At 43.0% G+C, this 144,179-nt stretch overlaps 3 protein-coding genes across 3 annotated transcripts; all 3 read right to left on the reverse strand.

Moving 5' to 3' along the window:
* Positions 1–10,903: 10,903 nt before the first annotated feature.
* LOC135550230 (putative monooxygenase p33MONOX) lies at positions 10,904–18,010 on the reverse strand. Its single transcript, XM_064980845.1, has 9 exons — positions 17,844–18,010; positions 17,040–17,169; positions 16,427–16,533; positions 16,041–16,231; positions 15,625–15,745; positions 15,279–15,406; positions 14,876–15,000; positions 14,510–14,691; positions 10,904–11,964 (listed from the first exon to the last, which is right to left on the reverse strand). Exons 3-9 carry the CDS (start codon positions 16,449–16,451, stop codon positions 11,750–11,752), a joined length of 987 nt encoding a protein of 328 aa, XP_064836917.1. The 5' UTR covers positions 16,452–16,533; positions 17,040–17,169; positions 17,844–18,010; the 3' UTR covers positions 10,904–11,749.
* Positions 18,011–32,486: 14,476 nt separating this feature from the next.
* Positions 32,487–35,969, reverse strand: LOC135550231 (uncharacterized). Its single transcript, XM_064980846.1, has 2 exons — positions 35,586–35,969; positions 32,487–34,302 (listed from the first exon to the last, which is right to left on the reverse strand). The coding sequence occupies exon 2, from the start codon at positions 34,298–34,300 to the stop codon at positions 33,410–33,412; it is 891 nt and encodes a 296-aa protein (XP_064836918.1). The 5' UTR covers positions 34,301–34,302; positions 35,586–35,969; the 3' UTR covers positions 32,487–33,409.
* Positions 35,970–47,718: 11,749 nt separating this feature from the next.
* LOC135550232 (A disintegrin and metalloproteinase with thrombospondin motifs 2-like) lies at positions 47,719–100,963 on the reverse strand. The gene is made up of 22 exons (XM_064980847.1): positions 100,848–100,963; positions 99,133–99,557; positions 82,516–82,687; positions 65,593–65,816; positions 62,921–63,004; positions 62,149–62,305; positions 61,934–62,039; positions 61,554–61,700; positions 60,044–60,176; positions 58,601–58,714; positions 58,303–58,448; positions 58,013–58,188; positions 55,595–55,728; positions 54,959–55,082; positions 54,724–54,804; positions 54,162–54,325; positions 53,270–53,429; positions 52,681–52,813; positions 52,154–52,361; positions 51,897–52,026; positions 51,720–51,794; positions 47,719–49,784 (listed from the first exon to the last, which is right to left on the reverse strand). The coding sequence occupies exons 1-22, from the start codon at positions 100,930–100,932 to the stop codon at positions 48,889–48,891; spliced, it is 4,074 nt and encodes a 1,357-aa protein (XP_064836919.1). The 5' UTR covers positions 100,933–100,963; the 3' UTR covers positions 47,719–48,888.
* Between the last annotated feature and the right edge of the window lie 43,216 nt (positions 100,964–144,179).

Consider the following 144,179-nt stretch of genomic DNA (forward strand, 5'->3'; position numbering starts at 1 on the left):
AAAACATAATATGGCTACTAATACTTGGAAAGCTAAATCAAAGTCCAAGTATACAGATTTGACAATATTTTTGCAGAAAAATTGAATATGAATGCGAATGTCTCCTTCACAATTTGCCCAAATGTACCTGGGGACTTCACACTAAAAGTCTTGTAGGTCAATTATTCTTCAAGTTATCCATCTGAAACTTTGCACATACAGTGCTGTCATCTTGTGGACACTATCGGAATTACAACCAGAGTGATGGCTATAATATGACCTTTCTCTTGCATTTCAAAGATGGTGGTAGAAAAAGATTGGTTGTTTTTTTCTTTGTATTTTCTTCTACCAGATCTATTGCGTTATATTCTCCTATATTCAATTCACATTTCCACAAACCTCAAAGTGTTTCCTTTCAAATGGTACCAAAAATATGCATATTCTTGCTTCAGGACCTGAGCTACAGTAAGCTAGATTTGGGAATGTCATTTAGGCAAAAATTGAAAAAAAGGGGGCTATCCCTAAGATGTTTTTAAGGCAGCTCTGGACACCAGTATTGGAGTGGAAAATAACTAAATGAAAGAAAACCACCTATGTGAGACCTACTTTGGTTTCCCCTATAACATGACGTTGTACAGAGGTTCCAAACAGATATATTGCTTTAAAGTCAATCAACAGACAGTTAAGCATTAGAGAGTAGATTTAACAGGGCACATTGAAGGATTGAGAGGAAAAAGGAGAGAGGCTATCTTGAGTAAAGCAGACAGAGATGCACAGAAATGAATAAAATGCTGACTCAAGACTGATGGGAAGATTACACACTTGCATCTTTCCTGTGTTTTGGGGTAGTTGGGATAGTCATATCGTTACCAGAAACAATTTGAAAAAGAACTGAATGCATGATTGTATCTCTGCTTTTATCACTGTTATGGAATGACTTCAAACTGAAGTTGTCTAAAGGGCAATGTATCCTCCAGTTTATAATAATTCATATATCTTTCTTTCAACGTTAACTATTTTCCCCAATTTCATTTCAACACTAATTTGTTGAAATACATATTTATTTTGTGTAGTTTGTATGTCGTATTTGGATAAGCTGTAAAACCAAGTCTCAGCAGCACAACAATCAATACATAAAAAACCCACAATATACAGTACAGATACGCATGTACATAAACACACATAACATGCCTAAAATACACTGCTCAAAAAAAATAAAGGGAACACTTAAATAACACATCCTAGATCTGAATTAATGAAATATTCCTATTAAATACTTTGTGCTGACAACAAAATCACACAAAAATGATCAATGGAAATCAAATTTATCAACCCATGGAGGTCTGGATTTGGAGTCACACTCAAAATTAAAGTGGAAAACAACACTACAGCCTGATACAACTTTGATGTAATGTCCTTAAACAAGTCAAAATGAGGCTCAGTAGTGTGTGTGGCCTCCATGTGCCTGTACGACATCCCTACAATGCCTGGGCATGCTCCTGATGAGGTGGCGGATGGTCTCCTGAGGGATCTCCTCCCAGACCTGGACTAAAGCATCCGCCAACTCCTGGACAGTCTGTGGTGGATGGAGCGAGACATGATGTCCCAGATGTGCTCAATTGGATTCAGGTCTGGGGAACGGGCGGGCCAGTCCATAGCATCAATGCCTTCCTCTTGCAGGAACTGCTGACACACTCCAGCCACATGAGGTCTAGCATTGTCTTGCATTAGGAGGAACCCAGGGCCAACCACACCAGCATATGGTCTCACAAGGGGTCTGAGGATCTCATCTCGGTACCTAATGGCAGTCAGGCTACCTCTGGCGAGCACATGGCTGTGCGGCCCCCCAAAGAAATGCCACGCCACACCATGACTGACCCACTGCCAAACCGGTCATGCTGGAGGATGTTGCAGGCAGCAGAACGTTCTCCACGGCGTCTCCAGACTCTGTCACGTCTGTCACATGTGCTCAGTGTGAACCTGCTTTCATCTGTGAAGAGCACAGGGCGCCAGTGGCGAATTTGCCAATCTTGGTGTTCTCTGGCAAATGACAAACGTCCTGCACGGTGTTGGGCTGTAAGCACAAGCCCCACCTGTGGACGTCGGGCCCTCATACCACCCTCATGGAGTCTGTTTCTGACCGTTTGAGCAGACACATGCACATTTGTGGCCTGCTGGAGGTCATTTTGCAGGGCTCTGGCAGTGCTCCTCCTGCTCCTCCTTGCACAAAGGCGGAGGTAGCGGTCCTGCTGCTGAGTTGTTGCCCTCCTACGGCCTCCTCCACGTCTACTAATGTACTGGCCTGTCTCCTGGTAGCGCCTCCATGCTCTGGACACTACGCTGACAGACATAGCAAACCTTCTTGCCACAGCTCGCATTGATGTGCCATCCTGGATGAGCTGCACTACCTGAGCCACTTGTGTGGGTTGTAGACTCCGTCTCATGGTACCACTAGAGTGAAAGCACCGCCAGCATTCAAAAGTGACCAAAACATCAGCCAGGAACCATAGGAACTGAGAAGTGGTCTGTGGTCACCACCTGCAGAACCACTCCTTTATTGGGGGTGTCTTGCTATTTGCCTATAATTTCCACCTGTTGTCTATTCCATTTGCACAACAGCATGTGAAATCTATTGTCAATCAGTGTTGCTTCCTAAGTGGACAGTTTGATTTCAAAGAAGTGTGATTGACTTGGAGTTACATTGTGTTGTTTAAGTGTTCCCTTTATTTTTTTGAGCAGTGTATATCACTCTATACTCTCCTGAGGAACTACCCAGACCAGAGTCTGAAGTATTGCTTCTTCACACAGAAGAGGCTAATGTCCTCTGGCTTGAAATACATTAAGATCTTGCATCACAGTTTCTATGTTTAATCAAGTATTATTTTTTAGTAACATGCAGCAATGTCTTTCGTTAATCATTAAATATTCCTGATGACAAAACAGTCATAAGACCTTATAGCCTAGACCTAGTTCAATGCATATGTACTTTAAACTGATATTGTAGCTGGTCAAACTACTTATTTGATCCATGATATAGTATGAATTGAATATTTAAAAGAGATACCTTAATGGGCAAAAGAGTAATTAAGGGAGAGAGAGAAAGCTACATTTAAATGTGAATCATTTTTAGTTTACAAAAGAAAAGTGGATTTCTTTAAATTATTCTCTCAGTGTTTCACTATGGGATTTCATTCGAAACACCCCTAACTCCAAAGTAACCAATCCCCCACGTCAGTTGGACCCTGTATAAAACCACACCCTTGCTCTCCTCTTAGCGACTGGCTTTTCTGTCTTCCTACTTAACTGTTCACAAGCTAACTGCAAGGATAGAGTTGCCGAACATAGGATTTCGGACCCTGTTGTGAGGTTTGAGCACTGACCTTGTTCGACTAGAGATGCACTTTTTTACTTCTCAGCTAGCTTCTACACCAGCTGTTGGGACTTGGGTAGCCCACGCCACAAGCTAGCCACACTTTTCTACCTGCAACACGGTTAGCCCACGTCGCAAGGCTCAAGCTAACTCCACTAGCTTGCTGCAAGGCAAACTATTCATGCAATCCAACCTGCAACACAGTAGCATTGTTAGCTTTCCCCCTCGTCTAGTATAGCCTGCGTTTACTCACTTGTGCTAACTCGCTTGAATGGCCCAGCCACACAGCTCTTTCGGTCGTGGGAGCAAGCTTACCTGAAGCCTATCGCTACCCTAGCACAACCCCTTCAGCTAGTTACACCACACCTAGGGCTGCTGGCTAGCTAATGCTTTCTGGCCTTGTGGCTATAGCGTTTTCTACTGTGCTTACTATTGCTATTCATCAGCCGCGAGTAGAATTTTTAGCTGTTCTTTCGGTTGAGAGACAGGCTTTGTCCATCACAAGACTAACAGAGCGCTAGTTTCCTCAGGCTTCCTCTGTGCTTACTTGCTAGTCTACGAACCCATTAGGTGAACACTACTACTACTGGCTCTCCCACCCATAGTAGAATTGCCAGCCTGCTCTCTTGTTTAGCACGCTTAACGTTCTCTTGTTTTGCTGGCTAAACTGACCACTCACACCTCACCATGCTACGGTCGAAAGAGACTCTCAAAGCTACTCTTGCAGCATTACTCAGGCTAACGCTATGCTAGCTACCGCTTGGTTATTATTCCATTGGGTGAACACTAGCTAGCTAGCACAATAGCCTCATGGCTAAGCGTTGACTAGCACCCACATAACCCGGTTAGCAACACTTTTCTCCCAGAGTTATAGTGGGCCCCTGTACCCCTTGGGAAATAAACATACTCAGACAGCTCTCTAACGAGCCCGGTGAGGTTTATACCAGGTACCGGCTCATGCTAGCTTAAGCTATGCTGCCAGCCGTCACAGCAAATGCTAGCTAAGTATCGTCTAGCTATTGCCAATTTGTTTCTCAGTATTTAGTTTGCCATGCTTTGTGCTTACTAACATCTGTACTCCTAGAACCCTTTCCCTTTGTGCAGCGACCCATTTTTCAGGCACTTTCTCTCAAAGAAGACGGACAATGAATACAATGAAAGGGGCAACTTTAATGCCACCAGAGGGTGCTCCGGCTCTTACTGGTGAGAGAGAGTCAAACAACTTGTGAGCTTCTCGCCACAAGAGCGGGGAACTGGCACGCATGCGCAGTCCAGCCTTGAGTCTTATCTACAAAGGGGTGCAGACGACAGTTCGCACTAAGACCAACCATTTCTCAACAGAATTTTGGAATCAGTAACAACTGGTAACTAGGCATGCATACTAGAGCAGGAAATATACTCTCTATTCAGTGACCATTTTAGCAAGTAAATTAAAAAAACCAAGTGGGATACATGCCAGCAAAGCCACTACACAACACTAAACAATACATTAATTGCACTATAACGGTGACAAACGGCCTATATAAAGCTGTCCCAACAGCAGTCCCAACATCTTACCACTGCTACACCTGGCTATCAGCGGAGCCTTGTCTAACAGTTCATTCAGCCTCATCTAATGCCTTGTAAAAAACATAGCTGATATGGCTGACTTGCTTAAACAAATGTGGCTTCTAATGACAATTGAGATGTACAAACAATGGCATAATGGAAGACAAGCAGATAAGAAGATATACAGTTCTGAAATATACAGTACATCAACAGAATTCCAAGCACGGCCGTTCTTACAGAGTTCTCCCTGTCAGAACTGTAGAATAAATAAAGGGGCATATAGGCATACAATGAAAGCTCTTACAATATTCAATGATTACATTTCTCTAGGTTATGTGCTAACTGTACACCACCAAGTCAGAGGGGTAAATAGACCAAATTATTAGGGTGAGGCACATGGGCTACTAAGAGCTTGCTACACAACATACACTAGTATTACTTTCTTAGCTACAGTACACATCTCCCTGGCATATTACATCATTTATACAGCAGCATACAATACATTTTTGGACTCACCTTGTTGTGCTGTGCTCACTTGAACAGGAAGGTGGCGCGCCTGTCTTTCGTGGGAATATTTTGTTATCAAAGTCTGCCATTCTCTGGATTTACAGTGCTTCGGAACAACTGGAAACTCTGGAGAAAAAAAAGGTCAAATCATGATGACGTCATTGATCTTTTGTCACTAAAGCACCTTATACCACCCACCACTGCGACTTGTATGCTCTAGTCGGCTGGCCCTCGCTACATATTCGTCGCCAGACCCACTGGCTCCAGGTCATCTACAAGTCCATGCTAGGTAAAGCTCCGCCTTATCTCAGTTCACTGGTCACGATGGCAACACCCATCCGTAGCACGCGCTCCAGCAGGTGTATCTCACTGATCATCCCTAAAGCCAACACCTCATTTGGCCACCTTTCGTTCCAGTACTCTGCTGCCTGTGACTGGAACGAATTGCAAAAATCCCTGAAGTTGGAGACTTTTATCTCCCTCACCAACTTCAAACATGTGCTATCTGAGCAGCTAACCGATCGCTGCAGCTGTACATAGTCTATTGGTAAATAGCCCACCCATTTTCACCTACCTCATCCCCACACTGTTTTTATTTATTTACTTTTCTGCTCTTTTGCACACCCGTATCTCTACCTGTACATGACCATCTGATCATTTATCACTCCAGTGCTAATCTGCAAAATTGTAATTATTCGCCTACCTCCTCATGCCTTTTGCACACAATGCATATAGACTCCCCTTTTTTTCTACTGTGTTATTGACTTGTTAATTGTTTACTCCATGTGTAACTCTGTGTTGTCTGTTCACACTGCTATGCTTTATCTTGGCCAGGTCGCAGTTGCAAATGAGAACTTGTTCTCAACTAGCCTACCTGGTTAAATAAAGGTGAAATAAAAAAAATAAAAAATAAAAATCTTCAGGTCGTAGCGCTAGAAAGAGGCTGGATTTACACTTCTGAGTTGAATGACCATTCAAAATGTATTTTCCCGTTGTCTTGAACTCACTGAAGTCAAGTTTTACACAGTTCCGAGTTGTTTTTAGTGCGGCACAAATGCTTAATTGACAGCATGGCCAATGTTGAATGTTTATCATTTTAAACTTGGAAAAAGCCCCTTAATCCCAGATTTGGGACCACACAGCCACTCCACTGAATATTGCTTTGCAATGCTTGCAGTTAACTTTAGCCACTGTCAGTGATTCCTTCCAAAACACGCATTGTTGAATTTGCGATTTCCAACTTGTTGTGTAATGTTCAATGGCCAATGAGCAGCAATACGTTTATCTATAATTTCTCTTCATTATTTCTCTTCATATGACAAGGGTTAAAAAGGATTTGCCAGTAGATTGTCGACTTGATTCATGAAGATGACGGGTAGCTAAGATTTTGAATGTATGATGTTGAATTGATCAGTCTAATCAAAGCTACTGTACATATAACGTGATTTGATGTAATTTTATCTATCGCCAAATACCTTGAGCCTTCTTGGATGGGCACTCCTAATGTAACTCTATGGCAGCACCCAAGGGACTAGAATGTTCTAGCTCTCCCATTAGACTTGGCAGTGACGTAGTGTCCCCATGAGTGACAGAACACTGAGCCAATCACTGCTCATTGCTCTGTATTTTCTGCTGGCTTGCCTCACCACCACAGAAAGCACTGAGCTAGGCTGAAACACCTGCATTTTGGAGCTGCCTTACTTACTGTCATTCACGACTCCATCTACAGTACAGAGAGAGAGGGAGAGAGAGAGAAAGAGAGCCCATGTAGTGATATCCATTTTGACATAATTAAAACATAGTGTCACACACCCAGCCCTATAGTGAAACGCTCATTTGAGATCGCAAACATCTTAAAGGAAAAGTTTACCCATTTTGATGTTATATCGTGTTTGTGCATGTTTTCATGCTTATCTGAGCTATTCGTCGTTTCATCAGGCAGAAATGTTTGCATCATCTGTTCATTAAATGTATAGTTCGGGATTTTAGCTTGCGGTGTTGCGAAAGGGCTGGATAAGAGCATCTGCTAAATGACTAAAATGTTATGTAAATGTTACAAACAAGTGGTGGGTGTGTCGAGGTGTATCCCCTCACTGGCCAAGATTACATTCTGTTAAAACATGTTATTGTTAAATCTCATGGATCCATGGTTCTAATACAAGGTATCAGGTCCCATGACCAAATTATTAGGTACCTATACCGTAATTACTTTCCGGGAAGTGATATAAAAAAAAAAGAAGTCAATTGCCGTGGATGAGGAAATCTAAACACTCTGGACATCGTCGGGAGAGGTGTTGGAATAATAACTATTGAAATGGCGATCGGCGGCCCGATTCTCCCTTTATAGGGGGACTAGAGGAAGAAAAGTTTAACAAAGCCATAGAGGCGCTGAAAGAGGTTCACGAGCATTCTACCAATTCGGCTTGAATATGGGAAAAATGTAGCTGGCCTCTGTGCGGTTGATTGTGGTTCGGCGAGAGGACGGTTTCTATGTGGAAGGAGACGTAGGAGGCCACGTCTCACACAACTTCTTTGTCGATACCGGCGCTGAAATATCATTGATTCCTTATGATGAGAAATTGGCAAAATTTGCAACAGGAAAAAGTATTACACTTAGCGGGGTAACAGGGGCAGAATCGAAAGTCATACAACTACTAACCGGCTGAAATAATAGCAACAATGGCGCTCACTGTGGCCCTGTCCTTCAACACTTATACCTGAGACCTGAGTCCAAGCCAGCAACCCGTGTACAGCAACCAGTCGAAGCTATCAACCGTCCATGTGGAGTGAGCATGGAGAGATCACATCCAAACTTCTCTCATGCCGCTGGTGCATGGGTCGGAAAATGGACAAGACAGAATGGTGGTGGTGGCTCAGGTGAGCGATTAATTCGATTGGGAAATCTGATTATTCCCAAGATATTGAAATCGGGACATTATGAAGGGCAATCCACTTTCACAGGCTTGAGTTACATGTGTGCCATTGTGAGGATGAACTGTAAAAGCTGTCTGAAGAAGAAAATTAAGAAACACCAGAAGAATGAGTGCCGGGAAGGGGGGGGGGTCAACCGTGCCCGTAATTGATTTAGGGTTGCCCTAAACTGTTTATTTGAGCTATCAGGTTGATTGTGGGGGTCTGCACACTGGCAAATGTATAGTAATTTAGACAAAAATACATTAAGATACCTATCTGTCATTAACATGCCACTCGCGACAGTGTAAGTCAGGGACAAACGGTGGGCGTGATGAGAAAAGTTCATGCTGGTAATATACAGTGCCTTCGGAAAGTATTCAGACCCCTTGACTTTTTCCACATTTTGTTACGTTACAGCATTATTACTAAACGGACAGAATAAAAAAAACACAATACCCCATAATGACAGAGCAAAATCAGGTTTTTAGAAAATTTTGCTAATGTATTAGAACTAAAAAACAGAAATTATTTACATAAGTATTCAGACCCTTTGCTATGATATTTTAAATTGAACTCAGGTGCATCCTGTTTCCATTTATCATCCTTTAGATATTTCTACAACTTGATTGGCGTCCACTTGTGGTAAATTTAATTGATTGGACATGATTTGGACAGGCACCCATCTGTTTATATAAGGTCCCACAGTTGACAGCGAGTGTCAGAGCAAAAACCAAGGTATGAGGTCGAAGGAATTGTCCATAGAGCTCAGAGATTTTTTCGAGGCACAGATCTGGCGAGGGTACAAAAAATGTCTGCAGCATTGAAAGTTCCCAAGAACACAGTGGCCTCCATCATTCAAAAATGGAAGGAGTTTGGAACCACCAAGACTCGTCCGTCCGGCAAAACTGAGCAGTCAGGGGAGAAGGGCCTTGGTCAGGGAGGTGACCAACAACCCGATGGTCACTCTGACAGAGCTCCAGAGTTCCTCTGTGATGGGATACCCTTCCAGAAGGACAACCATCTCCGCAGCACTCCACCAATCAGGCCTTCATGGTAGAGTGACCAGACGGAAGCCACTCCTCAGTAAAAGGCACATGACAGCCCACTTAGAGTTTGCCAAAAGGCACCTAAAGTAGTCTCAGACCATGAGAAACAAGATTCTCTGGTCTGATGAAACCAAGATTGAACTCTTTGGCCTGAATGCCAAGCGTCACGTCTGGAGGAAACCTGGCACCATTCCTACGGTGAAGAATGGTGGTGGCAGCAGCATCATGCTCTGGGGATGTTTTTCAGTGGCAGGGGCTGGGAGACCACTCATGATCGAGGGAAAGTTGAACGGAGCAAAGTACAGAGATCCTTGATGAAAACCTGCTCAAGAGCACTCAGGACCTCAAACTGGGGTGAAGCTTCACCTTCCAGCAGGACAACAACCCTAAGCACACATTCAAGACAACGCAGGAGTAGCAACGGGAAAAGTCTCTGAATGTCCTTGAGTGGCCCAGCCAGAGTCTGGACTTGAACCTGATCGAACATCTGTGGAAAGACCTGAACATATCTGTGCAGCTACGCTCCCCATCCAACCTGACTGAGCTTGAGAGGATCAGCAGAGAAGAATGGGAGAAACTCCCCAAATACAGGTGTGCCAAGCTTGTAGCGTCATACCCAAGACTCAAGGCTGTAATCGCTGCCAAAGGCGCTTCAACAAAGTACTAAGTAAAGGGTCTGAATACTTTTGTAAATGTGATATTTCAGTTTTTTATTTGTAACAAATGTGCCACAAATGTTTTACCTGTTTTTGCTTTGTCATTGTGGGTATCTACTGAATCCACTGTAGGCGTCCACCATAATTAATTTATGTATTAATTAGAAAAGGTATGACGCCCAAAATGAAGTGCTGGCCTTCAGTTTGCAGAATAGGCTATGGTAAGACTGGGAATTAATGGAAATGTGGGTGAGGGAGAGTCCCTAATGTATTTTTGTCTTTACTACACTTGGCTTCTCCCCCATATCTCTTGTTGTGGCCCACAGAGATGTTGTGCCTCATACCTTTTCTAATTAATACATTTTAATATATTATGGTGGACGCCTAAGCCTACACAGTGGATTTGGAAGATATTCAGACCACACAACTTTTTCCACATTTAGATACTCTAAAATAGATTTGTAATCGCTCATCAATCTACCCACAATGACAAAGTAAAAACAGGTAAAACATTTTTGGCACATTTGTTACAAATAAAAAACTGAAATATCACATATCGGTGAGACAGGTTAAATGAAATCCCAGCGTTGCATTCCATGAGTTATCCAGCCAATTCAGAGACTGTGTTACAAAGGAGCTGATGCCATCTACTGGTAATCATTAGTATTCCTGCTAAAGAATTGACGATCACTTCACAGTGTGAAATAGCAGCAGGTTTCTATTGCTATCAATCAGTGGTAGCTGATCTTGCCTTATGAAATGTACAAATACTTCAATTTCTAAATCACAATGGAAAACCCATCCTTCTCCACCGGGTTCTTTAACCTGTGCAGCGCTGACCATATTTCCACTGTTTCTGGATGGTTGATGGAACCAGATTTTGTTCATTGTTAGAATTATTTTTTATTCAGATATTTACAACAAAGTCCACAGAAGACATACATACATATGGACAGCCATGTATATGGATGATTTTTCTATTTAAAAAAATAAATAGAAAAACACCTGAACAGGGTTAGTCAAATCATTACATACTTCACTGGTAAATATGTAACATGTCATATTAATATTCTACTGCAGTGTTTTACTAACAGCGTTTTAACTTCAAAAAGGGTCATCTTGACAGGAAGAATGCGGATGCACAATAACCACACTTCATCGAGGGTGAACAATAATCACCACAAAGTTCTTGGGAGACATGACAATGACAATCATTACATCTTATCGGCATGTAAATCTGCAGACAATGAAAAGCTAGTGGTACTTCAGGAGAATGAGATTCACAAGCAAACAGAATGATCAAACCACTACACAGTGTGGCCGTAACATTTTGTTTTTATCAAACAGTGAGAGTAAATATTTGCACACTGTCATGTATCAGAACGTTTTCACAGTTGGACCATAAATACAGAGTAAAAATACACAGTTCCCTTACAAGACAAAGGATGATGCAAAACAAAATCAACATGGCACAATAACCTTATCACACAAATAGAAACAAAAATAAACGACTTTTAGTGCAAGAGAGGAAAACTTCAAAACCAAATGCTATAGTATCAAACACAACAGGATGCTTTTCTTTTTGGAAATTGTGAAGATTCTCAGATTCAGTCACATACATTAAAGGGACCTCATTTCAGATCAGGAAAGTCAGGAAAGGAAAAAGGGTAGACCAGCTACGACAACTTGACCGAGTAGAACATTAGGGAGTAGTGAGGACATGGTACCTCTCAGAAGCCTGAGGGAGTGAGGATGTTCATGTCTCGAGGTTTGAGTTTGTGCGGACGGGCTGACCGTCTACTGCCCTCCATGGTGGGGATCTCCATCTTGGGTGGGGCCTGTTTGTCGACAGCAGGGTCATCAGCCAACCGAGTGGCTTGGGCCTTCATCACCTCCATGGGGGTGGGCTTCTGGGCCCCGCGGTAAGACTGGAGAGCAAAACCCCCTGGAGAGAAAAACACAGGACTTATCTTAGGTAGGAGCAATAAGTGCAGGTCGCCTCCAAAAGTGATTGACACCCTTGATAAAGGTAAGCGAATAATAAATAATAAAATACTGAGCTGTTGTAAGCTCATAAAATTTTGGGAAATTATATTATTTCATACTAATACAATTACCAAGAGAAAGAGATTTTGTTTAAAAAGTAATACTTTATCTAAAAATCAACAGATCTCAAAATTATTGCCACCCCTAAAGAATCGTGTCGATTAAATCAAACAAAATGAAATCTGCATTAATGTTCAATTTAAAAAAAAATTAATCTCAGAGAAAATGTATTGTGACATTCTATGGCGTCCTGTTTCACTGAGGTATAAAACTAAGGTAAAACGCATGTAAAAATCCATTTGTCATCCATTGCCATTGGAAAAGGCAAAGAACTCACAAACAAAAAGAGACAAATGGTTGTTGACCTTCATAAAATCAGGCAATGGGTAAAAAATAAATAATAATAATAATGGTGACACTGTGATTTATTTTGAATTCGAAGCACACTTAACCAGCTTGGCTACCACAGCATTCTGCAGCAATACGCCATCCCATCTGGTTTGCACTTAGTGGGACTATCATTTGTTTTTCAACAGGACAATGACCCAAAACACCTCCAGTCTGTGTAAGGGATATTTGACCAAGAAGGTGCGTGATGGAGTGCTGCATCTGATGACCTGGCCTCCACAATCACCCGACCTCAACCAAATTGAGATGGTTTGGGATGAGCTGGACCGCAGAGTGAAGGAAAAGCAGCCAACAGGTGCTCAGCATATGTGGGAACTCCTTCAAGACTGTTGGAAAAGCATTCCAGTTGAAGCTGGTTGAGAGAATGCCAAGCGTGTGCAAAGCTGTCATCAAGGCAAAGAGTGGCTACTTTGAAGAATATAAAATAAATTATATTTGTTTAACACTTTTTGGGTTACAACATGATACCATATGTGTTATTTCATAGTTTTGATGTGTTCACTATTTATTCTACAATGTAGAAAATCGTACAAATAAAGCAAAACCTTTGAATGAGTAGCTGTGCCCAAACTTTTGACTGGTACTGTACATATTTCCTCAATTACCTTGACTAACCTGTGCCCCTGCACATTGACTCGGTACCGGTACCCCCTGTATATAGCCTCGCTACTGTTATTTTATTATTATTATTTTTTAAATGTATTTTGAGCTTTTTTTTAATTATTTATTTTTTACTTCAGTTTATTTTAGTAAATACTTTCTAAACACTTATTTTTCTTAAAACGGCATTGTTGATTAAAATGATGGGCTTGTAAGAATTTCACTGTAAGGTATATACACCTGTTGTATTCAGCGCATGTGACAAATTCAATTTGATTTTATTGGAACCAGGAGCTACGGTCAGATGAGACGAAAATAGAGATCTATGGCCAAACACACCAGCGGTGGTTTTGGCATTGAAAGAACAATGCATGTGCAGAAAAGGACCGCAGATAAAATATGTAGGTGGATCATTTATGTTACAGGCCTTTTTTGCATCCACTGTTCCTGGGGCACTTGCTAAGGTCAACAGCATCATGAACCAGTAAACAGGACTAGCCAAAAACCTGGTTGCCTCTACCAGGAGGCTGAAACTTGTCAGCAAGTATATCTTCCAGCAAGTCAATGATTCCAAGCACACATCAAAATCCACATAGAAATGGTTAATTGACCACAACATCAACAATTTGCAATGGCCATCTTAGTTTCCAGACTTAAACCCCATTGAGAACCTGTGGTTTGAATTGAAGAGGGCAGTCCATAAGCGCAGGCGAAGGATAGCAAGGAAGTGAGCTCTAATCTCATAAAACATTTTAGAAAAAGGCCCAGTGTCATTGTCCTTGCCAGGGGAGGTTGCAAAACAGGGGTGCCAATAATTTTGAAACCTATAATTTTGAGATTTTTTTATTTTTTTTTACTATTTAAACTAAATCTATCTAAACAATTGCATTAGTATAAAATAATACAGTTTGTCCATGTTTTTGGAGCATGCAATATAGCTCAGTATTTGTATTATTTATTTTATAGTTGTTTTTTCTCCTCTTGATCAAGGATGCCTATAACTTTGGAAGTGACTGTATATGATCAAAACTTTTCGTTGACTCTATAAACACCTGATAAATTGATAATTTGTTAAAAGCGTCAAGGCAACACAGATAAGGATATCTGGTACACAAAGAAAATAAAGTGTACTGATGTAGTACACAACCATGTAAAAACAATCGTATTCATGTGTAATTCACATCAAAGAACATTGAGCCAACCTATAAACTGGATTATGGGGTTTCTAAAACTATGAGTCGGGATCCAAAGTGGGCCCTGGGCATGTGAGAGATGGATCGCAAATTCGGAGAATACATCTATAATCACACACTATTTCTTCTTAATTTTGAGTTGTTGGAGGACGATTTGGGTCACAGGAAAGGACCCCTGGTTTAGATGAACACCATTACCAAACGAAAACGTGTTAAGTATCACCCTCCCCAAATCCCATTTACCTGTGTTTGTGTGGTCCGCACCGGTGTCGGTAGTGGATTTCTGAACCACCAGACGTGGTCCAAAGACACCCCAGCGTTCGACTGCTCCTCCCCCTTCATCAGCACCCATGTCCACACTCATATTAGAGCTGGTACTGAGGTCTGAGCTAGTGACAGTTGTGCTCTGGCTGGTGAACCAGCCCCTGCCAGGAACACAGAGAAATGCCAGATGGTCAACCACTTTACAGTGGCCACTGAACAGGCATTATACTCATGCTCATATACGTAGGTAGATAAGGTGGGCAAGGGCACATGTATTTGGTGTTCAGGGTCAAAGTACAGCATGTTTCCATAAACAGCTGGTAATGAGGACATGGTTGCACTTACCTGCGTTTTTGTTTGGGTGAGCTCTGAGGAGTGCTATTTGGGGTGGACTGAGCAGATGATGTTTGCTTGTCCTCGTGTCCTCCCTTATGCCCTGCTCCCATGTCCATACTTTGAATATTCATTTTCTACAGGCAATATAGCAAAAGGGAAAAAGTATATAGTATGATGAATATTATTAACAGTTAAATCTCAATAATCACTCCTCTTTGACATACTGTAGATTGCTAATTGAGATTTGGAGCATTCATTGATTACACTATTGATGCTTTACCAAACCAATCATCAAAAATAATACAATTTATAAAATATTATTCATAAAATATTAGTAATATTTTCCTGTTAATAATTATCAGACTCCAGATAATAAAGTAGGGCCACAGTAAGCGATAAAATAAAGACTCACATGGAATGACTCTGGCATGCGATGGTGGTGGCGGGTCTCCTCAGAAGTGAGGCCCTTGTGGGGCGTGTAGACAGTGTCTCTCAGCCCAGCCTGCTGCTCAAACCTGTACATGCTGTCCTGGGTTTGCTCTGGAAAAACACAGAGGACATAATATATATTAATAATGTAGGAAATAGTAAAAAATAAGAAAAACCCTGGAACGGGTAGGTGTCTCCAAACTTTTGACTAGTACTCTATATACCACCCCCACCCCACCCTAATCAGTGTTCCATTAATGAGCAACAGGATTGGATGAGCTCACAGTTATACAGTTATCCTCATTCATTATCACAGTGAAGAGTCTTACTGGTCATCAGAGAGTTCATAATGATGGAGGAGGCTTTGGCTTTCACCACTACTGGCATATGTGGCCTGAGACCAGCGTCAAACGTGGCAGCATGGGTCAGGGCATTTCCAGACTCATCCTCCTTTAAAACAAGAGATAAAAAAAAAAAACATGGATCACACAGGCAGCTAGATGAACATTTGTATGAATAGAAACACCTGGGATCATATCCATAAAGTATGTTGGAGTATGAGGGCTGATCTAGAATCAGTTTAGTCTTTTAGATCATTATGAATAACATCACATGGACAGGGGGGGGGACGTGAATCTAAATCAACACTTCTACTCTGAGACGCTTTATGAATATGGACGAACACAGATCACTATCTTAACTACGTGAGGCTATAGATCAGTGGAGCATTGTGTGAGAGATCTACCTCAGCCAGAAGACTGAACCTCCTGTCTGGTACCACGGGCCTCCTCCCCCATAGGTTGTTGATGTTGATGTCAGAGGGAGGGGGCGACATGGGCGCCTCCATGTTGTCATCATAGCTCATGGCACGGCGGGTCATGCCAACGGGCAGGGACATGCCTCCCAGGAGCCCTTCTGGGGTCCCAGACTCCAGGGCTGAGGAGGGAATGTTCAAGCATTAAAACACTGTCTAAAATAACTTCAAATGTGCTCAAAATACATAACATGATGATCAGTGTATCTTGCCACTCTATATGCGTTGGAAGCATATGTTTCCATACAGTATACCATCACCATTTTAAACAAGTACACAACACTGCAATGCCCACTCTTACTGCCCCCCATCCTTACCTGGTATATCTCCTGACCTGGACATTGTTGCAGAAGGCTGTCTCTGTTATGGCTCACAATGGGTTATTGTTCAGATTAATCCAACCTGACAAAAGATTGGACTGGACCTTTAAGGGACAAGGAGACTATTTTGAATACCAGTATCTAATTTCACCAACACAGAACAACCTATTTTGTGATCATTTTAGGCTATTCATAATGAAATGTACAGTGTACATGCTCACCTCAGAGAAATAATGTCATAATCAAAATGATGTATGTAATATGAACATGCACTACTTAGAAGTGAGTGATCCAGATAACCATGGGGGAAAAGGACGAAACACCCAGTTGCATGCTTGAGTAGGTGGCCAAAGATGGTAAGCAACCATAATTAAAACAAGAGTAACAGCTTGTTCATTGACAACATTGCGCTGTTCAGGTGAGTCAATGTTTCACTGCTTGGCAGCTGATATGGTGTTATGCTCTGTTCTGGTGTTCTATTCTCTCAGGTGCTATTTGAGAAAGCAATCTGGAGTCATCTGTGTCAGGGAGGCCAAAGTCTTTACTGACAAATACAACCTGAAATGTAGGTTAGGTTAGATAACAGAGGCAAAGGCTTGCCCATGCTTACCGTGTGTGTAGTGCTGAATAGAGGTAATGACCCTTACAATAGGCTGGGTTTATTATCTGGCTCACTCTCGGACAGTAAGGCCTGCTGACAAAGCATTGTGGGAGATGCAAAGGAGCACAGCCCTGTGAAGCTGAAAAGGAACCAAAATACAGCAATCAGCAGAAGACATGACAGACAGGCGGTCTTTGGCTGGGGCACTCTCTGGCTATGCTCAGAAAAACAAGAGCTCTAGAGCAGATAATAGCTGACACTACCCATTATCATCGTCATCATCCAAAGGCATACACCACAGTATACCGCAAACTGTGTGTGGGAACTCGTACTTAATACAATGGCTACCTATATAAACACTAATGTCCCTGCATATGGCACACGTTCATTGGGATCATCTGTAACCATTTCTAATTCTCAATGCAAGTTAACAACAACTGTCATCGATTTACGTAATTAAAATGGAACAAATAAAATGCAATGCATGGGAGTGTTGCTGCCTGGGATTATCTCACTCTATGCGCAATCCGTTATGCAATGCAATGGCTGTGAATGTTGCGCTGGATCAACCGGTGTAGACCGGTGATGATGGACACAGCGAGTAAAATAGAATAGCGCGCGGCTGTTCTTCCATCACCAAAAGCAGTTTTGTTGGACAAATACATGATAATGCCTGACATACTATTTCAAATGCATTATGAAGCAGATAGGCAGCCATATCAAGCTACAGCGAGCGATTATGGCGCTGTAACGAGAACAATGGTCATTGAATGTAAAACGCAATCTAACATGTACAATTTCGTTTCCATTTACCAGATATAACGCCTCCCACGTCGCTTACAACAGACACGTTGACGATGAAGACGGTCGTAACCTTACAATGTCAACGGGAAAGGTTTCAGAACAACTGAGAAACATCTCGCCCATGATATTACCCAGCTCCCAAAGGAAAGTCCGAGCGTTGTGAACCTCGGCCACGTGATCATACTGCAAATAAAAGCCCCCCTGACAAAATGTTACATGACTGTTACGTTTTTCTGATTTAACATTGTAAAAAAGTATATAGTTTAAAGTAGCTTAGACATACATTTATTGAAAATACAAACAATACATTATTTAAATAATTTAACAAAAATCGATTTACTGTATATATATGTATATATTGTTTTTCATTATAGTCCCCAGTAAAACAACAACAAATATAACAATACAATACCAACACTGTTGCTGGACGTATTAACGTTTTTTTTTTCTTACTACTGTCAACTCTTAAAAGAACAAGCTTTAAAAATGTTTTGAGGATAACATTTTCATATTGATTGGCCCAATCCAGGGCTACCTGTTAACTGGGACACAGTGTCGCAACCAGTGTTCGAGCGCCTCGTTCTCACTCTTTCTCTCCTGAATTTGCTGTGTCGACCTCTGAATGTCTGGCTATGATTTATTTGTATTATTTTCAGATTTTTCTGGGCGTGCTGCAGGACCAGGGGTGTGCCTACATGGCCATAATCGTATGCGTAAACATATCCATAAATTGACTGTTGGTAGTCGGATCGAATGATACTCCTGATCAAAAAGGGGAAGTGTTTTAATATGCCTAAATAGATGTTGGGGAAAAAACACCTGTCTGCACATTCTCAATGCAAAAAAAACCTGCCGATTAAGAGCAGCGCGCCGGGTGATGTGTGTGTGTGTGGCAGAGGGCAGCCACATTTGCTTTCACTCAGTCAGAATGCGCAGTCATCCAACTAGCATTTTCGAAACTGTGAGTAAATAAAGCAGACTATATTGATAAAAGTCACCTGGTCTGAGAGAGATTTACATGGTTATCCAAACGTCACGCCAGGGTAAGCCTGCACAAAACACGGCCCTTATTTGAAGTGTTTCTAAAATCCCCTATGGGAAAAGTGAATGGTGGACGGCTAGGCTTTATGGGTATCTTGACACCTCCGCTGTGGGGTTTTATTCTGAAAATTACTCCACTTTCCGCAGCAATCCTCACTGGCTAGTGGTTACTATGGCAAACCATGCTCGATCAACTGAGCAAACTTGCACCTGCTAGCAGCCTAGTGTGAGCTTGTTTGAATGGCCATTACGGTAGCTAATTTGCCAGCTTGTTGATGAAGTTGTACAGCAGCACAAAAGTTATGGGACTGTTCACAGAAATCAGCATGTATCTGATTCTGACAGCTGGCACTGCGCCTCACTATTTTGTAACATTTGGCCAACACCATAGTGTCGCAGCTAGCGCAGGTATCTGGATAGCTATGTGACGCAGAACTCAATCACAGCAGAAAAGAAAATAACTGCCTTATCATGAAAACCAATTTGTTCTGTTATCTACAATTTCACTACACTAGCTAGCTAGAGGGAGTATTAATCATTGAACGTGTGAACTGGCATTTTGCATAATTCTGGATTGATGTGAAACTGGTTCAGCCAGCGATTGCAGATGTTAACCTTAGCTAGCGAGCAAATTTTCGGGCACATTTCGAATTTCATAAAAACGGATTCTAAAAACACACAACACTGTAGCTAGATTTAGAATTTGGTAGTGAAGACTTTCTCATGAAAAAATATCAACATTATCTCAAGGTTTATAGTTTTTGGAAAGATTAACTCTCTTTTGATGATGATGTCTTGGTAAGATTTTAGAATGTTAGCCTCATTAAATATATATTTTTTTGTCTGTGTCTGTGACTTGTTTTGTCTCCAGTAACTTACTTATTTTATATGGACAACTGGTTGCAGTCCCTGTACAGCGATCAACATCAGGGGAAATTTCAGAGTGACAAGTAATAGTACTCGATAAAACTCAAACTTTCATTAAAACACACATGCAGGGTACTCAATTAAAACTACACTCATTGTGAATCTAGCCAACATGTCAGATTTCTAAAATGCTTTTCGGCGAAAGCATGAGAAGCTATTATCTGATAGCATGCAACCCCCCGAAATACACGAAGGGGACTTAAACAAAATAATTTGCGTAGCCGGCGCTACACAAACGCAGAAATAAAATATAAAACATTCATTAAATTTGACGAGCTTCTTTGTTGGCACTCCTATATGTCCCATAAACATCACAATTGGGTCTTTTCTTCGATTAAATCGGTCCATGTATACCCAAAATGTCCATTTATGAAGACCGTCAGATCCAGGAAAAAACTAAACATTATTTAAAATTAAAAAAGTTGCCTATAAACATTGACAAAACACTTCAAACTACTTTTGTAATCCAACTTTAGGTATTAGTAAACGTTAATAATCGATCAAATTGATCACGGAGCGATCTGTATTCAATAGCAGCAAGTCAACAAATCATGGACGACTTTCTCTCTTCCATAACTTCCATCGGTGTGCTCGATGACAGGAAGTGCCTATTTCTCATTACACCAAGGATTAACTTCAACCCAATTCCCAACACTGGCGACATCGTGCGGAAGCTGTAGGAACTGTAAACTGGACAGTATCTATTTTTTCTTGCCATAGACAATACAGAGACTGGCGGAGTGATATTTTTTGTGTGTTTTTTTGTGAACAGATTTCCTTGGGGTTTTGCCTGCAACAGACGTTCTGTTATAGTCACAGACATGATTTAACCAGTTTTAGAAACTTCAGAGTGTTTTCTATCCACACATACTAATCATATGCATATACTATATTCCTGGCATGAGTAGCAGGACATTGAAATTTTGTGCGATTTTTAACAAAAATAATTTGTTCTTTAAAACTTCTTAGGGCTGAGATCACGCTAATGGGATCGATATGATAACAGCCAGTGAAAGTGCATGGTGCCAAATTCAAAACAACAGAAATCCCATAATTAAAATTCCTCAAACATAGAAGTATTTCACACCATTTTAAAGATCCACTTCTTGTTAATCCCACCACAGTGTCCGATTTCAAATAGGCTTTACGGCGAAAGCACCACAAGCGATTATGTTAGGTCAAAGCCAAGTCACAGAAAAACACAGCCATTTTTCCAGCCAAAGAGAGGAGTCACAAAAATCAGAAATAGAGAGAAAATGAATCACTAACCTTTGATGATCTTCATCAGATGACACCCATAGGACTTCATATTACACAATACATGTATGTTTTGTTCAATAAAGTTCATATTTCTATCAAAACATCTCAGTATACATTGGCGCGTTATGTTCAGTAGTTCCAAAAACATCCAGTGATTTTGCAGAGAGCCACATCAATTTACAGAAATACTCATTATAAATGTTGATGAAAATACAACAGATACACTTCTCCTTAATGCAACCGCTGTGTCAGATTTCAAAAAATCTTTACGGAAATGCTATAATCTGAGTACGGCGCTCAGAGACCAAACAAGCCAAAAAGATATCCGCCATTTTGTGCAGTCAACATTAGTCAGAAATAGCATTGTAAATATTCACTTACTTTTGATGATCTTCATCAGAATGCACTCCCAGGAATCCCAGTTCCACAATAAATGTTTTTTTTGTTCGATAATGTCCATCATTTATGTCCAAATAGCTACTTTTGTTAGCGCGTTTTGTAAACAAATCCAAAGTCCCGAAGCGCGTTCACTAGGAGCAGACAAAATGTCAAAAAGTTCCATTACAGTCCGTAGAAACATGTCAAACGATGTATAGCATCAATCTTTCGGATGTTTTTAACATAAATCTTCAATAATGTTCCAACCGGAGAATTCCTTTTTCTCTAGAATTGCGATGGAATGCAAGCTACCTCTTACATGAACAAGCGTCACGAGCTCAAAGCATTCTGCCATACCTCTGACTCATTCCTCTCTCATTCGCCCCCACTTTACAGTAGAAGCATCAAACTAGGTTCTAAAGACGGTTGACATCTAGTGGAAGCATTAGGAAGTGCAACATGACCAATATCCCCCTGTATCTTCAATAGGGAATGAGGTGAAAAAAGACCAACCTCAGATTTACCACTTCATGGTTGGATTTTTTCTCAGGTTTTTGCCTGCCATATGAGTTATGTTATACTCACAGACATCATTTAAACAGTTTTAGAAACTTCAGAGTGTTTTCTATCTGAAAATACCAATAATATGCATATATTAGCAACTGGGACTGAGTAGCAGGCATTTTACTCTGGGCACTTCTGGGCACCGTATTCAGCCAAGCTACTCAATACTGCCCCCAGCCATAAGAAGTTTTAACTGACTGGCTTAGTTAAATAAAGGCTCAATTAAAAAATGTAAAGGTAATACGTGTTTAGAACAGTCAATAATACTGTAGTGACAGTCTATAGCAGTGTAATAACCGTTTAGTACAATGTACAGCACATCTACCAATACACAGATGCATTTCAAGAGCCTAAATGATTTTGTTTATTTTGTTCACCACAGACAGAGTAGGGTACGTTTTTTGCACCGGTGTGGATGTGAAATCTGAAACCACTTGAAGCTGCGATGTCCCTCCTACCTTTCCAATCGCTCCTCCAACAGTGTGAGGGGGAAATCCTGTATAACCTCTTTAAGCTTGTATAGCGAACACAATGTAATGAAGAATTGCTTAAATAGTTCTTAATGCTAAACTTTGTTATGCACATGCGCTGTAGGAGCCTTAAACCTGTACATTTCCACTGTCTGTTTGAAGCTGGTATTTTTACATTCTGCTTCTGTTCAACTTAGTCACACAGTCAAGAGTCTCTGAGAGTGACCACAGTTTTTCAGTCCATTCTGTCTTCTACTATCTTCCAAGGGCACAGCTGTGTGGACAGAGGTGGAAAAAGTACTTCATTGTCATACTGTTACGTTCCCCAGTTTCTGTGTTGTTTTGGGTTTGTATGTGTTTGAATGTGTATTTCAGGAAATGGGTTCCTTGAAGTCCGAAGCAGCTGATTGGTCAGCCCCATTGCAGATTGGAGCTCTGACCCCGCCCTCTCATCAGGGGATACAGCTGTCTGCAATTACAAACTCCTTCTGTAGCTTGAAAAGCCAGTGTTCCTTTGAGGACGGGAGAGCTTCTTTGATGTCCTGTGTTGGTTGTTTCTCAAAGACAGTTTTTGTAGCCGGTCCTGTTGAGGTATGTTTATGTCAAAATGACGGTGTTTTTGACTATTGAAATTGTTCACTTTATGTTATTAATTATTCTGTTTTTGTTCCCAGTGGGAACAGGAATGCTCCTTGGGAGTGCTTAGGCAAGAGGCCTGTGGGCATACATATACCCATAGTATGTACTCTGTCTATGCACACCAGGTAAGACCTGGGCAGACCACCCCCTGTATTGTGGTTAGCGCGCCAGGTGGTGTTAAGAGAGGGGACTCTTTCACTTTAACTTTCTTTGCTTTGGTTCCGTCCAACCCCTTTTCCCCCAAATTACCGTGTGAAGAAAGAATAAATTCCCTATGAACGGTAATATTCTCTGCCTCTGTCATCCTTACTCGCACATACAATCACATACCTCATTCACTCCATGGGGAGTTGCGTGTAACATGGTGTTGTGTTCCCCCCCCCCTCCAAGAGGTGTGCGTTACTCAAGTATGATGTTAAAGTAAAGATCCCTTAATATAAAATGACTCCAGTGGAAGTAACCCAGTAAAAAGCCCCATATACAACCCACCACTGTGACATGTATGCTCTCATTAGCTGGTACTCGCTACATATTCGTTGCCAAACACACTGGCTCCAGGTCATATGTAAGTCTTTGCTCGGTAAAGCGCAGCCTTATCTGACCTCACTAGTCACCATAGCAAAACCCATCCTTAGCACGTGCTCCAGCAGGTATATTTCACTGGTCATCCCCAAAGCCAACACCTCGTTTGGTGTTGGCCTATCGCTGTACACAGCCAATCTGTAAATAGCCCATCCAACTACCTACCTCATCCCCATATTTGTTTTTTTTCTGCTCTTTTGCACACTAGTATTTATAATTGCATATCCTCACCTGCACATCTATCACTCCAGTGTTAATTGCTAAATTGTAATTACTTTGCCACCATGGCCTATTTATTGCCTTACCTCACTTCATTTGCACACACTGTATACAGAGGTTCTATTGTTATTGACTGTACATTTGTTTAGCCCATGTGTGTAATTGTGTTTTTGTCACACTGCTTTGCTTTATCTTGGCCAGGGCGCAGTTGTAAATAAGAACTTGTTGTCAACTGGCCTACCTGTTTAAATAAAGGTGAAATAAAAACTTGTGTAAAAGTATCAGATTTGAAATGTACTTAAGTACAGTGGTGGTAAAAGTACTCAATTGTCATACTTGAGTAAAAGTAAATGCTATACATCAAATTCCTTATATTTAGCAAACCAGATGGCACAATGTCCTTTTTTATTCTTTTTTTTTTGACAGCCAAGGGCACACTCCAACACTCAGACAATTTACAAAGGAAGCATTAATGTTTAGTGAGTCCACCAGAGGCAGTAGGAATGATTTGGGACATTCTCTTGATAAATGTGTAAATTTGATCTTTTTCCTGTACAGATAGCAAAGCATTAAAATTGTAACTAGCACTTTTGGGTGCCAGAGTAAAAAAAGTCAATTTTCTTTTGGTGTAAAGTAAAAGTAGTCAAAAATATAAATGAAGTACAGATACTACTTAAGTAGTACTTGAAAGTATTTTTACTCTAGTACTTTAAACCACTGTGTGTGGAGATATGAAGAGAACAGAGGCTGGCTTGAACAGAGAGGAGTTATGGAACTAATGTTATCACTTGTTTGTACGCTATGACCCGATACATATAGCCACAAGAAGAAAACAAGGTAGCTTATGATGCCCTGATGCCCTGGTGAGGGGTGGAACCAGCCATGACTAAGTATTCTTAGGTCTACTATATAAGACTCCAGCATTTCCTGTACTTTCGGGCTCACCTACAGGTGGTTCGTTGACCAGTTCCATTATTGTGATAATGAATTGATATTAAAGTATGATTGCTTGAAGAATTATCTAAGTCTCTCCTGATTCTTTAGCACTTCCATGTCATTCTTGGCAACAAGGATGGGATGCTGACCTTCATCTGCTGACTGCTCCTGAGGACCTGGGTAAACTGTGCACAGGAGTAACCCCCATTGGGTACTCAGGGCAAACCACACTCCAAGAGTGAGCAGATGGAACCCGCCTAAGATCCAAGTAGGATGCATCAGCAGGTGTATACAGCATCCTGAACATAGACTATAGAGGTGAGAATGTTTTTTTTTTTAAAGCAATTATTTCTGTAAAAAGACAGCAGCAACTGGTGGGCCTTAGGCAACAAGACTAGTGTGGGAGATTCTGAGGAGCACTCTCAATTAGGTGAGCCTGTTGGTGCTAGGCAACAAGACTAGTGTGGGAGGCTCTGAAATGCACTCTCGATTTGGGGAGCCTGTTGGGTCTAGGCAACAAGACTAGTGTGGGAGACTGTGAGGAGCACCCTCAATTAGGTGAGCCTGGTGACCGGGGCAACAAGACTAGTGTGTGGAGTTCTGAGGAACGTTCTCAACTAGGTGAACCTGTGGAACCGATCAGTAAGAAATGCATTGAAATGATATGGTATAAAATAGTAAGGTGCACCTGTGATAGCTATAAACCTAACCTCATTTTAGAAATAAGAAAATACTTCTGTAGAATTGAAGCCCACAGCCCACAATAACTGTTTCTCATACAGTTGAAACTAAGTATCATAGCAAAACTGTTTACTTTTTATGTGGGTAAGATACAAATTTGGATTAGATCTCCAGTGTTTCAACGACAAATTTTAGCAGCCATGCAATTACATGATTTAGGTTGTAGGAACTGGTCACTCTATTTTGTGGGTGTGAGAGAGGAACTAGGATAGGATTGGTGTCAGAAGTTGGATGCTCTACTGCATAGTGCGATGCGGGTGAACCGAGTTTAATGGCATCACAAAAAAGGATGTGCAAGTCTGTCTGGGGGGAGCATCAGTGAAGGTCTGCGTAGGAAACACCGGTGGCACTCTCCATGGGAGAGTGAAGGAAATTCCTGTCCAGCCAAAGACAACGTGGACACTCCCTGACCAGACTTCCACTGATGATTGCCTGTGGGAACACATCACATTCACGAATGTGAATAGGACAACCCACTGATTTTCAGTAATTTAAAAATGAATTTGTAGTGAAAATAAAAGTGACAAGGATCCTAAATCCCAGAGTGGGGATTTGGCATTGGCAGTGCTGTTTGTAGGCATAGGAAAAGTGTCTATGCAGCCTGAGAGCTATGAGTAGTGAAAATAGAGAAGTGAGATTTGGATAGCTTTCCATATAGAATGTTCTCTAGGGGTTCCAATATATGGATTCTGTGAAGATATGAAAAAATGAATGAGAAATTGTTTGTGTTTTATAATTGATTACTGGAGATTTGAAGATGTAATAATGGAAATAATAATAATAATATTCAAAGTTGCACACCCAAACGTAGATGTACGTAAGGGGTAAGAAAAATAATTCTGAGTTGGTCCCTTCATGAACCATTTGATAGAGATAAGGTTAATGCATTATATGACTGTCTACAGGGTCTGGGTGGGTGAAAACGTATGGTACACGCTGGGTTAGAGTTTTTCTTGACCAGTTCCAATTATTATTACTTCATTGTATAGTTTGGGTAAACACTAATGATTAGGAAAAAGTTAATAACTTAGTAATAGTCCTATGTGTGATTCAGACCATGACAACGACAGCTAACCTTTACTGCTGACAGTGATTTATTGACCTTTCACATACTTAGAAATGCACCTGTTGTTGACAGAGGTTTTGCTCTCACAAGGTCGGCTCAGTGGGAGTGGAATATTGGCTGAACGCCTAGACTCTGTGATTGCCAGGTGTTCTTTGCTAAACTAGGAGCAAGCGCTTTCCTAAAAAAGGATCCACTTGGCTTTCTTTGACAGTGGCAGGTTAGAACTTTATATGGTATGTGTAGAATGTTAAACATTTTAAATTCAGTGGCACACCAGAAGCCATTTACAAAGATAATGTACTTGTGTAAGAAAGCATTCTCTTACGATGTTTCATATTTTGCTTGGTTGAATTTCTGCTTAGATTATGACATTGTCTTACATTATGAACTATTGCTTACATGCACTGCGTTATGCGTTCAATATTTGCTTGTCTATCAAGAGACGGCATTGAATTGTAGGAACTGTATCATCCTTGGTTCATGCAGGTAACTGGGTGTTATGACCTCCTCCTTCTCAGATCAATTGGTAGAAGGTCCGGAATATGTTTTGGAGGCAGTGCTCAGTTTATTGGGAGGCTGAGGGTGTGCGATTGATGACCAGTCACATGCAGGAAACGATCCAATGAATTATTCTGATTTTATGAAGAATGTAGGCACTATGTGAATTTGTATTTATTGTGTGGGGTCTTTTCATTTGGTTTTAGTGGGGTTTTCGCAGGTTAGAGAGGATGTACCTTAAGGGGCACACAAATTACAGTTTTAATTAAATGTGAATTATTTTGATAAGAAATGTACTGAAAAACCCAATGTAAACCTGGTATGTGAAATGTTTTTAAATAATTACTCTGAGGTGAAAGGGAAAAAAAACACTCAAAGGGGTTGAATGACCTCTGTCCTGACTTTTTAGTGTGGTTTGATCACCCTCACTGGAAAGGTGAGCAACATTGGGTGATGATTGAAAGGTCATATGTAATACTGATTTGAAGGTCAAATGTAAGGGTATTAATTCTAATTCAATTTTATTTTTGTTTAACCAGCAGTGATTTTTTTTTACACATTAATCACGATGTGAATCATGTGTCAAAACGGGGGGGATTACCAGTCCCCTGAGGCTTTTTGGTTAAATATGCAGATTGTTTTGTTCACATGCCTGCAAAAGGATTTAGTGTATCAAAGGATATATGCAGAAGTATATGGCTGTTTGTTTTGTTTGTTCTGTTTCTGTCTTGCTTTAATATAAATCTCACCAGATTGGGTCTGCTGGATGGTTGAGATTTCTCCCTAAGAATTAGCCATCTACCTCCCTGACCCTGTAACTCTGCGGTGAGGTCATATGATGGGAGAGTATAAGCCAATTAGATAACATTATTTCAACTATGTGTTATTCTCTATGACATGTGTCTTAGAAGTTGTATTAATACTATTGGTAGAAGTAATAATTTGTCATACAGTAAATAGTTTGTCTGGATTTCCTGAGACAGAAAAGCCTTAAACTGTTCTGATCTGTCTTGTCTTGGGGTTATGCCGAAGGTGACCACAGATGGTATCTAGATGCATGGACAATTTGACCAGACAGTGTGGACCTCATACCCCCTCTGACTGGCTGAAGTAATGGATAAAATCGCATTCAGTATGGTCCTTCTGCTTTTAAAATGAGACCCGAGTCCGAGCCAGCACCTGTACACAGCATCCAGTCGACGCTATCAACTGCCTTTTCTCTCGTGCCTTCTCAGGAGAGCGACAGGAGTCCACGTGGAGTGAGCATGGAGAGAGATCCCTTCCAAACTTCTCATGTTGCTGGTATACTGCTTGGCAAATGAACAAGGGGTGGATCCGGCCCAGGTGAGACATCAGTCTGTTTGGGGAAAATCTGATTATTCCTCAGACATTGGGAGATTATCATAGGCCATCCACTTTGAACATGTGTGCCATTGGGAAGTCGAACTTTAAAGCTGAAAATGAAGAAAGATTGAGTGCCAGGGAAGGGGGGTGGTCAACTGTGCCCGTAATGGATTAGGCTTGTCCAAAATTGTTACTTGGGGTATCAGGTTGATTGTGGAGGTCTACACACTGTGAAATGTATGGTAAATGACACTAAGCATGCATTGAGATACTGATCTGTAATTATAACCGTGATGAGACTGTTAATGCTAGAATTATGGATAATTACATTGTATTTTAATGTAAATGTACATTCTGCTAGTGCCGATGTGTGCTAGGTTGAGGGTTTCAACTTTGAGTGATAGAACCAACGTGAATCACTGAGCAATGTCATTCTAAATTTGGGTTGAATAATTAATTAGGTTTTAATTAAGATTTGGAAAATGAATATTTTTTTTGTAATTGACTAGAGCAATTTTTCTTTGTATGTTTATTACTGTATAAGTAGAGAGAAATTAATGTGTTATGGGTTAGATAAAATAATTTACGTGTAAATGTATTTGTGGAGGTGGTCATTGTGCAAGGAGAGCCCTGCTGGGCCCGGGTTGGGTCTGTTGTGTACTGATGAAGCATGTACTCCTGTTTGATCTACCTATGTTTTTAACTATTTGTGTTAACATTTCTTTACTATGATTTTTGACGAGTCTCAAAACCAGGGAGTGTGAGGGGAAAATCCTGTATAACCTCTCTTAAGTTTGTATAGCAGAGGCAATGAAGAATTACTTTAATAGTTCTTAATGCTAAACTTTGTTATGCATGTGCTGTAGGAGCATTAAACCTGTACATTTCCACTGTCTGTTTGAAGATCTTGTAAGAAGGAGCTGGTATTTTTCCACTCTGTTCATCTTAGTCACATGGTGTCACACCAGCCTTCGCTTTGTTTCCCTCCTGTCCAGCTCAGGCGTTTGGTGTCACTGGCCTTCTAGCTGCTGCCGAACCTACTGCTGGCAAACGCCCTTCACTCATCAACCCCGGACTTGTCTCGTCATCATTACATACACCTGGTTCTAATCCCCACTCTATCGCTGAATATATACTCCCTCTGCCATTTGTCATTCTTGGTCATTGTAAATGTTGCTTGTTTTCCTGAGAGGAATCTCTCCTATTTCCTGAGTAGTTTATATTTTGCACTTTGGGTTCGCCCTGTGCATTTTTGTTTATGAAGATGTAGTTTGAGCACAACAGTATTTGAGTTTTGTCCCGCTTTGATCTATGGTGCTTACATAAATTCAGTAGTTCTAAACTTGCGACTGCCTCCTGCCTACTCATCTCTACACCAGTGACACACGGTCAAGACAAAGAGCCTCTGAGTGACCAGTTTTTCATTCCATCCTATCTTCCAAGGGTACAGCTGTGTGGAGATATGAAGAGAACAGAGGCTGGCTTGAACAGAGAGGAGTAACGGCACTAACGTTATCACTTGTTTGTGCACGATAACCTGATACACATAGCCACAAGAAGAAAACAAGGTAGTTTATGATGCCTGAACCTGCCCGGGAAGGGGTGGAACCAGCAACGACTAAGCATTTTTAGGTCCACTATATAACACCTCAGTATTGTCGGGCTCTATTAATGCAATAATTAATCGATATTCAAGTATGATTGCTTGAAGAATTATCCAAGTCTCTTCTGATTCTTTAGAACTTCCACAAGAACTGTCCATCAACTCCTGGCTGAACCCTACATTACAGCCACTGACAAAGCACATGCCTGATATCTTTACATCATAGCGCAGCAGGTGATAGAGATTTCATCACTATAGCATATTCCGCGATCAATTTATTGCCATTAATCTAAAATAATTCATAGATTTTAAACAAAAAATTAATTCTGTTTGTCATAGATGGACAAGTTTAATATGAGATGAAAGGCGAGTTGATAAGATAATGGAGCAATATATATACAGTGCCTTGCGAAAGTATTCGGTCCCCTTGAACTTTGCGACCTTTTGCCACATTTCAGGCTTCAAACATAAAGATATAAAACTGTATTTTTTGTGAAGAATCAACAACAAGTGGGACACAATCATGAAGTGGAACGACATTTATTGGATATTTCAAACTTTTTTAACAAATCAAAAACGGAAAAATTGAACTGGTGTGCAAGGCACTGTATATATACAAAAAAAATAAGATAATCTTTAAGAAACTAGCAATCATCCAAATACAAATGATACAGTCAGGGTGAATCTGAAATTCCTATTGATTTTCTTGTTTGAGTCATTCAGATAGCATGAAAACAAAGCACAATACCAGCACTAGTAGGAGACATCAAAGGATACACTGAGACACTATTTAGTGTTTCAACTGTGAAATATATTTTTTGGTGGTCTAAATGGTCTAAAATCAGTTGCAGTTGTCCTATATATGGCTATACACAGACATGTATATTTACATGATATAGCATAATTAATTCATCATTACTGGTGGCTTGCACATGTGACTGACCAATACCTCACAAGGCTTTCTCTCCAAGTTGAGACCTTGAAACTGAGATACCTCGGTTGTTTCCATATCAACATTCTGGGTGTACTGTCAAGTTGCTTATCAGTGAGAGTGAGGATTTCTCCATACACGATCAGTCAATCACCTGCATGAACCCATCTAATTGGTTATTAAAAAAGTAGCATTGATTTGATACACAAACATAAAATTTCCCTCACAGGGTCTCCGGGGCTAAATTGAATTTCTGTTGCGCCTTATTCACCACACTGTTTGTGTGAAGGCCATTTCAGGCTGTCAATGTGCTGTCTCCCGTAGTTTGAGATCAGCTCCTCGTAGTTTGAGATCAGCTCCTCCATTTTGTTGACGTTGAGGGATAGGTTATTTTCCTGGCACCAATCTGCCAGGGCTCTTACCTCATCCCTATAGGCTGTCTTGTCATGTTGAAGACATGGATGTCTCATGGTATGGTACGTTATGCAAAATAGGTCAACTTTGAGCACCTTAATCTTTTGAATTGTTTTGGCAAAAAAAATAATCAAAAAAGTCACTTTCTGAGCACTTCTACCATGGGCAAACATGTATGGGAAGTTTTGTTCAAATCAAAAGGGGTGCCGTCAAAAAGTGATTGAATTCAAATGGATTTACCCTACGTCAACAAAAGGCCAATTTACTCTTGTGTCCTGACTGCTATCACCGGAGGACACTCTGTTACTTGTTTGCATGCATTTACCATTGGACTGACAAAAGTTATTATTCAAGTTGCCATGTCCATGACAAGGTCTTGAAACCTAGTTGTATATTCATTATTGTAATCTAATTTTTGTTAATCTTTTGTACAAATAACATTCCTGGTTAATTCTAGGAATTTAGAATCCGTCATAATGCTTCAAGATATAGAGCAGGGGGCCTCCCGAGTGGCACAGCTGTCTTAGGCACTGCATCGCAGTGCTATAGGGATCACTACAGATCCGGGCTTGATCCTGGGCTGTGTAGCAGCTGGGGAGACCCATGAGGTGGCGCACAATTGTTAGGTGTTAGGCTGGCTGGGATGTCCTTGTCCCATCGGGCTCTAGCGACTCCTTGTGGTGGCTGGGCGCCTGCATGCTGGCTTTGGTCGCCAGCTGTATGGCACATTGGTGCAGCTGGCTTCCAGGTTAAGCGAGCAGTGTGTCAAGAACCTGTGCTGCTTGGCAAGGTCGTGTTTTGGAGGACGCATGGCTCTCGACCTTCACCTCTCCCGAGTCCGTACGGAAGTTGCAGCAATGGGACAAGACTGTAACTACCAATTGGGGAGAAAAAGGGGTAAAAAAAATAGATACTGAGCAGGACTTCAATCTTATTATCTCCCCATCACAGAAGGGTTTAAGATAACTTGTTTATCTTGCACTATACGGATATATTTCCTAGTGCAACAGGTCTAGGTTTTGGACACTCAGAGGCAGGGTAAAACACATCATTTTATTAGATCACGAGCCAACAATGGACAGAGGTACAAAAGCCACACCATACAAGATCAAATGATTGTATTGTCAACCTTTTACAAGTCAATTATACTGTTGTCTTTCCATTTGTATATTTTGACACAGAGTTCATTGTACTGTCATGGAGGGCCATTAAACACAATCAAAAAATAATATACTACAATGTCACATGCTGTTTCACTCAGTGTGAATATGATGTACAGTTTCATCATGGCTTTACTTAGTGGAAGTTTTAAATAGACTCATCAGTTTTCCACCGATCTGCATTGTCATTGCATAACTCTTATCATACATGAGAGAGGAAATCGCAAGAGACATTTTCAGAACCACTGAGAATAATCTGAGTTTGAATGCTCTCCTACAGGGAGCCTGAACTAGCTATAGGATCACTCCGTTCTGATTCTAAAGCTGTACCATTCCCATTGTTATGACGAGTAGAATGTTTTCTTTGACCAGAGTTATCATTTGTCAATAATGGAGTGAGATATCACTCACTCCATAGTAAAGATTATGATCTGTCATTTTTCTTAGTCATATGTCTTTGTGCATAATCCTTTTCCACACATCTTTATTCCCCCCGAACACTTGTCTCACGTCATCATCCTTCCAAAATCCTGTCTTGTTCAACTTTACGAGGCTACCCTAATACTGATGTCTTCTAAGCACTGTCAACATTCCACTCACTGTGATATGTGTGAGGCATACGCTAGCCTACAATATGTCTTACACTACATGCTGTACAAAAAGGTCAGGCATGAAAACGCAATTTCTACATGTTACCGTATGGACCTGCATTGTCCAAATGTACCAGTTAAGCAGTACATAGTACATCAAGGATCCATAATGTACAATACTTAAGAGTGGGGATTAACAAAGCTACACAAGTTTACATCTCTGCGATTGCCGGAAGCATGCACGCCCTGATTCTGGCTTCTCTCCAGGCCGAGCGACAGTCAGCGATCCAGTGTGACACCATTGTGTGATGGTCCATGTAGCGAGTGCACTTCCCCCTCTCACCTGCAGGCGCCCTGTCTGGGTTGTTCTGGAACCTCCATGAGAATGAGCTGGAGGCATCAGGTTTCTGCTGGTCTGATGAGGATGTCTCTGGTGGAGCAGGGTCAGGGTCAGGCTTCTTTTGGTCAGTGGGGTCCACCAGCCATAGCTCACGGCAGCTGTTTTTGCGCTGGGTCAGCGGCGAGGAACACATGCGGGGGAAACTATCGGCATGTACAGGGGGTTGTGGTTGACTCTGCGCCACACTCTGACTCCCTTCGCCCATGCGGCCCTGTGAGTCATGGGCGCGACAGGCGGCTGAGAGGAGTCCTTCCCTGTGACCGTAGAGGAACTCCAGGGGGTCAGAGACACTGGGGACAACCCTACTGGAGGTCTGACGTGAACTGACATCCACCACTCTCTCTGGGCCACTACACTCATTCTGACTCTCCTCCTGCTCTAACTGTGTGTGGCGGCTGACCTTAGAGATCAGAGGCAGACAGGGTGGCACAGGGTCCCTCAGTCTATGCAGCCTCAGACAAGGCCTCAGGGAGGTCAGAGCGCCCACCGTGAGGATGTCACAGTCAGGTTCGCCCTGGGGGAAGGTTGGTCGGGCGAGCTGGCAGATGGACAGGAAGTAGTCATGGGTAGACAGTGAGTGGGCCTGACCATGGGGAGGGAGGTGGCGGCTGTTGGCCTGGTTCATGTCCTGGACCAGCTCCTCATAGCCCTCCCTGATGGTGGGCAGCCACCTCTTAGCCAGGAGTCTGGAGCGGGGTCGCATGCCTGGGAAACAGGAGGGAGAGAGAGGCTGGTCAGGTCAGTCTCTGAGAATAACTTTTTGTTTTTGCAAAGTTTAGATTGTGGATAATGTAAACAATGCCATGAGAATGACATATTTTTTGATGAATTATCAATTTGCATCTAGTTAAATACAGGCAAAGTGTAATTGACCATGCTCTTTGTATGTTTTTTAAATGCATAATTGCATATGAAATGCATTTGTGTATTTGATTCGTATGTGCAATCGTTTACAGGAAAGATGTGCTGAGCCCGTCTCCATGGTAACCCCGCTTTCCCTCATCACATCTCAGGGTGTGCTCATATTAGACACACACACTCACATAAATCTAATAACCCACACATACACCCCACAATCTACCCACCTAATAACTGCACACACACTCACACAATCCACTCACCTAATGACCCACACATACACCACACAATCCACCCACCTAATGACCCACACATACACCACACAATCCACCCACCTAATAACCCACACATACACCACACAATCTACCCACCTAATAACCCACACACGCACTCACACAATCCACCCACCTAATGACCCACACATACACCACACAATCCACCCACCTAATAACCCACACATACACCACACAATCCACCCACCTAATGACCCACACATAACCCACACAATCCACCCACCTGATAACCCACACATACACCACGCAAAAATATGTTCACATACACTAATAAATATTTAAAAGCACAGATTAACATCGAGTGGGATTAAACTACTAGCTTTCCTTTTCATTGAAGGTAACACAGCACAGCTCTCCATTTTAGGACACCATGTAAACAACTCATTATGCCCCTCCCTATTCTCATGTTGTCTCAGGAACAGTGAGCTTAGAAGACAGACAAACCGACAGTCAGACTAGTGTTACTAATTTACGTTAGGCATGGTGACTTCATTCACATAGCAAAACTAATCCCTATTACATAATCTCATCTAGTGTCCTAAAAATAGCTTAATTTTTTGCAGAATCTCAAATATAGGTTATGACGTATATCTGTTCTACACATCCCATAGGGTACCAAAATACTTATTTATTAATGACATTTTAAGCATATCAACTTTTTTGCCATTGAGCATCATCATCACATACATTGTTTTTTGTGTACTTATTGCCTAGCCATGTACGCAGCTATGATAAAACCATTCAATTTCCTCAGGACACCCACCATCTATTAGTATTGCTATCAGTCCAGGTGTCTGGCTTTGCCTGTTTTATGTAGAATGCAGCAGAGCTTCCTACCTGTGTCTTATTTGTGTTTCAGGTGGTGTCGTTTGCTCGTCTTCGTTGCCTCTCACCCCTCTCGCTGTCTCTAGCCAAGCTGCCACAGAGCTCTGTGTCTCCGACCGACATACAGCTACAGAACAAAAAGAACGCTTTTATCCCACCCCCTTTCTCTCTCTCTCGCTCCCATTGCCTCCCTCTCCTCCCTTAGCTGGCTAAAAATAGCACCTCCATCCCATTTTGTGGCTGAGCATAATCATGTGCCAAATGGATTTTATTGATGTACAGAGTAAGGGTGTCGAAGGTACGCGGAGTGAGTGGAGCGGCAAGAAAGAGAGAAGAGAGTAGGAGGTTCGGCAGGGGGAGGAAAGAGGCGACATTTAGAGGAGGATGAGAGGAGAACAGGATGAGGAGGAGAGGATAATGGTCCCCATGATTCAACACAGGGTCGTGACGCAAGAACACAGGAGTGCCCCCAGGGGTGGGTCCTTTCACTGTTGTTGTTCTCTATCTACACTAACGAGATGAAGATCCGAGGAAACAATGTGAGCCTTTTTAAGTATGCAGACGACATGGCTCTGGTAGGACTCTTTAAAAAAAAAGATGCTATGTCAGATGGGGACAGCCATTTTAAACAGACAAACAACCTTCAAGAATGGCGTCGGTCAAGTGCCCTCCACATCAGTGTGGAAAAGGCAAAGGAGCTGATCATCAACGGCAACAACTTACCAATGTCCCAAACACTCTCCCTGAACGACCAACCAGTGGGTGTGGTTAAGTGTTTTAAATATCTAGGGACACAAATTGGTAACAAGTTTTACAGAGAATGCAGACTGTATTCTGTTTTATAAAGACAGCCAACGCCTGTTCTTAATCAGGAAATTAAAGGGGATTTGGGGTCAGCTGGGATGTTCTGGAGAGGGTGTACTGCAGGTTGGTGGAGAGCATCCTCACGTTCAATATGACAGTCTGGTATGGTAATCTGAGAGTGAGGAGCAAAAGCAAACTGACCAGAATAGTAAACACAGCCAGCAAATGAATTGGTCGACCACAGGCACATTTGAGCATTCTGTTCCACAAAGCAACCAAAAAGAAGACACTGGCTGTCATTAGCAACCCCTCCCACCCTCTACACCCTCAGTTGGAGAGGCTTCCCTCTGGCCGGCTCTTCAGAATGCCCATGGCCAAGAAGAACGTGTTCTTGGACTACTAAATGCAAAGTAAATTGTATCGGTATATGTACTTATCTATCTAGTGCAGCTGGGCCAGTGGTCGTTTGTGAGTGAATGTATTAATGTCTTAATACTTGTTTCGATATCTCACAATTGGATTTCTCAGGCGATCACAAATGCTGAAGTAACCGATCACACAATGTCTGTCGGAGACAAACAGGTGGCGAATAAGGTGAGCCCATCCCTCCTTCTGAGGGGCCACTCGCCCGCCCTATGGTCATTCTCGCATCTCTTCCTTGTGGAAATGATCACGACGGCTCCTGAAGCTTTCCTCAACATGACTTAAATTCCTGAATTCCCACATAACAGTTCAGAGGCGAATGTTGAGGTCTTCCCTGCCAAACGTAGGACCTCAGCTCTTATCGACAGAAAACGATGAAATTACACATTTGGAATCATGTGGTAAACAAAAAAGTGTTAAACTAATCAAAATCAATTTTATATTTGAGATCTATTTGAGTAGCCACCCTTTGCCTTGACAGCTTTGCACACTCTTGCAAAGCTGTCTAGTAAACCCATGTGCACTTGTTGGGTTAGGCAGACCAACTGGGTTCAGCCCCCAGGCTTCTCAGTCAAGGGTATTTACCTGCAAGAAGGCTAACCTGGCCCCCACGCACTGTGCTAGCTGCAGCGCACCTTTACCACAAGGTACAGTATCTTGATTTGATTACGTAAGTATTCAACCCCCTGCTAGAATCACCTTTGGCAGTGATTACAGCTGTGAGTCTTTTTGGGTAAGTCTCCAAGTGCTTTGCTCACCCAGATTGTACAATATTTGCATATTAGTCTTTTAAAAATCCTTCAAGCTCTGTAAGGCTGTTGATCATTGGTACACAGCCATTTGGTCTTGCCATAGATTTTCAAGCCAATTTAAGTCAAAACTGTATCTAGGCCACAAACATTCAATGTCCTATTTGTAAGCAACTCCATTGTATATTGATGTGACGCAATCTCAATCACACTCCACACTGCCCTTTCACACCTGGACAAAAGGAACACCTATGTGAGAATGCTGTTCATTGACTACAGCTCAGTGTTCAACACCATAGTGACCACAAAGCTCATCACTAAGCTAAGGACCTTAAACATTTCCCTCTGCAACTGGATCCTGGACTTCCTGACAGGCCGCCCCCAGGTAGTAAGGGTAGGCAACAACACATCTGCCACGCTGATCCTCAACATGGGGCCCCCTCAGGGGTACATGCTTAGTCCCCTCCTATACTCCCTGTTCACCCACGACTGTGTGGCCAAGCACGACTCCAACACCATCATTAAGTTTGCTGACGACACAACGGTGGTAGGCATGATCACCGACAACGTTGACTCAGCCTATAGGCAGGAGGTCAGAGACCTGGCAGTGTGGTGCCAGGACAACAACTTCTCCCTCAATGTGAACAAGACAAAGGAGATGATCGTGGACTGCAGGAAAAGGATGGCCGAACACGCCCCCATTCACATCGACGGGGCTGTAGTGGAACGGGTCGATAGTTTCAAGTTCCTTGGTGTCCACATCAACAAACACAGCTAGAAAGTTGTGAAGAGGGAACGACAACACCTATTCCCCCTCAGGAGACTGAAAAGATTTGGCCTGGGTCCCCAGATCCTCAAAATGTTATACAGCTCACCATCGAGAGCATCCTGACAGGTTGCGTCACCGTAAGGCGCTACAGAGGATACTGCGTACAGCCCAGTACATCACTGGGGCCAAGCTTCCTGCCATCCAGGACCTATATACTAGGCGATGTCAGAGGAAGGCCCCAAAAAATGTCAAATAGACTGTTCTCTCTGCTACCACACTGCAAGTGGTACCGGAGTGCCAAATATAGGTCCAAAAGGCTCCTTAACTGCGTCTACCCCCAAGTCATAAGACTGCTGAACAATTAATCAAATGGCCACCCGGACTATTTTTATTGACACCCCCATAGTTACTTTAACCCAACCTACATGTACAAATTACCTCGATTAACCTGTACCCCCGCACATTGACTCGGTACCGGTACCCCCTGTATATAGCCTCATTATAGTTATTTTATTGTGTTACTTTTGTATTTAATTTTTTTGTACTTCAATTTATTTAGTCAATATTTTCTTAACTCTTTTCTTAAACAACTGCATTGTTGTTTACGGGTTGTAAGTAAGCATTTCATATTAAGGTCTACACCTGTTGTATTCGGTGCATGTGACAAATAAAATGGCACAGATATCAAGACGAATCCTCTATCTCTATGGGGGATGATTTTTCATGAGCACAGTTCCTGCCCACATTTTAAGCCCTGCCTTCCCACACATGTGATGTGTTAGGAGGGATGTTTGTCTGAAGAGGACCCCACCCCGGAATTGTTTTTCCCCTCCGTCATTGAAACCAGACCCTAGGCACTCTCTGTTACCCAGGGTTTGGTATTCAAGACTAATACCTACCTTTACTCACCAATCAATGTGTCGCTTACCACATGGTCATATCACATAATCACTTATATCAGATGGTGTACAGTATGATGGATTGAAAAAGATATTACACAGGAATGTGAGGACCCTATATTCAATCACATCCATTGTTTGGGTTTCTGATGAAAGTTGAACACATCCAATCCTTTTACTCTGTATGAATGTATGTAGCCTATTCAATGAAACAATGTTAAATTAAATTATAATTCATATCAAATTGACTTTCTAGCTGTGTGGAATTGCTGTTTTTGACTGATCCCAGAAACCCATATAGATAAATGAGACACGAAAAAGCAATCAGGTGGAGGTTAAAGACAAAAAACAACATCAACAAACAAGATGGCTGGAACAAGCCATACAAAAACAATCTACATAATGAGACATAATACCCTATATAAAAATGTATTCTTCAAATTCTCTTCAGAAAAGGAATAAAAAAATATTTGTAACGGCAGTGGTACATATTCATCTTTTGAAAGTAAGGCTACAAACGAAAGTGAAACTTTCCATGGTATAGCCTATATTATTGTACACGCCATTAATTGTATCTCCTGTAAATGTTGAAATATCTGGCTAGAAGACAAGACTGTCATTAGTGCCACCTTGTGGACACTGCAAGGTGTTCAGCATCGTAGAGAGCTTAGTTCTCCACTGCCCATTATTATTACCTCATTACTCCTGGGGGAGCAAGAGATATTTTGGCATTGCAGGCCTACATATTCCTGAAAATGTATTTTATTTGGTATGCAATCTTCATTATGTGGATATTAGCATTCTTTACCATTCATGACACCGTTCAAAAGTCAAAGGAGGGCAACAGTAGTATATTTCAAATGCAGTTTTATTACATTATCAGATTATCAGGTATGAAAACATACAGTTTATATTGTTGTTTCCACTGACAAATGTGTTAGAATACTACAAGGTGATTGTGCTGCTGCTAGTCCTATGAGCACATGGCTCATGCACCTGCGTGTGAAAAGCACTACACATTTGGCATTATATATGCTGCGTAGTAATTATATGCCCAGTATAATACAGCTAGCAAACTTTATTAGTAGATAATGACAACATGACAATAACAGTAGCTTTAGATGATGTAATGAGATGGAGGAGGGGATGGGATTAGTGGGCGGATTGCTGAGCAATCAGACGTCACTAGATGCAGAATTTCATCTGGAGGGAGAGGATAGAAAGTTGTCCTCGACAGGCAGCCAGTCTCAGTCGGGGGTTCAATAACATGAGCCTGGTTTAGCTGAAAGCCCTCTCACCACATCAAGGTACAGGTCGAGAGGAGGATTTTGTTTTTAATTAAGGCCTTTAACCCCCTACTCTATCTTTGTAGTGCTTGACCTGATGGGACTTGTATAGGTGCAGCACTATGGCAATATGACTCAACCCTGCTGTGTAATGGACTCCGGGACACTTCTGCCATATTACATACACAAATCTAGAACCTCTAGATATGCAAACACAAACTAGAAACCAATGTCTAATTCCATACCAACCCTGGCCTAAAATTTGATTTGGAATTGGACACAAAAGATTCATGGCTACGGAGAAGTGGTTAAGGACCAGTAAGTCTAACTGGTCAACTTAACAGTCAATTGAAAATGTTACCTGCAATGAATACATTTAATATGCAAATGTATAAATTTACAGCCAATTCAAGCAAGTTTCAAATATTTACCAGCAAACAAATGGAAAATATACAAATATTTACATGCTTGTAAATGTTACTTGGAATACAAGACAGATACCTATGCTATATACTTACCAAACAACTTACTAACTTCACAGCCAATGTCTGCAAAAAAACACATTTATACAAATTTAAAACAAGTTATTGCGGTTATTTACAATAACATACAATATACAACAAGACGCAACGTAGTAAAATACCTACCGTCTTGAGGTGGGAAGCTGGCCAAGCAGTGAAAACAAGGATGGGGAAAACATCAGACAAAACCGATGACGGACAGACAAATTCACGCACATTGGCAACATGAGACAAACAAGACACATGAAAATGCTTGCCGCATCTCCTGCACCAGGCCACCTCCTTACCTTTTCTCACGTATTTCCAACAGAAGCAGTGGACGATGACCTCTGTTGTGTGGAGCTTGGCAGGCCTGGACCCAGGACGGGGACTGGAATCGGGACTGGGAAATGGTGCCTGAAAACAAGAGAAATATGTTTTCTCATGGATTTCTGATGGTATCGTGCCAAGAGGGTTCCTCATCTCTGCAGAAAGTAAGACAATAGCAAGAAAATCGAACATCAGTAAATAAACTTTTATATCGTTGGTGACGGAATATAGCCTGTAATGTTATTACCCTGTTCCAGAGTTCACGACCTCGGTCACACAAGATGACCTCAGGGAACAACACCGTCTTTGAAGAAGTAGGAGGTAATGATCTCCCGCAGACGGATTGCCTCTCTTGCTGCGTTGTTGGACCCCATCCTTGAAACATCCTGCAGAGCAGCTGACTTCTCCTCTGGCGCACGGCAGCGATCTACAGATCCCCTCCTGGTCCTCATGTCCATCCTCATGAAGTTATGCAGGACACAGATGGCCCTGGTCACCCAACCTTGCAGGGCCCTACACGGTAACTGTAGGCAGGAATCTCCAGTTACAAGGTATCTGTAGGAATATGGAAGATAATGTAATTAGTAGACTTTTATATCACCAGGTCATTGTGGATTACTAAAGTATTCTATCCATTATATCAAATCATGATAACATTGGATTGATAGATCCATAAGAAACAGACTTCCTTCCTTATACACAAATTAGACCACACTGAATATTATGTTATTATTATCTCCGTCCTCACTGCTAGGGACTGGAAGTACCCAAAAGTACCTGCCCTATCCAGAATAGCCTAACGTTACTCTTGTTGGATTCTGTATTTTACATTATAGCCATTAGCATATATATGATTAAATATTATCTGATGTTGGTTGTGTGAGGTGTCTGCATTTGTGCACTGGAGCATCATTATGAGATTAAACAACTGCTTGCTACTTGCCTGTTTGTGTGTGACAAGAACTGAGTAACATGGTGTGACCTGCATTTTGCAAAACTGTAGATAACAGCCCAGAAGATGCTTTGTCCCTGTGTTTGTATGTAACAATATTGAGCACATGGTGTGACTTGCTGTATCTTACAAAGTTGTGATAGGGAGGGGTGGTCATCAAGGGGTTTAACTGAAATGGAAAAATACTGAACAACACAATAGCAGGAACTGAGCAACTGTTATAACTAGGCTGCGATACCAGAACAGTAAGGATCTATACATCGACGGAGGGAGGACTCCAAGAAGCGCCAAGAGGCGGGGACCCGCCTGAGCGCCTGCAATAGGCTGGGCAAGTTTAAAACACGCCCAGCCTCTACTGTGATAGGCCAACAGAAGGTCAGTTCTCTGTTCTGCCCTGCGTGGTATTACAGTGGGCCCGTATATACGAAAGTTGCATTTGCCATTTATTACTTAGCTAATAAAAAATACATAGTATACAATCGGTGACTCATTGTTATATTTATCCCGATACCAGATTCGAATTTACGCAATTCTAACACTCTCACTTTGACAGTTGGGGCTGCTATCCTTTCACACTCCTCCATGGCTGTTAGCTAGCTACCTACAAATGCAGGTAGCTAGTGGTGATAAAAACATCAAGATAGCTAACGCTAGCTAATATGAAGTTGGGTTGCTGGTGATATTTAATTCACTTAGCTAGCTATCTATCTATACAGTATGCAAAGTTGGCTAGATAGCTAACTACTGTTAACAGCTCATTTGAGTTAGTCTGCACTGTGACGTTAGCTAATAAAACAAAGTTGGTTTTTTTACATTTTAGAAATGTATTTACTTAAAAAACCTATTGTAGCTACCCATCCCGGATCCGGGAGAATTGTCATTAACTGACACTAAGTAGCATAATGCAACAGAAAAAAATCTTACTAGAAAATATTCATATTCATGAAATCACAAGTGAAATATATTCAAACACAGCTTAGCCTTTTGTTAATCACCCTGTCATCTCAGATTTTGAAAATATGCTTTACAGACAAAGCAAGACAAGCATTTGTGTAAATTTATCGATAGCCTAGCATAACATTATGCCTTGCTAGCAGCAGGCATTCTGGTCGCAAAAATCAGAAAAGCAATCAAATTAAATCGTTTACCTTTGATGATCTTTGGATGTTTTCACTCACGAGACTCCCAGTTAGATAGCAAATGTTCCTTTTTTCCAGAAATAATATTTTTGTAGCCAAAAATAGCTCCGTTAGTTCTTCACGTTTGGCTGAGAAAACTACCGGTAATTGCGGTCACGACAACTCTGAAAAATATTCCAAATTAGCTCCATAATATTGACAGAAACATGGCAAACGTTGTTTATAATCAATCCTCAAGGTGTTTTTCAAATATCTATTCGATAATATATCAACCGGGACATAGCTTTTTTCAGTAAGACCGGGTTGAAAAATGGCTACCTCTGTCTTTTGCGCAAGAAATACACAAAGAGCCATCAGGTGGACACTGACTCAATGTTGTCGCTCAGGCTCATTCTTCAAAATAAAAGCCTGAAACTATGTTTTGTAATACTAGACACATTAAGGAAGCCATAGAAAAAGGAATATCGTTGATACCCCATTCACTGCTCAATAGGGAAGCATAGAAATGGACTCTTATTTAGAAACCGCTGCGTTCCTGATTGGATTTTTCTCATTATTTTGCCTGCAAATCAGTTCTGTTATACTCACAGACAATATCTTTACAGTTTTGGAAACTTTAGAGTGTTGTCTATCCTAAGCTGTCAATTATATGCATATTCTATTTTCTGGTCCTGAAAATAGCCAGTTTACTTTGGGAACGTTATTTTTCCAAAAATTAAAAAAATGATCCCTAGATTCAGCAGTTACTTGAATAGGTTCTCCCAGCCATGTGGACGATTGGAAACAGGGCAGCAAAGAAATGTGTTAGTCACCAGAGCATTTTAGAGCATATTACTGTGTAACTATTTACCCATTTAATAACCAGACCTTCATACAAACTTACTATGCTGAATTCTTGACGCACAAGGTGCTGCCATATGATGCCAGAAAGCCCAGAAGCGAGTCACTCTCTGCGGTCTAAACGGCACTCGGCTTACTTGTGAGCGAGCGCCTCTGAGGTGAAATCGAACTAGAACTGCCTGTGTCCTTCTTTCTTCCCGATCGCTTCGAGGTAACCAAGCTACCAGCATAGCAACGGACACGTTGGTTCGTGGTCTTGAAAATCCGGTCAGAATGTTGCAAATTCGAGCAACAGCCCTAGCAACAAAAATTAGAACTCATAGAATCCCATTGTGTCTTAGGGGATCCATTTGCAGTGCTTTTCGTCTGTTGGCAAGGTTAGCGATACCCAAACATAATGCTTTTAATATAGTGTTTCCAACATACATGATTACATATTCATTCATACAGTAATTATTATTCAATGTCCCCACCTGGGATTTGAACTCATAACGTCTTGGTTCACAGCATTCGGAGCTTCCTGCTATGTCATTATGCCAGTATCAGTTACTTTGACTTTTCTCTCATCATTGATTTACTTTACTTATTTCAATCATTTTAGGGCTTTCTGTATAGTCTAATGTTAACCTGTGTTACTGATACTCCTGAATCACTATCATCAACAAAAGCTTTTCTTGAGTGTACTTTAAACAGAGCTGAGTGCCTAGGGAGGAGGTGTTAGGGTATCTTCTGGACAGGGCCTAACTTTTCTAGCCTAATAAACACATGCTCCAGAGATATCCCTTATTGGGCCGGTGGTTAGGCTGTTCATCATTGATGCTGGTGTCTCTGAGTTCAAGACTTTCTAGGGCAGTTACCCTACACTCACATGTTTGGTAATGTATTTATTCGGTAGAATTCTAAATAGCTGTGCATCATTAATTAAAGAGTTCTCTATTATCTTTTTGAAATCTGCACCACATACTGTATACCTTGTGGAACAAACATGTCTCTGATTAGGAATCACATCAGCTCTCTATCTGGAACATTCCTAATGTGTTACAAAACATGGCTAAGATGGTAGTGTTGCTTCTGCTAAAAAGATATCCAGAACATGGTTGCCATATTCTGAGAATACCAGAAATGTGTATATTTACAGTAGCATGTCTGCACTTTCTCACATTTGCCATTTAAGCAATGATGATGCCAGTTATACCAAAACAGTACACAAAACGTTGGTCCATCTCCAAGTTTTAATGTGGAAAAACAGACAAATTGCAACAGAATCACTTGGGACAAATCAGACATCACAATATGTTAAAGGTGCAATCTGCAGCTGCTAAATCCAATTTTTGAACGGTGTGAATTTCAAGAAAACAATGGATTTTATTGAACGTTTATTTAAACTAGGTAGCTGTATAACTAATACATACTGATAACATATGAGAGGTAGTGGAAATATGGTCATCATTTAGTGCTCAAAGGTAATCCTACAGATTCCCAACTTTCAAACTCATTTGAATTAGAACAGATAAGTGTGTTGTAACTGTCATTAACATATAGTGCTGAGAACGTGATGACTCCCTTAGCAGGTCTCAAGCCCAGGCCAGCAGCATCAATGACAAACACCTTAACCACTGTCCCAATAAGGGTTATCTCTAAGGCATGTACAGTTAGTCTATAGTCTAGTCTATAGTCTAGTATAGTTAGGTCCTGTCCAGAAGAAACCCTAACCTTTCTTCCCTACGCACTTGTGTAGATCTGAAACAACTTGATAGGTGTAAGTAGTAGGGTGAATGCACTTTCAAACTAAATTCCAGCTCTGTTAAAAGTATTTAATTGATAATCGTGATTCAGGAGTATCAGTAAAACAGGTTTATATGCCCCACCAACATTAGACACCTAATACACAAAGCCCTTAAATTGCTGTGAAATAAGTCAATCAAATACATGATAACACAATCTTCAGATTAATGGATATCTGACACGGACATGGCCACCATGTTAGTGCTTAGTGCTTATAACTTGCTCTCCTTACCCTGTCCCTATGCTCTCCTTACCCTGTCTCTATGCTCAACCTACCCTGTCACTATGCTCAACTTACCCTGTCCCTATGCTCTACTTACCCTGTCCCTATGCTCTCCTTACCCTGTCCCTATGCCCAACCTACCCTGTCACTATGCTCAATTTACCCTGTCCCTATGCTCTACTTACCCTGTCTCTATGCTCTACTTACCCTGTCCCTATGCTCAATTTACCTTGTCTCTATGCTCAACTTACCCTGTCCCTATGCTCTACTTACCCTGTCCCTATGCTCTACTTACCCTGACTCTATTCTCTACTTACCCTGTCCCTATGCTCTACTTACCCTGTCCCTATGCTCTCTTTACCCTTTCCCTATGCTCTCTTTACCCTTTCCCTATGCTCTCCTTACCCTGTCTCTATGCTCAACCTACCCTGTCACTATGCTCAACTTACCCTGTCCCTATGCTCTACTTACCCTGTCCCTATGCTCTACTTACCCTGTCCCTATGCTCTACTTACCCTGTCCCTATGCTCTACTTACCCTGTCTCTATGCTCTACTTACCCTGTCTCTATGCTCAACTTACCCTGTCCCTATCCTCAACTTACCCTGTCTCTATGCTCTACTTACCCTGTCTCTATGCTCTCCTTACCCTGTCCCTATGCTCTCCTTACCCTGTCCCTATGCTCTACTTACTCTGTCCCTATGCTCAAATTACCCTGTCCCTATGCTCAATTTACCCTGTCCCTATGCTCTACTTACCCTGTCCCTATGCTCTCCCAACCCTGTCACTATGCTCAACCTACCCTGTCCCTATGCTCTACTTACCCTGTCACTATGCTCTACTTACCCTGTCCATATGCTCTACTTACCCTGTCCCTATGCTCTCTTTACCCTGTCCCTATGCTCTCTTTACCCTTTCCCTATGCTCTCCTTACCCTGTCTCTATGCTCAACCTACCCTGTCACTATGCTCAACCTACCCTGTCCCTATGCTCTACTTACCCTGTCCCTATGCTCTACTTACCCTGTCCATATGCTCTACTTACCCTGTCTCTATGCTCTACTTACCCTGTCTCTATGCTCAACTTACCCTGTCCCTATGCTCAACTTACCCTGTCCCTATGCTCAACTTACCCTGTCCCTATGCTCTACTTACCCTGTCCCTATGCTCTCCTTACCCTGTCCCTATGCTCTCCTTACCCTGTCCCTATGCTCTCCTTACCCTGTCCCTATGCTCTACTTACCCTGTCCCTATGCTCTACTTACCCTGTCCCTATGCTCAACTTACCCTGTCCCTATGCTCAACTTACCCTGTCCCTATGCTCTACTTACCCTGTCCCTATGCTCTACTTACCCTGTCCCTATGCTCTACTTACCCTGTCCCTATGCTCTACTTACCCTGTCCCTATGCTCTACTTACCCTGTCCCTATGCTCTACTTACCCTGTCCCTATGCTCAACTTACCCTGTCCCTATGCTCTACTTACCCTGTCCCTATGCTCAACTTACCCTGTCCCTATGCTCAATTTACCCTGTCCCTATGCTCTACTTACCCTGTCCCTATGCTCTACTTACCCTGTCCCTATGCTCTACTTACCCTGTCCCTATGCTCAACTTACCCTGTCCCTATGCTCTACTTACCCTGTCCCTATGCTCTACTTACCCTGTCCCTATGCTCAACTTACCCTGTCCCTATGCTCTACTTACCCTGTCCCTATGCTCAATTTACCCTGTCTCTATGCTCAACTTATCCCATTCCTGGCGTAAGTTGTGCCAAGATACAGTACCACTAATGTTATGTTTTCAAAACCATTATGTTTACATTAATTCTGATTATGTCCAGGGATAAACAACAACAAATAAATTCTACCTTTATTTAACTGGGCAAGTCAGTTAAGAACAAATTCTTATTTTCAATGACAGCCTAGGAACAGTGGGTTAACTGCCTGTTCAGGGGCAGAAGGACAGATTTGTACCTTGTCAGCTCAGGGGTTTGAACTTGCAACCTTCTGGTTACTAGTCCAACTCTCTAACCACTAGGCTACCCTGCCACCCCAACTCTGTAGATATCATTGTAGAAAGAATACTACAGTATATTTCCCTTGATACTGCATGTAAAAAATGCTTCAACATACTCTACTCTCCCCTATATATACTGTATACGGGTGGTCCTGGGAATCAAACCGACTATCCTGATGTTGCAAGCACCATGCTCTACTAACTGAGCTACAAAGGTCCAAATTGTAAACTGTTCACAATATTTAAAAAAGTACGATATGTAATAACATCAAAGCATAAAAGACAATTAAATCTCTTCATTGCCAAGCAGCAAGTACAAATGTGCAATTATCGCTCAAGAGAATGTATTTACAGAATAGTAATTGTAGAGTTCATTTCTCCGTATTTTGTCTGTTTTGTCCATTGCTGTTCCCGTTCCTCATTGGATACAAAAAGCAAAGCAGGCCAAATTCCAATCTTCAAGCAAGTTTTAATTTCTACATGACTGAAAGTCTCTGAACTGGTTTCACTCTGGTTTCAATAAAGCAAAATGGTTATGCAGGTGTTCAATAGAAATATTTCCATATAGAGCACTAACAAAGATGTCTTGAATGACTCACTATCAAGGTCCTGGTTTTCTTTTTGCTCGTCTGAGAAGTAAGTCTTGCATCTGTTTCTCGGCTAGGAGTTCTTGTATCCTCTTGTTTCGTGTCGTTTCTCGGAATGGAGGCCGTATTCTAGGAACAAAGTGGTTTTGAAAGACCTCATTGTCTACACCAACGATCCTATATGGCACGTCCACCGAGTTGTTTTCTCGCTTTTCCTCTGTCTGGTGGGGGGCTATGGTGGAGGGCATGAGTGTCACAATGACCCTACGCTGTGTTGGAATGGTTTTCCGTCTGTTGTCTCCTTTAGGTCTGGAAGTGGATGGAAACAGGGTTGTCCAGGACTCCCTCTCAATAACATCAACCCAAGCTGTGGTGGACTTGGGGACATTTGTAGTTCTGAGAGTTGATGGGTCCTGACTGGTGGGGATGGCGGTGGGTTCAGCGGTAGTGACGGTGATGACGGAGGTTCTGGGAACCGTAGTCTCCTCAGTGGTGGTGGTTGGAGGTTTAGTACTTCTGGCAGTAACCAGGGAGGTGGTTATTCTTCTGGGCTGTCTCGTGGTTAATCCAGGGGTGGTGGTAGGCCTATATGTTTTAGTTGTGCTGCGTTCGTCGGTTTTGGTTGTATACTCCCCATAATCATCATGCTCGACATAAGCAAAGTCAGTGCTATATATCCCAGCGGTGGGTTTGGGTCTTTGGGTTGTTGTCGGGGTTGTTGAATAGGTGCCATTGGTGGGGGTGGGTAGTGTGGTGTACCTCCAGGGCCCAGTGGTGAGGTTCTGGCCCATAGTGGTGAAGTTCCCCTCGGTGCAGGACTTGCAGCACATCTGTCTGTACCCCGTGTTGGTGCAGTACCTGCTCAGCACCTCCATACGACAGAACGCTGACCTATCCCCCTTACACTGCCCTGAAACACAAAGCAACACACATCTCAGAAACAAAACACAACCTCTATAGGCCCAGATGTTATGGTAAACATAATAAACCATAAAACTACTGTGATTAAGCAATCATAAAAGAAAGGGGATGCTTTGCTTGTCAGACTGAATGGATGTAAACGGTAAGATACAATTGCTCTTCATCATATTATTCATCACTCGCGGTGTATAATCTGTGAGACAAAAAGTTTAATCATTTTATGAGTTTATTTGTTGGGTTTGGGCTGTACTGCTAAAACAAACTAGAAACCAAAGTCATATAATACACTCTCCCTGTCAAATATATGAAGCTGTCTATGCAGTTCAGTATGGAGCTGTTTGTCTTGATTGAGGACTGTACATTAAATCAGAAGGTACTGTACACAGTTAACAATTTGGTGAACACGGGTTAAGAACTGCATAACACCAGCAAGCCAAAACAGATGAACAATAACTGATATAAACACTGGTCGTCAAGGGAAACAATAAATGTGTCCGCCTTTGTGTAAAGGGAACCCATTTAATGTCTTGTGATAAGCATAAAAACTCTTAATCCAATATCCTGATAAAAATAATTTTGGACCAATATATAGTAGGGAACACATGCTTTCAGGCCTTACAAGTTGGCTGGTGAAAGCACACAATTCATTGTTGTCACCATGTTCAGAAACATGGTCCTTAATACAGGCAACACAATTTGATATATTGTAGATACCCCCAAGTCACAGTTCAAGTCTTGTTGACACAGGGTTTTCACCACGGCGGCCAGAATATAGCTTTCCACAATAATGATACAATGATAATAAATGACGATATCTGTGTTGTCCATGACGGTGCTGTGAATAGAATCCATTTGGTTGTAAACATCAAGTTCAAGTCATTTTTTCACCCTCAGGAAGCTTCTGCTGTGTCACACAAGAAAAAGCCAGGTTTTCATTTCTCTCAACAGCCTAATAAGGCAAAGGTATTCTCGAAGATGTTTATGACAAAATCATTGCACAAGGTCTCTGAGTATCTTTTTTGTTGTTGACTAATGCCTTACAATTATACACTAACAAACAAGCATTTAGCGTTATAAGGACACATTTTTAGTGTCCTTGGTCTGACGCACAAAATGTGTTTTGAGTCAAATTCACAGTACTTTCTGAAAGTGAGAATGAAACTCTCACCTCCCCATAAACATTCTGGCCTCCTTACTAAATTCCCATACTGTTTAATGTTCATTAAATGTTTTGTTTAAATATTTAGCTAGAATTGATACAAAAATACATATACGGTATGGTAACAGTCAGTGATGGAGAGGCAAAGTAATCCACACCTTAATTCTGTGGTACTATTTCTGTTGATAATCGTGTATGCATCATGTATAACTATAATGAGCATGAGTCTCCTGCACCTTTTGTGTTAACAATCATGGAATAAAATGTCTCTTCTTGTTATCAAATCAAATCCACTGCAAAACTCCATATTCACTTCCATGGAGTGTCCCAGGTTGAAACCCAACGACACGCAACCAGTGAGCGACTCCATATACAGAGGCCACGACCATAGACCTGCACCCAGGCGTTGATAGAGCCTTATCAGCATGGGATGGGAACTTCCATTTCTCTCGTCAGTGAGTGTTCCAAGGCCAGCTCTGCAGCCTACAGTACAGTAAGACCCCTGAAGGATAGAGTGTGTGAGAGAAAGAGCCAAAGAGACCACAGTACAGGAAGCCTCCACCCCCCTCAGCCAGACAGAGAAGCCAAAGTCGGGCAGGAGCTTTTCGGGGCCAACCTCCAGTGTAGAGGAGAAGAGGAGAAGAACAGAGAGCCACTATCAATGCAGCCTGCCTTGCAGAGAGAGGCAGAGAGAGAAGGGTAGAGCCCAGGTGAGCAGAGGCATGCAGCGGACCCCACACTCCGCGCTATAGAGGGGACGTTTACTTGAGGAGATCTTGGGTACAGGAAACTCTGGGTTGGACCGTGACAGCCACTGGATCAAAACTTTGTTTCCGTCACCTGAGAACAAAACAAACAGAAAAGGATTGTGCACGGTGTGAAAATCAAACAATATTGTATCAGTAATACATTTTTATGTACTTTTTATGCGTGGACAGTCACCTGTGCAGGGGACGAGCTGGCAGGTCCTGAGTGTAATGGGTTTGGTCTCCATGCAGAGTCCAACTGAGTTATCAGGAGTGCTACACAGAACCTGGCGCTCCTGGCTCCCATTGCTGCACGTCACCGAACACTAAAACACACGCACACACTCCTCCGAGTTAAAGATTTCATGGAAGCAAGTGTTTTCCTGTCTATCTTATATTTCCTGTCGGTAATGGTGGAGAATTATTCACATTTGCCTTTCAACGCCTACGTACCTGGGACCAGGGTCCAACTCTCCACTGGGCAGGGCAGAGCTGGCGGTTGCAGGGTCGTCGTCCCTCTGGCCTGTCATCATTACAGTACTTGCTGTGGATGGAACGTTGGCCACCTCCAGAGAGGGGCTGCTGACAGCGTACAGAGCGGCTCTGGTAGCCAGTCTTCCCACAGGATGAACTGCACTCCTCCCAGTCCCCAGTGATCCAACTGGAGAATAGAGTACACACACACACACACACACACACACACACACACACACACACACACACACACACACACACACACACACACACACACACACACACACACACACACACACACACACACACACACACACACACACACACACACACACACACACACACACACACACACACACACACAACCATACAGGTAGAGTGAGAACAGAAATGACTTACTGAGACAACAGGAATAAGCTTATGTACAGACATAGTAATACAATTGTTGCATAGAACATTCACAGCACACGTATCAAACAAACACATACATAAATGCATTCACATACACTGGCTGGGAGCACTCTTTCTGGTTACAATCCCTGCTGATAGCTCTGAGATTGTCGATGTTCACACAGTAAGTGCGGTGGACCATCTTCCCATCGGACTTTCTCCTGCAGCCAAACCGTGTGTACTGCTTACCTATCGAGGGTACAGTGTACACAATACCACTCACATCAACAATGTGGGTCAACATCCAAGGTTATTTGACAGGTAAGCCCTTTCCTGCAGTCAATGACCAAAAGCGCCCTCTTTGGTTTCATGGGTATGTCATTAATATTTTTTATAATTTATTTTTTTAATAATGATTCGAAATACGAAAATACGGTGTTTCTATGTCAGTTTTTTGGGGGTATATTTCAGTCTTCCGTGATGTACAGTATATAAAGTGTAATATTGGGATGCAAACTCAAAATGTACATGGTGCAGGTGTCTTTTTTAATAAGCCCATAACCATGTGTGTGAGGTCTACACTTTTGTTTCAAAGTAGATTTGTTTCAGACTACCCAGAATGTGTGACCCTGATTCAGCCCACCACTGTAAAAGGTTTGAATAGCATATTTAATGACCCTTCTAAAGACACGCTTGTTTACCTACCTCCTCCACAGGGTTTAGAGCACTGAGACCACTTTTTCAGAGCCCATTCAAAGTAGGCTGTGTCCTCCTGCACCAGGTTGCTCTCTATGGATGACTGCAGCTTCTCGTGCAGAATGTATTTGTAGGAGAGGGTCACTTTGGAGTCACCGTGGGAACGGATCTGTGGGAGGAAAAGATACAGTACATGCCATAAATGACAAATGGTAAGTTATGGAGCAGCTTGAGACGTGGCAAACACGACAGCGACAATGATACGGTACATTTTCTTTAACTACTGTGCATTTGTTTTAAAGGCCCACACTGTTAGGTTGGAACAATATTGTGAAGATGATCCATTTCAGCCTGTTTTGGTGGGGTGTAGTTTTGGCCTTCCAGAGACATCACCATGCAGTAAATTAGTTAATTAACCAGTAAGAAACATCTTTGCCAAAACCAGAATGTTTTTTGTTTTCCACTCCCCACTCAGACCACTCCCAGACAGTCCAAACAAAAGTATTGCCTGAGAAATTGCCCTTTACTAAGAAGCTGCTTTGATTTATTTTTGACAATTTTAATTGAAAACAATCACAGTATATAATTGTTACCCCAAAATGATTTGATATTGAGATAAAAACAGCTGCATTGGACCTTTAAATAACTCCACATGAGGCAAACAGATGCAGAAGCTTTTGCCAATGATATGGCTGGATAGTGGATACTCACTGCACAGAGAACATTTCAGGTTAAATTATTTCCTGAAGCTTCTGCTACTATATCCGTTGGTTAAACAATGATATATCCGTTGGCTAAACAATGATATTAAAAACATTGCTCTGTGACATGAAGGCTACACATTAACACAGGTCATCGCAGTCATTTTGATTTTGTCAGAGACCTGAGTATATTGACTCACCATGACCAGAACAGCATATCCCAGAGGTCCTGTGGTCTGGACGGTCTCCGTGTCGTCATCGTTGTGGTACTCCCACTCCACCCCCTTCTCTATCACCATACGGGACTCCGGGAACTCATCCTCGTTATTCAGAAACAGATGACCTGTGGCCTGGTTCTTCACCGCTGACACCGGGAGAACAATGAGAAAAGGAAATCCTAATGGTTGGTTTCTTTTCCGTCTCAGAATGACACTTTTGGTTAAACTTGAATTTTCCTAAACTTGGATATTCATATGAGGAACAATCCAGAGACATTTGGCAGGATTGTGATGATGAGCATTAGAGCAGTATAAATCAGTATCCTCAGGTGATCTCTTCCCAGTAGTTCAGATCCATTATTGGCAGCCGACTAGAGTTGTCTGTACTCTCAAACCCAACGCAGCCAAGACCTGACTGAAGCAGCAATTAATAACAACCTTCCTTACCCAAGCTAGTCACAGATTACTGATTTATTGAGGCCAATGTCCAGGGATATTAACGACCCACTCTGTTATTCACAGAACCATCCATAAATAACCCTACCTAGGATGTGAGGGGTCCCCTTGAACTCCTGGATCAACAGATGCCTGGCCCCTCGGGGGATTTCAAGTATCTTGAGGAAACCTGAAACAAACCGCAAGCAAAATAGATGTGTGATGACGAAGAGTCTCGTCTTGGTATAAAATCAGCTTGAGATACCGAGAAGAGCATCCCTAGACTCCCATTAAAAAATAACAAATTGTGAAGTGAGGGTAGAGGAAGTTGAGGAGGGGCTCACCTTGTTTTTTAACGCTTCTAGTGAAGTTGCCCTTGATGATCTTACAGCTGGAGTTGTCTCCACCGCATATCCCACATTTGTCCTCCTGCGTGTCGGAGGCTATCTGGTTATCACAGCCAACGTGCTGTAGAGAGATTAGCTGAGTCAGTGTTTGAGAGTATGGGATCCAGCTGAGGAGTGGGCCCGGGATGGGTCAATCAGGACAAAGACATTCTTTCTGACAAAATTATTTCTGACAAACCTCATCCCTCCTCCCATTGCACAGTCAACATTTGAGAGTTGTACAGTGCCGTCCACCTCATGACTCATACTACTGTAATAAGGTGGACAGACAGTATAATACATTATATACGGAAAGGGAAAATAAGGGGTAAAGGATTCCATACACATGAGAAGATGTATGAGAGAGAGAGGGGGGGGGGGGGCTGTTTATATCAGTATGGATAAACTGTTTATATCAGTCTGGAAAACCCATATGGAAAACGGTCATAACTTCAGTTGCACCAGACCAGCGAAAAATACCCAGTAGCAGGAGGAGATTTATGGGATTGTATAAGGCGTAATGTTTATGGTCATATTTAATAATGTCCCTTCATGCATGACTTCTGTAGGCCATATGACCTGGGCGATGCCTACCTCACAGTCCCCCCGCACACATATACTGTAAGGGTCTTTGTAGGAGCAGCGTGTGCCATCGTGCACCATCCTGTTCATGGCCACCACGTCTCCTGTCTCCTTAGACTTGCAGTAGAGTTGGCATCTCTCATCAGCTACAGTACAGATGAGAGGGGGGGGGGACATGATATAGGGTTTAATAAAGAAATTATAGTCATTCAGTCTTCAGCATTCTTTGACTGTGCCCATATTCCTGTCCATATTCCACTGGCACAAATGAAACAATCTGAACAAACAATATTTTGAATTCTATATCATACTATGTCTGCATTATTTTGTTTTAGTCATGAGTATACACATGTATGGCAATAACAACAGGATAATGCAAAAGGACACTGTAAGGGTGTGAAATGAGACCCTTCATTTATAAAGCTAATCAAATAACACAATAACAATCTTTCCACCCCAGTGGAAAGCAGGAGGGAGATTCCTGAGTAATGACATTTCCATGTGTCCTTATTTAAACACTGGCCTGACTGACGTTCCCCTGACATGTGGAGAGGCATGGCCTGTCTGTCTGAGGGCTTCTCAGATTCCCCGGGTAAACCAATCATTCCTCATTGACCCCACTCAGAACAATCATTATAGTCGCCAAGAGACTTGAGCTGCTGGGTCATTAACTGAGCTGATGCAGCCTCGGGAAGTAGTGTGAATATCAGTGCAGCCAGATGCTTCTTCTCCTCCTCCTACTTCTCCTGCTCTTCCTCCTCCCTTTCCTCCTCCCCCTGCTCTCCACCTAGAGCTCAGCTGTCTGTTTTAGCAATGGGCCACCTTATGTAACTTCAGATTTGTATGATGGTTTGCCATGGAAATTGTCCCTGGCCTCACAACGAAAGAATGAGAGCAGTGGTGTAGACATTTTTCCTTTCTCCGTCTCAACAAAGCCTCCAGGTCAACTTCTGATTTAAAAAAAAAAAAAAAAGCCATCTGGCCTCTCGACAGTCCATGGTTGGAGAAGGCATGCACAACACAGGAGGTTGGTGGCACCTTAATTGGGGTGGACAGGCTTGTGGTAATGGCTGGAGCGGAATAAGTGGTATGGCATCAAACACACGGCTCCATTCCAGCCATTATTATGAGCCATCCTCCCTTCAGCAGCCTCCACTGATGCACAAAATGGAGAAAGTCCAACTCTTATTATACTCTGCTTCTATTCTAGGTGTAACAATATAGCAAATAATTGCGTCTTATTTTTAGTGTCCAAAAAGTGGTAGTTATGCTATAACACAGTCCACCTGTTTAACCTCTTACACTTATGGTGGCGCTATTTCATTTTTGGAAGAAAAACGTTCCCGTTTTAAACAAGATATTTTGTCACAAAAAGATGCTCGACTATGCATATAATTGCTACTGTTCGAAAGAAAACACTCTGACGTGTCCAGAAATACAAATATCTTCTCTGTGCGTGCCCTTTAACGTGAGCTTCAGGCAAAACCAAGATGACTTGGTATCCAGGAAATGACAAGGATTTTTGAGGCTCTGTCTTTCATGATCTCCTTATATGGCTGTGAATGCAAGAGGAATGAGTCTGCCCTTTCTGTCGTTTCCCCAAGGTGTCTGCAGCATTGTGACGTATTTGTAGGCAGATCGTTGGAAGATTGACCATAAGAGACCACATTTACCACGTGTCCGCCCGGTGTCCTGCGCCGAAATTGGTGCGCAAAAGTCACCTGCCAGTATTTTTCCATGGGGCACAGAGAGAGAAGCAAGCTTCCATGAACTGCATGTCAATGAAGAGATATGTGAAAAAACACCTTGAGGATTGATTCCAAACAACGTTTGCCATGTTTCGGTCGATATTATGTAGTTAATCCGGAAAAAGTTTCACGTTGTAGGTGACTGCATTTTCGGTTCGTTTCGGTAGCCAGGCGCAATGTAGAAAACGGAACGATTTCTCCTACACACAGACGCTTTCAGGAAACACTGCGCATTTGGTATGTGGCTGGGAGTCTCCTCATTGAAAACATCAGAAGCTCTTCAAAGGTAAATGATTTTATTTATTTGGTTATCTGGCTTTTGTGAAAATGTTGCGTGCTACATGCTACACAAAATGCTATGCTAGCTTTGCATACTCTTATACAAATTAGTCAATTTCTATGGTTCAAATGCATATTTTGAAAATCTGAGATGACAGTGTTGTTAAGAAAAGGCTAAGCTTGAGAGCAAACGCATTATTTTAATTTTATTTGCGATTTTCAGAAATCGTTAACGTTGCGTTATGCTAATGAGCCTGAGGCTTAGTCACAATCCCGGATCCGGGATGGGGAGTTTCAAGAGGTTAAGAATACTGCTAAAGCATATTAACGTCAGCCCTTCTCTGGCCCCTCTGTCTTTTTCAAAGCCAGGACTTTTGACTCCCAGGCAGCACTATGGACTTACGGTCAGGATGCTCATAGGGCAGCCAGTGGTGCTTGGTGTTGTCATACTCAAAGTAGGGGTCCCACATCTTGCACTGCTCCTCCCTGAAGTCAGCGAAAGGCTCGGAGCACTCCTCTAGGTTGCACAGCTGGAATTCATAGCTGTTGCCATAGCAGGTGCGTCCTCCATTGGCAGGGCTGAGTTATGGCAAGGGAGAAAGGCAGAGGGAGTCCCTTACATTTAGACATCTTCCTATTATGAAGAGGGAGTAAATGCGCATCTATCTGCGTGTCGTCTTGTGTTGTACTCACGTTGGGTTGTCACACTGACGGGTCCGGAAGCGCACACCACCCCCACAGGTGCGAGAGCAGGAGCCAAAGCTACTCCACGTGCCCCAACCACCATCCTGCCTTAGAATGTCTGGAGTCAACTTGATGCAGTAACCTTTGAAGCAGTGCTGAAAGAGAGGGAGAGGTAGAGGGAGAGGGATGGGACGAGAGAGTGATAGAGAGAGAGAGAAGCAGGGTGAGAGGAAGAGAGTTGCCACTGCTTATGTTTACACAAACATTGTAGCAAAGCATTTAACGTGCAAAGAGGAATCGTTCTCACCATCCCCGGTGAACACTTAGTGCCGTCGATGGGCGGACCCTTCTTGGTTTTGCAGAAGAATGGGTTGTCTGGGTGACTGCACCAGAGCTGCTTGCAGGGGTCATAGGTGCTGTACTAAAAGAAACAGATTCATGCTCTCTCTCACACATGCAGCTGAAGAAAGCTTCCCACAGCCTAACACTGTCATTAAGGACATCTATGTTAATACCTACATTTTGTGAAGTACATATATTACCAAGGCCCTTAAACAAGACATTGAACTTGGTCAAATCTGATTCACCAAGACAAAAACAATGCTTGAATTACATACAGTACATAGAACCACAGATACTATGAATCTATTGCGGTCCCTCACAGCACAGCACCCTCAGATACACTTGCAGGATGATGTTTCACGCATAACGCCTTAACTCAAGTAGTTTAGACTGTAGGTTAAAAATCACCCCATCTTTGCTTACACCATCACCATCAAATAAACGAACAGGCTGCGTGCGAACGTACAGTACATGTAACCTGGCCTGAAGGACATGGAACAAATCATGGAGTCAGGTGTGTTTGTGTCTGTGTGTTTGTGTACACACGAGCTCTGTAAAACCACAGTCCACCAAGCTCATAAAATACCAACCCCGATCGACACAAATGTACATGAATGTCACGAAGGGTAGACAGTGATATGGTTGACCACCCTAACAGGCACCGTAACAGCTACACGGTTTGTGGACAACATTAAACAAAGAAGTTATGGACTCCCTACTTCTCGGACCTAGGCTTATCTCTTACCTGCTTTGCTGAACGGGCCACCCTTCACAGCTAAGGAATTAGTTTGACAAGAAAGCGAAGCAAAGTGTCCAATTGGCACTCCCCCCAATTTACTCCAGAATGTGATCCAAAAACCTGCTGTCCCAGCTGTCCTTATTCTCTCCTTTCCACATCAAACAAAAACCATTTCTCCAAATAGTTCAGCCTTCTTGAAAGGAAACAATTAAAAACATTTCAATATAACTGACTCCGAAGTGTCGACTTCCTCTTTAGAGGGGCAATTAAATGTACCCGTTATTGTTTTGTAGGTCTTTTCATCCAAAGACTAATGAGGTCATACTGCAGCGACAGATCAAGTCGGCCTGCTTTGAACTCATGAGTTCATAAAAATCTGATTTGTTCCCCTGGATGCTTTAAAAGCTAAGATGGCTCCGGTTTTATGGTCACACCCTGACCTAGACCCAGACAAGGAGGTCAAGGAGGAAGTCAAGGATGATGGTCATTAGAGAGACCCTGGAGTGAAGCTCAAGCTCTATTGGATTTTTACCAGCCCCAGATGGCAGCCTTTCTAAGGGATGGATATTCAATTCAATTGGTAACGCCACTAGATGCTGCTGGTGTGGCGACTAGTCAGCTAGTTGGGCATACAGGTGCGTACGGGAGAGGAGTTGATGAAGGACTCACTGCTGTGCACATGATGTAGCCGGCGCCAAAGTCAAATCGACACTGCTCGTCCATGGAGTAGTGGATCCCTGGTAACTGTGGCAACGCCGGCCAGTCATGGTCAAAGGGGTCGTCACGGAGACAGTCATAGGAGCTGTGGGAGAAAAACGTTAATTGGAATTGAAGACTTTGGTCTCGATCTAACAGCTGAATAAACATTTCAAAATCTCACCCTAACCCTTCACTGTAATCACACAATACCCCATAATGACAAAGCAAAAACAGGTTTTTAGAAATTTTAACAAATGTATAAAAAAATAACAATAATTAAATATCACATTTACATAAGTATTCAGACCCTTTACTCAGTACTTTGTTGAAGCACCTTCGGCAGTGAATACAGCCTCGAGTCTTCTTGGGTTTGACACTACAAGCATGGCACACCTGTATTTGGGGAGTTTCTCCCATTCTTTTCTACAGATCCTCTCAAGCTCTGTCAGGGTGGATGGGGAGCGTTGCTGCACAGCTATTTTCAGGTTTTTCCAGAGATGTTCGATCGGATTCAAGTCCGGGCTCTGGCTGGGCCACTCAGAGACTTGTTCCGAGGTCACTCATGCATTGTCTTGGCTGTTGGCTTAGGGTTGTTATCCTGTTGGAAGTTGAACATTCGCTCCAGTCTGAGGTCCTGAGCGCACTGAATCAGGTTATCATCAAAGATCTCTCTGTACTTCGCTCTGTTTATCTTTCCCTCGATCGCCGTTCAAAAACATCTCTACAGCATGATGCTGCCACCACCATGCTTCAACGTAGGGATGGTGCCGGGTTTCCTCCAGACGTGATGCTTGGCTTTCACGCCAGAGAGTTCAATCTTGGTTTTATCAGACCAGAACAAGACCGAGAGTATTTAGGTGCCTTCTGGCAAACTCCAAGCGGGCTGTCATGTGCCTTTTACTGAGTAGTGGCTTCCGTCTGGCCACTTTACCATAAAGGCCTGATTGGTGGAGTGCTGCAGAGATGGATGTCCTTCTGGAAGGTTCTCACATCTCCACAGAGGAACACAAGCTAGTGACCATCGGGTTCTTGGTTACCTCCCTGACCAAGGCCCTTCTCCCCTGATTGCTCAGTTTGGCTAGGTGGCCAGCTCTATTTAAGAATGATGGAGGCCACTGTGTTCTTGGGAACCTTCAATGCTGCAGACATTTTTTGGTAACCTTCCCAAGATATGTGCCTTGACACAATCTTGTCTCTGAGCTCTATGGAAAATTCCTTCAACCTCATGGCTTGGTTTTGCTCTGACATGCACTGTCAACTGTGGGATCTTATAGACAGGTGTATGCCTTTCCAAATCATGTCCAATCAAATGAATTTACCACAGGTAGACGCCAATGAAGTTGTAGAAACATCTCAAGGATGATCAGAAAGTCATGCTGTCTGAATGCACTGAAAGTCATGTTCTATGGGGGATTGAGATGTGTCGGTCCTGACTGTGGGAACAGAGAGAGGTCAGAGGTCAGCGTTGACCTGGACTCACTTCAGGTACTTGCTGAGCTCCGCCTGGCTGCATCGGGACCAGTGGAAGCGATGGAAGGCAGCCTGCACCAGAGGGGCCATGATGCTGCCCATGGGCACCTCGTCGCCACATTCATTACCAGGGGGGCCATCATGCTCCATACCCAGCCTGCCAGGGGAAGACAGGATGGCGTCAAATATACAGCAGGCACTAATACATCTGTGAGTACGCATGCATGTGTCCTGTGTATTCATTCTTTTTATAGAGTTTATTGTTATCCCTGAAATGTAAATGCATAGTAGTAACTGTTGTCATGCATACAATATTACTGTTGTAATACATACAATAGTACAATATTTGTGCATACTGTGTGTTGAACGGTGTGTATAAGTGTGTCTCACACATGTCCAGTCTCATGTGCCACGACGAATGCAGAGGAGAAGCCATCCTCGTGGTTGAGAGTGCAGCTCCGCACTGGGTGGCACATACCCGTTACAGGAGCGTAACCTAAGCAATGAGAAAGAGAACAAAAGAGAGAGAAAACAAGGAATATGTATACTGTGTGAACACACATGATGTGTATATTGTATGAGAGCACATTAAGTATCTCCAGTACCTTGCATGCCGGAGGGACCAAACTCCTGTCGGGTGAGGAAGATGGCATGGTCATGATACTCTGGATCACTCCTGTCTTCCTTCTGCTGCAGGAAGGCCCAGCGACATATGTTCTCTAAACTCTGAGACGGGTTGCCCAGCTCTATCAGACTCATAGACTGGAGACAATACAGGAAAGGACAAACTGTGACCACATGACCTCAGTCCATTCTTACAACATAGTTATGCTAAAAAACTTGATTGGTTTTTGATGAGGGCGACTCATCAAGAGAATGTCGACAGCTTATTTTTGTATATTTCCCTGTTTGTCTGCAATGCATTGAAAATACTTTTTACCAAAGTATTTCTGGCATATCCTTCTAGCCAGTAGGTGGTACTCTTGAAGTGACAAATGCATACCGGTGCCATGACAGCAAATGAGGAATTCTCTCATACAAACTGACAGTCACATCCAATCCATAATACAATCCAACAAAATGCTTTTGCAGACTAGAGATAATAGGGTTTTACTATTACATTTACTTATCCAAAGTAAATGCAGTAAAGGACTATTCTTTTTTGATCAAGGTTTTTTTATTTGGTATTTTAAAGATTATACAGACTAACGGGTAGAGGGCAAAACAAACAGATCCCTTACTGCATCAACCCCGCATGCTCCAACAGAGCCCCACCGCAGTACCAGAGTACAGGAGTATTCTGACATGGGGATCAATCTCCTACAGGTTACATCTGCTGACCATGTGGGTGAATGACTGAGGCCTATTGTGTCTTACCTTGGCAGGACACAGCATGATGATACGGACCAGAACCACGTTGATGTGAGCACCCAGGGTACGATCCTGGTAAATCTCATTCACCTGCAGAGACAGACAGACAGACAAACTGACAGAAGCACGTGGCCTGCGACTACAGTACAGGATCATAATGCATATCACTTGGCTGAAGTATCTGAGAGAGGTTGGATATTGTGCAGGAGGGAGAGAGCAGTTAACAGGACCTGGTGTGTTTCCATCTGACATTGATATATTGGAATTTTATTAATGCATCATGTGCACCTCTTCCCCAGAAATGCACCTCTTGCTAGGAACGCTCTTCTCTCTCTAAGGGGAGCTCTAATTAAAAAAGTATCCACATGTATTTAATGTCCTCTGACACTATTCCAGTCCCAACTGTCAAAGATTAGTAGGAGAGGCAGGGGTGCCCTCAGCCTGAGTGTGCATCTCCCAGAGAGGGATGGTCTCCTCTGACCTCATCTGTCTGTCACACCTTACTCATTTACACACCTCACTTTTCCTGGCATCGGGGAGGAGGCCCACGACAGTGCAGTGAGTGAGAGTGTGATCTCTCTCCTTCTCCCTGTGTGTGTGTGTGTGTGTGTGTGTGTGTGTGTGTGTGTGTGTGTGTGTGTGTGTGTGTGTGTGTGTGTGTGTGTGTGTGTGTGTGTGTGTGTGTGTGTGTGTGTGTGTGTGTGTGTGTGTGTGTGTGTGTGTGCGAGTGTGTGTGTGCGAGTGTGCGTGCGAGTGTGTGTGCGAGTGTGTGTGCGAGTAAGTAGAGGAATAGAAGGAGGACAGTCCCCTGTAAGATAAACTGAGCTAATGATGCCAGGGGAGGAGAATAGAGACCTGACAAGAGAGCAGAACAGACACACACACTGACAGACTGACTGACATGTGATAATGTAAAAGGTAACTCTGATTGAAAATCATTAGCTGTATTATCATATCAGATTTCATCTAATACGCATGGTAGCCATTTCACTACAATGGACCATTACAGGGTTTCTTGAAAAAGGCTAAAAGTAAAAAATTATTGAATGTGCGTTGGAGTCTAGATACCTGATACACTGAATCCTTTATGTATTATGCAATTGAATGCAGTTTAATTGGCACCAATGCACAATAATCCAAATGAGCCTATTAGAGCTAAACAGGCCCTTTAAGGACAAGTCCCCAATACCTAGTCCCCAGTCAGGAGAACACTGCCTGTCTCCCTCATGCTCGCTCTCTCTCTCTCTCTCTCTCTCTCTCTCTCTCTCTCTCTCTCTCTCTCTCTCTCTCTCTCTCTCTCTCTCTCTCTCTCTCTCTCTCTCTCTCTCTCTTCTGCATAAGAGTTGCTAAGCAACCTTCAGAAGATGTCCTTGGTAGAAACCCCCTGGGGCCTGTGTCTGTCTGGGCCCCTCCCTCTTGATAGGCTGGGCCAGCTGCACCTGAGCCCTGAGAACGCCTGGCCATGTCTGTCTGTCTGTCTGTCTGCCTTACTTCCTTCCTTCCTTCCTGCCTGTCTGACTTTCTGCCCGCCTGTCTCATCATCTTTCTGCAGACCTGTCTGTCTGTCCGCCTGGCCTATGTTTGTCTGTTTTTCTTTCTGTATGGTGTCTGGCCACCTGTCTCTTCTTTCTGTTAACCTGTCTGTCTTTCTGTCTACCCACCTGGCCTCTGTCTGTCTGGCATTCGGCCGGTCTGTCTGCCCGCCTGGCCTCTGTCTATCTGCTTGCCTGCCTGACTACCTGCCAGTCTCATCTTTCTGTTGACCTGTCTGTCTGTCTGTCTGTCTGTCTGCCTGTGAGAATTGATTTACTTGAATTCATCCTCTTGCTCTGCTTCAGTGGATCAAATGTAAAATGGCTAAATGACTCCCCATACTGAGAAATAACAGGACTGTGCCACAGTGTGTTTCTGGGTAGTGCATTTGTTTATCTTATATTTCTAGAAAATGAGCCGTCATGAAGCTTTCAAATTCATGCAAAGTGAACAGTACTTTACTGGATCATTCTAACAAATTAAATAGTGAAGGAAGGCCCGCTGGTACAGTGAACAGTACTCTACTGAATCATGCTAACAAGTGAAATAGCGACTCCCAACGCAACGCACCCTTCTCTCGCCATTTCACACACACACACACACACTCTTTTGCCCTCATCCTTATACGTATCTACCGTCCCCTGTTTAATCTTCTCCCTCTCTCTCTCTCTCTCATATATATATATATATATATATATATCTTCCTGGTCCTACCCCCACCCCCACCCTATCCCACCCCTAACCCTGTATTAATAACCCTGGCAGCAGGACCCTCATTAGCACTGGCCCTGTGCTGACCCACCGGAGGGCATGAGCTGGATTCTATTTCACTGGCCAGGTAGCTGACTAATTGTAGCCAGAATGCCAGAAAATCATTAGAATCAAATTAATAATTCTGCAAGGTCTCAAACAGGGGAGATGGGTGGGCGGAAGAGGCAGAAATGAAAACACATTGAAAGCACATAGAACACATAGAACAGGTTACAGAGTTTTGTGGTAGAAAATCATCTCAGAGGTGGAAATGGCTGCATATGTGAAAAAGGTTTAGTCTAGTGTCGTGTAGCGCTGCGTAAAAAAAAAAATATATATATATATCTAAAAAGAAGAAAAAAAGAGTGTAGCGTAGCGTAGTATATGGCACTAACTATGTTCATGAGGGTGAGGAGGTACTTCTGGATGTGCTCTCTGCCATGGAAGTGGACCACAGAGGAGTCCACCCCGAGTAGGACCTCGATGTTGAACAGCTGGTGTTCCTCGTTGGCCTGGCGACGGGCTCGAGCCTGCCTGGTCCTGTTCCAGATCCGGTTGTGCTGCTGCTGCACTCCTCTGGACAGGGCCTGCAGGTCCATCAGATCGCCTATGACTGACCCTGAACAACACAGACAGACGGATACAGTATGTGTGGAAGAAGGCCTTAGAGAGGAGTCACAGTAGCTAACGGCATTGTCCAGAAATATTATTTAAGATGGATGATATTAGCCAATGAAAAAAAAACTTTAAAAAAAGTGTTGACTCAAATAGTATTCTTCTCCAAAAATGTTTTTGTGTGTCACGTATACTCCCTCTCTGGCATCTGCCACCATCGTCTTGCGCACCAGCGCCTCATGACACTCACCTGGACTCCATCACCTCCTTCATTATCTTCCCTATATCTGTCACTCCCCTTGGTTCTCACCTCAGGTGTTATTGACTCTGTTTTCATGTCGGTGCGTTGTTTGTGTTTCGTGGTCATTGTATTTATTAAAACACTCACTCCCTGAACTTGATTCCCGACTCTCAGTGCACTCGTTACATGGTGCTGTATCCTTGGAAGTAATCCAGCATGGTCATGGTGGTAAAAATGTGTTTTTACCATTTAATGTTATATTAGTCAATAATGTTAACGTTATATTAGTCAATAGCCATTTTTGGAACATACAGACAAATCAGGGTTGGACTAAATTCAGAATTGGTTCCGGTTGGAAATGCGCATCTACACTTCGGTCCGCAGGTAGTATAACTTTTCATTACATTTCGTTATAGTACAACGGTTTGATTTGTCTAATCTTAGCAATTTCTTCTTAGCCAGCTACATAGCCGTCTTTGTATCAGAACGACAATTGCATAATTATCGTATTTCGTCGTCCTAACGTATCTGCCCAGCAGCTAGCTAAGCAGCTAGCTAACATCCACTGTCCACTAGCACTGTAGAAACTATTACACTCAACTGAACGACTCGATTAGCGTAGTGTCAGCTAGCTACATAGTTGTCTTCGTATCCAAGATAATTGTGCAGTTTAGAGTGTGTAGACTTAGAGTGATTATCTTAATTTACCGAGGTTAGCTAGCCAGCTATTTGTCGTCCTTAACGTCCATGGAGGAAATGCTGCTAGCTAGCTAGCCAACAGCTAGCCAACCTCTGAATTGAACTCCAACTACCCGGTCATCATTCCGCGTCGCTCCACAGGTAGTATCACATTTTCATTTCACTTCATTACAGTACAACGGTTTGATTTGTTTGATCGTAGCTAGCCAGCTACATAGCCGTCTTTGTATCTAAGACAATTGTGTAGTCAGAGCGATTTTCTAGGTTAGCTGGCCAGCTATTGTCGTTCTTCTAACGAGCTGGCCAGCTAGCCCCGAATAGCAGCACTGTAGTAACTATTACAGTACAACGGTTTGTTTTGTTTGATCGTAGCTAGCTAGCTACATAGCCGTCTTTGTATCTAAGACAATTGTGTAGCCTAGAGCGATTTTCTAGGTTAGCTGGCCAGCTATTGTCGTTCTTCTAACGTAGCTAGCCAGCTAGCCCCCGAATAGCAGCACTGTAGTAACTATTACAGTACAACTGTTTGTTTTGTTTGATCGTAGCTAGCTAGCTACATAGCCGTCTCTGTTCTAAGACAATTGTGTAGCCTAGAGCGATTTTCTAGGTTAGCCAGCCAGCTATTGTTGTTCTTTTAAAGTAACGGAACGCAATCAACCTTGCTAGCTAGCCATTAAGCCCCGAATAGCAGCACTGTAGAAACTATTACACTCGACGGAACGACTTGATTAGTGTAGTGTCAACATCGCAGCCACTACCAGCTAGCCTACTCCAGCAGTACTGTATCATTTCAATCATTTTAGTCAATAAGATTCTTGCTACGTAAGCTTAACTTTCTGAACATTCGAGACGTGTAGTCCACTTGTCATTCCAATCTCCTTTGCATTAGCGTAGCCTCTTCTGTACCCTGTTAACTATGTGTCTATCTATCCCTGTTCTCTCCTCTCTGCACAGACCATACAAACGCTCCACACCACGTGGCCGCGGCCACCCTAATCTGGTGGTCCCAGCGCGCACGACCCACGTGGAGTTCCTGGTCTCCGGTAGCCTCTGGAACTGCCGATCTGCGGCCAACAAGGCAGAGTTCATCTCAGCCTATGCCTCCCTCCAGTCCCTCGACTTCCTGGCACTGACGGAAACATGGATCACCACAGATAACACTGCTACTCCTACTGCTCTCTCTTCGTCCGCCCACGTGTTCTCGCACACCCGAGAGCTTCTGGTCAGCGGGGTGGTGGCACGGGATCCTCATCTCTCCCAAGTGGTCATTCTCTCTCTCTCCCCTTACCCATCTATCTATCGCCTCCTTTGAATTCCATGCTGTCACAGTTACCAGCCCTTTCAAGCTTAACATTCTTATCATTTATCGCCCTCCAGGTTCCTCGGAGAGTTCATCAATGAGCTTGATGCCTTGATGAGCTCCTTTCCTGAGGACGGCTCACCTCTCACAGTCCTGGGCGACTTTAACCTCCCCATCTACCTTTGACTCATTCCTCTCTGCCTCCTTCTTTCCACTCCTCTCCTCTTTTGACCTCACCCTCTCACCTTCCCCCTACTCACAAGGCAGGCAATACGCTCGACCTCATCTTTACTAGATGCTGTTCTTCCACTAACCTCACTGCAACTCCCCTCCAAGTCTCCGACCACTACCTTGTATCCTTTTCCCTCTCGCTCTCATCCAACACTTCCCACACTGCCCCTACTCGGATGGTATCGCCGTCCCAACCTTCGCTCTCTCTCCCCCGCTACTCTTTCCTCTTCCATCCTATCATCTCTTCCCTCTGCTCATACCTTCTCCAACCTTTCTCCTGACTCTGCCTCCTCAACCCTCCTCTCTTCCCTTTCTGCATCCTTTGACTCTCTATGTCCCCTATCCTCCAGACCGGCTCGGTCCTCCCTCCCGCTCCGTGGCTCGATGACTCATTGCGAGCTCACAGAACAGAGCTCCGGGCAGCCGGCGGAAATGAGGTCTCCTCGCCTCCCTGCGGACCTGGCATCCTTTCACTCCCTCCTCTCTACATTTTCCTCCTCTGTCTCTGCTGCTAAAGCCACTTTCTACCACTCTAAATTCCAAGCATCTGCCTCTAACCCTAGGAAGCTCTTTGCCACCTTCTCCTCCCTCCTGAATCCTCCTCCCCCTCCCCCCCTCCTCCCTCTCTGCAGATGACTTCGTCAACCATTTTGAAAAGAAGGTCGACGACATCCGATCCTCGTTTGCTAAGTCAAACGACACCGCTGGTTCTGCTCACACTGCCCTACCCTGTGCTCTGACCTCTTTCTCCCTCTCTCTCCAGATGAAATCTCGCTTCTTGTGACGGCCGGCCGCCCAACAACCTGCCCGCTCGACCCTATCCCCTCCTCTCTCCTCCAGACCATTTCCGGGGACCTTCTCCCTTACCTCACCTCGCTCATCAACTCATCCCTGACCGCTGGCTACGTCCCTTCCGTCTTCAAGAGAGCGAGAGTTGCACCCCTTCTGAAAAAACCTACACTCGATCCCTCCGATGTCAACAACTACAGACCAGTATCCCTTCTTTCTTTTCTCTCCAAAACTCTTGAACGTGCCGTCCTTGGCCAGCTCTCCCGCTATCTCTCTCAGAATGACCTTCTTGATCCAAATCAGTCAGGTTTCAAGACTAGTCATTCAACTGAGACTGCTCTTCTCTGCATCACGGAGGCGCTCCGCACTGCTAAAGCTAACTCTCTCTCCTCTGCTCTCATCCTTCTAGACCTATCGGCTGCCTTCGATACTGTGAACCATCAGATCCTCCTCTCCACCCTCTCCGAGTTGGGCATCTCCGGCGCGGCCCACGCTTGGATTGCGTCCTACCTGACAGGTCGCTCCTACCAGGTGGCGTGGCGAGAATCTGTCTCCCGCCACGCGCTCTCACCACTGGTGTCCCCCAGGGCTCTGTTCTAGGCCCTCTCCTATTCTCGCTATACACCAAGTCACTTGGCTCTGTCATAACCTCACATGGTCTCTCCTATCATTGCTATGCAGACGACACACAATTAATCTTCTCCTTTCCCCCTTCTGATGACCAGGTGGCGAATCGCATCTCTGCATGTCTGGCAGACATATCAGTGTGGATGACGGATCACCACCTCAAGCTGAACCTCGGCAAGACGGAGCTGCTCTTCCTCCCGGGGAAGGACTGCCCGTTCCATGATCTCGCCATCACGGTTGACAACTCCATTGTGTCCTCCTCCCAGTGCGCTAAGAACCTTGGCGTGATCCTGGACAACACCCTGTCGTTCTCAACCAACATCATGGCGGTGGCCCGTTCCTGTAGGTTCATGCTCTACAACATCCGCAGAGTACGACCCTGCCTCACACAGGAAGCGGCGCAGGTCCTAATCCAGGCACTTGTCATCTCCCGTCTGGATTACTGCAACTCGCTGTTGGCTGGGCTCCCTGCCTGTGCCATTAAACCCCTACAACTCATCCAGAACGCCGCAGCCCGTCTGGTGTTCAACCTTCCCAAGTTCTCTCACGTCACCCCGCTCCTCCGCTCTCTCCACTGGCTTCCAGTTGAAGCTCGCATCCGCTACAAGACCATGGTGCTTGCCTACGGAGCTGTGAGGGGAACGGCACCGCAGTACCTCCAGGCTCTGATCAGGCCCTACACCCAAACAAGGACACTGCGTTCATCCACCTCTGGCCTGCTCGCCTCCCTACCATTGAGGAAGTACAGTTCCCGCTCAGCCCAGTCAAAACTGTTCGCTGCTCTGGCCCCCCAATGGTGGAACAAACTCCTCACGACGCCAGGACAGCGGAGTCAATCACCACCTTCCGGAGACACCTGAAACCCCACCTCTTCAAGGAATACCTAGGATAGGATAAGTAATCCTTCTCACCACCCCCCTTAATGATTTAGATGCACTATTGTAAAGTGGCTGTTCCACTGGATGTCAGAAGGTGAATTCACCAATTTGTAAGTCGCTCTGGATAAGAGCGTCTGATGACTTAAATGTAATGTAAATGTATGAATTGACGATTCAATGAAATTGAAATGCCTCTTCTATATTACATGAAGGTGTGTTTTTTACAAATATACATGTTGTACGTAAAACATTAAACATGTCGTTATATAAAATCAGCAACAACGACAAAAAACGTCCCCTTTTCCAGGACCCTGCCTTTCAAAGATAATTCCTAAAAATCCAAATTACTTCACAGAGCTTCATTGTAAAGGGTGTAAACATGGTTTCCCATGCTTGTTCACTGAACCATAAACAATTCATGAACATGCACCTGTGGAATGGTTGTTAAGACAATAACAGCTTACAGATTGTAGTCAATTGGGGTCACAGTTATGAAAACTTAGGACACTACAGAGGCTTTTCTACTGACTCTGAAAAACTCCAAAAGAAAGATGCCCAGGGTCCATGCTCATCTGCGTGAACGTGCCTTAGGCATGCTGCAAGGAGGCATGAGGACTGCAGATGTGGCCAGGGCAATAAATTGCAATGTCCGTACTGTGAGACGCCTAAGACAGCGTCTGGGGTGGTGTGTCACAGCATCAACGGACTGAGCTTGTTGTCATTGTAGGAAATCTCAACGCTGTGCGTTACAGGGAAGACATCCTCCTCCCTCATGTGGTACACTTGCTGCAGGCTCATCCTGACATGACCCTCCAGCATGACAATACCACCAGCCATACTGCTCGTTCTGTGCGTGATTTCCTGTAATACAGGAATGTCAGTGTTCTACCATGGTCAGCGAAGAGCTCGGATCTCAATCCCATTGAGCACGTCTGGGACCTGTTGGATCGGAGGGTGAGGGCTAGAACCATTCCCCCCAGAAATGTCCGGGAAATTGCAGGTGCCTTTTTGTAAGAGTGGGGTAACATCTCACAGCAAGAACTGGCAAATCTGGTGCAGTCCATGAGGAGGAGATGCACTGCAGTACTTAATGCAGCTTGTGACCACACCAGATACTGACTGTTACTTTGATTTGGACCCCCTTTTTGTTCAGGAACACATTATTCAATTTCTAGTAGTCACGTGTCTGTGGAACTTGTTCAGTTTATGTCTCAGTTGTTGAATCTTGTTATGTTCATACAAATATTCACACATTAAGTTTGCTGAAAATAAACGCAGTCGACGGTGAGAGGACGTTTCTTTTTTTTTTACTGAGTTTACATATACCTGTATAGGAAATATTGTTGAAACAATTGATGTCGTTATATAAAATCAGCAACAACAACAAAAAAACGTCCCCTTTTCCAGGACCCTGCCTTTCAAAGATAATTCCTAAAAATCCAAATTACTTCACAGAGCTTCATTGTAAAGGGTGTAAACACGGTTTCCCATGCTTGTTCACTGAACCATAAACAATTCATGAACATGCACCTGTGGAATGGTCGTTAAGACAATAACAGCTTACAGATCGTAGTCAATTGGGGTCACAGTTATGAAAACTTAGGACACTACAGAGGCCTTTCTACTGACTCTGAAAAACTCCAAAAGAAAGATGCCCAGGGTCCATGCTCATCTGCGTGAACGTGCCTTAGGCATGCTGCAAGGAGGCATGAGGACTGCAGATGTGGCCAGGGCAAATATTCACACATTAAGTTTGCTGAAAATAAACGCAGTCGACGGTGAGAGGACGTTTCTTTTTTTTTACTGAGTTTACATATACCTGTATAGGAAATATTGTTGAAACAATTGATTTGAAAATAAATGATCATGGAAAACAAAACCTATATGCAAAAATGCTAAGTTATTATATTTCATTAATCACAAAAAATTTCTTCAGTGTGGGAAAATGCTAAATTTCCCAGAATGCATTAGTTTAACCCTCACTTTGACCCTGAGGCCTTCAAAAAGAAGCCAAACAAATTCAACGGTTGGTGGAAATATAATAGGCTATTCTAAGCACTATGGTTAAAAGAGTACAGTATATGAACATTGTTTCCTGAGAAAAGTGATGTATTCTTTCATATCTGAAAGTGTGACCTGTCAGATTCAATGAAACTCTCATGCTCTATTGCTGGCTTCATATGCTTGTGGGAAATGGAAAACTGGAAAGTAGGAAGTCATAAATCCAACATGATTGTGTTCAAGTGCTTTTGAAGTCAGAAACTATTCTTCATCCAATAAGATTTTAGATAGCTTAATAAAGTTAGCTAATTTGCCTATATGGTCAAACGAGCTACATTCTCCATATTGATAAGGTTGTAGTTGTCCAAAACGGATTTGTTGTCATCTTTTGTTTGAAAAGGTACAAGGTCAAAGGTGAAACGTCACAACTTGACTTGAACCCGATACAACATCTCTCTAGAGACTTGAAAATAGCTGTGCAGCATCCAACCATCCAAGAGCTTGAGAGGATCTGCAGAGAGGAATACAATCTTGGTTAAATCAGACCAGAGACTTTTGTTTCTCATGGTCTGAGAGCCTTTAGATGCCTTTTGGCAAACTCCAAGCCGGCTGTCATGTGCCTTTTACTGAGGAGTTTTCGCTTTGTCATTATGGGCTATTGTGTGTAGAATGATGAGGAAACATTTTTATTTTATCAATTTTATAATAAGGCTGTAACGTAACAAAAATGTGGAAAAGGTAAAAGAGTCTGAATACTTTCCGAATGCACTGTATATCTTCATAATAGTGTTAGCACAATGACATGCTAGCTGTTCTCATAGACTTTCAGTCATTCCATCAACTGCTATCCATTTAAAAGCACATCCCAGCGCTGTACGAGATCTTCAGCTTCTTGGCAATTGCTAGCATGGAATAGCCTTCATTTCTCAGAACAAGAATAGACTGACGAGTTTTTAAAAAAAAGCTATTTGTTTCTGGCCATTTGGAGACTGTAATCGAACCCACAAATGCTGATGCTCCAGATACTCAACTAGTCTAAAGAAGGCCAGTTTTATTGCTTATTTAATCACCACAACAGTTTTCAGCTGTGCTAACATAATTGCAAAATGGTTTTCTAATGATCAATTAGCCTTTTAAATTATAAACTTGGATTAACTAACACAACGTATAAATTGGAACACAGGAGGTGATGGTTGCTGATAACGGGCCTCTGTACGCCTATGTAGATATTCCATAAAAAATCTGCTATTTCCAGCTACAATAGTAATTTACAACATTAACAATGTCTACACTGTATTTCTTATCAATTGCATGTTATTTTAATGGACAAAAAATGTGATTTTCTTTCAAAACAGGGACATTTCTAAGTGACCCCAAACCTTTGAAAAGTAGTGCATAGGAAACTAGTCATATGTCATGTGTCACTACCTCACAGGAGAGAAATTTGAACGTAAACATTCTGGAACATATGAATTTTCATGTGCCTTAATAACAAACTTGTATGCCATCTGTAAAAAATTAATACAGTTGTGAACAATTATGAACCTAGTTGGTTTAGCCACAGAAAAAGCCAGGAACCTTCCCGCTACCGCTAGCCATGATTGGCTGAGATAATGGATGGGACATGCCGATAATGGACATGCCGAGAGATGAGCTCGGATTGGTCTGTCATGTATTACGCTTCTGTCCATAACAAAAAGTATGTTTCGGTAATTCTTTGTATCGCAGTTTTTTTTTAAAGATATCACGAAGAGGACCGAGTTTTGAAATCAGTGGAATGCCCGGTGGAAGCAGAGAATGATGGCTAAGGAGATGGAGAAAATTGAGGCGTTTGATTGCAAATGTGGAGGGAGTCGAAAAGAGAACACAGAAGGCTGTTGTATAAAACACCCATCTTCGGAATACGTCTTCAAACTAAGGGCAACCATGGCATCCGTGGCAGAGAGGGAGAAGTGTTCATCCATGTATACGAGCAAGAGAGTCTAGCTAGCTACATTTTCACTTACTATACGTTTCTAATTCTGTCAGAAAGTTGTTTTCATTAAAAGCTGGTTCGCTAGCTAATGTTACGAATATGATCTTTGTATTAATACTATTGTTTTCATTGATAGTTATAGCCTAATGTTAGCTAGTTGGCTAACATTAAACCTAGTTGGTGGTTAGCTTTAGCTACCTGTAGATTTATGCATGGTAGTACCGTTAGGATTTGGATTTATAGTTCATTGTGTAGCTAGTTAGCTTCATGTCTTAACAAAAGACTACACTATGCAAGTAACCATTTCACTGTACTGTTTCACCTTCTGTATCCTGTTCATTTGACAAACTTAGATTTGATTTGATATAGCGTGTGTTTACTAGAGACGGTAATGTGAAGAACAACATGACCTGCACCAAAGTCAAATTAGGATGTAACATTAGGCCAACAAGACAGTTTCCCCTGTTCTAAAATTCTCTGGTAGAATACCCTGCTTTTATTTTGTCACACTCACAACCGTAAGATATTTTCTGTAATTAACTCGATCTTGTGAGTTTATTTTCCTGTAATAATGAATACAAATTAGCTCAAGTTAAGACATTGTCAGCTATATGATTTGGTCATTATTTGAACTGGCTAGCCAGCTAACTTAACTTTAACTAGTTAGCTAAAAAGCTAGAAACAAACCAAAACATTATTTAGAAAGTTGCTTTTAGTTGCCTGGTTCGCTAGATTGACATATACTAAATATATTTTTTAACAGATAAGTTTATTATATTTTTAAATACACCAGTTATGCTATTGTGGACCACCAGGCTGCTGATGTCATGGAGCCTGTCGTTTTTGTGTTTATAGCTACTTTTTCATTACGACAAGTTTGATGGTGATCGACTATAGAATGTTCATGATGTCACTGCGACAACTGTAAACAGTCGTGTCAATAGACGTAGTATAAACCAGCCTTTAGTCTTGAAATCTTTGGTTGTTTAGTACAACATTGTTTGTTTAGTACACTCACTACCATACTCACTGTTTAGCACGTGGCCTCACATTTGTATCCTGGGTCTAAGCTTAATAGGGTGTGAACGATGCTAAATGGGTGTAGACAAATAAGAGCTCTCCAGTCTGTAGTGGATGTTGATTAAGGCAGCCCCCCGCACCTCTCTGATTCAGAGGGGTTGGGTTAAATGCGGAAGACACATTTCAGTTGAAGGCATTCAGTTGTACAACGGACTAGGTATCCCCCTTTCCCATTCCCTTTCCAGTAAGGGCCATTTTCTAAAAAGTGGAGCTACAAGTGTATCAACTTCCAAAGCAGAATTACTTTCATATTGTTCCTCAACTGTAGTGTATGATATACCATTTTCTAGCTTAGTCTCTACTTTTATCGACTGTAAAAAAAACACGATTTCTAATTTTACTACATAAGACCAAATCGAGACGGTGAGTCACATATATATAAAAAGAAATGACATCATCGTTTTTACAGCGGTGGCAACAATAGGGGAAACAATGATGCTCTACTGTACTGCAGTTGCCAATACAATTTCAATTGCGCAAAAAGCATGTCTAAATCCAGAAGATTTTAAATAGAGCCTGGATGATGACAGGGGTGCTCTTGAATTATGACAAATTGGCTCAGAAAAGACATATACAGCCTAATAACAAGCTAAAATGGTTCACATAAGGCCAGTCATATTTTTTTAGAAAGCTCCCCTTTCAAGTTTTAAACCTATTTATTTGATCATTAATGATGTCTTCTTCTCAATAAACAATCTCCTCGGGTTCATTACAGGACCAGATGTATGGCTGATTCATAGAAAGACAGGGTGGTTAGAGGACAGAGAGCTGGAACAGCCGTACTGCTGCCTGGCCATCAACAAGACCTCATATGCTATAGGCAGTGAATCTCATGAATAAACCGGAGAACTTCTAATAGGGAAACTGGAGGAGACACATTAGATCACTGTAATCATTTTTAAACCATTTTTAAATCTCTGGCCAAACATATGTAGAAAATGTATCTAGATTTATAAAATATGATAGATAATATTAAGGGTGAAGAAAAAGGTAACACATTCCACGCTAGAAATTAATTTCATATTTCTCTTTAAAATGATATCATTGCTCCTCGATATTACAATGGTGCATTGTGTCTTTGTGTACGCACTTCCAGGCTTTCCTACCGTAAAACAATGGTATGGGTTCTGTCTTCATGGACTCTTTTGCAGGTGAACTCTTGGTCGAAGCATTGGAATAGATGGAGCAAACCTGGCAATCCAAGCAGCTTGGGAAGTGAAGCATAGGAACAGGGGACGAAACCACCCGTTGCTCAGGTTACCTTCAGCTCACACCCGAGCCCCGTTTCCATTCCAGCCCATCAAAACATAACTCAGCACGTTCCAACACAGGCACCCTGAGCTAAAAAACAAAGTCATCATATTTCAAGGGTAAAGCCTTCGAAGAACAACAATGTTCTCTGCCAATGACTATAAATAGATTGATACAGGGGCGGGTGGGTCACGTGCTTTGGGTTTCTATACTGACTGTGGACATTGATTCCTCATTAGTGTTGATAGATACTGTGTGTCGATGCTGGTGAGCTTTAATACTGGGCTTCCCAGTAGCAATCCTCAAGGACCCCTCATATTACACACTGATGAGAAAGTGTGAATTGAGACATGATAGAGCTTTCAAATTATACAATGGTTGAATAGAAAGGAATCAACCACAGGTGTTTTTTATTGGAGTGTCTAGGCTACTTCATTTAAGTAATTTAGCAGACGCTCTTATCCCTCGCGATTATTAAGTGCAGTGCATACATTTGTAGATTTGTTCATACTGGTCCCTTGTGGCAATTGTACCCACGACCCTAGCATTGCAAGTGCCATGCTCTACCAACTGAGTCATACGGGACAAGAGTCTATACTTCAAGTATAAATAGCATGGTGGCTGGTGCAGTTCTAATGCTGTTAGCTGTAACCGCAGGTGGGACTGTGAGGTTGTGCACTTGAGGCAGGTACTTAGCCTTAGGGGCCTCTGGGAACATTTCAGTGACAATGCAAAATCTAAATAGTACACCCACCACAAAAGTCACCCTGGATGAGGGTGGTCTCATGAGATATGCTGACTCAGCTGCTTTCAATCTGAATGTGAAGAGAAAGGATTCGGGTGCAAGGGAAAAGCGTATCGAGATCACATGTCTTCGCAAGATGAAGTGATTCTTGATGTTGTTCTACCTGAGCGGATCTTAAAACACAGCATCCGTCTGAGGTCACACTTTCCTTCCCCTTTCCATTGCTGCCTGCAGCCAAATCCCATCCAGATGTGTTTAGAATCCTCCTGGGTTACCCAAGGTCCCCCCCTCTGTCACTCAACTGATCCGCCGCATCACACCCAGTCTAGCTCCACATTCAGGGGATAACGCCTCCACTCAAATGAGATTGGAACACTGACATCACAGCCAAATAAAAAAATGGATGCTGCAGTGAAATAAAGGAAATCTGTTATGTGACGCAGTATACAAAACCCAAACGAATAAACAAGATGTAGTCAGAACATTTAAGACAGCACAGCACTTTGTACAGACAGAGAGAACCAGGGACGTCTGTAGCGTCTACGAAATCACCTGTAAAAAAAAACATGCTCACCGTCCAACATTTGTCAAAAAACAAACGGAATGTTTTTATTTTAGGGGATGACTTTCAATGAAAAACATGTGCGGTGGTGAAACACAGACACACAGACACACAGACACACACTTGCAGGCCAAACCAGGCAAGCATGCACATACACATTGACACACGTACAAACACAAGTACACATGTGCACTCTTAGACACACACACAGTACGTAGAAGTAATGCAAGGTTTTAGCCACCTCTAGTATTAGGCATGACTATGTGTTTATGGGGTAACAGGGTATTAAGGGTGACCAGGATATACAGCAGCACTTCTTTGACCCATTCAAAATCACTCACTGCTGCATGGCTATTACAGGATAACATGACCAAATCCTCAGAAATAGTTCACCTACTCTTGCCATGAATGTAAACTTCCGACTTCAACTGTATTTGATACAAGACAATGTCATTGTCATTGTCTTGTATCAAATACAGTTGAAGTCGGAAGTTTACATATACCTTAGCCAAATATATTCAAACTCAGTTTTTCACAATTCTTGACATTTAATCCGAGTAACAATTCCCTGTTTTAGGTCAGTTAGGATCATCACATTATTTTAAAGAATGTGAAATGTCAGAATAATAGTAGTGAGAATTATTTATTTACTTTATTTACTTTCATCACATTCCCAGTGGGTCAGAAGTTTACATACACTCAATTAGTATTCGGTAGCATTGCCTTTAATTTGGATAACTTGGGTCACACGTTTCAGGTAGCCTTCCACAAGCTTCCCACAATAAGTCGGGTGAATTTTGGCTTTTTCCTCCTTACAGAGCTGGTGTAACTGAGTCAGTTTTGGAGGCCTCCTTGCTCACACATGCTTTTTCAGTTCTGGCCACACATTTTATATGGGATTGAGGTCAGAGCTTTGTGATGGCCACTCCTATTCTTTGACTTTGTTAGCATGCTTGGGGTCATTGTCCATTTGGAAGATCCATTTTCGACCAAGCTTTAACTTACTGACGGATGTCTTGAGATGTTGCTTCAATATATCCACATAATTTTCCCGCCTCATGATGCCATCTATTTTGTGAAGTGCACCAGTCCCTCTTGTGAAGTGCACCAGTCCCTCTGCTTCACAGTTGGGATGGTATTCTTTGGCTTGCAAGCCTCCCCCTTTTTCCTCCAAACATAACATTATGTCTATAACATTATGTCTGGCTTCTTTATGGCGGGTGTGGAGCAGTGGCTTCTTCCTTGCTGAGCAGCCTTTCAGGCCATGTTACTCTGGCTATAGATACTTTTGTATCTATTTTCTCCAGCATTTTCACAAAGTCCTTTGCTGTTGTTCTGGGATTGATTTGCACTTTTCGCACCAAAGTACTTTCATCTCTAGGAAACAGAACTCGTCTCCTTCCTGAGCGGTATGACGGCTGTGTGGTACCATGGTGTTTTTTTATTTTTTATTATTTATTTATTTTACCCCTTTTTCTCCCCAATTTCGTGGTATCCAATTGTTTAGTAGCTACTATCTTGTCTCATCGCTACAACTCCCATACGGGCTCGGGAGAGACGAAGGTTGAAAGTCATGCGTCCTCCGATACACAACCCAACCAAGCCGCACTGCTTCTTAACACAGCGTACATCCAACCCAGAAGCCAGCCGCACCAATGTGTCGGAGGAAACACTGTGCACCTGTACAGATAATTGTGGTACATTCAGGCATTTGGAAATTGCTCCCAAGGATGAAGCAGACTTGTGGAGGTCTTGGCTGATTTCTTTAGAATTTCCCATTATGTCAAGCAAAGAGGCACTGAGTTTGAAGGTAGGCCTTGAAATGCACCTCCAATTGACTCAAATGATGTCAATTAGCCTATCAGAAGCTTCTAAAAACATAGAATTTTCCAGCTGTTTAAAGGCAGTCAACTTAGTGTATGTAAACTTCTGACCCACTGGAATTGTGATACAGTGAATTATAAGTTAAATAATCTGTCTGTAAACAATTGTTAAAAATTACTTGTGTCATGCGCAAAGTAGATGTCCTAACCGACTTGCCAAAACTATAGTTTGTTAACAAGAAATTTGTGGGGTGGTTGAAAAATGAGTTTTAATGACTCCAACCTAAGTGTATGTAAACTTCCGACTTCAACTGTAGGAGTGACGCCACCTGATGTCAGACAATGCACTCAAGTTAGACGGCTTGGATCACCTCAGCAGTCTACAGAGTAATGGTATGCAGAGATACGCAATGATAACCAATTCAGAGATAGTCTATGGAAGGACCACTGCTATATGGAAAGTCAAAGGTGAATCTCTCTGCCTTAAACAGGACCTCTTCCTCAGATCTGATTGAATACTGAGAAATGTTGTCATTGTTTTTGTAAGTGATTTTGAAATTATGTTTACAAATGTTTCAGTCTGCCTGAAAATAGATCACATTCATTTGAGGTGATGGAAAAGAATAATTGATTAGTTAGTGAAATCCATGCGCATGATGTAAAAGGGAAGGCTTCCCACAAAATGAGAAACACAATCTAATTGTAAAAATCCATGGACAATGGCTCCTCAAGATAGTTATGTCGCAAAATGTAACACTTCAAATAAAATTTGCCTGTTTCCTTTCATTTATTTTTTATTAGGAACAAACTTTTAGGCCTAAATTCAATAAGCATTAACCTGCAATAGCAGACACCCTTATAGCGGATGCTTGGTGGTGTCGGAGGTGGAACTGCTTTGAAGCTGTCAAATTGGTGAGCATCTGTTCTTGCGATCATTGTCACGAAGCCCGCCCCTCTTATGTTGGAAGTTCTGAACGAGGAAGTGAGGCTATATAGAAATAATTATGCTCAAATTGAAAAATCCTTCAACTAAATAATGAGGGTTTCTATCATCCTAATGGAGGCGTAGATTCCATCTCATATTCCACTGTTCCAAGTTGTAAACAAGGCTGCATGGGATTTCTGTTAATGTGACCCCGTGCAGCCAATGGCAATGTCCGCTTTAGGTATAATCATTTGACAGTTCAAACGCAGTTCCACTTCTGACACTGCCAAAATAACCGATATGCAGATGTCGGCTAAAGCTGATCTGATTGAATAGTGCCCTTAATGTTTATTTTTACTCAATGTCCTTATCATTCTCTTGAGCTACAAGGTCCATCTAGGGTCTGCTCTAGGTCAACCAGGCTCTCCTCCACTGGAGGACTTAAGTTTACTTTAGGCTAATATCCCATCAGCACTCAGCCCTGCCACATAGGAGTTAGCTGCGACCGAAACGCCTCTGATGGATTTGTGAGACTACATCTGAGCTTTAAATCCGATCCACACATTCCAGCTGACGTCACCAAAATCCATCGTGAGGGTGTTCTCCTGTATCTCCACCAGTTCCCCCTTTAGAAGTTCATACAATTTCGTTTGTACTGTACGTGTGTGTATTGGTGTTCTTTACATTTATATATATTGTGAGAGAATGTGTGCATTTGTGTTATAAGAATTTGTGTATAACAATTCAACCGGAATACATCTGCCTTTTGTATCGTCTTATAGAGTAGACAATAGAACTACTCAGACAAAGAAACTACAAATTTGAAGTGACTGAGAAGCAAGTCTAGCCTCCCAATATCTCCAGGCTGAGCTCCATTGTTGGAACTGAAGTGACATGTGAATCCCTTTTAGAACTTTATTACTGTACATTTCCCATCCAGTGAGAATGCTTTGTCACAATTTTGGTAAGTCGAATGGCTGTACACGATAGGGAGAACATAAAAAAAGTTGCACATTTGGTTCAATCGAGTTTAGTCGCCTTTGCTTTGTCAAACAAGTGCGTTGAACTATCCTCCAGTGAGATTTGCTTAGTAGAGGCATCCCAGAGACTGCACGTGTTTGCGTATTTACATGTGGAGTCATGACAGGTTATGTACACAGTGAACTAAATATTAGATTCATAGAAATCAGGAAACACCAACAAAACATCGGAATAAACAAATGTGGAATAAGATGCTTTCTCTGGATAGCATCCATAATGTTCATCAGGCTGGACCAGGAGAACTTGGAGGACATGGAGAGGGATACATTTGTTTTCTCTCTGCATAATAAAAGCAAAGTTTATTGCCATTTCAACATCTCCTAAAAGGGATACAAATGGAATGTCTAGGAGACAAGTCTTTCATAACTGTTTCACATTTCAAAATGAAGGACAATAATCCGACAGAGTAGCTTATCTGCATTCAGCACTCTAAAGTCACAAATGACGATGACCTCAGGAAGGAATTTTATCATGTCTCCTGACAGTCAGGAAAATCATATGGAGTCTGTAAAGGTGTATCTGAAGTTCCTTTTACCTCGGGGGTGAGAGTCTGCTGTTTGATTGACAGTGGGCCTCTTAATGGCAGAGGAGCGATAAACAATGTGATGTCGTCCGTCTCCTCTCTCCTCCTCCTCTACCATCAGGCCCCCTCCACGCACCAGGGGCTCGATGAAGAACTGCTCCTTCCCCGTACGGATCATTCCTGCCTGAGGGAGAGAGAGATGAGAAGGGGGGGTTTGAATTCTACAATCACAATCTTCTAACATGAAAAACTAACTATTAAAGGTGACCTATGGAGATAAATCACCATTTCCTGGTTGCAAAAATTCTAACAGTTTGCTTAATTTCAGTTGATGTGATAAAACAAGCAAACATAGTGTAGAGAATCACTGTACCATCTAAACCGCTGTGAAATATATTTTCCATAATCTAAAATATTGTATTATCAGCTGTTTGAATCTGGTGTACCAATCCAAAAGTAAAATACGCAAAAAAACTAAGCTTAAGAATGGGAAGCATAGAAATAGCACACATAGAACATATCTACCACTTTATAGACTTGCTTTCAATGAGAATGACATATCTATAACTCACATTTCTATGTGAATTTGGTTGGGTCGCCCAAAATGTGACCTATTGCAGCTTTAAATAACACTTTGAGAATAACTTTGAGAATGGGAAATACACAATAATCAATATCTCAACCACTTTGAAGATCAGCCAGAAGAGAGGACAGCATTGACAAGTAGAACTGACATGAGACTGAAAGGGAAATTAGTTGATCAATATGGGGCCATAAACAGCTAAAAAAAACACAAAAAAAGAACTAATGTTTCCATAAATGCAGACAGCCTAAATGTGGCGTGACAACCCAAGCCAAGTGCCCCCCCCCCCCCCCCAAGCCAAGTCTTCGTGAATGTGAAGACAAGGGGTGTGAACGTGAACTGCTCCTCTCTTTTCCCCCTTGAGTTAGATCGTGGCCGCTGATGCGGCCGTTTAGCCACAGCCTCCTGGGAAATTTTACATAAGGAGCTGTCACATCCTCCCGAGGTTTAATTACCAAAGAAAGGTCTGGACGCAGCATAAATCGACACCAGCGGATACACCTCGATTGCCAACTATCTGAGCCACTGTGAAGTCAAACGTAATCTGCCTTAGGATGCTGCAGGGCTAAACACACAACATCCTCACCTCAGAAAGGCAGTTGCTCACCTCATCTCAGGAAATCTAGAACTCTAACAGCTAATTAAAGTCATGCTAGGGATTAAAGGAGCTAACAGCAAAGATTCTACCCTGGGCCGGAGGAAAGAAGCACACACCTCAGTGTTCAGAAGACAGAAGTCTTAAAAGCAATAATTCCGATTCTTCCACGTGTCTCAGGGATGGCTATCTGTTATTGCAGCCACTTGTAAAACGAATAAACTCAGTCTAGTTATTTTTTATTAAACAATGATGCAAGACTGGGGTTTGTCAAAGACATCCAAACTCCCAAATCTGAAATCAAACTCTGTCTTCAACAACAAAGCACATGGCCATTTGGGCTAGAAAATCTCAAACTAACATTTTAAGGATCAACTTCACCTAACAATCACAATGATATCACTCTGTCACCAGCTTTACAGTCTGAAAAATATTATACGGTGTCAAGACATTTGGATCAGTGGTCCACAACCCTGGTATTTTCACCACCTGAGTCCAGGGCACAATAGATATGTAGCTATAAATTGGCATACAAATTGTAAACCTCGACAGGAGCAATGATTGATAAGTCAGCATAAACTATGCTGAAGTGCAGCAGCTTATTGAAAATGTGATGGGATCCAGCTCCAATGTAATTGTGAGACTCTGGCTTTTCTGAGCCTGGGAGACTCCAGAGCATGCCTGGCCTGCCAAGACTGAAATGGGAGAGCAGAGCCTGAGAGAGCCTGAGAAGCCCTGTCACGTCTGGGTTTCCTGCTCAGAGTCAGGCCTGCTGCCTCGTTAAAGTAAAAATCCACCCAAAACCACTAATTCCTATAATTTACCGTGTTATAGCTGCAATATACATTATAACTTTTTGGGCGACCTGAAAAAATTCACAAAGAAATATGAGTTATAAATCTGTCATTCTCATTGAAATCAAGTCTAAGAAGTGGTCGATTTGTTCTGTGTGCACTATTTCAATGCATCTCATTTTAAAGTTTAGTTTTTGCATCTTTTACTTTTGGTTTTGTACACCAGCTTCAAAAACAACTGAAAATACAATATTTTTGGTTATGGAACATATATTTCACAGAGGTTTAGATGGTACAATGATTCTCTACACTATACTTGCTTGTTTTGTCACATAAACTGAAATTAGACGACCTATCAGCATTTTTGCAATCTAGAAATATTAATACCAAAGTCAATATCAGCATGTGAAGTAGCTCGTTAGCTGTAAAATCGACTAAACAAACTACACTATTTAAAAGTCTACAATCTCACCATGTTGAACCTGTAAATCGATGTGCCTCGCAGAGTGGAGTCTGACATTCGCAACGGCCATGCAACAGCACCATACAATGCACTCTGGACTGAAGACGCAGACAAATAGGAGAAATTTGGTGGGCCCTTTGCTAAATTACACATTTCAGGATGAAACAGTCAGAGGTCACCAAGAGCAACATAGCTTCAGTGTGTAAATCACCTAGAAAGATGTGTCAGCATCGAGTAATTGTCTCTGGTCCCCTCCTAGTTAGGGGGAGGGATGAGCTCTACAGCAGTCTCACAACTCAATCGCTGGTTGAAAACTGTTTTCTGCCCCTCCCAAAAGATAGAATTTGTCGATAATTGGCCCTCTTTCTGGGACCAAGCCTGGCCTGCTGTGGAGTGACGGACTCCATCCTAGCTGGAGGGTTGCTTTCATCTTATCTACAAACATAGACAGGGCTCTAACTCCCCTAGCTCCACAATGAGATAGGGTGCAGGCCAGGGAGCATGCTGTTAGCCATCCAGCTTAGTGGTCTGCCACTAGCACAGTCAGTGTAGTCAGCTCAGCTATCCCCATTGAGACCATGTCTGTGCATCGATCTAGGTTGGGCAAAACTAAACATGGCCGTGTTCACCTTAGCAATCTCACTGGAATAAAGACCTCCTCCATTCCTGTCAATATTGAAATAGATTGTGATAACTCACATCTCAAAATAGGGCTATTTAATGTTAGATCCCTCACTTCCAAGACAGTTACAGTCAATTAACTAATCACTGATCATAATCTTAGGCTTAAGCCTAATGAATTTACTGTGTTAAATGAGGCCTCTCCTCCTGGTTACACTAGTGACCATGTCCCCCACGCATCCTGCGGAAGTGTTGCAAACATTTACGATAGCAAATTTCAATTTCCCCCCAAAAGATGACTGCATTTTCATCTTTTGAGCTTCGATAGTAATGACATTTCTGCAGCCTACTCAATCACTTTTTATAGCTACTGTTTACAGGCCTCCTGGGCCATATACAGTGTTCCTCACTGAGTTCCCTGAATTCCTATCGGACCTTGTAGTCGTGGCAGATAATATTACAATTTTTGGTGATTTTAATATTCACAAGGAAGGGTCCACAGACCCACTCCAAAAGGCTTCTGGAGCCATCATCGATTCAGTGGGATTTGTCCAACATGTCTCCGGACCTACTGACTGCCACAGTCATACTCTGGACCTAGTTTTGTCCCGTGGAATAAATATTATGGATCTTAATGTTTTTTCACATAATCCTGGACTATCGGACCACCAATTTATTGTGTTTGCAATCACAACAAATAATCTGCTTAGACCCAACCAAGGATCATAAAAATCCATGCTATAAATTCCCGGACAACCCAAAGATTCCTAGATTCCCTTCCAGACTCCCTCCACTTACCCAAGGACGTCGGAGTACAAAAATTGGTTCACCATCTAACTGAGGAACTAGATTTAACCTTGCGTAATACCCTAGATGCAGTCTGACCCCTAAAAACAAAAAAACATTTGTCATAAGAAATTAGCTTCCTGGTATACAGAAAATACCTGAGCCCTGTTGCAAGCTTACAAAAAATTGGACCGGAAATGGCGCTCCACCAAACTGTAAGTCTTCCAACTAGCTTGCAAAGACAGTACCATACAACATCAATGAGCCCTCACTGCTGCTCAATCATCCTATTTTTCCAGAACAATCCAAAATGTATTTTTGATACTGTCGCAAAGCTAACTAAAAAACATTCCCAAGAGAGGATGGCTTTCACTTCAGCAGTGATAAATTCATGAACTTCTTTGACGAAAAGATCATGATCATTAGAAAGCAAATTACAGACTCCTCTTTTAAATCTGCATATTTTTCCAAAGCTCAGCTGTCCTGAGTCTGCACAACACTGCCAGGACCTAGTATCAAGGGAGACATTCAAGTTTTTTAATCCTATATCTCTTGACACATTCATGAAAAGAGTAATGGCCTCTAAACCTTCAAGCTGCATACTGGACCCTATTCCAACTAAACTACTGAAAGAGCTGCTTCCTGTGTTTGGCCCTCCTATGTTGAACATAATAAACGGCTCTCTATCCAGCGGATGTGTACCAAACTCACTAAAAGTGGCAGTAATAAAGCCTCTCTTGAGAAAGCCAAACCTTGACCCAGAAAATATAAAAACTATCGGCCTATATCGAATCGAGATTGGTCGCTCGGGAGACCCGTTGTTCAAAAGGCTGTAATAAAGAAGCCACGGCAACAGCAGCAGTCAGAGGTTAACTCCTGTCTCTGAGGCAGTCCTTCTGCGCATACCATAACTGCAGTGTTCACGGATCACTGTTCAGTGTGTATGTGTGTGTGTTTGACTCTGAGTGCCTGCATGCGTATTTTCAGGGACGGCAATATACCAGGCCATAGAACAGGCCTAAAACAACAAAACATTTCCAATAAGACAACAAACTTATCTTGGGTACAGGGGACTTCACTTTTTGATTCAGTTAAAAATAAATAAACAATTCCAACTAAAGATGAGAGCTAATTCCATTTAACTGAGAAGGGAAGGTTTGAACTATTTTCAAACCAGAGACAAAAGCTGAGAAGTCAGGAGAGAAGAGGTAGGGAGAGAGGGGGCAGGAAAATGAATTAATACCGAGGTAGTCATGTCTGTAGGGAGAAGGGAGAGGAGAACATAGCCTGCCTGACATGTTCCAAATAAGAGGCAGGCAAAGCAGAGCTCTCACTCAGGCTGACTTTGCCGTGCTGCCTTGCCATTAAGAACCAGACAGATGTCTGTCTGTCTGTCTGTCTGTCTGTCTGTCTGTCTGTCTGTCTGTCTGTCTGTCTGTCTGTCTGTCTGTCTGTCTGTCTGTCTGTCTGTCAGCCTGAACAGGGGTGGAAGCACCTGAGCACTACCTTAGCTCTCAAAATGGACAGCTTTGTGTGCAATTACAGATACTGTATACTGCAGCTAAGCACATCTCTAAGAGGTAATGGAAGGTTGTATTAGGTTGACAATAGTACTATTATCCAGTTGATATGAATGGACGAGCCATTGTAATAACTTCAACCCGGTAGCACTTTGCACTCACATCCCTGTCATCCCGTATATGTCTTGAAAATGGCATATTTGGTCACTGATAAGTGCCTCAATTGGAATGCAGTGGCTGTATAGTAACATACTGTATATGACTCCAGAGGTCATATAAAGTGCTTTCGAAAAGTATTCAAACCCCTTGACTTTTTCCACATTTTGTTACATTACAGCCTTATTCCAAAATGTATTAAATTGTTATTTTTTCCTCATCAATCTACATACAATACCCTATAAAGACAAACCAAAAACAGTTTTTTAGAAATGTTTGCACTATTATAAAACAAATTAAAAACTGAAATATTACATTTTAAAAAGTATTCAGTAGTTTTACTCAGTACTTTGTGGAAGCACCGTTGGCAGCGATTACAGCCTCAAGTCTTCTTAGGTATGATGCTACAAGCTTGGCACACCTATATTCGGGGAGTTTCTCACATTCTTTTCTGCAGATCCATTCAAGCTCTGTCAGGTTAAAGGGGAGAGTCGCAGCACAGCTATTTTCAGGTCTCTCCAGAAATGTTTGATCGGGTTCAAGTCTGGGCTCTGGCTGGGCCACTCAAGGACATTGAGAGAATGTGTTGGCTGAGTGCTTATGGTCGTTGTCCTGTTGGAAGGTAAACCTTCACCACAGTCTGAGGTCCTGAGCGCTCCGGAGCAATTTTTCATTAAGGATCTCTCTGTACTTTGCTCCGTTCATATTTCCGTTGAACCTGACTAGTCTCCCAGTCTCTGCCACTGAAAAACAGCCCGACAGCATTCTGCCACCACCACTCTTCACCGTTGGAATGGTGCCTGGTTTCCTCAAGACGTGACGCATGGCATTCAGGCTAAAGAGTTCAATCTTGGTTTCATCGGACCAAATAATCTTGTTTCTCATTGTCTGAGAGTCCTTGAGGTGGCTTTAGGCAAACTCCAAGCGGGCTGTCATGTGCCTTTTACTGAGGAGTGGCTTCCATCAGCCTGATTAGTGGAATGCTGCAGAGATGGTTGTCCTTCTGGGAGGTTCTGCCATCTTCACAGAGGAACTCTGGAGCTCTGTCAGAGTGACCATCAGGTTTTTGGTCACCTCCCTGACCAAGGCCCCTCTCCCCCACAATTGCTCACTTTGGCCGGGCGGCCAGCTCTAGGAAAAGTCTTGGTGGTTCAAAACATCTGCCATTTAAAAATGGTGGACGCCTCTGCGTTCTTGGGGACCTTAAATGCTGCAGTAATGTTTTGGTACACGTCCCCAGATCGGTGCCTCGACACAATCCTGTCTCAGAGCTCTGCGGTCAATTCCTTCGACCTCATGGCTTGGTTTTTGCTCTGACATGCACTGTCAACTGTGGGATCTTATATAGACAGGTGTGTGCCTTTCCAAATCATGTCCAATCAATTGAATTTAATCAATTGAATTTACCACAGTCTCATAGCAAAGGGTCTGAATACGTATGTAAATAAGGTGTTTCTGTTTTAATTTTGAATACATTTGCAAAAATAATAAAACACCTGTTTTCACTTTGTCATTATGGGGTATTGTGTGTATATTGATAGGGGGGATTTTATTTTATTTTATGCATTTTAGAATAAGGCTGTAACGTAACAAAATATGAAAAAAGTACACAATTTTTGAACGACTGCCTCATCTCTGTACCCCACACATACAATTATCCGTAAGGTCCCTCAGTCGAGAAGTGAATTTCAAACACAGATTCAACCACGAAGACCTGGGAGGTTTTCCATTGCCTCACAAAGAAGGGCACCTATTGGAAGATGGGTAAAAAAAAGAAGCTAACACTGAATATCCCTTAGACCATGGTAAAGTTATTAATTACACTTTGGATGATGTATCAGAGACAGAAAAACAGCTTCATTCTCAAGGCCATCAGACTGTTAAATAGTCATCACTAGCTGGCCTCCGCCAAGTACCCTGCCCTGAACTGTCACTAGCCGGCTACCACCTGGTTACTCAACCCTGCACCTTAGATGCTGCTGCCTATGTACATAGACATGGAACACTGGTCACTGGAACACTGGTCATTTTAATAACGTTTACATACTGTTTTACGCACTTCATATGCATATACTGTATTCTAGTCAAGTCATAGCCCATTCAACTACTGCTATACATATACTATTCTATCCTACGTATTCTTCAGATATACTACATATTCTATCCATATACTGTCCATAATGTCTATCCATAATGTCTATACATCCCATCATATATAACAGTGGAGAACGGCGTCAAACACATGGACACCATGTCTGTGGTGTATTTGATATCATTCCACTTATTACGCTCCAGCCATTACCACAAACCTGTCCTCCGTATTTAAGGTGCCACCAACCTCCTGTGATATACAGTTGAAGTCGGAAGTTTACATACACTTAGGTTGGAGTCATTAAAACTCGTTTTTCAACCACTCCACAAATGTTTTGTTAACAAACTATAGTTTTGGCAAGTCGGTTAGGACATCTACTTTGTGCATGACACAAGTAATTTTTCTAACAATTGTTTACAGACAGATTATTTCATTTAGAATTCACTGTATCACAATTCCAGTGGGTCAGAAGTTTACTTACATTAAGTTGACTGTGCCTTTAAACAGCTTGGAAAACTCCAGAAAATGATGCCATGGCTTTAGAGGCTTCTGATAGGCTAATTGACATCATTTGAGTCAATTGGAAGTCGCTCTGGATAAGAGCGTCTGCCAAATGACTTAAATGTAAATTGGAGGTGTAGCTGTGGATGTATTTCAAGGCCAACCTTCAAACTCAGTGCCTCTTTGCTTGACATCATGGGAAAATCAAAATAAATCAGCCAAGAGCTCAGAAAACTAACTGTAGACCTCCACAAGTATGGTTCATCTTTGGGAGCAATTTCCAAATGCCTGAAGGTACCACGTTCATCTGCACAAACAATAGTATGCAAGAATAAACATGGGACCACGCAGCCGTTATACCGCTCAGGAAGGAGATGTGTTCTGTCTCCTAGAGATGAATGTACTTGGGTGTGAAAAGTGTAAATCAATCCCAGAACAACAGCAAAGGACCTTGTGAAGATGCTGGAGGAAACAGGTACAAAAGTATCTATATCCACTGTAAAACGAGTCCTGCATCAACATAACCTGAAAGGCCACTCAGCAAGGAAGAAGTCACTGCTCCAAAACAGCCATTAAAAAAGGCAGACTACGGTTTGCAACTGCACATGGGGACAAAGGTCGTACCTTTTGGAGAAATGTACTCTGGTCTGATGAAACAAAAATATAACTGTTTGGCCATAATAACCATCGTTATGTTTGGAGGAAAAAGGAGGAGGCTTGCAAGCCGAAGAACACCATCTCAACCGTGAAACACGGAGGTGGCAGCATCATGTTGTGGGGGTTCTTTGCTGCAGGAGGGACTGGTGCACTTCACAAAATAGATGGCTTCATGAGGAGTGAAAATTATGTGGATATATTGAACAACATCTCAAGACATCAGGAAGTTAACGCTTGATTGCAAATGGGTCCTCCAAATGGAGAATGACCCCAAGCATACCTTTGAAGTTGTGGCAAAATGGTATTGGTATTGGAGTGGCCATCACAACGCCCTGACTTCAATCCTATAGATAATTTGTGGGCAGAACTGAAGAAGTGTGCTCGAGCAAGGATGCCTACAAACCTGACTAAGTTACACCAGCTCTGTGGGGAGGAATGGGCCAAAATTCACCAAACTTATTGTGGGAAGCTTGTCGGAGACTACCCGAAACGTTTGACCCAAGGTAAACATTTTAAAGGCAATGCTATCAAATACAAATTGAGTGTATGTAAACTTCTGACCCACTGGGAATGTGATGAAATAAATAAATACTGAAATATATTATTCTCTCTACTATTATTCTGACATTTCACATTCTTAAAATAAAGTGGTGATCCTAACTGACCTAAGACGGGGACTTCTGGGGGCCCCAGAAGCTTCTGGCATCTGGGTGCCCCAAACAGGGCTAAGTTATCTCTGCCTCATTGCAAAACATGTAGAATAATAGTTATAAAACTGGACATTTTCCTCAACCATTATAATGTGTTGAATTGCAGGAAATTAACTTTAAAACATTTTCTCTTTGCCCCATGGAAAAATGTGTTGAATAATAAGAAAAGCTCAGCTGCTGGGGGAACCGCAAAACTGCTGTACGCCACTGACGCATGCACACACATTAAACTGTCCTGAATCATCGGGTCAAATCTCACATGTATTGCCTCCACTCTGAACTCTCTTGACTAACATCCACTCCACACTGCGGTTTTCCATTTGGAGACCGCAACTCCTGCGGGGACTGGCCAAGCCAGGTGGCTGAGATCACAACGCATACTGTAACTACAGACGGGACCGGAGGGAACTATCAAGACCCAACTCCTCTTTTTCATTCCCGCCCGTCACTTTAACATTGCATTTGGATAGAGTCACACTCAACACTTTGTCTGTGTGTGCCCTGACACGCTTTCCCTTTGAAATGTTTTCCCTCAGAAACATCTACTGTACGTATCCAGGTCATGCTCCTTTACACCATGACATACATAGACAACTCTAAATGCTAAGGTGTCAGTCATGGATTTCTTCAAGACGTTCCATGTTTTTCATCTGCATAATTGGACCAAGTATCATGGCCCTGAAAGAAAGCTGACACAGAGTCAAACAAAAACAAAACATGGCAAGACATCTCTACGGAGGTCAGCTGTATTCACGTGTATAGACATGTTCTCCACAGCAGAGGCATTGTGTCTTCCGGTTCAAAGATCCTCTTTACGCTCAAGCTGGGCTTGTTATCTCAACTGTAAATCCTGACGAGAGCGCCAATATGTCACTTTGAAACGGTAATGTAGCACACAGCCTGCTGGACTGGGCACTCAGCCAGATGGATGAGAGATGGAGAGAGGGAAGGCGGACACACCAGACAGACAGACAGTGCTAGACAACGTGATAGACAGACAGTGTGGTAGACAGACAGGCAGGCCACATGAGGGCTTAGTGGTGGAGGAAGAAGAATGCTTTCTTTCATCCTACAATTAAGACAGGTTTTCATCCACACTTATATAGAACGAGATCTAAACTCTGGTGAGAGGAAAAGAAATGTGCCTGTGCAGTGGGCTCCTCACTTCTATAATTCAATGCTGCTTCCTCCAGCTTGTAGCAATGGTAAGTGTAGCTTGTGGAATGTTAATGGAATCAACAAAGGCCACAGATACTCCATAGAGACCAGATCCAGGGGATTCTGGAATGGCCCTAGCTGACAAGTGTGTTCCTTCTTAACCCCTCTCCACTGCCCACTCAGCTCCACAAAGGAGAGTGTCTCCTATTGGCCCAACCCAGAGAGGGGGGCAACAGATGGCTACATCCTCTGCCAAGTCCCCAACAACTGGATGTTGGAGGTTATACACAACTGGCATACGCTGAGTATACCAAACATTATGAACACCTTGAGTTGCACCCCTACCTTTGTCCTCAGAACAGCCTCAATTTGAAAGTGTTCCACATGGTTGCTGGTCCATGTTGACTCCAATGCTTCCCACAGTTGTGTAAAGTTGGCTGGATGTCCTTTGGGTGGTGGACCATTCTTGATACACCCATGAAAAACCCAGCAGCGTTGCAGTTCTTGACACAAACCGGTGCATCTGGCACCTACTACCATACCCCGTTCAAAGGCACTTAAATGCATTACCTTGGGTAAGGATGATAAGGATGATTCCTTACCCATTCACCATTTGAATGGCACACATACACAATCCATGTCTCACTTGTCTCAAGTATTAAAAATGATTCTTTAACCTGTCTCCTCCCCTTCATCTACACAGATTGAAGTGGATTTAACAAGTGACATCATTAAGAGATCATAGTTTCACATGTATTTATCTGGTCAGTCTATGTAATGGAGCGGGTGTTCTAAATGTTTTGTATACTCAGTTTATAAAATGCAAATGATGGAGGATTTTCAACCAAGAAACCATCAACACGCAAAATTGCAAAACAGATAGATATCACGTACGCACGCGCACACACGCACACACACACACACACACACACACACACACACACACACACACACACACACACACACACACACACACACACACACACTACACTGACCCCTTGGGACAAATTGCATAAGATGACGGTTTCCATGACAACTGTCCGTAGCATAGGCCACAACAGATTTTCTCAGGCAACCCCCCCCCCCCCAATAATAATTTGGTGGATGTCACTTTCTCCAATTTCAGTTTCCTATAGATACTGCGGCAATGGCAACAGCTTGTGCCCCTGCTGGATGTCTGAAGCGGACACTTGTAGTGCACCTCCTACTCAGTTCTCACTTAGCAGGGGTAGCCGCCTGCTCTGCTCTGGCATGGTGCAGTCTGCTAATGATGATACTCATGCCTGGCCTGCAATACCATGCCATGCAGAGTGATGTGTGGAGACCATAGAGCTAATGATGAGAAGACCTGGGGCCTTAAAACCCGACTCAGTAAGTCCCAAATTAAATGTCACTTTTTTTCTGGGTTATTATATCTTGAAGTGTATAGACGAAAGATGAATTTGCCATTTGGATCACTTCAAAGGGATAGACAAAGGTTTTATGAATTATTGTTTACAAGCTGCAGGTAAGAATTCTCCAGGAAAATATGATGCATACGCATATTGATCATTTCTCGTATGCACCTTCTATCTGTCCATCCATCCAGGACTACTGATCCATCCAGGATTTGCCCCCCATCCAGGATTGCCCCCCATCCGTGATTGCCCCCCATCTATCATCAGAGTTCGTATTGTTAGGTAACCTAAACTGGGACATGATTAACACCCCGGCCGTCCTACAATCTAAGCTAGATGCCCTCAATCTCACACAAATTATCAAGGAACCTACCAGGTACAACCCTAAATCCGTAACCATGGTGACCCTCTTAGATATCATCCTGACCATCTTGCCCTCTAAATACACCTCTGCTGTGCATAATGGGTCCCTAAAACACTTCAGCGAGCAGGCCTTTCTAATCAACCTGGCCCGGGTATCCTGGAAGGATATTGGCCTCATCCCGTCAATAGAGGATGCCTGGTTGCTCTTTAAAAGTGCTTTCCTCACCATCTTAAATAAGCATGCCCCATTCAAAAAAATGTAGAACTAAGAACAGATATAGCCCTTGGTTCACCCCATACTTGCCTGCCCTTGACCAGCACAAAAACATCCTGTGGCGTTCTGCAATAGCATCGAATAGTCCCCGCGATATGCAACTTTTCAGGGAAGTCAAGAACCAATATACTCAGTCAGTCAGGAAAGCTAAGGCTAGCTTTCTCAAACATAAATTTGCATCCTGTAGCACTAATTCCAAAATGTTTTGGGACACTGTAAAGTCCATGGAAAATAAGAGCACATCCTCCCATCTTCCCACTGCACTGAGGCTAGGAAACACTGTCACCACCGATAAATCTACGATAATCAATCATTTCAATAAACATGTTTCTACGGCTGGCCATGCTTTCCACCTGGTTACCCCTATCCCGGCCAACAGCTCAGCACCCCTCACAGCAACTTGCCCAAGCCTCCCCATTTCTCCTTCATCTAAATCCAGATAGCCGATGTTCTGAAAGAGCTGGAAAATCTGGATCCCTGCAAATCAGCTGAGCTAGACAATCTGGACCCTCTCTTTCTAAAATTATCTGCCAAAATTGTTGCAACCTCTGTTACTAACCTGTTCAACCTCTCTTTCGTATCGTCTGAGATCCACAAAGATTGTAAAGCTGCCGCAGTCATCCCCCTCTTCAAAGGGGAAGACACTCTTGACCCAAACTGTTATAGACCTATATCCATCCTGCCCCGCCTTTCTAAAATCTTTGAAAGCCAAGATAACAAACAGATCACCAACCATTTTGAATCCTACTGTACCTTCTCCACTATGCAATCTGGCATCCGAGCTGGTCATGGGTTCCCCTCAACCACACTCAAGGTCCTAAACGATATCATAACCGCTATTGTTAAAAGACAGTATTGTGCAGCCGTCTTCATTGACCTGGCCAAGGCTATCGACTCTGTCAATCACCGCATTCTTATCGGCAGACTCAACAGCCTTGGTTTCTCAAATGACTACCTCGCCTGGTTCACCAACTTCTTCTTAGACCGAGTTCAGTGTGTCAAATCGGACGGCCTGTTGTCCAGACCTCTGGCAGTCTCTATGAGGGTGCCACAGGGTTCAATTCTCGGGCCTACTCTTTTCTCTGTATATATCAATGATGTCGCTCTTGCTGCTGGTGATTCTCTGATCCACCTCTTTGCAGATGACACCATTCTGTATACATCTGGCCCTTCTTTGGACACTGTGTTAACAAACCTCCAGATGAGCTTCAATGCCATACAACACTCCTTCCTTGGCCTCCAACTGCTTTTAAATGCTAGTAAAACCAAATGCATGCTCTTAAATCGATTGCTGCCTGCAATTGCCCACCTGACTAGCTTTACTACTCTGGACGGTTCTGACTTAGAATATGTGGACAACTACAAATACCTAGATGTCTGGTTAGACTGTAAACTCTCCTTCCAGACTCACATTAAGCATCTCCAATCCAAAGTTAAATCTAGAATTGGCTTCCTATTTTGCAACAAAGCATCCTTTAGTCATACTGCCAAATATACCCTTGTAAAACTGACTATCCTACCGATCCTTGACTTTGGTGATGTCATTTACAAAATAGCCTCCAACACTCTACTCAGCAAATTGGATGCAGTCTATCACAATGCCATGCGTTTTGTCACCAAAGCCCCATATACTACCCACCACTGCGACCTGTATACTCTCGTTGGCTGGCCCTCACTACATATTTGTTGCCAAACCCACCGGCTCCAGGTCATCTATAAGTCTTGGCTAGGTAAAGCCCCGCCTTATCTCAGCTCACTGGTCACCATAGCAACTCCCACCCGTAGCACGCGCTTCAGCAGGTAAATTTCACTGGTCATTCCCAAAGCCAACACTTCCTTTAGCCGCCTTTCCTTCCAGTTCTCTGCTGCCAATGACTTGAACGAATTGCAAAAATCACTGAAGTTGGAGTCCTTTATCTCCCTCTCTAACTTCAGCTGTGAGAACAGCTGTACATGTACACAGCCAATCTGTAAATAGCACTAATTATTTCGCCTGTATGGGCCTATTTATTGCCTTACCTACCTACTCTTCTACATTTGCACACACTGTACATAGATTTTTCTGTTGTGTTACTGACTGTACTTTTGTTTATGTGTAACTCTGTGTTGTTGTTTTTGTCGCACTGCTTTGCTTCATCTTGGCCAGGTCGCAGTTATAAATGAGAACTTGTTCTCAACTGGCCTACCTGGTTAAATCAAGGTGAAAAAAAAAAACATAAATAAAACAGCAACACATCAACAATATATACCTAGCTATATCCTCTCAATACAAACAAGACACATAAATGAGAGTTGAGTGATACAGAAATAAACATGTCATTTAGCTGACAAATAAATGTGGTAACAGTTAATAATATTGGCTCCTGGCTGTCAGTCCGTCTGTACGTCTGCCTGACTGTGCGACAGCTGGCGATAGGCCGGGGCACAGATTTGAAAACACTGGTGGGTTTGTCGTTACAAAATTGCTTTGATGCTGCTCGCTTGAGCTTCTGAATGAAAACTGGAATTGTGGGCGATTTTCATTCAGCAAGGGATTGAGAATATTTTCCTAGTGCAACACTTGCTAGTTGGACCATATTTCAGACTTCTCAGCATGACCAGTGCCAGCTACATGCTGGGCACTATGGATAATAATCACGAAAGCCCGCTCGGTCTACTGGTACGCTAATTTAGCTGGCTCACAAACAGATAGATCCACACACGCATTGCTTGCAAATCTGCATAGCCTACCAGTGGGTGATTAACCTATAGCCAAACAAACCTTCATGCACTTGCACACTTTGCTGGAGTTGCTAGCTGGCTGAGTGTTTTCATTTAGGACGTGGAGTTTACTATTCCAACTTTTGATGGCAAATTTATTCAACCCAATAGACTTTTCCAGGCAAGTGTTTGCACTGCAAGAGATCAAGCAGATAACGAAAAAACGCAGATAACGTAAAAGTCAAGGGGTCTGAATACTTTTCGAGAGACTGTATGTGTACCGAGGGATTAAATAGAGAACCTACACTAGTCTGTCACAACACAGACAGTACTCGGTATGGACATGCTCTGGTGCAATGTGCTCCAAGCAGAGAAATGTAACACTCCTCACAGTGAGGAAAGAGTAATACAAGTCACTCACAGTCACAGACAGAAACTCACCAATGAGACTGTCCCATGTTTGAATCCTGGTCTTTCTCTTGACAGTTGTTTTCTGACACTATAATCTGGACTTGTTTATTGGACAGTTCTGATCATAACACTGCAAGTGTGATTTGTCCACATGACATGGGGGGTAAAAGAGAGAAAAACACAGTGGTGTGTTTTTAACAAATGGTTTACTTTATTGCTAATTCTAAATTCAGACTTGTCTGAAACCCACCTTGAGAGAGTAATATTCTGCAATGAGTGCTCTGTGTATCTTTAAGATGGGGTGGGGGAATTGACTAAGCTATTTCATGTCATCATTAAGAGATGTGGTTTTATTCCAGCTGGGTGGGAGGGAAAGAGGAGTGGATAAAGTAACTGTCTGGGATATGAAGCGTAAGCCTCCAGGGACTTACAGCTCCACCGGGCCTCGCTCCCTCCCTCAGCACAGAGACCTGCATACTGAATACTGCCACCCTGCCTGCTGGAGGCCAACCAGCAATGCTAAGCAGGGAAAGAGAAGTTTAAAATGAGATTACGTGTGCTGCTTTTATTTTTTACAGTCCTATATTTCATGCAGACAATTATGAATAACATCTGCCTACATAAAAAAAACTTCAGTCCTTCCGTGCAGAGATACACAACCACAACAATGTGCCAGAGGTTCAACTCTCCAACCTCTCCTGTCTTTTTGGATGACATAAGTGCAGCCAACTTTAATACTATGGGATTGCCCCTTTGTCTATCACCTGTACCTAATAAAGTTCTACAGGTGCAATATCAGTGTAACAAATATACATGAGGGATACATTTATCAACAGTGCAGCACTTACCAGGCCATCACAGTTGCTGATAGCGACGGATGTGTCCCTGACGTTGGTGACCTCTCCTACATAAAAGCAGTCGCTGTCCCGTAGAGGCTCATAGGTGGTCTCGCTGCCCTCCTCGTGCCACTCCACCTTAGCTCCGGGGACTACCAGCCTGGAGTTGAGGTGCAGGCGCAGGTGGAGCTCCTGGCCGAACACAGTGACATTGTAGAAGAGTGTCTCCCTGTGCCTGGCTGTACCCTCTCCTTCCTCCAGGTCTCCATGGCTGGGGTCTGAGGCGGCTACAGCCTCTCTTTTCCAGCGTCTGTGGGCCTGCTGGTGCTGGCTGTCCAGTTGAGGTGCAGAGACAGCGCCTGAGAGGAACCGGCCCACTGAATCAGTGTTCACAGGCTTAACAACGCCATACTCCCTCAGGACATGCTGCAGAGACTCTGTATACACAGGGAGAGACAGAATCACACATTGATCAATACACACATAATCATGCACAGGAGCACAGATGCACACAAACAGAGTCCCCCCATACACACACATGCACAGGCACATGCATGTGTGTGTGTGTGTGTGTGTGTCTATAGTATCAACAGTGGAGGCTGGTGAGAGAAGCTATAGGAGGACAGGCTCGTTGTAATGGCTGGAGTGGAATAGATTCAAACATGTGGTTTCAATATGTTTGATATGTTTGATACCGTTCCATAAGTTCCATTCCAGCCATTACAATGAGCCTATCCTTCTATAGCTCCTCCCACCAGCATCCACTGCTATAGCATAGGTCAAAACTTATGCTGGGTCTAACTTTATAAACACATTATATCATAAAATGTGAATCTATCTCTGACACATTTTACAACCACAACTGACTTTGGTATATTTCCTACCTTATCAATAAATCACAGGCAATAATGAGCATTGACTAATAGGCCTATCAACAACAACAACAACAAAAACGTCGGTGTGCCCCTGTGTTCACGCCCGTTCGCGCGCAGATGAGAACGCTCGACTCGTCCAATTTCAGAGCAAACACATCAATTTATATGCATGACTGCATCTATTGTCTACTTGCGAGTTGCGACAGTTTTGGTTGGAAGCTGTGACCCAGCACGCATACAAGCACATGTCAAGACCGGGTGATGTTTAAAGCTGTCAATTAGGAAGAATAACTGAGGTCGATATTCATGAAATCAGGTAATTACAAATATCAAATCAAATTGAAGCGTAAAGTTGAATTTCATTCCAACCATTTATTTTACTAGTCAAATGCAATGGCTTATTTGTAGACGGTCTTTGTTATGTTAACTAAACCTATAACTGCTATAAAAACTTCAACAATAAATGTGATAATTCATACGACTATATATATAACGAATTTGAATCAATAGTGCATGATCTATGTACCATTGGAATGTTCTTCCGATGCTGAAATTGAGCGTACGTAAACTGTGTTTGAACGAAAAAGAAATGTGGAAAAAGTTGGTCTTATGCAAAAGAATGGGAAACGTACTGAGACACTGCAAAAAAACTACCATAGGTACTCAACGATATTTCTGTTTATGTAAAAGGTTATTGAACTTGTTTAGGCTACGACATAACCTGTGTGAATTTGACATGCTCCAATATCGAATCGTGATCAGATCATTTTCGCAAGGGTGGTAGCCTACCTAGGTTATAGCCTAAGCTTTACACAATTGTATAAAACGTATAAAACAATCAGTCACACATACCTATGCCATTGGAGATATAAAGCCCATTCACAGGAATTAAATGCAGTAAAATAATAAAGAATGCAAATCCAGGCGTAACATCCATTGCAGGTATGAAGAAAAAGACCGCACATCAGAGAGGCGGACTTTGAGATTCTAGATAATGCGATCTACTAGTCCCTCTCCCCCTCTCTCTCCCTCTCTCTCTCTCTCTCTCTCCCTCTCTCCCTCTCTTTCTCACACACGTAATAAAGTAATGTTTGGAAATTAAGCCAACTTGGTCTTTGACAGTGTTCACACAGTGACAGCTAAATATCATCTACTCTCTCAATTGCTATTATATCATGTAACAGTATCACTTACAGGGAACAGTGATAACGACATAGAGTACATATTTGGCCAGTTTAAATCGATAACGAACTTTACAAGTGATTATAAGACATATCGGTGTGGGAATCAAGACAGTCCATCACCCTCTGACCTTGAATTTCCCATGGTCTAATAATAATGAATGGCATTTAGCAGACATTTTTTCTAAAGCTACTTAGTCATGCTGTGCCTACATGACCACCAATCAAAACAAGATCTTGGTTTTGCAAGTGCCATGCTCTACCCCACCCCCCCATATACAGTGGGGCAAAAAAAAAATCATCATAGGTACACTTCAACTATGACAGACAAAATGAGAATTTTTATCCAGAAAATCACATTGTAGGATTTTTAATGAATTTATTTGCAAATTATGGTGGAAAATAAGTATTTGGTCACCTACAAACAAGCAAGATTTCTGGCTCTCACAGACCTGTAACTTCTTCTTTAAGAGGCTCAACTGTCCTCCACTCGTTACCTGTATTATACACAGTGACAGCAAACAACAAACTGTAGAATTGCTAAAATCCCACAAAAATATGTGCCATCCTATAGTAGAAAAAAAGCTACTATAATCTTGTGCCTCTTCTGCTGCCCTCACCCCCTGCAGGTATTTTAGCTATGGCTTCTATAATTTACTGAGCATTTGAGTCCGGCAGCTGTCGAAACATGTATTCAAGACATTACCCAGATCCCTCAACCACTCTTCAAATATGCAACGTCTCACCAAAGCACATAACCCATCTCTTTTTATTACATGCCAGGTCTGCATGTGAAGATGTGGCCACTTCAGCCTTTAAAATATGTATTCCATGCCTTTACAATCTCCATCGTGTTATGTGCATGATAAAATAGGACTGTGTGGTTCGTTCACCCATGTTAATAAGCAAATTACTTAATTGCAAATTACGCAGTGTATTACAGACAAGTTGATTGATGGTATTTGTAGCCATGTTAGCAGGGACATACAGGAACTGCCAAAATAAAGGAAATAATTGAGTAAATGAGGGATACAAAGTATATTGAAAGCAGGTGCTTGAGTTAATAGGGTTTTGAGCCACCAGAATGGCCTTGGATACTACTTTCTGTTGTGTTTTGAGGTCGTGACTAATTGTAGACCTCGGCTGCAGTGCGTGGTCATCATAGTCTGGTATGTTAATTCTTAACTCAAATGCTTTATACCTTCGGGTAGAAAGGGGCGTTTCCGTCTTGCTGGCACGCTCTCTGGGATCCCTGGGGCGTAGCTAGTTACGAGGCAAGGTATCACAATTTACTATGATCTTTGTTAGACATCGTCACAAAAACATCATCTTTAATCTGGATGTTTTCGAAACAACGTAAAGTATGTAAACATCATATACACATTATGAGAACTCTTCAAGTTACAATGTTTTCATCATAACGTCTTCATTTAACTTTTCATGACATCACAAAATAGACATTCATCTTCCACATTCCATCTCTTGTCATTACCAGCATTCGGAGGATGAAATATAGTGTCCCCGTGTCCATTGTTTGATGTTCTAGTTTTGGGCTGTTAGCTTTTCATAGGGCACAAAGATATTCCAGTCATCCATGCTAGAGCAGAAATCGTCTGCTGCCTTACAATTTACGATGGGCGTAAGGTGTCATAAAACCCCCACTGGACAAGCAAGAAGCTTCAAAGATTTTAAGGCAGTGTGACAAACCTCTAAAGTTGATTTCCAAACTGTATCAAGGGATGTAGTGGCTTTTCCCGATGACACAAACATGTAAAACAAAAATGTGAGGAAGACCTGGGCGAAGCTATTGATGCTGATGAATTAATAGAGATACAGTTGAAGTCGGAAGTTTACATATACCTTAACCAAATACATGTAAACTCAGTTTTTCGCAATTCCTGACATTTAATCCTAGTAAAAATTCCCTGTCTTTGGTCAGTTGGGTCACCACTTTATTTTAAGAATGTGAAATGTCAGAATAATAGTAGAGAGAATGATTTATTTCAGCTTTTATTTATTTTATCACATTCCCAGTGGGTCAGAAGTTTACATACACTCAATTAGTATTTGGTAGCATTGGCTTTAAATTGTTTAACTTGGGTAAAACGTTTCGGGTAGCCTTCCACAATAAGTTGGGTGAATGTTGGCCCATTCCTCCTGACAGAGCTGTTGTAACTGAATCAGGTTTGTAGGCCTCCTTGCTCGCACATGCTTTTTCAGTTCTGCCCACAAATGTTCTATAGTATTGAGGTCAGGCCTTTGTGATGGCCACTCCAATACCTTGACTTTGTTGTCCTTAAGCCATTTTGCCACAACTTTGTAAGTATACTTGGGGTCATTGTCCAAATGGAAGACCCATTTGTGAGTAAGTTTGAACTTCCTGACTGATGTCTTGAGATTTTGCTTCAATATATCCACATAATTTTCATTCCTCATGATGCCATCTATTTTGTGAAGTGCACTAGTCCCTCCTGCAGGAAAGCACCCCCACAACATGATGCTGCCACCCCCGCGCTTCACGGTTGGTATGGTATTCTTCGGCTTGCAAGCCTCCCCCTTTTTCCTCCAAACATAACGATGGTCATTATGGCCAAACAGTTCTATTTTTGTTTCATCAGACCAGAGGACATTTCTACAAAAAGTATGATCTTTGTCTCCATGTGCAGTTGCAAACCGTAGTCTGGCTTTTTTATGGCAGTTTTGAAGCAGTGGCTTCTTCCTTGCTGAGCGGCCTTTCAGGTTATGTCGATATAGGACTCGTTTTACTGTGGATATAGATACTTTTGTACCTGTTTCCTCCAGCATCTTCACAAGGTCCTTTGCTGTTGTTCTGGAATTGGTTTGCACTTTTCGCACCAAAGTACATTCATCTCTAGAAGACGTCTCCTTCCTGAGCGGTATGATGACTGCGTGGTCCCATGGTGTTTATACTTGTGTACTATCATTTGTACAGATGAACGTGGTACCTTCAGGCATTTGGAAATTGCTCCCAAGGATGAGCCAGAAGTGTGGAGATCTACAATTTTTTTCTGAGCTCTTGGCTGATTTCTTTTGATTTTCCCATGATGTCAAGCAAAGAGGCGCTGAGTTTGAAGGTAGGCCTTGAAATACATCCACAGCTGTACCTCCAATTGACTCAAATGATGTCAATTAGCCTACTGGAATTGTGATACAGTGAATTATAAGTGAAATAATCTGTCTGTATAAGTGAAATAATCTGTCTGTAAACAATTGCTGGAAAAATTACTTGTGTCATGCAAAAACTATAGTTTGGTAACAAGAAATGTGTCAAGTGGTTGTGAAACGAGTCTTAATGTCTCCAACCTTAGTGTATGTAAACCTCCGACTTCAACTGTATATTAGAATGCCCAGTCATGTTCATATAATCTCAGACATGAATTACTGCAGTTTAAAACCATCCATAGAACTAACTATATACCAGTTAAACTGAATATCATGCACTCAGAAAAGTAAATCTTCTTCTGGAGTTGTAAAACACAAAAGGGGACATGTTTGCAAATGTTATGGTTTTGTGAAGGCTGGCTTAACTCTGGCAAATAGTATTTTCTTTAATTTCAGCATGTCTACAGATTCTCCCTGTTTTTGTTTGCTTGGAAATGTTAATAATGGAGACTGTTATCAGAAGATACTGTTTAATCTAGCATTCATAGCGGGTAAGAAATGCATTGCCATTAATTGGAAGGTTGGTTTTCCGCCCACAATGTCATAACGGGTGGCAGAAATGTCAAGTTATGTATCACAATATTTGATTTATTACCACACTAAGGGTATGCTGTGCAACTTTCATAAGGTCTGGATTCCTTATAAGGAATACTGTATGACAAAAGGAGTCTATATTGAAAACATGCCCACATCAGGAGAGATACCTATTTACTGTAGGCAATCCCTAGTTGTTGGGCTGCTCAGTCCTGGCCCTGGGGTTCTGACATACTGTTGGTTGTAACTCTGGCCTAACACACCTGAAACCAATCATGAATATTTCACTAAGATCTTAAAGCTGAATGGGGTGTGTTGGGTTGGGGTGCTGCAGGGCCGTGGACCCCTAGGAGCAGGACGGGGTGACACAGCTATATTAGTACAGTAGTATAAGTAGTATACTACAGTAGTATAAGGCCTTTGATATGAATTATATGGAGGATTAACTGTTTCTGTGTGTTATTGTGTAGGAGGTGCATGTGTGTTTTTATAAAACGTTTGATTTCCAAACCTTTCCATTAAGACATAAAAAAAAAGATTGGAAGGAAGTTGTGTTGGGAAGAGAATATCAAAGACAATCAAAATCAAAGACAATCAAAAGTTACGTTGTTGTACTTTATTTGTAAGTGTTGTTTATTTGGCTATTGGTTGATATTGATTATTGAATTATCATTACAGTTTTTCTCAGTCGCTTTGGTGCATTTCATATATCAAAAGTGCAATTCTTGATGCTACTTGTACAAATTCCAAATCATCCAGTCACTTGTGCACATGATTAAAGCAATTTCTTATTCCATTGAACAAATTGCAATTGATAATGTAAAAGTGCCAGCTTTTTTCCACATTATCAATTGCTCATGTCATGTTGATCAAAATATAGTAGATGGTTCTCTGTTGAATAGTCTTACCCCTCAAAACATCTAGGCATTAGTTGCTTGCATAAGCCATTACATGCTAAATTGTTGAACTATTTGTCATAAACTGTCAAGCATAGTTTTACACATTTCTATTAGACCTTTTGTACAAAAACGTGAATTGATGAATCGTGCAGGTGAAATTGACCCTCACTCATGAAGGAATGTGAAGTGTTAGTTCAACCAACAATCAACCAGTTGTCTAAATTGCTCAAAGGTGCATCTCATGAAGAATCAATTGGCAAGCATATATAGACAGACCACAACACAGAGTTGCAATTTTCCAATAATGGATGGACCAGGAAACGAACAGGGTCAACAGCCAAGAGGAGGAAGAAGAGGAGCAAGGATGCGTGGTGGAAGGCAAAACAGAGGAAGAGGCAGGAGAGGACATAGGCGCATATCTGATGACATAAGGGCCACTATTGTAGACCATGTTGACAATCATGGCCTTACAATGGCTGAGGCGGGTCAAAGGGGGCAGCCGAATATTGGGAGATCAACCGTGTCCTCAATAGTTCAAACGTTTCGAAGAGAGAACAGGTATGTCCACCAATGTACAGTGCACTGTTACTGTATATAAGCAGTATACTGTATACTTCCTACAATGCTTCATATTACAGTAGTCCACTTGTATTTCACAGCATACAGAAATATACTCTATACAGATACATACTGCACCTTACATGCACCCACCTGTATGTTTTACAGTAAAATGTGTTCGCATAGACAAAAACTATGTGAAAGCGTGCGATGCATCACTGCATTTTTCCCCACATAGTACTGCAAGATCACCTCAAACCGGTGGCAGAGGACGCCTTTTCACACCTCAACATGAGGAGGCTATTTGCACCATGGTCCTAGCAAACAATGCCATGAGACTCAGGGAAATATAAAGGACCATTATAGAAGACAACGATGTCTTTGAAAACATCCATACGGTTAGCATCTCAACCATCGACAGGGTGCTGCATAGAAACCAGATGAGTATGAAACAGCTGTACCGTGTACCATTCCAAAGGAATGAGGACAGAGTTAAGGAGCTACGGTACCAGTATGTACAGGTAAAACATATATCTATGTAACTACTTTACAGCAACATTTTATAGTGATACATAGTATAGTAAGCATAAACTGCACACATTTCCATTGCTGTGGAAGGAACATGCAATATATGTACATTTTATGTCACTTTTCCTTACCAAAACAAATTCAACTGTGTGTTCTGGGATATAGCGTATAATGGAGTTGGAATCAAGTGAACCCTCTCACAACTTTGTATATGTGGATGAGGATGGCTTCAACCTGACCAAATGCAGAAGGCGGGGTCGGAATATCATCGGTCACAGAGCTACTGTGAATTTGCCAGGCCAACGGGAAGGAAGTATCAACATGTGTGCAGCTATTTCGGAGCATGGTGTCCTAACCCATATCCCCCTTATAGGGCCATACAACACCCAGCATCTACTTTTTAGAGACTCTCTACAGGGCTCTCATCCCTGATGATGAGAGGGGTCTGTTTAGAGAGAATTTGCCAAAGTATGTGGTCATTTGTGATAATGTGAGTTTCCATCGATCAAACATCATAAGGCAATGGTTTGTGACCCACCCGAGGATGCTCATAGAATTCCTCCCACCTTATTCACCATTCCATAACCCAATTGAGGAGTTATTTTCAGCATGAAGGTGGAAGGTGTACGAACATCAGCCACACACACAGATGACCCTGCTGGCTGCAATGGATGCAGCATGTGAGGACATCACAGTAGACTCCTGCAGAGGATGGATAAGGCATTCCAAAAGATTCTTTCCACGTTGCATTGGAAGGGAAAATATCCGGTGAGATGTGGATGAGAATATGTGGGCCGACAGACAGGAACGTCTGGATGTGTAGAGACAGCACAACAGTTGTGCCTTAGGGGTGGTTTAGTTTTTTTTCCTTTGTGCCCCTTGGGTTGTCCAGTCTCTTTCAATCAATAACCCACATACAGTAATATGTAAATAGTACTGTTGAAATTGATATATGACATAGAAGTGCAGCCTTGTGCATTTTCAATACAGGCTACAGTTTGGATGACAGTTACTAAGTTTACATCAGGTAATACTGTCAAAGTACACAGTTACATTGACAACATGCCTAAACATTTTGACGACCTTGTTCGTGAACAATGACTCAATGACTTATTATTCTGATGACACTGACATGATCATTGGCATGAATATTTACTTTTGAGAGATGTACCAAGGATTTTTAGTGACTGAGTAGCTTTAGAAACATATCTATTGTATATTGCAGTTTGTACAAATTGTTCTGAGAAAAATTATTTTGCACATGTTAGGGATGATGTGAAAAATGCACCAAAGCGACTGAGAAGTCTTATCAATCATTTAAATATATATTTAATAATGGTCTCATTCCTAGCTTGATGACCGAGGGCATTTTTGCTCACTTTTTGTTGTTCTGAATAGAGACGGCTAAAAGGGCCATAAGTCATATTATATTGTGTAGACATTCGGGAAATTAGCTTTAGATGCCCCCAAAAAAGGGAGGACCCTCTGACCCCCCACTTCTAAAACCAAAGTTGCGCCCCTGTTAATTAGATACATGAAGCTTCTCTTTTCTCATTATACATAGAGCACCAGTCAAAAGTTTGGAAACACCTACTCATTCAAGGGTATTTCTTTATTTTGACTTTTTCCTACGTTGTAGAATAATAGTGAAGACATCAACACTATGAAATGACACATGAAATCATGTAGTAATGAAAAAGGTGTTAAACAAATCTAAATAGATTTTAGACTTTAGATTCTTCAAAGTAGCCACCCTTTGCCTTGATGACAGCGTTGCACACTCTTGGCATTCTCTTAACCAGCTTCATGAGGTAGCCACCTGGAATGAATTTCTATTAACAGGTGTGCCTTGATAAAAGTTAATTTGTGGAATTTATTTTCTTCTTAATGTGTTTGAGCAAATCAGTTGTGTTGTGACAAGGTAGGGACGGTATACAGAAGATAGCCCTATTTGGTGAAAGACCAAGTCCATAATATGGCAAGAACAGCTCAAAGCAAAGAGAAACAACAGTCCATCATTACTTTAAGACATGAAGGTCAGTCAATCTGGAGAATGTCAAGAACTTTGAAAGTTTCTTCAAGTGCAGTCGCAAAAACCATCAAGCGCTATGATGAAACTGGCTCTCATGAGGACCACCACAGGAAAGGAAGAAATTGCAGCCCAAATAAACGCATCACAGAGTTCAAGTAACAGACACATCTCAACATCAACTGTTTAGAGGAGACTGCGTGAATCAGGACTTCATGGTCAAAATTGTTGCGAAGAAACCACTACTAAAGGACACCAATAAGAAGAAGGATGTGTAAGGCTGTGTAAGGGTTATTTGACCAAGAAGGAGAGTGATGGGGTGCTGCATCAGATGACCTGGCCTCCACAATCACCCGACCTCAGCCCAATTGAGATGGTTTGGGATGAATTGGACCGCAGAGTGAAGGTAAAGCAGCCAACAAGTCTTAGGCAAATGTGGGAACTCCTTCAAGACTGTTGGAAAAGCATTTCTCACAAAGCTGGTTGAGAGAATGCCAAGAGTGTGCAAAGCTGTCCTCAAGGGAAAGGGTGGCTACTTTGAAGAATCTAAAATATAAATATATTTTGATTTGTTTAACACTTCTCACTGCAACCAGTGCTTGTAATCTGGTTCAGGTTATTATTCAAACTACCAGGGTGTTTGCAAACACTGCAGGAATAAGATCATCCACATGTATCGATCACATTTGTACTAATACTGTAGAACTGTGTTCTAAAGCTGTATCTGTACCCATTGGATGCAGTGATCACAATATATATATATATATATATATATATATATATACAGTGCCTTGCGAAAGTATTCGACACCCTTGAACTTTGCGGCCTTTTGCCACATTTCAGGCTTCAAACATAAAGATATAAAACTGTATTTTTTTGTGAAGAATCAACAACAAGTGGGACACAATCATGAAGTGGAACGACATTTATTGGATATTTCAAACTTTTTTAACAAATCAAAAACTGAAAAATTGGGCGTGCAAAATTATTCAGCCCCCTTAAGTTAATACTTTGTAGCGCCACCTTTTGCTGCGATTACAGCTGTAAGTCGCTTGGGGTATGTCTCTATCAGTTTTGCATATCGAGAGACTGAAATTTTTCCCCATTCCTCCTTGCAAAACAAGCTCAGTGAGGTTGGATGGAGAGCATTTGTGAACAGCAGTTTTCAGTTCTTTCCACAGATTCTCGATTGGATTCAGGTCTGGACTTTGACTTGGCCATTCTAACACCTGGATATTTTTATTTTTGAACCATTCCATTGTAGATTTTGCTTTATGTTTTGGATCATTGTCTTGTTGGAAGACAAATCTCCGTCCCAGTCTCAGGTCTTTTGCAGACTCCATCAGGTTTTCTTCCAGAATGGTCCTGTATTTGGCTCCATCCATCTTCCCATCAATTTTAACCATCTTCCCTGTCCCTGCTGAAGAAAAGCAGGCCCAAACCATGATGCTGCCACCACCATGTTTGACAGTGGGGATGTTGTGTTCAGTGTGATGAGCTGTGTTGCTTTTACGCCAAACATAACGTTTTGCATTGTTGCCAAAAAGTTCAATTTTGGTTTCATCTGACCAGAGCACCTTCTTCCACATGTTTGGTGTGTCTCCCAGGTGGCTTGTGGCACACTTTAAATGACACTTTTTATGGATATCTTTAAGAAATGGCTTTCTTCTTGCCACTCTTCCATAAAGGCCAGATTTGTGCAATATACGACTGATTGTTGTCCTATGGACAGAGTCTCCCACCTCAGCTGTAGATCTCTGCAGTCATCCAGAGTGATCATGGGCCTCTTGGCTACATCTCTGATCAGTCTTCTCCTTGTATGAGCGGAAAGTTTAGAGGGACGGCCAGGTCTTGGTAGATTTGCAGTGGTCTGATACTCCTTCCATTTCAATATTAACGCTTGCACAGTGCTCCTTGGGATGTTTTTAAAGCTTGGGAAATCTTTTTGTATCCAAATCCGCCTTTAAACTTCTTCACAACAGTATCTCGGACCTGCCTGATGTGTTCCTTGTTCTTCATGATTCTCTCTGCGCTTTTAACGGACCTCTGAGACTATCACAGTGCAGGTGCATTTATACGGAGACTTGATTACACACAGGTGGATTGTATTTATCATCATTAGTCATTTAGGTCAACATTGGATCATTCAGAGATCCTCACTGAACTTCTGGATAGAGTTTGCTGCACTGAAAGTAAAGGGGCAGAATAATTTTGCACGGCAAATATTTCAGTTTTTGATTTGTTAAAAAAGTTTGAAATATCCAATAAATGTCGTTCCACTTCATGATTGTGTCCCACTTGTTGTTGATTCTTCACAAAGCAAATACAGTTTTATATCTTTATGTTTGAAGCCTGAAATGTGGCAAAAGGTTGCAAAGTTCAAGGGGGCCGAATACTTTCGCAAGGCACTGTGTATGTATATATATAATATATATATATATATCTCCAGAAAAACCACATTTCCAAAAGCTGGGCCTAAAATAGTGTTTAAGAGATCATACAAAAGATTTTGCTGTGACTCTTATGTGGCTGATGTTAAAAATATTTGTTGGTCTGATGTGATTAATTTTATTTTTTTATTTTTTATTTCACCTTTATTTAACCAGGTAGGCTAGTTGAGAACAAGTTCTCATTTGCAACTGTGACCTGGCCAAGATAAAGCATAGCAGTGTGAACAGACAACACAGAGTTACACATGGAGTAAACAATTAACAAGTCAATAACACAGTAGAAAAAAAGGGGAGTCTATATACATTGTGTGCAAAAGGCATGAGGAGGTAGGCGAATAATTACAATTTTGCAGATTAACACTGGAGTGATAAATGATCAGATGGTCAGGTACAGGTAGAGATATTGATGTGCAAAAGAGCAGAAAAATAAATGAACAAAAACAGTATGGGGATGAGGTAGGTGAAAATGGGTGGGCTATTTACCAATAGACTATGTACAGCTGCAGCGATCGGTTAGCTGCTCAGATAGCAGATGTTTGAAGTTGGTGAGGGAGATAAAAGTCTCCAACTTCAGCAATTTTATTTTTTATTTTTTTGCAATTCGTTCCAGTCACAGGCAGCAGAGTACTGGAATGAAAGGCGGCCAAATGAGGTGTTGGCTTTAGGGATGATCAGTGAGATACACCTGCTGGAGCGCATGCTACGGATGGGTGTTGCCATCGTGACCAGTGAACTGAGATAAGGCGGAGCTTTACCTAGCATGGACTTGTAGATGACCTGGAGCCAGTGGGTCTGGCGACGACTATGTAGCGAGGGCCAGCCGACTAGAGCATACAAGTCACAGTGGTGGGTGGTATAAGGTGCTTTAGTGACAAAACGGATGGCACTGTGATAAACTGCATCCAGTTTGCTGAGTAGAGTGTTGGAAGCAATTTTGTAGATGACATCGCCGAAGTCGAGGATCGGTAGGATAGTCAGTTTTACTAGGGTAAGTTTGGCGGCGTGAGTGAAGGAGGCTTTGTTGCGGAATAGAAAGCCGACTCTTGATTTGATTTTCGATTGGAGATGTTTGATATGAGTCTGGAAGGAGAGTTCACAGTCTAGCCAGACACCTAGGTACTTATAGATGTCCACATATTCAAGGTCGGAACCATCCAGGGTGGTGATGCTAGTCGGGCATGCGGGTGCAGGCAGTAATCGGTTGAAAAGCATGCATTTGGTTTTACTAGCGTTTAAGGGCAGTTGGAGGCCACGGAAGGAGTGTTGTATGGCATTGAAGCTCGTTTGGAGGTTAGATAGCACAGTGTCCAAGGACGGGCCGGAAGTATATAGAATGGTGTCGTCTGCGTATAGGTGGATCAGGGAATCGCCCGCAGCAAGAGCAACATCATTGATATATACAGAGAAAAGAGTCGGCCCGAGAGAATGTGGCACCCCCACAGAGACTGCCAGAGGACCGGACAGCATGCCGTCCGATTTGACACACTGAACTCTGTCTGCAAAGTAATTGGTGAACCAGGCAAGGCAGTCATCCGAAAAACCGAGGCTACTGAGTCTGCCGATAAGAATATGGTGATTGACAAAGTCGAAAGCCTTGGCAAGGTCGATGAAGACTGCTGCACAGTACTGTCTTTTATCGATGGCGGTTATGATATCGTTTAGTACCTTGAGTAAGGCTGAGGTGCACCCGTGACCGGCTCGGAAACCAGATTGCACAGCGGAGAAGGTACGGTGGGATTCGAGATGGTCAGTGACCTGTTTGTTGACTTGGCTTTCGAGGACCTTAGATAGGCAGGGCAGGATGGATATAGGTCTGTAACAGTTTGGGTCCAGGGTGTCTCCCCCTTTGAAGAGGGGGATGACTGCGGCAGCTTTCCAATCCTTGGGGATCTCAGACGATATGAAAGAGAGGTTGAACAGGCTGGTAATAGGGGTTGCGACAATGGCGGCGGATAGTTTCAGAAATAGAGGGTCCAGATTGTCAAGCCCAGCTGATTTGTACGGGTCCAGGTTTTGCAGCTCTTTCAGAACATCTGCTATCTGGATTTGGGTAAAGGAGAACCTGGAAAGGCTTGGGCGAGGAGCTGCGGGGGGGGGCGGAGCTGTTGGCCGAGGTTTCAGTAGCCAGGCGGAAGGCATGGCCAGCCGTTGAGAAATGCTTGTTGAAGTTTTCGATAATCACGGATTTATCGGTGGTGACCGTGTTACCTAGCCTCAGTGCAGTGGGCAGCTGGGAGGAGGTGCTCTTGTTCTCCATGGACTTCACAGTGTCCCAGAACTTTTTGGAGTTGGAGCTACAGGATGCAAACTTCTGCCTGAAGAAGCTGGCCTTAGCTTTCCTGACTGACTGCGTGTATTGGTTCCTGACTTCCCTGAACAGTTGCATATTGCGGCGACTATTCGATGCTATTGCAGTGCGCCACAGGATGTTTTTGTGCTGGTCGAGGGCAGTCAGGTCTGGAGTGAACCAAGGGCTGTATCTGTTCTTAGTTCTGCATTTTTTGAACGGAGCATGCTTATCTAAAATGGTGAGGAAGTTACTTTTAAAGAATGACCAGGCATCCTCAACTGACGGGATGAGGTCAATGTCCTTCCAGGATACCCGGGCCAGGTCAATTAGAAAGGCCTGTTCACAGAAGTGTTTTAGGGAGCGTTTGACAGTGATGAGGGGTGGTCGTTTGACTGCGGCTCCGTAGCGGATACAGGCAATGAGGCAGTGATAAGGAGCATCCAGATGCTGCACTTGATGGATTTATAAAATTGCTTCTTCTAATTATTGATAAAAATGCACCTGTTAAGAAACAGACTGTTAGAACTGTTAAGGAATTGAAAAACTGTATGGCTGAAAGAGATAAGCAAAAGGAGTGGCTAAGTCTGGCTGCAGATCTGACTGGCTGACGTATGTTAAATTGAGAAATTACGTGACTTAACTCAACAAAAAGAAGAAGAAACTGCATTATGAAGCCAAGATCAATGATATAAAGAATGATGGAAAAAACAACAACTTTGGAGTACTTTAAATGAAATTATGGACAGAAAGACATTCAACTCAATTTTTCATCGAATCAGATGGCTTATTCATCACAAAACTATTTGATGTTGCCAATTCTTTTCATGATTACTTCATTGGCAAAGTGGGCAAACTTAGGCAGGAAATGCCAACAACGACTAGTGAGCCATTGCACTCATGCATAAAAAACTAATAATGAAAGAAAAGCATTGCCAGTTTGAATTTTGTAAAGTTAGTGTGGGAGAGGTGGGAAAATTATTGCTATCGATCAATAATGACAAACGTCCTGGCATTGGCAACTTAGATGGAAAGCAACCGAGGATGGTAGCTGACTCTATAGCCACTCCTATCTGTCATATCTTTAATCTGAGCCTAGAGTAAGGTGTTTGTCCTCAGGTCAAATCAAATCAAGTTGTATTGGTCACATACACGTGTTTAGCAGATGTTATTTGGGTATAGCGAAATGCTTGTGCTTCCAGTTCTGACAGTGCAGCAATATCAAACAAGTAATATCTAACCATTTCACAACAAATACCTAATTCGCACAAATCTAAGTAAAGAAATGGAATTAAGAATATATAAATATATGGATGAGCAATGGCAGAGCGGCATAGACGAAGATACAGTAAATAGTATAGAATACAGTTTACACATTTGAGATGAGCAATTCAAGATATGTAAACATTATAGTGACATTATTAAAGTGACTAGTGTCCATTTATTAAAGTGGCCAGTGATTTCAAGTCTGTGTATGTAGGCAGTAGCCTCTGTGCTTGTGAAGACTATTTAACAGTCTGATGGCCTTGAGATAAAATCTGTTTTTCAGTCTCTCGGTTCCAGCTTTGATGCACCTGTACTGACCCCGCCTTCTGATTGAAAGCGGGGTAAACAAGTAGTCGCTCGGGTGGTTATAGTCCTTGATTATCTTTTTGGCCTTCCTTTGACATTGGGTGCTGTAGGACCTGGAGGGCAGGTAGTTTCCCCCTGCTGATGTGCTGGGCAGATCCCACCACCCTCCATAGAGCCCTGCGGTTGTGGGCAGTGCAGTTGCCATACCAGGTGGGGATATAGCCCGACAGGATGCTCTATATTGTGCATCTGTAAAGGTTTGTGAGGGTTTTAGGTGACAAGCTACAGCTTCAGCCTCCCGTGGTTGTCTGTGTGTGTGGACTATTTCAGTTTGTCAGTGATATGTACGCCGAGGAACTTAAAACATTCCACCTTCTCCACTGCTGTCCCGTCGATGTGGGTAGGGGGGCCCCTTTGCTCTTTCCTGAAGTCCATGATAATCTCCTTTGATTTTTTTTTGATTTTTTTACTAGTTTTTCTCCTTAATGTCATGGTATCCAATTGGTAGTTAGTCTTGTCTCATCGCTGCAACTCCCGTACGGACTCGGGAGAGGCAAAGGTTGAGAGCCATGCATCTTCCGAAACACGACCCATCCAAGCTGCACTGCTACTTGACACAGTGCCTTCTTAACCCGGAAGCCAGTCACACCAATGTGTCGGAGGAAGCACCATACACCTAGGAACCGTGTCAGAGTGCCTGCGTCCGCTCACCACAGGAGTCGCTACAGCTCCAAACCCTCCCCTAACCCGGACGATGCTGGGCCAATTGTGCGCCGCCCCATGGGTCTCCCGATCACGGCCAGCTGCAACAGAGCCTGGACTTGAATCAAGATCTCTAGTGGCACAGCTAGCACTGTGATAGAGTGCATTAGACCACTGTGCCACTCGGGAGGCCCATCTCCTTTGTTTTGTTGACGTTGAGCGAAAGGTTATTTTCCTGACACCACACTCCCAGAGCCCTCACTTTCTCCCTATAGGCTGTCTCATCGTTGTTGGTAATCAAGCCTACTACTGTTGTGTGATCTGAAAACTTGGTGATTGAGTTGGAGGTGTGCATGGCCACGCAGTCATGGGTGAACAAGGAGTACAGGAGGGGCTGAGCACGCACCCTTGTGGGGCCCCAGTGTTGAGGATCAGTGAAGTGGAGATGTTGTTTCCTACCTTCACCACCTAGGAGCGGCCCGTAAGGAAGACCAGGACCCAATTGCAAAGGGTGGGGTTCAGACCCAGGGCATCAAGCTTTTTTTAAATTTAAATTTTTACCCCTTTTTCTTCCCAATTTCGTGGTATCCAATTGTTGTAGTAGCTGCTATCTTGTCTCATCGCTACAACTCCCGTACGGGCTCGGGAGAGACGAAGGTTGAAAGTCATGCGTCCTCCGATACACAACACAAACAGCCGCACTGCTTCTTAACACAGTGCACATCCAACCCGGAAGCCAGCCGCACCAATGTGCCGGAGGAAACACTGTGTACCTGGCAACCTTGGTTAGCACGCACTGCGCCCGTCCCGCCACAGGAGTCGCTGGTGCGCGATGAGACAAGGACATCCCTACCGACCAAGCCCTCCCTAACCCGGATGACGCTAGGCCAATTGTGCGTCGCCCCACGGACCTCCCGGTCACGGCCGGTTACGACAGAGCCTGGGCGCGAACCCAGAGTCTCTGATGGCACAGCTGGCGCTGCAGTACAGCGCCCTTAACCACTGCGCCACCCGGGAGGCAGGGCCTCAAGCTTAATGATGAGCGTGAGCTTTGGTGTTGAATGGCAAACGATATTTCTTAGGAACTTGTTTTCAGTTCCTACCGCTTCCACTGGATGTCACCAGTCTTTGGAATTTGGTTGAGGTTATTCATTTGTGCAATGAAGAAGTAGGCCATCTAGGAACTGCGTAACACTGTTGAGAGTTGCGCAAGACGTGAAATGTAGCTTGGTTTGTTGTGTTCCTGTATTGAACACAGATAGACCCTTCTTCAATTTGATCGATTATTAACGTTTAAAAATACCTAAAGTTGTATTACAAAAGTAGTTTGAAATATTTTGGCAAAGTTTTTATAGGCAACTTTTTAAATATTTTGTAGTGACGTTGCGCGTTTTGGAAGCTGTTTTTTTCTGGATCAAACGCGCCAAATAAATTGACATTTTGGATATACAGAGGGAAAACAAGTATTTGATACACTGCTGATTTTGCAGGTTTTCCTACTTTCAAAGCATATAGAGGTCTGTAATTTTTATCATAGGTACACTTCAACTGTGAGAGATGGAATCTAAAACAAAAATCCATAAAATCACATTGTATGATTTTTAAGTAATTAATTAGCATTTTATTGCATGACATAAGTATTTGATCACCTACCAACCAGTAAGAATTCCGGCTCTCACAGACCTGTTAGTTTTTATTTAACATCTTACATCTATGGGGGCGCTATTCCATTATTGGCTAAAAAACATGCCCGTTTTAAGCGCAATATTCTGTCACAAAAAGATGCTCGACTATGCATATAATTGACAGCTTTGGAAAGACTCTGACGTTTCCAAAACTGCAAATATATTGTCTGCAAGTGCCCCAGAACTGATGCTACAGGCGAAACCAAGATGAAACTTCAAACAGGAAATGAGCAGGATTTTTGAGGCTCTGTTTTTCATTGTCTCCTTATATGGCTGTGAATGCGCAAGGAATGAGCCTGCCCGATCTATCATTTCCCCAAGGTGTCTGCAGCATTGTGACGTATTTGTAGGCATATCATTGGAAGATTGACCATAAGAGACTACATTTGCCAGGTGTCCACCCGGTGTCCTCCGTCGAAATTGGTGCGTCATCTTCAGCTCCACGTCTTTTTCCAAGCGATTCAGAGGAGAAAGTAGACATCCACGAACGATATATCAATGAAGAGATATGTGAAAAACACCTTGAGGATTGATTCTAAACAGCGTTTGCCGTGTTTCAGTCGATATTATGGAGTTAATTTGGAAAACAGTTCGACGCTTTGATGATGACTACGTGATGTACAAAATGGAGCGATTCTAGCACCCAAACAAAGAATCTTTCAGGAAAAACTGAACATTTGCTATGTAACTGAGAGTCTCCTCATTGAAAACATCTGAAGTTCTTCAACGGTAAATTATTTTATTTGAATCCTTTTCTGTTTTTTGTGCAAATGTTGCCCGCTAAATGCTACGCTAAATGCTACGCTAGCTATCAATACTCTTACACAAATGCTTGTTTTGCTATGGTTCAAAAGCATATTTTGAAAATCTGAGATGACAGTGTTGTTAAGAAAAGGCTAAGCTTGAGAGCTAGCACATTCATTTAATTTCATTTGCGATTTTCATAAATAGTTAACGTTACGTTATGCTAATGAGCTTGAGGCTATAACTGGATACAGGTTTTTTTCATAGCCAAACGTGAACAAAACGGAGCGATTTGTCCTACACAAATAATATTTTTTGAAAAACTGAACATTTGCTATCTAACTGAGAGTCTCCTCATTGAAAACATCTGAAGTTCTTCAAAGGTAAATGATTTTATTTGAATGGTTTTCTTGTTTTTGTGAAAATGTTGCTGGCTGAATTCTAGGCTTATAGCTATGCTAGCTATCAATACTCTTACACAAATGCTTGTTTAGCTATGGTTGAAAAGCATATTTCGAAAATCTGAGATGACAGTGTTGTTAACAAAAGTCTCAGCTTGAGAGCAAATATATTTATTTCATTTCATTTGCGATTTTCATGAATAGTTAACATTGCGTTATGCTAATGAGCTTGAGGCTATAAATAGGATCCCTGGTCCGGGATTGCACAAAGCAAAAGGTTAAGAAACACCTCCTGTTCTCCACTCATTACCTGTATTAACTGCACCTGTTTGAACTCGTTACCTGTATAAAAGACCTGTCCACACACTCAATCAGCCAGACTCCAACCTCTCCACAATGGCCAAGACCAGAGAGCTGTGTAAGGACATCAGGATAAAATTGTAGACCTGCACAAGGCCGGGATGGGCTACAGGACAATAGGCAAGCAGCTTGGTGAGAAGGAAACAACTGTTGGCGCAATTATTATTATTAATGGAAGAAGTTCAAGATGACGGTCAATCACCCTCGGTCTGGGGCTCCATGCAAGATCTCACCTCGTGGGGCATCAATGATCATGAGGAAGGTGAGGGATCAGCACAGAACTACATGGCAGGACCTGGTCAATGACCTGAAGAGAGCTGGGACCACAGTCTCAAAGAAAACCATTAGTAACACTACGCCGTCATGGATTAAAATCCTGCAGCGCACGCAAGATCCCCCTGCTCAAGCCAGCGCATGTCCAGGCCCGTCTGAAGTTTGCCAATGACCATCTGGATGACCCAGAGGAGGAATGGGAGAAGGTCATGTGGTCTGATGAGACAAAAAATTGAGCTTTTTGGTCTAAACTCCACTCGCCGTGTTTGGAGGAAGAAGGATGAGTACTACCACAAGAACACCATCCCAACCGTGGAGCATGGAGGCGGAAACATCATTCTTTGGGGGTGCTTTTCTGCAAAGGGGACAGGACGACTGCACCGTATTGAGGGGAGGATGGATGAGGCAATGTATCGTGAGATATTGGCCAACAACCTCGTTCCCTCAGTAAGAGCATTGAAGATGGGTCGTGGCTGGGTCTTCCAGCATGACAACGACCCGAAACACACAGCCAGGGCAACTAAGGAGTGGCTCCGTAAGAAGCATCTCAAGGTCCTGGAGTGGCCTAGCCAGTCTCCAGACCTGAACCCAATAGAAAATCTTTGGAGGGAGCTGAAAGTCCGTATTGCCCAGCGACATCCCCGAAACCTGAAGGATCTGGAGAAGGTCTGTATGGAGGAGTGGGCCAAAATCCCTGCTGCAGTGTGTGCAAACCTGGTCAAGAACTACAGGAAACGTATAATCTCTGTAATTGCAAACAAAGGTTTCTGTACCAAATATTAAGTTCTACTTTTCTGATGTATCAAATACTTATGTCATGCAATAAAATGCAAATGAATTACTTAAAAATCATACAATGTGATTTTCTGGATTTTTGTTTTAGATTCCGTCTCTCATAGTTGAAGTATACCTATGATAAAAATTACAGACCTCTACATGCTTTGTAAGTAGGAAAACCTGCAAAATCGGCAGTGTATCAAATACTTGTTCTCCCCACTGTGTATGGACGGAATTAATTGAAAAAAAGGACCAATTGTGATGTTTATGGGACATATTGAAGTGGCAACAAAAGAAGCTCGTAAAAGGTAAGGCATGTTTCATATTTATTTCTGCATTTTGTGAGGCGCCTGCAGGGTTGAAATATGCTACCTTCTTTGTTTACTGTTGTGCTATCATTAGATAATAGCTTCTTATGCTTTCGCCGAAAAGCCTTTTTAAAATCTGACATGTCGGCTGGATTCACAACAAGTGTAGCTTTAATTGAGTATCTTACATGTGTGATTTAATGAAAGATTGATTTTTATATCATTATTTAAAATTTGCCGCGCTGCATTTTCCCTGGCTTTTGCCCAAGTGGGACGCAACCGTACTCTATACCATAAGAAGTTAATGTCTAACATTTAAAGTGTGGTGTATTGCAGGGCAGCTCTCTAGGGATTCTACTATTTTCTATTTTTACCATTGTCCTGCCACTGGCATTAAACAAAGCATGAATGTCTATGTATGCTGATGATTCAATCATATACGCATCAGCAACCACTGTAACCCTTGAGTCACTGTAACCCTTGAGAGTTGGTCTGTTTTGGCATGGGTGGCCAGTAATAAACTGGTCCTGAACATCTCTAAAACAGAGAGCGGTGTATTTGGTACAAAATCATTCCTTAAGTTCTTGACCTCAGCTGAATCTGGTAATGCATGATGTGGCTGTTGAACAAGTTGAAGAAACTAAATTACTCGGTGTTACCTTAGATTGTAAACTGTCATAGTCAATCTACATAGATTGAATTGTTGTAAAGATGGGGAGAGGTCTTTCCGTGATAAAGAGATGCTCTGCTTTTCTTGACACCACACTCAAAAAAGCAAGTCCTGCAGGCTCTAGTTTTGTCTTATCTCAATTATTGTCCAGTTGTGTGGTCAGGTGCTGTAAGGAAATACCTAATTAAGCTGAAGCTGGCCTAGAGCGAGTGGCATGTCTTGCTCTTCATTGTAATCAGACGGCTGATATATATACAATGCATGCCAGTCTACCTTGGGTAAGATTTGAGGAGAGACCGACTGCATCACTTCTTATTTTTTAAAGAAACATTAATGCGTTGAATATCCCAAATAGTTTGCATAGTCAACTTACACACAGCTCTTACACATACACACTTATCCCACCAGACAATCCACTAGGGGTCTATACAATAGTCCCCAAATACAGAACAAATTCAAGAAAGCATACAGTATTATATAGAGGCATTATTGCATCCCTTCCATCTCATATAGCATAAGTGAACATCAAACCTGGTTTCAAAAAACAGATAAAGCAACACCTCAAGGCACAACACCTCTCCCCTATTTCACCTAGATAGTTTGTGTGTATATACACTAATATGTAGGCTACGTGTGCCTTTTTTAAATTTATGTAGTTCTGTCCTTGACTATTAATGTTCTGTATTATGTCATGTTTTGTGTGGTCCCAGGAAGAGTAGCTGTTGCTTTTGCAACAGCTAATGGGGATCCTAATAAAATACCAAAATAGAACTGAGCATTGCATTCTCTCAAAATTCAGAAATACATTTCTCCACTCCTGTTCCCAAGACCAAATTTTGACTAAATTTGGTGAGAAACTTTACTCTAAAAAATGCTTAATTCTGTAGGAGTTATTATTAAGGCTATGAGAGAGGTTATAGACCTACAGTCAGTGTCCACATTTCAGTTTCCATTTAACTCATCTAAACATCCCTTGACATGCCATATGTCTATTTAAAGTCCCATCTTGTGACTCAAATTTCTATAGCACCTCACAATCACCACAAATAATTATCATTCTCCTTTACAACTTCACCAAATATTTTCCAAACATTACTTTTTTGTCCCTCCCTTCTCTTTATTTTCAACTATCCTTATGCAGCTTTTGTCTTATTGAATTTATAAGGGCACAGGGCGAGACCAAGATGCAGATATTGGAGGCAGATGGTTCGAGTATCTGATATTTATTAGTATCCAAGGGGCGCAGGCAAGAAAATGATCGTGGACAGGCAAAAGATCATAACAAGGCCAGCACATCTCCTCAGGGCCATAAGCCTCCCAGTCAACCAGGTACTGGAAACCACTGCCTCGTGGTCGAACAATCAGGAGGTGTCGCACTGTTTATGCCGGATGGCCATCGATGACACGGTGTGGAGGGGTGGGCCTGGAAACAGAAGACAAAGGGCTGTGAGACACGGGCTTAATCCTAGACACATGGAACGTAGGGTGATTATGGATGGTATGGGGTAACAAAAGACAGACAGCAGTGGAACTAGGACTCTAGAGATGGGGAAAAGGCCAATGAAATGGGGGGGGAAGGTTTGCGGGACTCCACCCGAAGGGGCAGGTCCCGTGTGGATAGCCATACCCTCTGTCCAATGCGATCGCGAGGACCTGAAGTCCGGCGGCGATCCGCTTGTCGACAATACTTGTAGTTCGTCTTGAGAAGTGCCGCCCGGGCTCTTCTCCAGGTACGCCGACGTCAGCGGACGAACATCTGGGCCGAGGGTATGTTGACTTTCTGCTCTTGTTCTGGGAAGAGCGGAGGCTGATTCCCCTTTCGAGTGCTCAATGGGATGAGTCCCATGGCCGAACAGGATAGAGTGTTCCGGGCAAACTCCACCCAGACCAGTTGTCGGCTCCAGGGAGTGGGGTTGCTCGAGACGAGGCATCTTAAGGTTGTTTCCAGGTCTTGGTTTGCTGGTCAGGCTGGCCGACGACCCAATAAGGGTGCAGAACGCCTTGCAGAACTGAGGACCCCGGTCGGAGACCATGTCCACCGGGAGTCCGTGGATCCTGAAGACGTGCTGCACTATGAGCTGGGCCGTCTCTTTGGCAGAGATATGAAATGGGCGGCCTTGGAAAACCGATCCACTACTGTCAGAATGATGGTGTTGCAATCAGACGGAGGGAGTCCAGTGACAAAATCCAGGGACATATGGGACCAGGGATGATGAGGGACAGGTAGTGGCTGAAGGAGGCCAGAAAGGGCTTGCCGCTGAGTATTATTCTGAGCACAAACGGTGTATGCGGCGATGAATACAGAGGCGTCAGGAACCATTGTGGGCCACCAGAAACATTGTCAGAAGGCCAGGGTTCGACGGGAACCCGGATGACAGGTAAGCCTGAAGGAATGAGCCCATTCCAGGACCGGTCTGAATTAGGGATGAACAGCTGGCTAGCCGGGCCCCCTCCAGGGGAAGGCTGGGAACGTTGTGCCTTGCGGACCAGGGTCTCAATACCCCAGCCGACATCAGCCACACGGTATGAGGTAGGGAGGATGGTCTCGGAGTCAGAGGATGTGGCAGCGGGACTGTAAAGGTGAAAGGGGGCGTCAGGTTTAACAGTCTTCGACCCTGAATGATAGAAAATGGTGAAGTTGAACCTGGTGAATAACAGAACCCACCGGGCTTGCCTGGAGTTAAGGAGTCTTGGCTGTGCGGAGATATTCCAAATATCTGTTCTGCTCCCTCCAGCCAGTGTTTCCACTCCTCCAGTGCCATGTTGAACGACAGGAGGTCTTGGTTACCCACGCTGTAGTTTCTTTCTGCAGAGTTGAGATGATGGGACAGAAAGGCACTGGGATAGAGCTTCTGGTCCTGGGTAAATTGCAGGGAAAGGATATCCCCCGCTCTAACGTCAGAAGCATCGACCTCAACCACCAACTGACAGGACGGGTCCGGATGGACGAGGATGGGACTGTAGTGAACCGATGCTTCAGGTCCACAAATGCTCTGTCAACCACTGGGGACCATGTGAACAGTACCTTGGGAGAGGTGAGTGCCGAGAGGGGGTGCTTCCACAAATGAAACACCGGTAAACGCCAGGAAACATTGTAGCAGCACCCTGGACGTAGGTTGGGGCCAATCCACTACTGCTTTCATCTTTTCCGGGTCCATCTAGACATTTCCTTTAGCGATGACATATCCCTGAAAGGAGAGGGTAGAACAGTGGAACTCGCATTTCTCCGCTTTCACAAATAACTGGTTCTCCAGGAGGCGCTGAAGGACTTGTCGAACATGGAGGACATGTTCTTGGGCAGAACGGGGAAAAAACAGGATGTCGTCGAGGTAGACAAACATGAAATTATTTAACATGTCCCGGAGCACATCGTTTACCAGGGCCTGGAAGACCGCGGAGGTGTTGGTGATTCCAAATGGCATGACCAGATACTCATAATGTCCACTGGCAGTGTTGAAGGCTGTCTTCCACTCATCCCCTTCGTGTGTCCGAACCAGGTGTTAGGCATTCCGAAGATCCAGCTTGGAGAAGAAGGTAGCCCCCTGGAGAGGTTTGAAATCCGAGGAGGAGTGGTAGAGGGTAACGATTCCTGGTCGTTATGTCATTAAGGCCCCTGGTAGTCGATGCACGGATGCAGGGTCCCTGCAGACAGAGAGTCCTCGGTATATTCCTCCATGGTCTTGGTCTCCGGGCCGGATATGTCACGGTTTTCTGTAGGTGAAAGAGAGTCGGACCAAAATGCGGCGTGTCTATTGCGATCCATGTTTAATAAAACTGAAGTAAACATGAATCAATATGAAAAAACAATAAACAATACACGAAAACCGAAACAGCCTAATACTGGTGCAAACTAACACATGACAGACCTAATGACAAAAGGACAATCACCCACAACCCCCAACACCAAACAGGCTACCTAAATATGGTTCCCAATCAGAGACAATGACTAACACCTGCCTCTGATTGAGAACCATATCAGGCCAAACACAGAAACAGACAAACTAGACACACAACATAGAATGCCCACTTAGATCACACCCTGACCAAACAAAACATATAAACATACAAAGCAAACTATGGTCAGGGTGTGACAGGATAGGGAATACAGTTGATGTTGGAAGTTTACATACACTTAGGTTGGAGCCATTAAAACTCGTTTTCAACCACTCCACAAATTTCTTGTTAACAAACTATAGTTTTGTCAAGTCGGTTTGGACATCTACTTTGTGCATGACACAAGTAATTTTTCCAATAATTGTTTACAGACAGATTATTTCACTGTATCACAATTCCAGTGGGTCAGAAGTTTACATACACTAAGATGACTGTGCCTTTAAACAGCTAGGAAAATTACAGAAAATGATGGCATGGCTTTAGAAGCTTCTGTTAGGCTAATTGACATCATTTGAGTCAATTGGAGGTGTACCTGTGGATGTATTTCAAGGCCTACCTTCAAACTCAGTGCCTCTTTGCTTGACATCATGGGAAAATCAAAAAGAAATCAGCCAAGACCTCAAAAATTGTAGACCTCCACACTTCTGGCTCATCTTTGGGAGCAATTTCCAAACTCCTGAAGGTACCACATTCATCTGTACAAACGAGAGTACGCAAGTATAAACACCATGGGACCACGCAGCCGTCATACCGTTCAGGAAGGAACGGTTCTGTCTCCTAGAAATGAATGTACTTTGGTGCGAAAAATGCAAATCAATCCAAGAACAACAGCAAAGGACCTTGTGAAGATGCTGGAGGAAACAGGTACAAAATGATCTATATCCACAGTAAAACGAGTCCTATATCGACATAGACCTCAGAAAAAGCCAAGACCTTGTCACACTCTGACCATAGTTTGCGTTGTTTGTTTCTATGTTTTGGTTGGTCAGGGTGTGATATGAGTGGGCATTCTATGTTGTATGTCTAGTTTGTCTGCTTCGATGTGTTTGGCCTGATATGGTTCTCAATCAGAGGCAGGTGTTAGTCATTGTCTCTGATTGGGAACCATATTCAGGTAGCCTGTTTTGTATTGTGGGGTGTGGGTGATTGTTCCTGTTTCCAGTGTTCCTGTGTTTGTGTTCACGTTACGGGACTGTTTCGTCTTCGTTCATTTTGTCGGTTTATTGTTTTTTGTTCGTTGTTCAAGTATTCTATTAAAATGGATAATCATCACGCTGCATTTTGGTCCTCCTCTCTTTCGCCCGACAAAGAACGTTACAGAATCACCCACCACCAAAGGACCAAGCAGCGTGGTAACGGAAAGCAGCAGCGATCGTAGGACTCCTGGACTTGGGAGGAGATTCTGGATGGCAAGGGACCATGGGCACAGGCTGGAGAATATCGCCGCCCCAAGGCTGAGCTGGAGGCAGCGAAAGCGGAGAGGCGGCGGTATGAGGAGGCAGCACGGCAGTGCCACTGGAAGCCCGAGAGGCAGCCCCAAAAATGTATTGGAGGGGGGCACATGGGGAGTGTGGCGAAGGCAGGTAGGAGACCTGCGCCAACTTCCCTGTGCTTACCGGAGAGAGAGAGGGCCCGGGCAGGCACCGTGTTATGCCGTGAGGCGCACGGTGTCCCCGGTGTGTGTGCATAGCCTGGTGCGGTACATTGCAGCGCCTTGTATAGGCCGGGCTAGAGTGGGCATCGAGCCAGGTGCCATGAAGCCGGCTCAGCGCATCTGGTCTCCAGTGCGTCTCCTCGGGCCGGTGTACCTGGCACCAGCCTTACGCATGGTGTCCCCGGTTCGCCAGCATAGCCCGGTGCGGGCTATGCCACCTCGCCGCACTGGTCTGGCTACGGGGAGCATTCAACCAGGTAAGGTTGGGCAGGCTCGGTGCTCGAGACCTCCTGTGCGCTTTCACGGTCCGGTCTATCCGGTGCCACCTCCACGTACCAGCCCTCCGGTGGCAGCCCCCCACACAGGCTGCCTCTCCGTCTTCTCCCTACAGGTGCTCCCGCCTGTCCAATGCTGTCAGAGCCTTCCTCCTCTCCAGCGCTGCCAGAGTCTCCCGTCTGTCCCGAGCTGCCAGAGTCTCCCGTCTGTCCTGAGCTGCCAGCTCCCGTGTTCCCGTGAAAAAGCGTGTGTGAGCAAGGAGGCCTACAAACCTGACTCAGTTACAACAGCTCTGTCAGGAGGAATGAGCCAAAATTCACCCAACTTATTGTGGGAAGCTTGTGGAAGGCTACCCAAAACGTTTTACCCAAGTTAAACAATTTAAAGGCAATACTACTAAATACTAATTGAGTGTATGTAAACTTCTGGCCCACTAGGAATGTGATGAAAGAACTAAAAGCTGCAATAAATATTACTCTACTATTATTCTGCCATTTCACATTCTTAAAATAAAGTGGTATGAATACCCAGGGAATAATGGGGAAGATGGATGACACCTGGAGGGGGTGGAGACAAGCACAAGGACAGGTGAAACAGATCAGGGTGTGACAGAAATAAACTTTAACAATGTCATTTTTGACTCCATGGAATGATGTTAACGTTTTCTGCCCGTTCCCAAAAGCATAATTTGGCGATTGGCTGTGTAGGCTACATTGCGTGCGTACAGTTAAGCCCTAAAGCTTAGATGTATGCACTAAACCTCAATGTAGCCTATACATTGCACAATAATTATTTTTTTTAGGTTTTGTTTCTCTTTATTCAAAAATTGCAGGCTTTCCAGCCTTACAAAATTCTAAGAACCCCAGGTTGTCTCAGTGCCACAGCTATGTTAGCCTGCTAAGCTAAAGCCTTGGCATTTGCTCATGGAGTTAACTTAAGTCTACAGGTCTCAGGAACGGTTAGTCATTAATACCAGCGTAGTTCATCAAACCACCTTATTACACAATGAAGAGCTACAACCAATGAGAACACCACGCCATAAGCCACCATATGATTTGCAGGACCTCATGTGTCTCATCCTGCCACAAGAGGGGCTGGTGTCTGTCTAGTCTAGTGTACAGTATATCCCAGATCTCTGTGTGCGGTATCATATACCAAAGCCAAAAAAACACACATTACCACACAACGTCATCTAAATGTACAGCTAAGCACCTTGCCAGCTTAACAACATAAGGGAATACAATTCTTAGTCTTTTTTATGAAGAATATTTTACACTTTGGCCAGTTGTCTGACTGCCTCTAACAGTATGTTAGTAGAACTGCTGAAAAGTGAGTTTGTAAAAACAGATGGTCACGTATATGAATTATTTTCATGATATTGAACCCCAATGGCATATTCCCGTATGTAGGAATATTTTGCTGTTGCCATTCTACTCACAGCCCCTGTAATCCCATATACAGGTTGAAAATGGACGCAGTGGCTATACAGTAACATGCTGTTCATGATGTTAGAGCTCCAGTTCTCCGCTTCACAGCACAGTATGGGTTTTTTGCCTGACAGCAGTTATAAACTTGAACACTGCAAGCGACAAGAAGATGCCCCCTTCCATCCCGCTAACTGGGCTATTTTGCACATTTGTTGTTGTCTGAGTGAGGTAAATGCTGTAAATCAAGAGGAGTCGAAGTGTTCTGAAAGATAGATGAGACATTGAGGATTATAATAAATACCACTTGGATGTCGTACAAGCAAACCACACACCCATGTGTCCAAGTGTGCACTTCACGTTTCCATATTTGAAAACTCATGTCATTCACAGGATCAACATTTACAATCACTATGTTTGATCCACAATTACAAGGATGACATGTGTTATACCCTGGGTTGTCCTGGACAGAATGAGCCTGTTTGGCATATTGTAATAAAAAAATTTCATGGAACATGCACTTGAATGCATTCATGATGCTGTTCTATGCTCACCAAAATTGCAATCTGATTGTCTGAAGTGCCTTTGAAAGGAAAACACTGTAAGATCGTATTTTATAACTTGGCTAACCATGTTGGCAATATAATAAGTTTTTAAATGATGCCCACCTGCCCCAATTGTACAGCTTGTACAGAATACCATCCTAGTAGCAGTCAGATATATACAATGTGTCATGAACAATAGGCTAGTGTTTTTAAAATAAGCTAGCTAGATGATTATTAGCAAGATACCCTTATTTTAGGTGGTCCGTGTTCCTGCTGTCAATAGTGAGCTGCACATTTAGCACTGCATTCAGTTTGAATCCTAGAATAAGCAGGAAGACAGCATTACACAGGTGAAAAAAACGTAGCATAAATTAGTATAGCATAAAAGAAACATAGGGAAAATGGGTGAAGGTAGGGTTGGTTTATAGAGATAAGATGGAGAGTTCCAAAGTGTCTGAAGTTGAGGGACCATGAGGTATAAAAGGCATAGTGTGGAATAAGCAGTGGTGGAAAAAGTACTCAATTGTCATACTTGAGTCAAAGATACCTTAATAGAAAATTACTCAAGTAAAACTGAAAGTCACCCAGTAAAATACTACTTGAGTAAAATTCTAAAAGTATTTGGTTATAAATATTCTTAAGTATCAAAAGTATTAAACAAACCAGATGGCACTATTTTATTTTTATTTATGGATAGCCAGGGGCACTCTCCAACACTCAGACATAATTTACAAATTAAGCATTTTATGTTTAATGAGTCTGCCAGATCAGAGGCAGTAGGGATGACCAGGGATGTTCTCTTGGTAAGTGTGTGAATTGGACCATTTTACTGTCAAAATGTAATGAGTACTTTTGGGTGTCAGGGAAAATGTATGGAGTAAAAATGACGTTATTTTCTTTAGGAATGTAGTGAGATAAAAGTAAAAGTTGGCAAAAATTTAAATAGTAGAGTTTAGATACCCCAAAAAACTACTTAAGTAGAACTTTAAAGTAGTTTTACTTTACACCACTGGGAATATGGGGTAGCTAGAGGGATGGTTGGCCATGGAATAAACATACAATGGGGTGCTGGTGTGCTTCTGCACCCCTTTTAGGTCATTGTCACAAATATCCAGCCCATGTCCAGTCATACTCGATTTCTGTTGAGAACACGCTGGTGTGCCCTTCGACGTCATTCTGTCCTAGTTGCAGCATTCAAATCGTGGTCATCGTGTGTCTGTGAATCACAACATTAAAGACGATAAGTGATTAAAGTGTTTCCACAAATTGAGCCATACACAGTACAACTTAAGCATTGAGGACAGCATTTTGTTGACAACATGGTGGTTCATACTATGTATACTGTATAATAAATAATGGATCTTACCCCAGTTGTAGGCCCATTTGAGTGTGTGTGGTCACTTAGGCCTGCACATGAACCAGTACTGTAACCATTGGAGACTTGGGATGCTTTCTCTTAAAGTGCAGAAAGTGTAGGAGCTTAGAATGAATTCAAAGCTGACACAAATGATAAACTAAGCAATACGATGCAACAAACTACTACACATATGAAAGACTGTCCCACACAGGCCAGTATAATAGCCTACACATGGAGAGGAACCTAAAGCACATACAGTATCAACCAATATTATTCACCTGACAGTCAGGACAGGTGAGGACCAGTGCTGCCTTGGCTGCATTTTTCTGGTCCGCAGCCTTCATGTTAGCAGCCGCCGCCTTGACAGTCAACAAGTTCAAGTTCAACTTGAGCATGCGTTATATATCAATACTGTAGATTGGTGAAAATCCACTTAAACTGAGGATGATAGAGAATTAGTGTAAGAGGAAGTTGACCATAATATAATCTTCAATTGGACTTATCATGTGAACGCTAAGGGTCCATAAGCGTATCCGATGGGTCTAGCCAAGGTAGTGAGCCTTGCATCACCACTTGGAATACTATAAGTTGCATGTGTCCTGTTGTGCAATTATTGTGCAATTATTTTTAAGAGGCTGAGGGACAAGAAGCTAATATCTTGCAATCAAATTCCTAGCATTAAATGATTGATTTCACCGTAGCTCAGAGCTGCACAGTTAGAGGCCAAACATACACTGTATGCTATGTGTAGTGTGAATAACATTTACCATTAGATCATTCACCAAATAATAATACAAGTAATATTACGTAGAAATATGAGGACTATGGTTCGTATCCATTTCAAAGTAATCAGATTTATTACAGTTATGCAATACGAATACTGTCACACCCTGATCTGTTTCACCTGTCTTTGTGCTTGTCTCCACCCCCCTCCAGGTGTCGCTCAGTTACCTGGCTGTTAGCAGCGCGGCCTCCCCGGTCACCCCGGTTTCCTGAGAACCTCCCCCGGAACGTATTGGAGGAAGTTAAGGATGAGCAAGTATCCCGGGAACTACAGACGGATCTTGACTTGCTCATCGCCTTGACCATCCGGATCGATGGGCGGCTACGGGAAGGTAAGAAGGAGAGGAGGCCCGATTCCACTTGCCCGCCCAAGGATTCCACCACGTCTCCATTGCCGAAAGAACCTGAGGCTACCCGAGTTCCCCCGAGAGTCTCCAAAGTCTGATGATTCACCTCTTCCCAAGCCAATGCAACTAGGCAGGGCTAGGCTGTCTCCAGCTGAATGTCTACACAGGCTTCACACGAAAAGTTGCCTGTATTGTGGGACTACTGGTCATTTACTGTCCTCCTGTCCACTAAAAGACCAGGCTCACCGGTTGCAGTGAGTATTCTGGTAGACAATACGGATAACTTTTCCTCTACCCTTACTCACACCCCTTTCCATCCCATCCTGCTGTGGGGGAACCAGTCGAAATCCCTCTGAGTACTCATCAATTCTGGGGCCGATGAAAGTTTGATGGACGCCAACCTGGTGTCCGAGCTGGGCATCCCCACTCAACCCCTCTCCATTTCCATGGATGTTAGAGCACTGGGTGTGCGCTCCATAGGCCGGGTCACTCCTAATACCACCCTCATCAAATTCATGCTCATAAAGTCTCCTCAGTTTCTTGTGGTTTTGGGATTCTCTTGGCTCCAGCGACACAATCCCCTCATTGACTGGACTGCTGGTGCCATCATGGGCTGGAGCCCACACCACCCCGGGGATGATTGTATTCTCTGCCCGGTCTAGATACCTACAACGAGGACTCCCTAGCTGCAGGGTGTATCCGTCCTTCTGCCCGCCCCCCCCCCCCACCTTCTTTGTGGAGAAGAGGGACAAAACCCTGTGCCCGTGCATTGACTACCGGGGCCTCGATGATCACGGTGAAGATCCGCTACCTGTCACCACTCATCGCCTTGGCCTTCGAAGCCGCTCCAGGGGGCCACTGTTTTCTCCAAGCTGGACCTGTGGAACGCATACCACCTGGTGTGGATACAGGAAGGGAACGAGTGGAAGACTGCCTTCAACATGGCCAGCGGTCATTACAAATATCTGGTCATGCCATTTGTCCAATGCTTCAGCTGTGTTCCAGGCCCTAGTTGATGTTCTCCATGACATGTTGAACCGGTTCATCTTCGTCTACCTCAATGACATCCTCGTTTTCTCCAGTTCAGCCCAAGAACACATGCTCCACGTCCTACAGGTCCTCCAGTGCCTCCTGGAGCACAAGCTTTTTGTGAAAGCAGTGAAGCACAAATTCCATCGCTCCACCATCCCCTTCCTTGGTTACATCATTGCTGCAGGGAGTGTACAGATGGATGCCGGGAAGGTGAGAGTGGTGGTGGATAGGCCCAAGCATACGTCCAGAGTGCAACTGCAACGTTTCATGGGATTTGCCAAATTTTATTGCGGTTTTATCCGTGGGTTACAGCCCCCTGGTTTTCCCCTTGTCTGCACTCACCTTTGCCAAGGTTCAGTTCACGTGGTCCCCAGCTGCTGACCGGGCGTTCTGGGACCTCAAGCACTGCTTCACCATAGCTCCCACATTGGTTCATCCTGACCCGTCAGATTGTGGTGGAGGCCGGTGCTTCAGATGTCAGAGTGGGCGCTGTCCTGTCCCAGCCTTCTGCCCTGGACCTCAAGTTACATACAGTACCTGTGCCTTCTTCTCCTATCGCCTCAACGCCACAAAAGGGAATTACGATGTGGGGAATCAGGAGCTGTGAAGATGGTGATGGAGGAGTGGAGACACTGGTTGGAGGGGGCGGAACATTCATTCATTGTGTGGGCGGACCACAATAACCTGCTTTTCACCTGGTTTAACTTTTCCCTCTCCTACCAACCGGAATCCAAGAACATTAAGCCGGATATGCTGTCACACCCTTATAGCCCCACGGCTACAACCTCGGGACCCCAAGACCATCCTTCCCACCTCGTCCCTGGTGACAGCACACAGCTGGAGAATAGAGAAGCATGTCTGTGAGACACAGCGTTCCCAGCTGAACCCCGGCAGGGGCACAGATAACCGGATGTTTGTGCCTGACGCTGTCCGCCTCTCGGTCCTGAAGTGGGCCCACTCCTCCAGGCTTGCCTGCCAATTGAGGTCCCGTTGGACCCTGGCCTTTGTGCGACATCACTTTTGGTGACCTACCATGGTCCCTGACGTCTCTGTGTCCGTTGCCGCCTTCACGATCTGTGATCTGAACAAGACTCTTATGCAAGCTCCGGCTGGTCTCCTTCAACCACTGCCAGTCCCTCACCGTCCCTCGTCTCACATATCCCTGGACTTCGTCATGGGCCTCTTCCCGTCTGGCAACACTGTAATCCTGACAGTAGTGTACCGGTTTTCCAAAGACACACATTTCATTCCTCTTCCCAACCTACCCTGTGCCAAAGAGACGGCCCAGCAGGTGGACATGGACTCTGACCGGGGTCCTCAGTTCTCGTCCCGGTTCTGGAAAGTGTTCTGCTTACTCATTGGGTCGTTGGCCAGCCTGTCCTCCTGTTTCCACCCTCACTCCAACTGCCAGTCGGAGCTATCCAATCAAGACCTGGAGACGACTCTTCGCTGCCTTGTCTCTGTCAACCCCACCACCACACCCACAACACCCTCCCCTGCTCTGCCACTGGTCTCTCACCCTTTGAGTGTTCCCTGGGTTATCATGAGCTAGCTAGCTAGATAACAGGTATTATGTAAATGTTTTACTTGCACAAGACAGAATTATCCATTTTATTTTGCCAATTTATTCATTACTACATTTAGCTAACATAAGATGGTTAATCCAGAGATTCTTCCATTTGCCTCGATTCTTCAGTCTCGTCCGAATCATCATGGCCCTGGTGAGTGACGTGAACCTTGAGACAGGCAATTTTTGTTATGAATGATAGCCACATTGGTAGCTAATTAGCGTTTTTTTTGGGGGGGGGGTAAATACAGGTGAATATATTGATAAAAGTCACCATGTCAGAGAGAGATTTACACAATTATCAAGACGTCAAGCCAGTGTAAGCCTAGACGAAACACAGCCCTTATTTGCAGTGTTTCTAAAATCACCTACGAGAAAAAAGAATGTTGGAAAATCTAATCATTTCCATGTTTGATCGGTCGCTAGGATTTATGTGTATTATGACTTAAACTGTGTAATAGTTCTAGCTAATCTTAAATGAGAGTGCACCAGAAAAATGTTTTGTTATGTAATAATATTCAAATGGTGGCAATTATGCCCTGGAATTATGACGTTTGAAATACAATGATGTCACTAAACGAGATCCAAATAGTTGTATTTTTGATGCAGGTCTAATTAAGCCCCAAACAAATTGTTTCAGCAAATGTTTGTGTTTTTCATTGAAGTCAGAAGTTTACATACACCTTAGCCAAATACATTTAAACTCAGTTTTTCACAATTCCTGACCTTTAATCCTAGTAAAAATTCCCTGTCTTCGGTCAGTTAGGATCACCACTTGTGATGTGAAATGTCAGAATAATAGTAGAGAGAATTGTTTATTTCAGCATTTATTTATTTCATCACATTCCCAGTGGGTCAGAAGATTACATACACTCAATTAGTATTAGGTAGCATTGCCTTTAAATTGTTTAACTTGGGTCAAATGTTTAAGGCAGCCTTCCACAAGCTTCCCAAAATAAGTTGGGTGAATTTTTGCTCATTCCTCCTCACAGAGCTGGTGTAACTGAGTCAGGTTTGTAGGCCTCCTTGCTCGCACACGGTTTTTCAGTTCTGCCCACAAATGTTCTATTGGTTTGAGGTCAGGGCTTTCTAATGGCCACTCCTATACCTTGACTTTGTTATCCTTAAGCCAATTTGCTCAACTTTGTAAGTATGCTTAGGGTCATTGTCGCCAGGGTAGCCTAGTGGTTAGAGCGTTGGACTAGTAACCGGAAGGTTGTGAGTTCAAACCCCCGAGCTGACAAGGTACAAATCTGTCGTTCTGCCCCTGAACAGGCAGTTAACCCACTGTTCCCAGGCCGTCATTGAAAATAAGAATGTGTTCTTAACTGACTTGCCTGGTTAAATAAAGGAAAAATAAAAAATAAAATTGTCCATTTGGAAGACCCATTTGTGAGTACGTTTTAACTTCCTGACTGATGTCTTGAGATGTTGCTTCAATATATCCACGTAATTGTCACTCCTCATGAGGCCATGTAGTTTGTGAAATGTACCAGTCCCTCCTGCAGCAAAGCACCCCCACAACATGATGCTGCCATCCCCACGCTTCGCGGTTGGGATGATGATCTTCGGCTTGCAAGTCTCCCCCCTTTTTCCTCCAAACATATCGATGGTCATTATGGCCAAACAGTTCTATTTTTGTTTCATCAGACCAGAGGACATTTTTTTTTTAAATACGATCTTTGTCCCCATGTGCAGTTGCAAACCGTAGCCTGGCATTTTTATGGCGGTTTTGGAGCAGTGGCTTCTTCCTTGCTGAGCGACCTTTCAGATTATGTCAATGCAGGACTAGTTTTATTGTGGATATAGATATAGTACCTTCAGGTATTTGGAAATTGCTCCCAATGATGAACCAGATTTGTTGAGTCTTTCTGAGGTCTTGGCTGATGAGTTTGAAGGAATGCCTTGAAAAAAATCCACAGGGACAACTCCAATTGACTCAAATTATGTAAATTAGCCTATCAGAAGCTTCTAAAGCCATGACATAATTTTCTGGAATTTTCCTAGCTGTTTAAAGGCATTCAACTTAGTGTATGTAAACTTCTGACCCACTGGAATTGTGATACAGTTAAATAATCTGTCTGTAAATTAAATAATCTGTCTGTAAACAATTGTTGGAAAAAATACTTGTGTCATGCACAAAGTAGATGTCCTAACCGACTTGCCAAAACTATAGTTTGTTAACCAGAAAGTTGTGGAGTGGTTGAAAAACAAGTTTTAATGACTCCAACCTAAGTGTATGTAAACTTCCGAGTTGAACTGTATGTGTTTCCCAGTAGTGTATTTTGAGTAGCCTACGCTCTGTACTTGAATAGCAAACATCACAAAACAAATTACTGTCCTCAGAATGGATTGATTTAAAAATCAGGAGCATACATCCCATCAATGTTCTGCCTTGATTGACCACCTTGCACTGTACTTGGTCCCAGCTGGGGGATGGATGCCTTAGTTTGGGACTTGCAGTGTGCTCTTTACTAAGGACAGGGGCTGCAGTGGCGTCACTCCTGGCCAACAACTGGAGCGTGGCCTAGTCTGATTGCCCTGCCAGGCTGTGTTTCCCATTTACTCCCCTCCATCACTCCATCCCTGTTCCATCAGAGGAGCTCAGCGCTAGGCTGTCACGGCTCTACATATCACATCCCTGCAGCAGCTGTGGCTGGTTCACATGCGTGGGCGGGCAGGCGGACTAACTGACAGACACAGACACGTGCACAAACACTGGAGAGCACACACCCACAGATACATACATATGCGTGCAAATGGACACACATGCACTTACTATGGGGTGTTATTCTGTTGAAATCACGAGGCAACATTTCTTCATACATTGTCGAAATAAAATGAACAGAAAAGGCAACGTCAACATTTGATAGGTTTCAGGAAGCATTTATTTAAACACAAGGCTGTTTTCAGTGGCACGTCTTGCTCTCCTATTTTGTGTGTGTGAGATTAGCCCTTTTAAAGTTAATCAAATTGTACAGCTCACTAGGAACTGACATTTGAAGACTTGTGTGGAGCTCTGCCGAGAGGTGGCAGATGATGGGTCCTTTAGTGACATTTACAGGGCCAAGAGGAAAGCCAGGGGCCAGCAAAGAGATCACACTGCTATCCTTATGAGATGTGTGGCTCAGCCTTCTTCCTGTCGGATTTATAAAGCCCCTCACTCACAAATAATATCTACATCATAGAGCACAGAATCATGTTGAAAGGCACATCTGATTCCCAATGTAAAGGAAATTAACCTGTCCAATATGCAACATGTGTGTGGTGTCTAGATTGTTGATGACAGTGCTATATTCTTTATCTTCTCCCTGAATTGAATTCAGAAGCCAATACAGAATCAGAGTAAACGAGGCACTGTATGTTGACGTAGAGAAAAGCTCTTCATGTGAAGGCAGACCACTGCAGGTCTGAGCAGAATTTACGGGGCATGCATACCACAGTAAAGCATGGCACAAGCCGCGCTGCCATTACCTCATCATAACACCTTGATAATGTAATGAAGACCAAGTTCAGACAGAGGTTACCCTCTATTCTTCTGTCAGCTCACTAGGCTGTCGGCTGCAGTATGTGATTGGTTCTCACTGTAGGTCCAGAAGGCCCACAGGGCTCCCCTGGTATATGTTGTGCCTCCATGCTTGGCTAATTAGTATTTGTGCAAATATACAGTAAAGGTATAAAATAACATTGCAGAGCGTAACAACTGCCCAATTAGTGGAGGACATGACATCAGATGAAGTGGGGGACAAGTGGGGTTGTCAAAAGTTGTCCTCCCTGATCAAGGACCAGGAACTGGAGCTGCAGATAGAGTCAAAGAGATGTTGGTGACCTCAAAACTCAACTGCAGGATGGATGAACTCAGTAATACTATGAGTCTATAACCGTTGAGGCAAAGCCCTCAGATAATGGATTGGATTTATATACCACCTTTCTACCAACTGAGGTACTCAAAGCACACCAATTTGTGCCAGAACATTCACCACACATCAGCTAGCATGGTAGAGAGGTGAGGAGTGATATATGCCAATTGGGCATTTAGGCAGGACACCAGGGTCAACATCCCTGCTCTGTGATAAGTGCCATGGGATATTTTTTATGACCACAGAGTCAGGACGCCTGTTTTAACGTCCCATCCGAAAGATGGCACCCTACACAGGGCAAATTCCCCTTTACTGCCCTTGGGGCCATTGGGATTTGCTCTTAAGACCAGAGAGAAGAGTGCCCTCTACTGGCCCTCCAACACCACTTACAGCAGCATCTGGTCTCCTATCCAGGGACAGAGCCTGCTTAGCTTCAGAGGCAAGCCAGCAGTGGAATGCAGGGTGGTATGCTACAGATGTCACACACATCCCACAACAGCCATATAAAGAGAAGAAAACAAGACTTACTCTAGTTTTCAAATTCAGGGTTTCCCAAACTCGGTCCAGGGCCCACCCAGGACCGAGTTTGGGGAACCCTGGTTTGGTTAAACAAGCTGTGACAACAGAGTTGATAGACCACAGAGTGATTTATTCTGGTTCCATCCTGGCACACTCATGTAATGATCATTTCTTTCTGATCAGAGAATTTAAGTACTTTAATCTGTTAAACGCAAGGCTTTTCTAGCATGCTGCAGCCTACTCTCCCCCTCTCTTTTCTCCTTATGGTATGTGAAGATGTAATGAATTGGAGTAAGAAAGATTGGTCTTGTGATAGACTGAGAGCTAAGCAGAAACAGCCTGTGATCCTTGCTGAAAAGTGTGCCACGTATGCTGTCTCTAATTCCATGATCAAAGGCAGTTGAAATGTTGGACAGAAATGAAGTGGAATGGAAATAAAGTTCCAATAAAGAGTTGAACAACTACCAGGATATACCAAAGCAGTCTGTTCTCAAAGCTAGTTTTAACACCAGAGCAGATGTCTGAGGCCAAATTGAAGGGGGCAAAAAAACACAGAACAACTTCTTATCACTTCTACCATAACTATAAACACCTTCTCTGATCCAAAATCCCCCACCCTCAATAGTTCTGGCCACTGAAAGACAAGACCTGCAGCTAGAGATGATATACAGTGCATTCGGGAAGTATTCAGACGCTTTACTTTTTCCACATTTTGTAATGTTACAGCCTTATTCTAAAATGTATTAAATCTACACACAATACCCCATAATTACAATGCAAAAACAAGTTTTCAGAATTGTTTTGCTATTTTATAGAGTAAAACTAAATACCACATTTGCATAAGAATTCAGACCCTTTACTCTGTACTTTTTTGAAGCACCTTTGGCAGCGATTACAGCCGCTACAAGCTTGGCACACCTGTATTTGGGGAGTTTCTCCCATTCTTCTATGCAGATCCTCTCAAGCTCTGTCAGGTTGGATGGGAAGCGTCAATGCAGCTATATTCAGGTCTCTACAGAGATGTTTGATCTGGTTCAAGTCCGGGCTCTGGCTGGGCCACTCAAGGACATTCAGAGACTTGTCCCGAAGCCACTCATGCGTTGTCTTGGCTGTGTGCTTAGGGTTGTTGTCCTGTTGGAAGGTGAACCTTCTGCCCAGTCTGTGGTCCTCAGTGCCCAAGAGCAGGATTTCATCAAGGATCTCTCTGTACTTTGTTCATCTTTCCCTCGATCCTGACTAGTCTACAAAACCCTGCCGCTAAAAAACATCCCCAGAGCCTGATGCTGCCACCACCATGCTTCTTTAATTTAAGAATGATGGAGGCCAATGTGTTCTTAGGGACCTTCAATGCTGCAGAAATGTTTTAGTACCCTTCCCCAGGTCTGTGCCTCGACACAATCTTGTCTCGGAGCTCTACGGGCAATTAGTTTGATCTCATGGCTTGGTTTTTGCTCTGACATGAACTGTCAACTGTGGGACCTTATATACATAGGCGAGTGCCTTTCCAAATAATGTCCAATCAATTGATTTTACCACAGGTGGACTCCAATGAAGTTGTAGAAACATCTCAAGGGTGATCAATGGCAAAGAGCCTGAATACTTATGTAAATGAGGTATCTGTTTTTTATTTTGAATACATTTGGAGAAAAAAAATCTACAAACCTGTTTTTGCTTCGTCATTTTGGGGTTTTGTGTGTAGATTGATGAGAATAAGGCTGTAATGTAACAAAATGTGGAAGTAGTCAAGTGGTCTGAAACCTTTCCAAATGCACTGTAGTTCACCATACTGCTATCATTATTGTTATCCATAAGCAACACATAGCAGCCTATCTCGATGTGTTTTTGTTCCACGTTCTCTGCAGTCTGTGTTGAAGTAGTTCTTTACTGTCTACAGGTACATGGGCCCACTGTCACACTGCATTCTACACTACAGCCTCTCCCTCCAGGTGTCCCTGCCTGGCTTGACGTAGCCTGCCATCTCCACTGACACCAATGTGCTGGAGGGTTCTACGATGACCGATACCTTCTCTCTGGCTCTGTTTTGATAAGCCTGTTTAAATGGAAGAATTCAACTGAAGTGACACAAACAGAAACTTCAGTAACTCAAACTGTCTAACACAAATTGTATAGCTTCTCTGCAGTGGTGGAGATTAATGTAGAAGCAAATCAGTGGTGACAAAAACATGAGCAAGATATAGAGGCGGGCATAACCTAATCAATGTGCTACCTAAAAGGGAGCTTTCTAAAATGAGTTTTGGGTGACATTGAGAGAGGCGTAAGACTGATTATAGTATAGTGGAGGCAAGGGAAAGCAGGTGGAGCTGTCCATGGTCATTTACATCAAAACGTATCTGCGGCGACCCTCGCCAGGATCCATCTGTGACTCTGTGTGTGTGTGTGAGAGTGAGTGAGTAGAGAGCGAGAGCGACAGAGACACTGTTGCCTCCAATTTAGGCTGTCCTCAGGACAACAGTTAAACATGAAAAGGCACAGGGATCCAAGATCTGGACAAACACATACAGTGGGGTCCGAAATTATTGACACTCTTGACAAAGATGAGCAAAAATTATTGTATAAAATTATCAGGCATGAAGGTAAGACAAAGATGCAGACAACGTCGAATTAACAATGGTTTAATAATCCAACAGGGGCAGGCAATGAAGCAAGGAAGGGTGTTGTGGGCGTACTCAACCCATACCAGTTGCTGACTCCAGGTAGGGTTGGTGGAGACTAGGCAGCGAAGAGTCGTCTCTGATTCCTGTTTGGCTCACTCCGACTGGACGTTTGACTGGGGGTGTAATCCAGAGGACAGGCTGGCCGACAACCCAATGAGCGTGCAGAACGCATTCCTGAACCGGGACGAGATCGGAGAACATGGAACGTGGATCCGGAAGATGTGCTGCACCATAAGCTGGGCCGTCTCCTTGGCCGTGGGTAGTTTGGGGAGAGGAATGAAGTGGGTGGCTTTGGAAAACCGGTCGACCATAGTCACAAAAATCCCAAAACCACGGGAATCTAGGGGAACTTGATGAGCAGGAATTGAATGACTTCGCTGTGAGTCCCTGGTACACGTAGGTTGATGGGAGTGGTGTTATGGGTGACCCAGCCTATAGAGCGCCTGTCCAGAACTCTAAGATCCATGGGAATGGAGAGGGGCTGAGTGGGGATGTTCAGCCCAGAAGCCAGTGTGGCGTCCAAAAAGCTCTCATCGGCCCCAGAGTCCATGAGGACCCGAAGAGATTTGGACTTGTTTCCCCACAGCAAAATGACATGAAAAGGGGTGCGAGTAAAGGAAGCAGAAAAGTTCTCCATATGGCCCACCAAAGACTCACACCTACCGGTGAGCCTGGTCTTTTACAGGACAAGAGGACACAAAATGACCAAAAGTCTCACAATACAGACAGCTCCCTGTGTTGATCCTGTATTGCCGTTCCGCTGGCGATAGCCCAGCTCTGCCTAGTTGCATAGGCTCGGGAAACAGTGCCTCGGCCATCTTCGGTGACCCTCGAGGAAGGTCGGGACACCTCGGGTGCTCTCGGTAATGGGACCAGGATGACTCAGAGGCGAGGTCGAATCCATGGACGTGCGAGCGTTCCTCTCCATTTTTCATTCCCGCAATCGCCCATCAATGTGGATGATCAAAGCGATGAGGGAATCAAGATCCGTGGGTAACTCCTGAGCAGCAAGCTCATCAGAGACGTCGTGCAGGAACATGTCAAACAGTGCTTCCTGGTTCCACGCACTCTCCACTGCCAACGTGCGGAAATCCACCGCACAGTCGGGCCACCCTGAGGGCGTCCTGCAGGAGCTGGATTAGCTTCCGGGCAGCTTCTCTCCGGGAGAGCAGGGCATCAAAAACCTTCCTCACCTCTCCCACGAACCCCTCCAGACTCACGCACATGACCAGCTGTTGTACCCGGTGGTAGTCCAGGTGAGAGCCCTCCCAGACATCAGCGTAATGAGGTAGGCTATCTTGGAGTGGTCCAAGGGGAAGGATGAGGGCTGAAGCTCGAAAATGAGGGCACACTGAGCTAAAAATGATCGACAGGTGCTCAGCTCTCCATGAAAGCGTTCCGGGGGAGGTAAACAGGGTTCCTGGGAAGGTGGAGTGGCCGGTGGGGCGGTGCTGCTAACCGCCAAGTTACTGAGGGGCGGCGGGGTTACCACCATGGCAGGCTGCCCCGCATACAACCCGCGGAATTTCTCTAGCAGCATGTCCAACGCTCAGTCATGGCGCTCAGCCAACTTTTGGACCCCCTCCAGAAAGCCATGAAGCAATTCCTCGTGCCTACCAATCAAGGCTGCTTGGGAGGATATGGCATTGGCCCGGATCTGCTGGGTCAGTCATGGCCAGTTCATACTATCAGGTGTGAAGGCAACAATGGTTTAATAATCCAACAGGGGCAGGCAATAGACAGGTCAAGGCAGGCTGGGGTCAGTAAATCAGAGTTGGGACAACGGTACCGTACAGCTTGCTCAGGGGCAGGCAGGCTGGCTCAGAGGCAGGACAGGCAAGGGTCAAAACCAGGAGGGTGAGAAAAAGAGAGACTGGCAAAAGCAGGAGCTGAGACAAAATGCTGGTTGACTTGATGAACTGGGAACACAGATAACACAGATATAAATGCACAGGGGATAATGGGGAAGATTGGAGACACATGGAGGGGGGTGTAGACAATCACAAAGAAAGGTGAAACAGATCAAGGTGTGACAAAAATAAATAATTAAAACACTACATTGCATGCATGTGTGTACTGGCCAAAACTACCACTGGTGTGAAATGCCAAAGAGCTCTATTTTCATGTCATCCAACAAATGTAAACACCTAGTGTTTGCTGAATGGCATTGGCACTTGGATTGGAACCGGTGCTATGGTCGGATAACAGGAAAACAGTTGTTTGGACACGAGTGGATCAAGTGGATCTTCCAGCAAGACAATAACCCCAAGCACACATCAAAATCCACAAATATATGGTTAATTGGTCACAAAATCAACATTTTGCAATGGCCATCTCCTTCTCCGGGTTTCAAACCCATTGAAAACCTGTGGTTTGAATTGATAGTGGCAGTCCATAAATGCAGACGAGGGATATCAAGGATCTGCAAGGATTATGTATGGAGGAATGGTCTAACATCCCTCTCAATGTGTTCTCTAACTCAGAAACATTTTAGAAAATGTCTCAGTGCCATTAGCCTTGCAAGGTGGGGTATTGAAAACAGGGGTGTCAATCATTTTGCCCAATACTTTTTTGAGATGTTTCTTATTTTTAAACAAAATGTCTTTTTCTGAGCAATTGTATTAGTATAAAATAATATAATTTCAACAAAAAAATTAAGCATAAAATGTAGCTCAGAATGAATATTTTTTTATAGTCATTTTTGCTCATCTTTATCAAGGGTGTCAATAATTGACACCACTGTACATAGCTCCTGCACAAGACCTGTACAAGACGTGTAATGGGCATCATCTTACCCCTACCTCTGTTACCAGATGGCCAACCATTTGATCCATGCATCTGAATAATTTGAGATGTATAGACAATCTAACAATTTAAGACCGTTTTATTAAAGCATTAGAGTTTAGACTTTTTTCATCCATATTGCATGCTGCAGCTCCACATGCCCATTCCCATTAAGGTCAACTTGCATGGTGAGGAGCTTGCAGCTTTAGCTAACTGATGTTTGGTTCTTGCGCACAAAAGACAGACCAGATGGTCCAATTTCCAGTCCAGTGGTTAGTTTTCTGCAAACGCTCTCCTTGGCTAATCTAGTGCAGGGCCACAGAGAT

Source organism: Oncorhynchus masou, chromosome 12 (assembly GCF_036934945.1).
Source record: "Oncorhynchus masou masou isolate Uvic2021 chromosome 12, UVic_Omas_1.1, whole genome shotgun sequence".
NCBI classification, from domain to species: domain Eukaryota; kingdom Metazoa; phylum Chordata; class Actinopteri; order Salmoniformes; family Salmonidae; genus Oncorhynchus; species Oncorhynchus masou.

Excerpts from the sequence above, each read along its gene's own strand:
- LOC135550230 (XM_064980845.1), bottom strand. The coding sequence starts at position 16,451 with ATGTCCAGGTCAGGAGATATACCAG. Across the intron at positions 16,232-16,426 it reads CAGGTCAGGAGATATACCAG|CCCTGGAGTCTGGGACCCCA; the intron begins GTAAGGATGGGG and ends TTCCCTCCTCAG. Across the intron at positions 11,965-14,509 it reads TGCGGACCACACAAACACAG|GGGGTTTTGCTCTCCAGTCT; the intron begins GTAAATGGGATT and ends TTTTCTCTCCAG.
- LOC135550231 (XM_064980846.1), bottom strand. The coding sequence starts at position 34,300 with ATGCGACCCCGCTCCAGACTCCTGGCTAAGAGGTGGCTGCCCACCATC.
- LOC135550232 (XM_064980847.1), bottom strand. The coding sequence starts at position 100,932 with ATGGATGTTACGCCTGGATTTGCATTCTTTATTATTTTACTGCATTTA. Across the intron at positions 65,817-82,515 it reads AGCAGACTCTCACCCCCGAG|GGTCAGTCATAGGCGATCTG; the intron begins GTAAAAGGAACT and ends TGTGTTGTTCAG. Across the intron at positions 53,430-54,161 it reads GATATGCTGTTCTGGTCATG|ATCCGTTCCCACGGTGACTC; the intron begins GTGAGTCAATAT and ends TTCCTCCCACAG.